The 121,466-nt window shown below is 47.8% G+C and overlaps 1 protein-coding gene across 1 annotated transcript; it reads left to right on the plus strand.

Annotated features, from left to right (window-relative positions):
- Nucleotides 1–4,311: 4,311 nt before the first annotated feature.
- On the plus strand, nt 4,312–118,856 carry ITGA5 (integrin subunit alpha 5). The gene is made up of 30 exons (XM_060252503.1): nt 4,312–4,472; nt 35,257–35,387; nt 50,416–50,516; nt 53,353–53,476; nt 61,229–61,290; nt 65,636–65,681; nt 66,532–66,660; nt 69,629–69,673; nt 70,536–70,579; nt 74,319–74,375; nt 75,651–75,703; nt 76,858–77,066; nt 80,160–80,351; nt 82,507–82,552; nt 82,875–82,982; nt 86,559–86,614; nt 88,089–88,243; nt 92,063–92,200; nt 96,537–96,604; nt 100,159–100,309; nt 101,624–101,716; nt 103,113–103,192; nt 105,515–105,595; nt 106,299–106,404; nt 107,316–107,468; nt 108,096–108,200; nt 109,844–109,957; nt 110,882–110,983; nt 115,866–115,988; nt 117,874–118,856. The coding sequence occupies exons 1-30, from the start codon at nt 4,327–4,329 to the stop codon at nt 117,955–117,957; spliced, it is 3,102 nt and encodes a 1,033-aa protein (XP_060108486.1). The 5' UTR covers nt 4,312–4,326; the 3' UTR covers nt 117,958–118,856.
- The last annotated feature ends 2,610 nt before the right edge of the window (nt 118,857–121,466 follow it).

The following is a 121,466-nucleotide window of genomic DNA, read 5'->3' on the forward strand; positions in this document are numbered from 1 at the left end:
TTTTTGAAACTTGGTGGGTGTTTTGAGGAGAGGCATTGGGTGCTATGCTACTAATTTGGTGCCTCTGCCTCAAAAAACTGCCCCCCAGAGACCTGCAGATCAATTCTCCATTATACCCTATGGGAATTGGTCTCTGTAGGGAATAATGGAGCGCCCAGGAGACATTTCCCTCCCCTCCCCCGCTTTTTGATGACTCTGAAGCAGGGGGGCCCCTCCAAACTAGGGGATCTCCTGCCCCCACTTGGGGATTGGCAACCCTAGTGGGGCAGGGCAGAGTTTGGAGAGCTGAGGGACCTTGGCAGGGTATATAATATCATAGAATACATCCTCCAAAGCAACCATTTATGCCTGTGAAATAGATCTGCTATAATTCTGGGAGATCTCCAGGCCTCACCTGCAGGTTGGCAATGCTATTGGGAGTGTCAGACAACAATCTGGTAAACCCAGATTCAAATCCCCACATGCATCGTGTATTGAGATATTTGGTTAATATAGCAGAGTTTTGTCCAGTCATAGAAACGTGATACAGTAAAGAAATCTCAGGAAAAGTATATTGCAAAAATGGGCAAACTTACATCTAGTCAGGTAGATCCAGTTCACATTCAGGTTGCAGTCAAAAGGAAAGAAAAAGGAAAGGTCCGCTGTGCAAGCACCAGTCATTTCCGACTCTGGGGTGACGTTGCTTTCACAACGTTTTCTCGGCAGACTTTTTACAGGGTGGTTTGCCATTGCCTTCCCCAGTCATCTACACTTCCCCCACAGCAAGCTGGGTACTCATTTGACTGACCTCGGAAGGATGGAAGGCTGAGTCAACCTCAAGCCGGCTACCTGAAAACCCAGCTTCCCCCGGAGATTGAATTCAGGTCATGAGCAGAGTTTAGGACTGCAGTACTGCAGCTTTAACTCTCTGCGCCACGGGGCTCTCAAAAGGAGAGAGAGTGAAGCCTAATCCAAAGAGTACTGTCCCTATCACAAAAAGCCAGCTTGTCTAGCATCATGGGTGAGGGAGTATGAGACATGTGTCTCCATGGAAGGCCATGTTTAGTAAGGGAGAGGACAAAGGGAGAGAGGAGGAATCAGAGTGCAGCTCCCAGGTTAAGACAAAGAGAGGCATGCCACTCAGAGAGATAATACCTATATAACGTTAGAGAGATATAGCACCACCCAATGTCTAGGCATGCTGAGTTGCTCACTCCAACACTATGGAAGCTTGCTGGGTGACCTCAGACCAGTCACATACTTTCAGTCTAACCTACCTCACAGGGTTGCGGGGAGAATAAAATGAGTCCCCAGCGATGTTCCCTTTAAGCTGCAGAGTCTTGTGAGCAAAAATTCTACTTTGTGAGCTACTGACATTAAAGTTGCGAGCTACTGCATAAATTATTGCACTTTGGGGTCATCTTTCCTGAGCTATGACAAAAATCTGTGAGCTGGACGCTAAAAATCTGAGCGTTAGCTCACACTAACTCAGCTTAGAGGGAACACTGGTCCCCAGTGCCAGTGCTTTGGGTCCCCGTTGGGAAGAAAAGTGGAATATAAATATCTAAAGAAATATATTGGGAATTTGGTCAGCTTCTTGTGTAGGTAGCTCTTTATTTATTTAATTCTTTTACACCCTGCCTTTCTCCCCAACAGATCCCCAAAGCAGCTTCTCTTCTCTTCCATCTTATCTTCACAACAACCCTGTGAAGTAGATCAGTCTGAGAGGTTGTGACTGACCCAAGGTCACCCAGCAAGCTTCTATGGCATGAGTATGGATTCAAACCTGGGTCTCCCAGATCCTACACAACACTGGCTCTTTTTTCAAAGAAGGGACTTGCCCCCACACTTTTTTACTCACATGGGAAACTTCACAAGCAGCCTCTATCATCACAGCTTCGCAAACAGGATGCACAATAGGTTTGCCTAGCAGGCAGTATATGGGAACACATTTAATGCACAAAGGCAAACAAAAGAGAAGTTTAGCAAGGGAAAGAAATGCTAAGTCACAGGGCAACTCCAATAGGGCTGCCCAACTCAAAAACTTTTATCTCGTGCTGTACTTTAAAGTGGGGACTTTGGCTCCTTCTTCAGAACTACAGAACTTGAGTCGCTCTAAGCAGCCTTCCTGGATAAGCTGATATTTGCAGTCCAAACTCTGCATGGCGCCTTCTGGACAAACCAGTTTCAGCTCCCTCAGTGACCTGAAGCAAGGTACAAGTAGGAAGCCTAGCAGGAGTTTCCACTCATCAGCTTAAAAAATAGAAAAGAAAATGAGCAAGGACTTGATTTGCAGTGAGAGATCTTGGCTGAGGAATACACAAAACAATGGTGTCCAGAGCATGTGCAAAGTGCCTTGAAACTGAATTATTCAAGAAGGCTTATCTACGCAAGCAGCAGGGGAGCACAGTACAAAATTTACTTGGACTGTGGACAAATTATTAGGGACCTTTGAGATGCATACTGCTGCGTATAGTTTGCTGTAAATTGGGTTTACTGTAATTTTGCCATCATTTAATGTGTCATGTTAACGCTTGGGCTTTGCTTCAGTTTCTGGATTTGTTAACATTTCTGGTTGGTTCGACAACCGAAATCCTATTTCATTGTCCCAGCCTGTCAAATGCATGGACTCATTCTGTGTAATCCACCTGGATTTCCAGTGAGACAAGCAGACGAATAATAATACAAATAAATGTGAGTTATGGGGTAAGCCCCGATCAGTTATAAAAGAATAAGAAGGAATGGTGCATTCCAGTTCAAGGCTGTAATCCTGTGTACACCTACTTGTAAGTAAATTCCACTGAACTCAATAGGATTTACTTCTGAGCAGGGCTTTTTTTGAGCAGGAACGCAGGTCCACCAGGCTTGGCAGCAGGGGTGTGGCCTAATATGCAAATGAATTCATGCTTGGCTTTTTCTATGCAAAAGCCCTGTGTGAGACAATGGTGATGTCAGGGAGTGTGGCCTAATATGGAAATGAGATCCTGCTGGGCTTTGTCTGAGTAAGCACAAACACTGGGCTGGGCTGCTTCCAGTAACTACAAAGGCAGGCTCCAGAAGGGTAACCAGGGAGCGTGGATGGTCAATGGTTATAATTCCCCCTGGATAAGAATGGATACTTTAGAGCAGAGCTGGCCAAACTGTGGCTTGGGAGCTACACGTGGCTCTTTCACATATATAGCGTGGCTCTTGAAGCCCCCACTACCCTGTCAGCCAGCTTGGAGAAAGCATTTGTCTCTTTAAATCACTTATCCAAGCCAAGTCAGCTGGCAGTTTGGAAAACACATTTAAAGTTGATTTCTTTCCACCTTTCTCTCCCCATCTATTTTCCGGCTTGCCTGCCTTCATTCCGTGCCTTGTGGCTCTCAAATGTCTGATGTTCATGTCTTGCCACTCTCAAACATCTGGCGTTTATTCTGTGGCTCTTCCATTAAGCAAGTTTGGCCACCCTTGCTTTAGAGTGTGGACGGTGTGGCATTGCAGACCACCGGGATACTTGTCGTCCCCCAAGCTCCATCCTCAAATCTCCCGGAGTTTCCCGACTGGAGCTGGCAACCCTACTTCCCCTGCAGGCATTCAGGGGGAATCCTGGCGACTCCATCGGAGAGCAGCACGATTAAAACGCAGCTCTCGCGGAATGCATACAGAGCAACGCCCTGACTCCGTTTATTAATTTTTTTTTTGTTTCACTCGGTTGACCATAACTTCGTTTTCATGGCAACGCGGGGCAGCCAATCGCCGGCCGCTCCTCCGTCCCCCCAATTCGGGCGCTCACCGCGTCGCCGCCGGCTCGATCGCCGTCCAAAGCGAGGAAACCCCCAACGTGACATCATCCAATCCCTGCAAACCGCCGAAGGGCCCGAGAAAGTTCACCAACTCCCGAGACGGCGCGCCGCGCCTGCAAAAGTGGGAACTTTTGGAGTGGCCAAAAAAAAATCCGAAAAATCATCCTGCGCATTCAAACGTCTCCAAACTTCTCGTGAACGAGCCCCGCCACCCCCCGCGTCCCCCCCGGCTGGCTCCCTTCCAAAATCCCCAGCGCTGGCCGTTTAATGAAATCCATCCTGCCCGCCCGTCTCTCTCTCTCTCCCCCCCCCCCCCAGTCCCGTCGAGGGGGAGGGCAAGAGACTCCTCCTTTTGTGAGTCATTCCCGGGCAAGAGGGGAAGGGAGGCGGGGTGCCGCCGGAGCACTCACGTTCCGGGCGACTTGGGAGAAAGACGGCTGGAGCGGGCGAGCAAAGGGAGCCCTCTCTCCAACTCGGCTGCGATCGCTGCTGCTGCTGCTGCTGGTTCCGGGGCCGTCGATCCCGGGAAACCCCAGTCGTCCACCCCCCCCCCCCCCCCGCCATGCTTCGTCGGGCCCTTCTCTCGCTTTGCAGCCTGCTTTGCACTTGGGGCTTCAACCTGGACGCCGAGGCGCCGACCTTTTTGCACGGCCCTCCCGGCAGCTTGTTTGGCTTTTCGGTGGATTTCTACCTCCCGGAGGCTCAGAGGTGAGCGGCTGCACGCCGGGAGAGCCGGGGGCTTTGGAGAGGAGAGGGGGGGGCGATCTCCGCACCGGCCCCTTCCTGCTAATGCACGGACGCCGATTTATTTGGGGGGGAGAGGGTAGGCATTGTGGCTGGATGCATCTGGATCGAGCGCCCTGCGGGCAACTTTGCAAACCTCGGCGTGCGTTGAATTGGGCTGGGGGGGAAGGAACTGCGCCCACCCCCGGCATCCGAAGCACGCCCCCTCCTCAGCGGGCGGCTGGCCCGCCGCCCGCTCCCTCTTTCCAAACTCCGCTAAGTGGTTGCAGACCCACCGGCCCCTGCCTGTTGCGCTTCCCCCGACCCCGCTCCCAGTTACTCGGGGTCTCCACCCCGTGCGCTCGCCCTCGGCTCCTCTGTTCAGCTGCAGGGACGCGCGACGGCCCAACCCCGCGGCAGCAGGCAAGACTTGGGGGGGGGGATTTTCCGTGCGCCCCCTCCTCCCCCCAGCCCACCCCCGGGCCTCTCGACTCGCTCTCGCCCCCAACAGGCTCGGAACGAAGCATTTCCTGTAATCGGAGCTGAGCTCCGCCGCTCTTGTTCCAGAGATTTTTTGGGGGCGGGGGAGAACTTGAAGACCGGGATCGAGCCGGGGAGTGGGGGGCGTGGGTGAGCTGGCAGGGGTGGGCGAGATACGGGCCAGACCCTTTTGTTGGGGGCAAGTCGGGGAAGGTGGAAGGCTTGGGACGGAGGAGGTGGCTTAGAGTGGGGGGGGGGGGGGTCTGATCCAACGTTAAGGCCCCCTCCCCGAATTGAGGAGGTGGGCTTGGCAAAGGGGTTTGAGCATAGCCGTTAACCAGCCCTCCACCTCTTTCAAGAATTTACTTGTATTGGGGAGGGGCGAAGCTGACAGTGAAATGGATATCCCATTGGGTGCCCCAAGGGTGGGATCTGAACACATCTCCCTTCGTCACCCCCAATGAGTTTGCAACGGGTGAAGGGGCTACAAGTTCAGCAGAGGGTCCAACTACCATCCCCCCCCCCCAATGAGATTTTTCTTCCAGACCACAAGAACATCAGGAAAGTCCCGCTAGAGCAGACCAATGGTCCATCTAGTCCAGCATCCTGTCTCACACAGTAGCCAACCAGTTCCTCTGGAGGGCCACCAACAGGGCATAGAGGCTGAGACCTTCCCCTCATGAGAAGAGCCCTGCTGGGGCAGACCAGTCAGTGGTCCATCTAGTCTAGCATCCTCTCTCACCCAGTGGCCAACCAGTTCCTCTGGAGGGCCACCAAAAGTGGCATAGAGGCCAAGGCCTCCCCTCTGTTGTTGTATTGTTTTCAGAGGTTGACTGCCTCTGTATGTGGAGGCTCTGGCTAGCTGAGTGGTTTCTGGCAGAAGAGGACCATCACCATCCTTTTTTGCCCTCTGAGATGCTCAAGATAAGAGGGATGGGTGTTCAGCATCTTTCCCTTATCCTGGTAGGAGAGGGTGCCACATGAGATGGTAGAACAAAGTTTGAGTCCAATAACACCTTAAGGACCGACAGTTTTCTAGAGCTAGACAGCTTTCATGACTTTGACAAAATGAACTTTGACTCACAAATACTCTGGAAATATTTGTTAGTCTTCAAAGGGCTACTGCACTCAAATTTCGTTCTGCCCTTGAAGACTCACATGGCTGTCCCCTTAAACGGCTCGAGATAGTGGTTGTCTCCCCCTTTTTCTACACCCAAACATAGAAAAGGCATTGATTGAGCATGGGTTAACAGCTTGTGCACACATCAGTGTGCATACACAGAGCTTTGCACAAGTCAAGGGAAACTGGTCAGGGAAAGCATCGCTGGAAACACTCTGTGTGCAGTGTGTGTGTATTGACCCCCCCCCTCCATTTCTGAACTGAGACATGTGGGTCAAAGAGGCTGGGTATTCAAAGAGAGTCACCAATACTTCCTGACCCCACTCTGTCACTCCGGCAGAGCCACAGTTAGTGGTGCTACTGCTAGTGTGCATCTCCAGAAGAGCTTATACTGTGTGACTTCCAAGCAAGACCGGATCTACATGTTTTTGAGGGGAGGGCAAAATTAAAAAATAGTGCCCCCTTATGGGCCATCCCATCTTATGGTCCCATAGAATACAATGGACTCTATACTCAATTTGGCACCACCACCACCCCGCCCCCCCCTCGGCACCTAGGGCAAGCACCCTCCTCTGCCCCTGCTAGATCCGGCCCTGATTTCAAGCCTCCCTTTAATTTGCTGGCCTTTCTTTCCAAATAAGCATGCACAAGTTCTTGTTAGAAATCTCTTAGGATCTGCGTGCACAACTTTGCATTCTATTATGAGTGGGGAGTATCTCCTGTGCCCGAGTTCACCACTGCTCTGAGAGTTACCACCCGCTCACAAACATGGGCTGGAGGAATGTTGTTAGGAAAAGCCCCACCCTTTTTGTGCTTCTTTTAAATGTCTCCCGATGGTGTGAACAAAAGAAGGGCTGGAGCAAGTTAAGCAGCCGCTGATGTGCACCAGGCTTCGTTATGTTTCCTCGTAATTAGTCATTGGCAGACAGCATGTTTTGGGGAGGAGTCTTTTGCGGGTGGGGTGGGAATTGGTGGAGAATCCAGGTTCAAATCCCCATCTAGGAAACTTCCTAGAGAGCTTCAAGGCACGTGTGTCTCTCAGTCCAACCAACTTCACATTGTGATTTTGAAGTTAGAAACTCACTGGAGGAAGGTGGGATACTGATGGAGGACGTATGCTGAGCGTACGAGGAGAGACTGTGGCTCAGTGGTAGAGCATCTGCTTGGTTTGCTGAAGGTCCCAGGTTCAATCCCAGGCAGGCAGGACCAGGCAGTAGGTAATGTGAAAGACCTATGCCTGAGACCCTGGAGAGCCGCTGCTAGTCAGAGTAGACAGTGCTGACCTGGATGGACCAAGTGTCTGATTCAGCATAAGGCAGTTTCCTGTGTCTCTTTTGCCTTGGACACATTGTGTCATCTGTGCTGGAAATACTAAGGGTGGAGCCTCCCTCCTGGGCACAGCTGTCCCTGGTTCTTCCTGGCCAGTCACTGTCCATGTCCTGCTGGGCATTGTCATGATAATTCTAGGGTGATGGTGATGGGTACCTTGTATGTTGTATCCAGGGCTTTTTTTGTAGCAGGAACTCCTTTGCATATTAGGCCACACACCCCTGATGTAGCCAATCCTCCAAGAGCTTACAGGGCCTACTGTAAGCTCCAAGAGGATTGGCTACATCAGGGGGTGCAGCCTAATATGCAAAGGAGTTCCCGCTACAAAAAAAGCCCTGGTTGTATCGCTGTTAGGTTTCTTGAAGCTTACTTTGTTCTCAAGCCTTGTCATCTCTGGCAAGACTAATCTTTTTTGTGGGAGGAAGTATTTTTGGATGAGAATTAAACTCTATTCCTAACTCTACTGAGGCTCAGATCTGAACAGCCCAGTCATATCAAATCTCAGGATTAGGGTTCACCCTGGTTAGCATTTGGATGGGAGATGGCCAAGGAAGTCCAGGGTCGTTACAGGTCAGGCAACCCACCTCTAAACGTCTCTTGCCTTCCAAATCCTACAGCACTGCCACAAGTTGGCTGCAACTTGATGGCACTTCCCACCACCAATCCCAGTGAGTCTCCACTGTTTCCCGCCCCCTCATTAAAGCCACATTCATGCTGTCCGAAGCCCAAGCAAACCTGCTGCCAGAGATACACATGCAGTGCAGGAAGAGCTTTCTTTCTTTCTTTCTTTCTTTCTTTCTTTCTTTCTTTCTTTCTTTCTTTCTTTCTTTCTTTCTTTCTTTCTTTCTTTCTTTCTTTCTTTCTTTCTTTCTTTCTTTCTTTCTTTCTTCTTTCTCTCTCTCTCTCTCTCTCTCTCTCTCTTTCTTTCTTTCTTTCTTTCTTTCTTTCTTTCTTTCTTTCTCTCTTTCTCTCTCTCTTTCTCTCTCTCTCTCTCTTTCCCTCTTTCTCTCTCTCTCTTTCCCTCTTTCTCTCTTTCTCTCTCTCTCTCTTTCTCTTTCTCTCTCTCTCTCTGATAGCATTTAAATGGGTGGATCCTTCTTTGGTGCCACTCCCATGCATTTCAGCGATGCTCATGGGAGAATTTCCCCTCGGATTGTGATCCCACTCTGAGATATGAGAAGCCAAGTCAGAGCCAGCACCTGGATGCAGTTCCCTTACAAGATGAACAGCTCCCAAAGAACTTATGTTGCTGGCAGGTTGCCCTGACTCTTCGCCAGCTCCTACAGCGAACTGCTAGGACCCCTTCCCAAAACCGAGAGAGAGAGAGCCCAAGAGGCCTGGCCTTTCATGCCGCAGATAGGATTGGCTGGAGCACGTGGCAAAATTTATCTCAATGGCTTTCTAGAAAGGTTGGCTGAAAATAGAACGGTGTGATACTCGAGGCCTTCGCCCCACCTCCTAGCATTGTTTCAGGGATCGCCACAGAACAATTGTGTGATGGAATTGCAGACAAAGATTTCTTAGCATTCTTCAAAGTGTACAAGGGATGGTTCAATTATTGCATAGTTCCTGTTGGGAGGAAAACACTCGCATGTAGAATTCACACATCCCTGGCCCAGAGGTCGTTCTCTGTGATGTCTGCGCATGTATATCTTTGGTCATGTGCTTAAATGGGGAAACCACAGCAAAAGACATCTATATGTGACCCTTATATCCTACACGTGGGTCACATGCTGTTTCCCTCACACAAATGCATCCTCTGTAGGAACCTGGCCATGTTTGTGGCAGCTCTGAAAGTGGGAAATTGTGGCAGTTCAGTAGCTCTTTGTGCTTTGTACCTTCTATTGGGTGCTTGTCCTATACAGTAAAGGATAGTAAAGGATAATCTTCCCTTCCTATCTAGAAAATACTACCAAGTAACTTCAGTGGTACCAGGTGACTTCACTGAAGCACCATGCTTTAGTGGCAGAGTATCTGTGTTGAATCCAGAAGGTCTCAAGTTCAATTCCCAGCATCTCCAATTAAAAGGATTAGGTAGTTCGGGATGTGAAAAATCTTAACCTTTAGACCCTGGAAAGCCGCTAGACAGTTCTGGTCTTGATAGGCCAAGGGACAGATGGTAGAAAGCAAACTTGCCGGTAGGACACCCGTGATGCATGCAGGAAGTCCCACTTTCAGTCCTCAGCATCTCCAGTTAAAAGAATCAGGTAGTAGGTAATGTGAAATATCTAATTTACAGAGCCACTGCCAGTCAGAATAGACAATACCAACCATAATGGACCAATCATGTGTTCTGTCAAGGAATAGAGAGTGATTGGGAATGGGATGTAGGTTTTGTTTGTCTCTTTCTGAACTGTTGCTGTATCTGGTGTTTGGTGTCAGTGTTGATAAAATAGCAAAATGTTTGTGAAACTGCTGGGGATGCGCTATAGAAGAGTGAGTGATTGCCTGCTTCATTTCCCTAAAATCTGGCTTTGCCTACCCTTTCAGTTTCAGAGACCCCGTTTGGTGTAGTGGTTAAGTGTGTGGACTCTGGGAGAACCAGGTTTGATTCCCCACTCCTCCACTTGCAGCTGCTGGAGCAGCCTTGGGTTAGCTATAGCTATCACAGGAGTTGTCCTTGAAAGGGCAGCTGCTGTGAGAGCGCTCTCAGCCCCACCCACCTCACAGGGTGTCTGTTGTGGGGGGAGAAGATATAGGAGATTATAAGCCGCTCTGAGTCTCTGATTCAGAGAGAAGGGCGGGGTATAAATCTGCAGTCTTCTTCTTTCACTTCCCCTCCTTCTTCCTCTTTCTATTCTTGGCAACTGTTCCCTCAGGATTTTTCTGCTTTCTCTTTCCTGCAGCCATGACCTAGAGGTGGAGCTGTGGCTTTTACCTTCTTTCCCTGGCTCTCTGGTGGCTATAAGTGGCCTCGATGTGGGCAAATCAGTGTCCAGGGAGGCCTTGGAGAGTGAGAGCCGCAATGGTGTAATAGTTAGAATTTGACTAGAGCACGCCACAGTTTTTGAAACTTAATTCTTAGGTGCATGGGGACCCTGTCTGGATTGGGACCGTGATATGTGGGAAGACGCTTTTGCTCTCGCACTGTTTTCCCAATCTGAAATGGCCCCAAAGGGGAAACTTATGTGTGGCCTATCATTACACACAGATTTCCACAATGAGGTAAACTGTGGCTCCCAGATGCCATTTCAGATCAGGAAACTAGAATGGCAGGGAAAGGCTTAAGCTGAATTGAGTAGGGTTGCCAACCTCCAAGTGGTGTCTGGAGATCTGGGATTACAACTTATTTCCAGGTGACAGATCAGTTCGCCTGAAAAAAAGACACTTTAGAAGGTGGATTCTGTGACATTATACTCCATTGAAGACCCCCTTTGCCAAACCCTGCCCTCAGGCTCCACCCTCCAAAATCTCCAGGTATTTCCCTAGCTAAAGATGGCAGCTAAAAACTTAGCCTCAGTGCCACTGATTATTATGTTTCAGCGCGGAACTCCCAGTGTACATCTGGTTTCACAGGACACTGGAACAGACCCATAAGCAATATACTAAAGATATAGAATGAGGAAAGGGATAGGGTAGGACAAATCTGTCTATTCAGTTCGCTTAATCTCTAAGAATTTTGATGTCAGCGCCCAAGAACTGAACATTCTTGGCAGAAGATTTTGGTCTAAGAGTTAGAAAATCCATGCCATCTTGTGTGGTTGCGCCAGGGCTGTACGTCTGGGTCACATTTTTTGCACAGATTTATTTAGGGAATGGTGATCAAACATTGGAGAATGGCTGTGCCCCAGTCTCCATCAAGAGCGGCTCAAGTTCTCAACGTGTATTCCTCTTAAAGTTCTGTTCCAGTGTCGGGGTCTGAGGGAAAGGATCTGGCCATAGGGAAATTCTCCCTCTATTATAGTTAGATGTTAAAGCTATACTTAACGTTAAGGCAGTAGCTGTACAGAAATGGATCGATCCCTGTCCATTATGATGCTCACAGTTAAGAGCAGAGCCCAAACTGTGGTCTGTTTTTCATTTTATTTTCAATTTTCCCCACACACCCAATTGCCTTACTTTTCAGACTGTTGGGTTTCTGTGGCAAAATATTTATTTGTGTGCGCATGCTGCGTGTGATCATGCTCTTTCAGTGACATGTTGATGTCATGTGTTAATTAGGGAATGTCATTCCAAGTGGCTGTTGTGTGGTATCTCATTGGCTTGCCCTGAACCACATGGTTTGGTTTCCTGAAATACAGAGAGGTCATGAGTTATGAGGTAACCTCAGTCCCTTTGCTGTGTGGTGTCCATCCAGTGCTGCTATTACTAATCCATAGAACCTGCCTTGCAAAAAAGGGATAACACATTTTTTACAATTCACTAAATAGGAATGTTCGGAGGGGGGAAATTTTCACATTAGAAAGCTCATATTTAACTGTGTTTCTTTTTAAAAACTTTGGTGCAGCTAGGATTGGCAGGCTCCAATTGGTGGTTGGAGATTCCCTGGAATTACAATTGGTCTTCAGGTAGGGTTGCCAGCCTCCAGGTGGGGCCTGGAGATCTCCCTCTTTTACAACTGATCTCCGGCAGAGATCAGCTCCCCTAGAGAGAATGGCTGCTTTGAAGGGTGGACTCTATGACATTGTACCCTGCAGATGCTATGGCATCATCCCCTCCCAACCCTGCCCTCTCCAGGCTCCACTTCTCCAAATCTCCAGGAATTTCTTGACCCAGAGCCGGCGACAATAGGGGCAAACCTACTGACAGTCATTCTGTAGGGTGTGTGAGAATTTAATACAGTATTTAAATGCAAAACTGGGTTGTTTTCCCACCTATGCCGTGAGAACAACTACAGGGGATCATCTTAAATCTGCATTGTTCAGTTGCACAGGTGAGTCCAGCTCTTTGTGACCCCATGGACCAAGCCACACCAGGCCCTCTTGTCTTCCACCATCCTCTGATTTGCATACAAGTGTCAATTATGTCCAATAATCATGTCCAATTATTTTTTTCTCTGTGTGCACAAGTGCAACATTTTTAAGGGGGTCATCTTACATTTGGGGTTGCCTTTGTTTTAAGCAGACCTGTGATGCAGAGTAGTAAAGCTGCAGTACTGCAGTCCAAGCTCTCTGCTCACGACTTGCGTTCAATCCCTGCAGAAGCTGGGTTCAGGTAACCAGCTCAAGGTCGACTCAGCCTTCCGTCCTTCTGAGGTGGGTAAAATGAGTACCCAGCTTGCTGGGGGGAAAGTGTAGATGACTGGGAAGGCAATGGCAAGCCATCCCATAAAAAGTCTGCCGTGAAAACATCGTAATGCGACATCACCCCAGAGTCGGAAGCGACTGGTGCTTGCACAGGGGACTATCTTTACCACCCCTACCCCCGTTTTGAGTAAATAAGTAATAGAAACTAAGCCGAAGTGACTTTGGTTTAAAATTCTGGTGGCAAGTTTATTTATTTAGAACATGATTTGTATGCTGCCTCTCCAGAAACCTACTTATAAGATGGCTTAAAACCACCAACCACTTGTTAAAAAAAACACTTAAGTGTGATCAGGCTATGAACAGTTCTCACCAGAAGGGGTAAGTGAACGTAGATGAATGAATCTGCCCTGTACCGAGTTAGACAAATGATCCAGATGGATCTGGGATTTTTTGGTTTAGAAAAGACAGTGACTTGGGGGGCCTTGATAGATGTTTATAAAGTTATGCACAGGGTGGAAAAAGTTGTCAAAGAGAACAGTTGTCCCTCTCTCAGACACTAGAACTCGAGGGCATCCAATGAACCTGATGGGTGGTAGATTCAGGACAGACAAAAGGAAATACTTCTTTACACAGAGTGATTAAAACGTGGAATTCTCTGCCAGAGGCTGTAGTGATGGCCTCAGGCACAGACAGCTTTAAAAGGGGGTTAGAGAGTTTCATGGAGGATAGGTAGGGCTTTTTTTGTAGCAGAAACTCCTTTGCATATTAGGCCACGCACCCCTGATATAGCCAATCCTCCAAGAGTTTACAGTAGGCCCTGTACTAAGAGCCCTGTGAGCTCTTGGCGGATTGACTACATAAAAGGGGTGTGGCCTAATATGCAAAGGAGTTCCTGCTACAAAAAAGCCCTGAGGAGATAGGTCTGTTAGAGGCTACTGGCCATGGTGACAAAAGAGAACCTCCACGTTCAGAGGCACTAATCCTCTGAATCCCAGAGCCTAGAGGCAACATCAGGGCAAGGCCTCGGCTTCTGTAACCTGTTGTTCGCCCTCCAGAGGAATTGGTTGGACACTGTGGTGGGATGCTGGACTAGATGGACTACTGGGCTGATCCAGCAGGGCTGTTCTTGTGTGTTCTTATGTTCTTAAAAATGACTGAATATTGCTTACTTTGATAAGCTGCAGCTTTCTGGGGTTGCAAAGAGAGATCTTCTCTGACCTGTTACCTGAGATTCTTTTAACTGCAGATGCAAACAATGAAACGTGAGCAAAGCAAAGTACATCTGTTGAGCCACAGCCCTTCCCCTCCACCAGTCCAACCTTTTAAAGCTCTTTCCAGTTTGACCTTTTTTGTGTTGCCGAGACAGAATTCGTTGCCGAGATTCCAGGATGGAAAGTGACAGCGTTGACTTTTTATTGCAGGAAGGGCTGGTTGGAGCAAGGGGGGTGGGTTTTGTGCAGTGTGCATTTCCTGGCTGGGCCTGGGTGCTTCCATTTGGAGTCTGCCTATTTATCAGGGACCAAGTCCCTATTTTATGGTTCCTGTCCCTAGCAAAACGTTGCCGTGTTTTTGCCTTTTAGGGAGATATTGGGGATGCCTTTAAAAATGTATGTTTCGTGTGCATACACGTGTACCCAATTTTGTGAGACCGCTGAGTCTGCAGAAGTTAAACCTCTGGGAGGGGAACATATGTGCGCCTTGACGCTAGCCAGCGTATACTGTAAATTTACATGCATGGATGCAAGGTTTCCAAGTTTATTGTTTCCCGTCCATCCCTTTCCCTGCCTATCCAGATATTCAGGGTTGCTGAATCTGGCAGCTATTCGACAATAAGTACAACCAGATCTGCAGGGAGACTGAGTGTTCTGTTAACATTTCTGACATTGAAGCTACAAGGGAAGTGTTGCGTCCAATTTGCTAACAGCTTCTGAAAATTCTTTAGAGCGGGAACACGGTCTTGTGGAATCGATTGATTGTGGCATGTAACAGAGAAAGAAGGTAACCCTGAAATTCGCATTTCGGAGGAATGCTCCGGCACTGATTTCTGATATAATAAGAGTGCTACGAGGCCGTACGCATCTCCCGGATAGTGGAGGGCATGCTGGCAAGTCTGGTATCAATTTGATGTGGCTACGTTTACTTGAACAAGGAGCCCTCAATCATTTTCGAAGCTGTCAGCATAGTACTGTATGAAAGGTTTTTTTGTGGGGAGGGGTTGCTGGCAAATTGTGGTTGACTTATGGAGACCCTGTAGGGTTTTCAAGGCAAGAGACGGTCAGAAGTAGTTTGCTCAGGGCTTTTTTTTTGTAGCAGGAACTCCTTTGCATATTAGGCCACACTCCCCTGATGTAACCAGTCTTCCAAGAGCTTACAAGGCTCTTAGTACAGGGCCTACTGTAAGCTCCAGGAGAACTGGCTACATCAGGGGTGTGTGGCTTAATATGCAAAGGAGTTCCTGCTACCAAAAAAAAGCCCTGGGTTTGCCATTGCCTGCCTCTGCAGAGTGACCCGGAATTTCTTGGTGTTGTCCCATGATCCAAGTACTAGCCAGGGCCAACCCTACTTAGCTTCTGAGATCTGATGAGGTCAGGGAATAGGTGTGGATAGTCGCTCTGGATACCAGCTTCTAGCGGTCGACAACTGAGGAAGGCTTGCTGTTGGTGAATTTTTCTGTCATAACAAGTGTTGACAACTGAGAAGGGGGAACATTGCTTTCTGATGGTGGTTTTCTGGGTGAAAATGGGATGTCGAACTCAACATGTGCTGATTCTGCCATTGTGTTCTTCAGCAGGAGATTCTGAATGTAACACTAGCATTAAATTAAGCCACTGGTTCTCATGTGTTTTGGAGTGGGCCCACTCCTAAACTTTGGGGAAACCCCTCACTGCAATGCTGCAGCCTACCAGCATCACAGATTGGTGGGGAGGAGGTGTGTAAGGTATGGATGAGAAGAAGGAAGAATCTTTGCTGTGTCATCTTTCCCCAAGAGCCCCATGGCGCAGAGTGGTAAAGCTGCAGTACTGCAGTCCTAAGCTGTGCTCACGACCTGAGTTCAATCCCAGTGGAAGCCGGCTCCAGGTTGACTCAGCCTTCCATCCTTCCGAGGTCGGTAAAATGAATACCCAGCTTGCTGGGGGGGGAAGTGTAGATGACTGAGGAAGGCAATGGCACACCACCCCATAAAAAGTCTGCCGTGAAAACATTGTGAAACAACGTCACCCCAGAGTCGGAAACGACTGGTGCTTGCACAGGGGACTACATTTTTAGGGGTTTTTTACATCTTTCTCATTAATGGGAGGAAAGGGGAGCCACATAAAGTTCCCTTATTCAGGGCTTTTTTTTAATAGCAGGAACTCCTTTCCATATTAGGCCACACACCCCTGATGCAGCCAATCCTCCTGGATCTTACAGTAGGCCCTGTAAGGTCCTCCAGGAAGACTGGCTACATCAGGAGTGTGTGACCTAATATGGAAAGGAGTTCCTGCTACAAAAAAAGCCCTATTGAATCAGATCCTTTGTCTAGTAAGGTCAGTTATTTCCTATTCTGACCGGCAGCATTTCTCCCAGGTCTTAGGTAAAGTAGGATCTTTCACATTCTCTAGTATCTGTCTTGACCTTTAACTGGAGATGCTGGGGATTGAACCGAGGACTTTCAGCATACAGTGCAAGAGCTCTGCCACTGAGCCACACCCCTTCATGGAGCCACGGTCTCCTCTCCTAACTCAGGAGTTCAAATCTTGCCACCCATCTTCGAGAATGTCCTGATCCACTTGTGGTTCATGACCCCCATTTTGAGAATCACTGGATTAAGCTGCAGCGGGATTGATTGGAGATATGGACGGTGGAGAAATTGGGGGGATTTAGGAACAGTATTGTTCCCATTCTTAGCTGTCTGTGATTTCACAACAGAAAAGGCTCCCGAGTCCCGACGTCTCTGATTCGCCCTTTGCCCTGTCTGGTACAAGAGAAGTGTTTGCGTTCCCAAGCCCAGTTGTATTCCTGTAATTGCTAGTTCTGAGATGCTGGTGGTGATTATGTTTCAGGGTGGGTGGGGAGAAGAAGTGGGTTGTTCTGTGCATGTGATCCAAAATTATATGACCCATGAGCTCTCTCCCATCCATTAGGCTGTGACTAATTAGCCCATTATACAGAGGAGAAGATGAAGGAAGAAGAAAGAAGAAAGAAACTGTGTTTAGAGGCAGTCATTTGCATTTCAGGAATGAGCCATACACAGGTCAAACAGCTCAGCCAAAACTGGCCCATCACACCAAACAAAGGGCAACCTGCCTGGAGGTAGTTCAGGCGTTCAGCTTAGAGTAACCAAGTGTCATTTTTATCCCACCCTTCCTTTGAGAAACTCAGGGCTGCAAACGTGGTTCTTCTCCTGCCCTTTTGATCTTCACAACAACCCTCTAAAGTAGTTCAGGCAGAGAGAGAATAGCTGGCGCAAGGCTACCCATTGGAATGGAAGTTTGAACCCAATGATCCTCCACTGTGGCATATCTGGGCTCCATGGCACTCAGTAGCTTGTTTCCTGGCACCTTCCTCAGAATTTAGTGTAGTGGTTAAGTGTGCAGACTCTAATCTGGGAAAATTGGCTTTGATTTTCCACTCTTCATATGCAGCCAACTGGGTGACCTTGGCCAGTCACAGTTCTTTAAGAAAGCAGGAGTCAAGTTGCGCCTTTAAGATCAACCAAGTTTTATTTAGAACGTAAATCAGACGAGGGGGTTAGATATTGTGAATATCTGTCTCATCTGGTGAAGTGTGCTTAGAGAGCACACAAAAGTTTACATTCTAAATAAAACTTGGTTGATCTTAAAGGTGCAACTTGACTCCTGCTTTGTTCAACTGCTTCAGACCAACACGGCTGCCCACCTAGTTCTTTAAGAGTTCTCTCAGAGCTCTCTCAGCCCCACCTACCTCACAGGGTGTCTGTTGTGGGGAGGGCAAGGGAAAGGAGATGGTAAACTGCTCTGAGACTCTGAGTGAAGGGCGGGGTATTAATCCAGCCTCTTCTTCTTCTTCTCAAGTCAAAGAGCCAATCCTGGCTTTCATTCACTTCACTGGAGCAGAAAGTGCTTCAGAAGAGCCTCAAACATAACATTTTTCCTGCCTACAGTAACCATCTGGAAATAACTGCTTCCATCATAGGAGGCTGCTTAGCTTGGACAGGCCCAATGTTTTGTGACTGCTCCCTCACCCAAGGCAGCCATTTTGTGGTGGTGCTCTCTACCTATTCTCAGAATTCTAGAAGTGCTCACAGGCCCTTAGTAGCAGCAGAGTTATTTGTGCTTATAGTGTCCCAGTAGGATCTGGGAGGTCTGGTCAGCCTTGGATCAGTTACAGTCGGCCTAGCTTACCTCATAGTTTTAGGAGAGTAGCCATGTTGGTTGGCAATAGAAGAGCTAGTCAGTCAGTCATATTTATTACAGTCATTAGACCATCCATATACAGAAGAAGAAGAGCTAGATTTGGTTGCAGTAGCAAGTTAGAGACCAACAAAATTGTCAGGAGTATAACTTTACGAGAGTCAAATGCTGTGTCTGAAGAAGGATATTTCAAATCTCAGCTTATATCTTGGAAATCTTGGTTTCTGAGGTGTTACTGAACTCAAATTTACCTCACGTAAAAATAAAATGCAGGAGGGGGAGAACCATGGATCCTACGCTGAATTCCTTGGATCAGTGGTAGGAGAAACATGGACTAAATCAGTGAAAAACATGTACTAACATGGGAACATAAGAGAAGCCATGTTGAATCAGGCCAATGGCCCATCCAGTCCGCACTCTGTCACACAGTGGTCAAAAAACCAGATGCCATCAGGAGGTCCACTAGTGGGGCTGGGATGCTAGGAGCCCTCTCAATGTTGACACCCCCCAGTACCCAATGAGAAGTGAAGCTGAGGGACAGAGAAGTCAGGTAGGACCAGGGGTGCAGGAAAGTTGATTCCTGATGTAGTGGTTTTGGGGTAGGGATTTGAAGGAAGATGAGAGAGTGGCAGCTACTTTGGAATTGAGTCAGATAATGTGGCACCAGCCCCACCACAGAGAGTCTGGCTAATGAGATATGGCAAACTCTTTCGCTTTTGATTCTGAGGGAGAAGACTGAAACACAGGGACAGCTTTGATGGCATTCAGCGACGGCGTCTGCTCCTGGTTTAGGCTTCAGCCAACTTTCCTCTTTGCTCATCTGCCAGGGGTGTGCCCCTCCTTCTCTCCTCAGCTGGTCCACCCCCAGACGGCATTGGGCCAGAGACGGCTTTGCGCTCTCTGTGGTTTTGCTGAGGGTAGGTTGGCAGTCAGGTCTGGGGAGGATGGGATTGTTAGTTGATCAGCACGAGTGTGTTGCAAATCCCACACATATCATGCTGACTGGGTTTTATTTTTCAAATTATATTCTGCTATGGACGGCTTGTCGAAATGTTGAAAGAGGTACAGTGCCTTGTGATTTGTTATCTAAGAAAAGGTAGTTCTGCAAAGGATTTCCCTTTTTAAACTGCCACCCTAAACGCTGAAAAGGGCATGAGGGAAAATTAAAAAGTGGTGTTGTCAGACACAGTGAAGTAATGTACTGAGTAAGTTCTGTCCAAGGGACCCAGAGTCCTTATGCTGCTAATGCTGCCACTTTTGAGTTCTTAAATCCACACCTCTCTGCTCTGACTGAAAAACTGCTGAGTGTAGACAGAAGTGGCAGCTCAATTCGACCATTGCACAAAAACACAGTTTCATTAAGATAAGTGCTGTTAAGGTGGTTGTCCAAATTGGGCCACTCCTCATTAGGGTCTGTCAAGCTAGATTAAGTTGGTTTACTAACCACATCATTTTGTGCGAGGCACGAATGCATGCTTCTTGGTTTGCTCCCTGAAAACAGACAGGAGGAAATGAAACCAGGATTTGAGTGACTGCCTGTGAACTGAATCTTGGTTTCACAAACTAATTGTGGTTAAAAATAAACCAGGGTTTTGTGTAATGTCTGAACTATGGCCTGTCTCTGCAGCTGTGACAGAGAGCCCACCTACTCAGGAGGTCAAAAAGAGGACCTCTCCATGACCTCTGTCCAAATGTTGACCTCTCCCAGTAAAGCTCCTGACCTTTGCCTTTTTTCTTGCTCTGATTGCAAGCCCTCCATCACAGTTCTATAGAAATAAATTGGCTTTCTCTGTATCCACCACCTCTTTTGGAGGCTGTTGTTGCCCCAAGGGTTACTGAGGCCTGGTTCACCTGGACCATGAGAAAGAGGTGGCACAGATCCAAGGTGACAGAATGGACTTCACCACCTTTGTTTGCGCAGAGTTTGTTTGAACACATGAAGCTGCCTTATACTGAATCAGGCTCTTGATCCATCAAAGTCAGAACTGTGTACTCAGATTGGCAGTGGCTCTCCAGAGTATCAGGTAGAGAGGTCAGTCCCATCACCTATTACCTCATCAACTGGAAACGCTGGAGATTGAATCTGGGACCTTCTGCATGCCAAGCAGATGTTCTACCACTGAGCCACTACCCTGTACACACATTGTAGTGAATACACATACAATCTTTGTACAGTGCACATTTGATTTTTCCTTGTTGTCATTACATTAATGTTCAATGAGTGTACAACTGGAGGTGGGATATAAACCCCACATTTATCCAGGAACATGTATGCAAAGAGTGATTAACACATAGAATTCACCGCCACAGGAGGTGGTGGGAGCTACAAGCATAGACGGCTTCAAGAGGGGTTGGATAAACCTATGGAGCAGAGGTCCATCAGTGGCTATTAGCCACAGGGTATAGATGGAACTCTCTGGGGCAAGTGATGCACTGTATTCTTGGTGCTTGGAGGGGCAACAGTGGGAGGGCTTCTAGTGTCGTAGTCCCGCTAGTGGACCTCCTGATGGCGCCTGGGTTTTTTTGGCCACTGTGTGATGGAGTGCTGAATTGGTTGGGCCATGCGCCTGATCCAACATGACTTCTCATATGTTCTTATGACTGGTCTCTGGTTTAATTTCTGACGTATATATTTCTGCCATGCCTGGATTGGCTACAAGGCCACCCAAACTTACTATTTATTCCAGGAAACTCAGGGATGTCACTGAAACCAGCATCCCTTTGTCAAGTTAGTATTTATCCTACCATCCTCTATCGAGATGATGCTCTGCAGAGTTTTGCAAGCTAAAGGACTAGTCTCTGCTCCCCAAAGAGTTTACTCTCTGCCTTTTAACAGGTGAAAAGTTAACAAACTGAGGGAGAGAGACCAGATTAGCATCCAGGAAATGCATTTCCCAAGGGCAGGGCCCTTCAGATAGGAGCAGGTGGGATTCCCTGGGGCCTTTGTCATCAGAAACAAGTTTACCTCCTATCTTGTTGACATCCCACAGCAAACTTCTTCTGGGAACACTGCTTTGTCTGCAAACAAGACCTGTGCCACAGCTCTAACAATTCTTTTGCTCGGCCTTTGTTGGCAAGGGATCCCTCCATAAGATATAGTGTATCTCTGGGCATAGTGTATGTAGAAATTAACTGCGCAAACCCTTATGTATATGAATGATTCCAGAGAGATAGCTGTGGCAGTCTGTGGCAGAAAAAATAAATAGGTATTTTGTGGCCTCTTAAAGACTTCACAGAGAAGTGGAATGGTATGGCATAGCCCAGTTTCATTAGATCTCAGAAGCTAAGCAGGGTCGGTAATTGGAAGGGGAACCGCCAAGGGACACTCTGCAGATCTTTACTTCTTCTGAAAGTACCTTGCTGGGGTTGCTGTAAGTTGGGTGTGTCCAGGGCTTGCCAGTCCCCAGGTGGGAGCTGGAGATCTCCCACAATTACACTTAATCTCCCAATGACAGGAACTCGATTCCCTGGAGAAAATGGCTTCGTTGGAGGGTGGACTCTATGGCATCATACCATGCTGAGGTCCAGGGCTTTTTTTGTAACAGGAACTCCTTCACATATTAGGCCATACTCTCATGTAGCCAATGCTCCAAGAGCTTACAGGGCTGTTATTACATGGCCTACTGTAAGCTCTTGGCGGACTGGCTACATCAGGGGTATGTGGCCTAATACACAAAGGAGTTCCTGATTTTAAAAAGCCCTGCTGAGGTACCGTCCTTCTCCAAGCCTTGCCTTCTCCAAGCCCCCTCCCCAAAAAATCTCCAAGTATTTCCCAAGTGGGAGTTGGTGACCCTAGCTGGATGCCACATAGGCACATACAAAGAACTTAATATTGTTTTATTCCAGTTAAGCTTTCATTAACTTGGAGCCACTTCTTCAGACATGATGGGTGGATCCACACTATTTAGTCATTTTATGTAAAAAGGTAAAGGTAGTCCCCCTGTGCAAGCACTGGTCATTTCCGACTCTGGGGTGACGTCGCATCACGACGTTTTCATGACAGACTTTTTATGGGGTGGTTTGCCATTGCCTTCCCCAGTCATCTTCGCTTTACCTCCAGCAAGCTGGGTACTCATTTTACCCACCTCGGAAGGACGGAAGGCTGAATCAACCTTGAGCCGGCTACTTGAACCCACCTTCCGTTGGGATCGAACTCAGGTCGTGAGCAGAGCTTGGACTTCAGTACTGCAGCTTACCACTCTGTGCCATGGGGCTGCTTGTCATTTTATATAGGAGGTATGAAAAGAGCAGTACCCCAACACAGCCAAGGGGCCACGAATAATAGGAATTACAGGGTGAGATGTAATTATGTAACACTCAAATCTAATCAAGTCAAATAATAGAGACCATTCACTTGCTGTGCTGTTAGTTAACACCTGTAATCAGTGGGGAATTCAGGTTTTGCTAAGATGGTTAACACCCATAACGAGTGAGAAATTCCAAGTCTTTGTTCAAGCCAAGATGCACACACAATTTAGAAGCTGAACACCCGCAGCACCTGCTGCAGTGACGGGAATTTTGCCCTTATCGCAGTCATTTTAATGAAGAACAGGAATTTTGAGAAGTGCGATTTCCCATGAAGCCACTAGAATACTGTACATTCTCTTTCTCCAGGTGGGGGGTAAGGCGTGTAATGTCCGACTCAGGTTACATGCCACTCAGATCTTCATCAAAGGCTTGGGAGAGGAGTAGTGGACTCTCCAGCCGGTTGTAGATTAACCATCCCTACTTACTGTTAGCTGTTGATTCACCTGCATGAGATAGAGATTGTGACTTGAACGCTGGAGCGGCTCAATTTCCTCAGATCTGTTTGGACTACTGGCATGGGATCACAGGGTCCCAAGCAGGAATACACAAGGGAACAACCTTTGGCAGCCTGGTTAGCAAAGGAGGGCAGTTCTGCTGATAAGTAATTTTTCCCCATTACCTCTCCCCACCACCTCTGCCCAGTAAGCCATTGCATGCATTTTCTGTCCTCATCTTCCATTCATATTCACAAATACAATGAACTCTGGCTCAACATTGGTGTTTTCATTAGCGAGCTTACTTTAAAATTTTTCCCCCTTCTGAAGTCAAAGGGACTAGAAACTTAATGATTGCTGAAGATCCTGGTGTAATTTAAAGGGGGGATACATACTTTGGCCCTGTTTGATGCGTTGGTATGTACCAGCCATTCCCTTCTTGTGGCCAGAAAAGCCTTGTTAGTGGTGTGCATTAACTGAGTGCGCCCCTTAAAGCATCCCCCAGAATTCTCAGCAATTCTTAATAGTTCCTTGGCAGGTGAGCAGAGGTTCCTTGGCAAACCAGCTGATGTTAGAAGGTTTCCTTGCTGGTAATCATTCAAAACTATTGGCCTCTATCCTCAATCTGTTGGGCTTGCTTGGGCACAGCTAGAACTGATCTTTATTTATTTTATTAAGTTTTTCTCACTTCAGGTTGGGGTCGTATAATATAGCCCACTTGTTCTCTTTTTCACTGATTTCTCCTCATTACTTTTTCATTCCCGCTGTTCCTTTAAGGAGCATGGTTCTCTATTGCCCTTTTTATTTCCACAGTGATCCTGTGGAGTACATTAGGCTCGGAGAGAGAGAGAGCACAACTGACCCAAGGTCACCTAGTAAATTTTATGGCAAATCTGGACTTGAACCTAGGTCTACCTCTAGTGCTAATCCAACACTCTAATCACCACACAGCACTGGTTGTCCTCACAAGACCCCTGTGAGAAGAGAGAACACGACTGGCGCAAGGTCACCCGGTGAGTGGTATGTGATTGATTTGAACTCGAGCCGCCTCAACCCAAATCTAACACTAATCACTATCATTTTCACGTCTGGTCAGGCTCCTTAGGCAGCGGCTTGCCCACCTCCACCCAGAGACTGCCAAGGGTGTGCCTGTCTTCTGCAACCCTCAGCACAATAACTAGCTGCCTCCCAGCCACATTTCTTGGCCCACCTGTTTCCTTTCCAGGCTGAGTCTCTCTCTTATCATCTGTCCTGTCAACATTTCCTGTTTATTCCTGCGTGAAGCTGTTTGGTTTGAGCTGAATTTGTAAGTGAATAGAGAGAGCAGATACAGAAAACTGAGCAGCAGGGGGACAAGCCGAGGGGCTGGCTTTGAAGGGCAAGATTCAGGTCTGCTGAGATAACTGGGGAAGAAGCTAAGATGCCAGGGAGGCTGTGTTGCTTCCGGAGAGATGGTGGAGCAGTGGGAGATGGCAGGGCAAATGAAGGCAGTCATTGTATGTTGGACTTGCTTGAGGGGGCTTGAGTATAAAGCTCTCGTAGCGAATTCAGGTGGGCAGCCATGTCATAAAAACATAAGAGAAGCCATGTTGGATCAGACCAATGGCCCATCCAGTCCAACACTGTGTCACACAGTGGCCAAAACAACTCAGGTGCCATCAGGAACTCCATCAGTGGAGCCAGGGTGCTAGAAGCCCTCCCACTGTTGCCCCTCCCAAGCACCAAGAATACAGAGTCTCACTGCCCCAGACAGAGAGTTCCAACAATACCCTGCGGCTAGTAGCCGCTGATGGACCTCTGCATCATATGTTTATCCGATCCCCTCTTGAAGCTGTAGCTGCGGCCACCTCCTGTGGCAATGAATTCCACGTGTTAATCACCCTTTGGGTGAAGAAGTACCGGTACTTCCTTTTATCTGTTCTAACCTGACTGCTCAGCAATTTGAGTGCCCATGAGTTCTTGTACTGTGAGAAAGGGAGAAAAGTAGTTCTTTCTCCACCTTCTCTATTCCCTGTATAATCTTGTAAATCTCTGTCATGTCGCCCCTCAGTCGATGTTTCTCCAAGCTAAAGAGCCCCAAGTGTTTTCACCTTTCTTCATAGGGTAAGTGTCAGTCTGAAAGCTTGAGTCCAGCTGTTGGCACCTTTAAGACCGACAAAGTTTTGTTCTGGGCAGTGCTCCCTGTAAGCTGTGGAGTCTTGTGAGCAAAAATTCTATTTTGTGAGCTACTGGCATTGTGAGCTATTGCATTAATTAGTTTGCTCTGAGGCCATTTTTTTTCCTGAGCTAAGACAAAAACGTGTGAGCTCGAGACTGAAAACCTCTGAGCTAGCTCACACTAACCCAGCTTAGAGAAAACGCTGGTTCTGGGTAGAAGCTTTCATCTACATGCACACTTCTCCAATTCTCAGTTATTACTGAATTATAACAAGATACACAACATATGCCGAATTATGCTGATGAGGTACTAGATCCCTAAACCCCACCCCAGCAGAAACTGAGACAGAATACAACCTTATAATCCACCTAAGATCAGAATCACACAGGCATGGTTCATAAAGTAGGTTCTGTAGAAAGGAAATATAATCTATGCAAATAGGCATAGTATGCCAATAAAGGCATACTATGTTTGGAAGGCAATAAGAGTGATCACAATCTGACAAAACATATTACACAGAATGGACGAAAAAGCACAGGGTGAAAAAACTTTCCTAGTTTTTTTTTTTTTTTAGGAGGGGGCATCAGACCATATCAGAGGTGAGGGAGTGTCTCTGTTTTTAGGAAAATACCAGACTGTGGTTAAATTTGTTTTTTTGGCAGAATGTTGAGGTCAGACAGATGTGCAACAAAAAAGGGAACCAAAGCTCTACAAAGGTTTCCTGAGACTAAGGTGAGAATGCCTGAGAACTATGAAAGGGAATTTCGCCAAGTATAATGGTTAGAGTATCCAACGATGGCTTGGCAGACCTGAGTTCAAAGTAGGGTTTCCAGCCTCCATGTAGCGCCTGCAGATTTCCCAGAATTACATCTGATCTTCAGGCAACAGAGACCATTTCCCCTAGAGAAGAATAGCTGCTTCGGAGGGTGGACTCTGGCATTATACCCTGCTGAGTTCCCTCCCTCCTCAAAATCCTGCCCTTCTGAGGCCCCACCCCCCAAATCTCCAGGAGTTTCCCAAACCAGAGCTGGCCGCCCTAATTATATTCCACTGGGACCCCTCCACTACCCTCCCATGCACCCGTCTGCAGGCACCACTCCCAAATCTCCAGGAATTTTCCTGCCCAGAGTTGGCAACCCTAGTTCAAAGCCCTTTTCTGCTAAGAAGCCCACTGTGTGACTTTGGGCCTGCCACTATCTCTCAGCTGAATTTAGCTTGTAGGGTAAAATGGCGTAGGGGAGAACTGCAAGCTCCACAGTGGAATGCTGGGATAAAAATGGCTGACCTCTCCCAGCATCCTTTAAACTACCCAAGTATTTCAAGTCCCTACACAGACCATCTCACCTAATTTATTTTACCAGGCCTCTCATGGCTCAGTTTCCTGTCTACCCTCTTCCTTTCTGTTTCTATAAAACTGAGATTAAGGGGTTTATTTTTCCCACCGTATCTGAAGAAGTGACCTGTCTAACAAAAGCTCATACAGGAATAAACGTTAGTTTTTAAGGTGTCATTGGACTTCGGTTTGGTTTTGGGATCAAATTGTGATAGGCGGATAAGCTGGGGTAAGTTGTTTTGAGGGAGCAGGCTTATGGTTGCCAGCTCAGGGTTTGGAAATACCTGGAGATGTGAGGAGTGAAGCCTGAAGGGGATGGAGTTTGGGGAGGGAAGGGACTTCAGAATCTGCCTTTCAAAGTGGTCATTTTCTCCAGGTGAATAGATCTCCACAGCAATCCACCTGGTGTGGGAGCTTCCAGTTCACAATTTATACCATTTTCTCTTGCTGTAGGATTTCTGGCAGTGCAGTCTTATGCAAACTTCCTCCTGTCTAAGTTTATTGAAATCAGTGGGCTTAAACTGGAGCAACTCTGCATAGGATTGCATAATAGAAATGCAAAGGGTGGATCCATAGCTGTGGATAAGGGCTGATGGGAATAAGGAATGCGATGTCTCTTGGCACCATTGTTCTGGGGTCCAGTGGCTAGAGTGCCAGGCAAGGATCAGAGAGACCCAGATTTGAATCTCCACTCTACTGTGGAAGCTTGCTGGGTGATCTTGGGCTAGTTGTACATTCTCAGGCTAAGCTACCTCACAAAGTTGTTGTGAGGACAATATGAAGGAGGGGACAATGATGGCATATGTTGTTTTGGGGGTCCGCATTGGGAATAAATAAGAGCCCGTGGCACAGAGTGGTAAAGCTGCAGTACTGCAGTCCTAAACTCTGCTCATGATCTGAGTTCGATCCCGGCGGAAGCTGTGTTCAGGTAGCCGGCTCCAGGTTGACTCAGCCTTCCATCCTTCCGAGGTCGGTAAAATGAGTACCCAGCTTGCTGGGGGGAAAGTGTAGATGACTGGAGAATTCAATGGCAAACCACCCCATAAAAAGTCTGCCGTGAAAATGATGTGAAAGCAATGTCACCCCAGAGTCAGAAACGACTGGTGCTTGCACAGGGGACTACCTTTACCTTTATTGGAAATAAATATCTAAATACTCTTTTTTGGAGCCCTCACCTGTTTTCAGGGCTGAGCAGTTTTACAGAAGACCACAGAAGCAACCTTTGTTCCTAACACAAAAAACATCTGGTGTATGTGTGTGTTGTACCTGCCTGTCCGACAAAGCCTGATATATGTGTGTGAGAATGGACTGTGTTGTGGTATGTGGCTGGCTGTCTTGGTGCCAAGAGGGATTAGTTGAAACAAGGACCAGAGATTAGATAAAAGACCTCGGGAGATTAGCGGCAGAGACAGCATTTACGGAAGCATCCCCAGTGTGGGTGGGGGAGGAGGGAAGAATTAAGAATCTCCTTACCCTTGGGCTCCCCATTCCTTATGGAGATGGGACTTTGGGCTTTGGTGGCGTTAGGCAAAGCCACTTGATTCAAAATGTTGTAAATGTTGGACACTACTCTGGGGGTGGACAAACTTGCTTAACGTAAGGGCCTCATAGAATAAACATCAGATGTTTGGGAGCCACAAGACGTGAACATCACATCGCTTGAGAGCTGCAAGACAGGAAGGCCGGAAGACAAATAGGTAGCGAGGAGGGAAAGAGTGGTGGAAAGAAAGCAACTTTAAGGGGTTGGTTTAGATAAGTGGATTTAAAGAGAGAAAGCCGTCTCCAAGCCAGCTGACAGGGCAGTGGGGGCTTTGAGAGCCACACAATATGTGTGAAAGAGCCACTTGTGACTCGCAAGCTGCAGTTTGGCCAACCCTGCTCTACTCCAAAGGAGCTATAGGAACTGAGCATAAGGATTGTTGGAACCATATCTGTAGGATCGTGTCCCGTTATAACTAGAACCGTCACGTTCTGGATCCATCAGTTGGAACCCCCCCCCCCAGGTTAGCAAAGGGAGAAAGAACCTTAACTTTCAGCTTAGCCCAGTGTTTCCTATTTGCTGGGTTGTGACCCGGTACCAGGCCACAGAAGCCTCACTACCGGGTCACAAGAAAAGCCAAAGCTAGCCCCGCCCCCAGCAAAGCTAGCGACTCCCCGTCTCTGTGTTGTGCAGAGAGGAGTTGGGCTGCCTCTCCTTCCTTCTCCCCCACTCCCAGTATTTGAAAGAAAAGCTAGCATCCACTGGCACTTTAGACCCATGAAGTGTTCTTCAAGGTATGAGCTTTCATGTGCCTTGCAGCATGTTCTTTTGGGGAGATTTCCCCAGGAGGCCTGGGTGGCAAAGAAGGGTGTGTGTGTGTTTTTTCAGCCGTGAGGGGCGGGGAGTGGGCATTCCAGTAGCTATTTTTTTTTGCCAGACAACCCCTGAGCAGAATTTTTGCTGGCTGGGGTCATCTGATGGTGAGGAAGGCTTTTTTCCCTTTGCCCCCCCTTTCTTTCTTTCTTTCTTTCTTTCTTTCTTTCTTTCTTTCTTTCTTTCTTTCTTTCTTTCTTTCTTTCTTTCTTTCTTTCTTTCTTTCTTTCTTTCTTTCTTTCTTTCTTTCTTTCTTTCTTTCTTTCTTTCTTTCTTTCTTTCTTTCTTTCTTTCTTTCTTTCTTTCTTTCCCTGCAAGTGATGCTCTGTCTGTATTCTTGGTGCTGGGAGGGGGGAAGCAACAGTGGAAGGGCTTCTAGTGCCCTGGCCCCACTGGCGGACATTCTGGTACTTTTTGGGCATTGTATGAGGGAATTTTGGACTGAATAGTCCACTGACCTGATCCAACATGGCTCCTCTTATGTTTTTGTTCTTTCTTTCCATGTCCTTCTTTTCCTTCCCTTCCATTTCATTCTTTCCATGTCTTTCTTTTCTTTTCTTTTCCTTTCCTTTCCTTCCATTTCTTCCTTCCTTTCCCTTTCTCTTTCTTTCTTTCCTTCCATTTTTACTGGATGAAACTTTTCTGTTCATCATACTGTTGCTGCAGACATAGGAGCTCTGCCAATGAAAAGTTGGCACCCCCAGTTGTAGCCAGGTGGCCTTCTATGAGATTTCTGTGTGAGTGAGTGAGTGAGTGAGTGACAGTAAGGTGTGGGGCAGAAAAAGATTATTGCGGTATATCTCAACAGCACTGGAAGAGATGGTACTATGAACTTGGCACCATTTTACTGGTCCTGCTTTTAACAGCTGTCTGACACCAAAATTAAACTCCTCCTGTAGATATTTATAAGGATGAAAGTAGTTCACTGGCTAAGTATCTGCACAACAGGTTGCTTTTAAAGACATGGGAAACACAGCCAGTAAAAAACTGCAAGCCCCTCATAAATATCCTTTTTGGGATAACTGTAAAAAAGCTTGTATGAACTTCATATAACTTGAAATAAATTCATTAATTGCAATACAGTTCTCTGCTACCTTCCACAGCAATCTCCCCATGTTTCAACCAAAGAAAAGTATGAAAAATAGCTGTCAAAAGATTTTCTTGAAACCAAGCAAACTTGGTTGCAGCTTGAGGCAGGGCTCCAGTAGTAGCAGCTGAAGGAAGGGCCTACTAAATGTGTCAGCATATTTTGAGGTAGAGCAGCTGCCAGGGCCCAGTGTGGGTGGTACACAATGCGGGCATTCCTGATGGCAATGGCAACAGCACTCCCAGTTGTATACACTGGCCAGTGCTGTTGAGGAAGAGATGTGTAGGTGGTGCAGGCAATTGAACATGGGCATTAGAAGTGCTTGCAAGCTGGAGAAGAATACACAAACAGATAGGTGCATGCAGGTGTGGGGGTGAAAAGAGAGGACTGCCCACTTCCAACCCCTATTTTGGCTCAGCATGAGTTTCCAAGAGATTTTTCTGAAAATGAATTTACTTCCGAAGAACAGGCAGGTTTGGGGGAGTGCCCTGGAAGTGACATCACAGGAAAAGGCGGAGTTTTGGTTCAGTGTGCCCTGGAAGTGACATCACTTGGTCCTTGACACCACAGGAAATGACATAATTCCTGGCTCCATCTCCAAATTTTAGTGGGCCACAGAGGAGAAGTGTAAAAATAATTGGACCACGGGAAAGAAAAGTTTGGGAAACCCTGGCTTAGCCTATTTATGCACCATCTTTCAAACAAAAAAAAGTGGGTTTGAACATGATTTTTTTTTTTTTTTTGCTCTCAAGACACAGCTGACTCGTGGCAATCCCATCGGGTTTTCAAGGCAAGAGATGTTCAGAGGTGGTTTGCCATTGCCTAGCTCTGGAAATATCTTGTTGCAGTGAGTTCCAGGAGATCATCAGGTGTTTTGTGAGAAAGTTTCCTTTTACCAGTGGCTCCTTGTTTCACTGTGAAGATTGTGTGTGTCTTAAGTGTCATCTGGTTGCTTCTGAATTATGGCAGCCCTATGAATAATGACCTCCAGAACATCTGATGGTTAACAGCCTTGCTCAGGTCTTGCCAACTGAAGGCCTTGACAGAGTCCATCCATGTCATGTTGGGTCTTCCCAGAGCTTTTTTTGAGCAGAAACACAGTTCCAGCTGGCTTGGCATCAGGGGGTGTGGCCTAATATGCAAATCAGTTCCTGGTGGCCTTTTTCTGCAAAAAAGCCCTGGGTTTTCCTCTTTTCTTGCTGTTTTCAACTTTCCCTAGCATTATTGTATTTTCCAGGGACTCTTGTCTTCTCATAATGCGACCAAAGTGTGATAGCTTCAGTTTAGTTATTTTAGCTTCTAGCCAGAGTTTGGGCATGATTTGATCTTGAACCCTAGTTGGTTGTCTTTTTGGCAGTCCACAGTAGCTGCAAAACTCTCCTCCAACACCACATTTTTAAAAAAAATCAGCTTTCTTCCTTTCCACTTCCTTCATTGTTCAACTTTCACACCCGTATATAGTAATGGGGAATGACCTTTTAAATGAGCTCGGTATTCTCATAGGAAGGGAGCTTTGGTCAGTGTTTAGATGTGGAACATCCTCCCGGAACACAGATTTTGGTGCATTTCAGCAGGTAGAACCTGCCTCTTGTTGGTTTGGCCAGGGATGAAATTCTAGCAGGAGCTCCTTTGCATATTAGGCCACACACCCCTGATGTAGTCAATCCTCTTAAGAGCTTGCAAAAAAGAGCCTTGTAAGCTCTTGGAAGATTGGTTACATCAGAAGTGTGTGGCCTAATATGCAAAGGAGCTCCTGCTAGAATTTCACTCCTGGGTTTGGTACAACTTAGCAAAGAGGAGCAGGGGTCACACAGCTACACAATGAAGCCAAAACTCTTCCTTTCTGCCTCACTAGCTTTGAACGTAGCAGATTTGATTGGCCTGTAGGTGCAAATTGGCACTCTGGGTAGATGGCCGTTTGACAGCAATGCTGATCCTGTGAACTTAGGGGGAGGTATTTGTGAAGTTCCTACATTGTGCAGGAGGTTGGACTAGATGATCCTGTGGGTACCTTCCAACTCTGTGCTTCTGTGAATTCTTGGCAACTCCTTTCCAAGTTAATCATTACCCTTTGTGGTTCTCTGAGACCAGGGAAGATCGCCCCACTTTTGCTGAGCGCTGTGGGTTTGCCTACGGAACTCTGAAGTCAGGCTGGAAATCCTGGCCCAACTTCTGCTTCCAGGCTGGGATCCCAGTGCTTTTGGTCTCGGCTATGAATCAGCCGGCAACTCCCTGCAGAGACTGAAACGGGAGATGGTGGTGGTTCCCACAGATCATTGAGCGTCAGATGTGTCTGTCTGGCAGGCCTGTGGGGGCGGGGGGTGGGTGGGGAGAGGCCGGTGTGGAGGTTCTCTTTGCTGTCTCCCCCTCATCTTGGTACTCTGGGGCTCTCCCTGCCATGGCTGGGTATTTTAAGCTTTTTCCCAGGCCTGTGGGCCCCAAAAGGGGGGGTGGGTATCAGCTCTGCCTTTTTGCAGCTGCTGAACTATACACCTGGCTGCTTGCACAAGGGCCCATTGTCCAGCATGGGAGAGCTCTGTGGAGGGGATGGTGGGGGGAACAGGGACAGGAGAATAGAAAGGCTGTCCGAAGTTGGGGAGCAGAGCAGGAGGAGGAGATCGGAGGGAACACGCTTCCAGTTTTCAAATGCTGCAAACACTTTTCCATTGGCTTTAGCTGCAGGTATTGCAAATCGAGTAGGCCTGCCAGCAGATGTTTGGGAAAGGAGGCCTCAGCGATGCGCCAGTGGGAAGATTGTTGGGGTTCTCCAAGAAATGCTCTCACCTTCCAGGAAGGGGGGCAGGTCTGAATTGCAACCCAGCATTGTTTTAATCAGTGGAGACCCTGGAACTGATTAGGGCCAGGGAGCGATCCAGAAGGCTGAATCCAAAGTGTTCTCAGCACTCTCGTACAATTACCGTTCCTTGGCAAAAGCCCCAGTTCTTAAACTGATTTCAGTCCTATTTAAGTCTCCCCCTCCCCGTTTTGTATTGCAGACAAATTGTGAATGAGAAGTAGCTCATCCCTTCTCTCTTTGCTTCTATTGGACGGTTGTCATCTTATTCGGTTGTCATCTTATTTGGCTCCCGTTGAGTATTTGGCTACCCTGCAGAACTTCGGTTTTGGACTCCTTAGTGTTTCTGTTGTGATAAAGAGACAGTGGCTGCTGAAAGCGACTGGGAGTTAAGCTCCTGTTAGGAGCTAATGGAGTGGTGTGGGGTAGTGGTTAGAGTTTTGCACTAGGATCTGGGAGATCGGCAGCATCTTAAACTTAGAGCCCAGGATATTAATCCATGGTGTTTATTAAATTAATCATGCAGCAGTGGGATCATTTTGGCAGGTGGGTTACTTGATCACCAGCTTGTGTTGAAGGATGGGGAATGGATCCTGTGCTCCTCCATTCCAGTTCCTTGTCCTGATCCCAGCTTCCAGTGCTAGATCACAGAGAAACAGGAGCAGAGACCAGTTCTAGTGCAACCCTCTGTTCAAAGGCTCAGCCGTCTGCTCCTTTCCCATCCTTCCCTTGTGCAGAGCAGATCAGTATTCAGCAGTTTAGGGGAATTGACCCAATACTTCTTAATTGGAATAATTTACTTTGGTTTTGCTAGTCATGGGGAGGCAAGCCTCATTTGGGGCAGGAGCTCACAGGAGCGGAGCTCTGGAACCTCTAAATTTTATTGTGCTCTTTCTTACCCCCCCCCCCCCAAAAAATTGCTTCTGGGCTCCATTGTTCAACCCCCTGTGAGAATTTTGCTGAACTCAAAGATTTGACAAACTTTCTAATATTTTTCCCCACCAAAAAAAATGAGAAAATAACCAAAACATATAAAGCAGACGGATGGAAATCTTCATCATGCCACTGTGGCTACGTAGGAGAAAGTAATGGAAAAAGTATGATGGGAGGAAGGTTTTATTATGATTATTACAATTCAGGAACCTTTTAAGGTAGATGCTGAGTTGATATAATTTAGTCCACCTTCCAGTGATGTCAGGGGTGTGTGGCATATGCAAACGAGTTTTGCTAATGAGCTCCGGCACCTCTTTCTTTTTCAAAATGAGCTATGGGGGGGGGTGGGGAATAAAGAGTTAAGCAGGCCAGCGAGATACATACCAATAGAAATCTCATCCAGCTGCCCTTCTGATATTTCAGTAAGCATTGCACAGATATTTGAAACATACCTTTGGAGCCTTTATATGGGATGTTCAGAGGTGGTTTTCCTCTGCATAGCGACCCTCATATTCCTTGGTGGTCTCTCATCCAAAGAAAAAGAAAGCCTTAAACTAGTCATGAAGGTCAGTCTGGTTTCTGCGCTCCTGAAAAATTGCAGCACGTAAAAATAGTCATAATCACTCCAGTCCCCTTTGTGTCTCTTTCATCTACCAAACCTCACACATGAGAAGCTACTCTCTAAGCACAGTAGGGTATTCTGGCTCTGTTACTATTATACTGTATAAATCCCTTATTCCCTTAAAATTAGTGGGCTAGTTTCCTTCTGTCCCATACTGTTACCCTTTATGCTTCAATCCAGACTCCAGTCTATCCATGCTGCAGAATAAAGTGGGAGCAAGTTAATACATATCTGAGTTGGTAGTGTGAATTGTACTACTTTGGATCCCACTGAGGTCCATGCCCCCCCCCCCCCGGCTCCATCCACAAATCTTCAGGAGTCTTCCCAGCCTAGAGCTGGAAGATCCCCCTGCAAGTGACCATAGGGTACCTGATAACACTGGCTGGAAATCACATTTTTCCCTGTGTGGAACATCTCTGCAACCAGCATATCAGGCAGAGGGCTATGCTAAAAACCTTGCCTTTCCATGCTCCTTTTCTATTTGCAAGTGGGGTTTATACACAGCATTTAGAATGCAATCGGAAGTGGTACAGGCTTCGCAAAAAGGTCTTCCTCAATCTCATTTGGCTGCATGGGTAGATCCGAGTGTTGCGTCCTTTGCATGTTTGGAAGGCTTTATTATTATTTGGTTATTTATTGTCCGCCTTTCTTTCTGAGACTCATGGGGACAATATAGATTAAGTCAAGTAGAATCGACAGGATGAGACATCCGATAAGGAACACGACAAGGTTTGGGCTACAGAATTCAGAAAACAGAAATCTCAAACAAAGCTGGAACAAAGCATGAGCTTTTAAACACGATAGATTAAGTGGTATAGGAAGTATCTAATCCAGAACATGCTTACAGTGAGGGGTAGCAATACAGTAGTATAGGGCACAGTCTCTATCAGTGCTCCCTCTACGCTGTGGAATCGTGTGAGCAAATATTCTATTTTGTGAGCTACTGGCATTCAAGTTGTGAGTTGTGGCTACTGCAAAAATTAGTTTGCTCTGGGGCCATCCTGAGCCAAGACAAAAATGAGTGAGCTAGAGGCTAAAAACTGTGAGCTAGCTCACACTAACTCAGCTTAGAGGGTACCCTGGTCCCTATCTCTTTGCCAGTGTAACTGTCTGATCAATACAGCCCTGTTTACTTGAGAGGTCCAAAGGTCAGTCAGTCAAAAAATTATTGTGTATAGCCATTGGCCATTACAAAGAGAGGGTGCAGTTCTGTGGCTTATACCTTCTTGTGCAAGTTCTCATCTCTCTCCTTCCCTGCAGTGTCAGCGTCCTGGTTGGGGCACCCAAAGCCAAAATGAACCAGCCGGAAGTCACAGAAGGAGGTTCTGTCTACTACTGCCCCTGGCATCTGGGCAGTGTCAGCTGTGTGCCCATTGAATTCGACAACAAAGGTAAGGAGATGAGGGCACAGAGTGGATGCTGGCTTGGCTCATCCTGTGCTCAGATCTGTACTTTGCTTCCCAGTTTTATGCCTAGGCCACACTCTCTCCGCCTCTCTTTCTTCCTCTTCATGTGGGTCTTTTTTTTTTTTTCAAATATTGTAAATATCCTAAACGAGAAGCTTATTTGTGTAGAAGAAGATTAATAGGGAACCTCTACCTTATAAGGGAACCAAAAGACAGAGGGAGCAAGAGATTGGAGCCGCATGTAGTTCCCAAATTATGGGGAGGAGTGTCATAATGAAATACAGAAACCCCAGCCTCTGATTGCTACCCTTGAATGAAGACAGACAGGCCATAATCTTTCTCCTTCTGCTACCTGGATGACTTGCTAAAAGAAGTATCTAAAGGGGGCCATTGCAAAAGGGAAGTGGGCTGGGAACACCTCCCCCCCCCATAATTTAAGCATTGGACAAATGGGGAACAGTTCATCCTATCCCTAGCCAGTGCCATAATCAAGACGAAGACCTCTTCGTGAGTAATAACTTATTATCTGCAGATGAGTAAGAGCAGGAGAGTAAAAACCTTGTTTAAAGCCCAGCAGAGAAGGAAGAAAGCAGACACAGCTTGGAAACTGTGAAGGGCAGTGTGGTGAAGAGGGGCTGAGTCACATTACAGATGTCAAATGAACGCACCCCAGCTTTTGATAGAGAAACTCTGAAAACAGTATAACCATATACCAAGGGTGCGGGTATGCATAGACAAGGCACCCTTCATCAGCAAAAAGCATCTGTGATAGCAGGGGGCATTATCCCACTGCTAACACCAAAATGTGAAGGAAGGGGGAAGGAGCCACTGTTCTCTCCCAAATCATGGTAAATACGACTTACTTGGTTTGTTGCAGTGGATCCACCAGTAGCTTCCACTGATGGAACTGATTTCTGTACACAGGACATGACTTCCTTGCTTCCCCACTCCTGCAGTTGCCCAGAATTTCCCCTGAAAGTTGGGGGAGTCATCGACACCCCTCAGGAATGCCATGAAGAGGAAGTCAGAGGTCTGCAGCAGGAAAGGAGAATCAACAGAAATCACACACCCCATTTTCTGTGTGCATGTTAAACACCATCAAGTCCCTTCTGTCTTATTGCAGCCCTATGAATTAATGACCTCCAAAATGTCCTGTTGTTAACAGCCAGGGGTGGAATTCTAGCAGGAGCTCCTTTGCATATTAGGCCACACATCTTTGATGTAGCCAGTCCTCCAAGAGCTTACAAAAAAGAACTTCAGGGGTGTGTGGTCTAATATGCAAAGGAGCTCCTGCTAGAATTCCATCCCTGTTAACAGCCTTGTTCAGGTCTTGCAAATCGAGGTCCATGGCTTCCTTGATTCAGTCCATCCCATGTTAGGTCTTCCCCATTTCCTGCAACGTTCACCTTTTCCTAGCATGATTCTCTTTTCCAGGGACTCTTGTCTTCTCATAATGTGACCAAAGTACAAGAGCCTCAGTTTAGTGCTTTGAGCTTCTAGAGAGAGTTACATCCACCTGAATCATCTGCTGGATACAAGCCATTTTATATATGTTAAATTTCTACCACCCATCCTTCACATTTTGGTTAAAAAATGCTGGATACAAGCCATTTTATATATGTTAAATTTCTACCACCCATCCTTCACATTTTGGTTAAAAAATGTACCATCTTTCACATAACCTGCAGATTAAAGGCAGAGGGGAAAGGACGTTGGCTATCTCAAGCCATAATGAGAATTCCCGACTGCAAGAGGATAAGGTACTGGGTTCAAATGACTCCCTTTCCTCAGGCTGAGGACCAAATAATCCCATGGCTTACTCCACTCCGTTCCTTGCTCCTCAGCAAAACCTGGGATCCTTACACATAAGACCTCCTCTGTCTGTGCTGGATTAAACCCTGTGGAGGCCCCTAGGCAGTCAGAATTTTGGGGGCCCCCTTGCAAATTATTTCAGTGTTGGAGCACCCACCCTGTTGCCCATGGCCCCCACTGGAACCTGCAGGCCCCTTTGACAAAGCTGTGGGGGAGAGGCAGAAAGAGACAAACTTGGCGACAACAACGCTAGCAGCAGCCTCACCAGGCAAATCGGGCAAAGAGCGGCTCAGTTGCTGGCTGCATTGTGCAGGCTCTGAAGGCTGCAAGCAGGGGGGAAACCAGGGGAAAAAGCTGGCCCAGGGCCCCTAAAGGCATGAGGGCCCATAGGCCAGAGCCTACTAGGCCTAATTGTTAATCCGGCCCTGTCCTCTGTACGGGGTATTTTGTCATCTTTTAAGAAAACTCTTGAGGCCAGTTTTCATTTCAGTGGTCTGATTTTGCTGAATTAAGAGCAAGGAATAAATCCCATGGCAGTTCCTAAGCAAAAAAAAAAATCTCCCAAGTATCACAAAGCTAAGAAAAGACCAAGGGGATGCATAGCCCTGAACTTTGAGTAGCAAAAAAGAGGCACAATTGTTGGGTAGGGCTGAGAGGCTGGTAGGAGACAGGGATAGTTCTCCTGCATTTGTAGTAGATGCCTGTTTTGCCTGGTGTCTGCTGCTTGGGTGTTAAGCAGGTTCCATTTGATACCGGAAGTTCAAATCAGTCTGCATTGTCCCTGAGGTTTCTTGACAGGCATTTCCTGGCTGCTTTGAAAGTCGGGGGTGGGGGGCATAGAGTCCCTCTCTTTTATTACTGAAACTTCCTTGCTGAACTGAACTGGTTGCAACTCTGGTTTCTAATGCAAAATAACAGAGACTTTATACCATAGAGACTGCAAGCGATGGACTGTCACTGTCACTAGGTGATATTGGGCCAGTTACGTTCAACTTAGCTTACCTCAAAGGGTTGTTGGGAAGATCAAATGGAGGGGAATCATGTTGATTTTTCAAAAATCCTTCCCTTGTTTCCAGGAAATCAGGGTGGTATACATGATTCTCTTCTCCTTAAGTGAATTCCCACACTAGTCGTGTGGGGTTGGTTAAGCTGTAAGAGACTTGTCTTGCCCAAAGTCGCTCATTGAACTTCATGGTGTAGAGGCAGGATTGCCAACTTTCTCCCAAAATTCAGCTGATCTCCAGACTATAGAGGTCATATCCTCTGGAGATAATGGTTGCTCTGGAGGGTGGGCTCTTTGGCATTATAACCTCCCCTGGTTCCACCCCAAATCTCCAGGAATTTCTCAACTGACAATTGGCAACCTTATTTTGGGGGGTGGAATTTATCCAGCACTCTAAGAACTACACAATCTCGACTTCCTGTGTTTACTGTCCTTCCCTCAAAAAATATGACACGCATCTTGGTATGCTTCTTTGTGGTTGGGCTGCATGTGTTCCTTGTTTCTTGTGTTTCCAATACATGAGAGGTCACTTCTGGAGCACAAGAGGAATGAGAGATGCCGTCCCAAGCTGCTCAGAAGACAGTTCTTTCAATTGATTATTTAAAAGTAATAAGTTGGGCAGGCCTTGAGGTGATTTTGGTGGGGAAGATAAGGACCAAAGTCTTCCCCTCACGAAGGAAGGGTTGAGGAAGGCCTAGGCCTTTGTTTGGCTGGACTAGCATGGGATTTCCCTGCCTGGGCGCATGGCCCTCTGTAGGCTTGGCCAGTACCCAGTGGAGCTGGGCCAGGGGGAGTTTCCTTCAGCTCAGCTGAGAATGGCGATTACATTCCAGGCAGGGAGTAAAAAGGGACACCGCTGCAGTTTTTGCATAATCTGGACCGGAGGGACTGAGGCATCCAGTGGCCTGGAAAACCTGGCCTGTGTGAATTGAGAGTGGTGCATTGGTTGAAGTGACTGCAGTTTAAAGTTGGGCAAGCAAGCTTTTGATTGGCACAGAGTTCTTATTTACTGTTAGGTTTTTTTAAAAAAAGAACCCTCCATAAACACACACACAAAAGTAAGCCGCTCAGAGAAATGTTAAACAGATTACTTTATTTCTGGAGCTTTCTGGATTAGCCTCACCCTAGAAGTACAAAATGGTGTAGGAAGGTTTTAGCCAGAATATCTAAAGAAACTGGATTATGCAGTATCATTTAATGTCCTGTATCATTTGGTAACTCATGTAACCTGTGGGCTCTGTGTATATGATAAACAAAACAGGATAAATATATTAGAGGGGGGAGTTATGTGAAAAGTACATCAGGTGAAGTAGTAATTCAGCCTAGGTTTCTCCCCCAGCGCCCCGCCCCTAAATGTGCCTTACCCCATACTTAGTCAATTTGGTTTTGTGGCCCAACAGAAAAAAGGAATTGTGCTGGAGACTGAATTGTCAGCCTTAATTTGAAATGAGATTCCTGTGTGGCGCAAAATGCATTAAGCACTCAAGAACAATGGGCACCAACTGCCCTGGAGAAAGATGTCCTGTCCCTGTAATAGAGATTTAGCAGGAAGTTATTTTTCAGGGAATGTTATTTGGCTTACTGCTATAAAACTCTTCCATTGCCCATTCCCACACATTAACCCTGTGTTAAACAGAACACTTGCCTTCAGGCCAGTTGGCAACTACCAACAGTCTAAATATGGTCAGTGGACAAGCAGTCTAGTATAAATGTCCCTATTGTTGGGGTTCTTGGTTGTGGGTATTTTGTGTTTCCATGGAACAGAGCTGTGGTTTTGAAACTTCCTTCCCTCAGGGAACCGTTTCCCCATTGCCTTCTCCACCAAGGAGCCCCTTGTGTGTTTGCAGAGGAGTTGTGAGAAATTCTAGGAGGCACAGTTCACAAGAGGCACTGTCCTGGCATTCTGGCCCTCTTTATTGCTTCACATGAATTGTGAGGGCTGTGAAGGTCAAACGAGTCTAGCTTTCTTTCAAATAAAATTTTTGAGCTCTTTTTGATCTTCACTGATTGAGGAACCAAGGGAACGTCAGGGATCTTCTTCGTGGTCTCTGTGCATTCACACATATGGGTAATCCGCAGGATTGGCCCCGACCTCGGAGAGTTCAAAGCAATCTTGATCGTAGATCTGGCGCGCCTCCCACTTGTCCTGGGAGGAGACAGCTACTGCGCATGCCTGGACAAGGGGGAGGTGCTTAGCCACTCAGTTTCTTCCTTACCGCCGACCGGATCGCACCTTCCTCGTTGATCTCCAACTTCTTCATTGCAATCTCCAACAACTACCTTCTCTTCGCTTCAATTCTTCATCTTCTACTTCTCCTGGTATCGTATAAAAAAAAAAAAAAAGCCTCCTCTTACTATCTTTCTGGACTTTCCCCCTCCCTCCCCCCCCCCTCCCGGGCAGATGGAAGGAAGGGACAAGATAATCTTTAAACGCTGTACCAGCTGCTCATCCAAAATCCCCTCGTCCGACGGCCACTCTCTTTGCTTGTTCTGCCTTGGAGAGGCACACCGTCCAGACTCCTGCGTGCACTGCAGCCAATTTGGTAAACAGGCCCGCAAGAACCGCGCCGCGAGACTCAAGAGCCACCTCATGGAAACCTCACTCCGACCGGCCATGCCGCGTGGCGGACAACAACAACCCGCGCCATCTTCCCCACACCTCGTGGGAGAGGCGCAGTCGGCAGCTTCCGTGGCACAGACTCCCTGTAAGCCTAAGACCGGCAAGCACTCTAAGAAGTCGGACGACCCCAAAAAGCGCCGCCGCTCCGATTCCGCCCACTCGGACCCGACGGGTAGCACTAGCTCAAAAAAGCATAAGACCCGCCCTCTCGACTCGGCCTCGAACCCGACCACCAAACCGAAGGCCCCGAACCCGACCGCCACTGCCTCCGGATCGATGCCGAAGACTCCGACGTCGAAGTCGACGGCAACACCGTCAATCACTCCGTTGGAAATCATCCGCATCTCATCAAAGTCGCCGTCCATTCCGAATTCCCCACCAGACCAGCTGCTGGATACGCACTCTACCGCATCCGTTAGGACCCACACTCTCGACCCCACTAAATTCATAGATCTCTCACAGCCGATAGACGCCCACGCGCTCACCAGAGAACCCTCGACCCCGAGAGATCCCCTGACTAGACCTCGATCTCACAGTCGCAGACGCACCAGGTCCCGCAGTCGCCGACACACCAGGTCCCGCAGTCGCCGCCGTACCAGGTCCCGCAGTCGCCGCCGCACCAGGTCCCGCAGTCGCCGCCGCACCAGGTCCCGCAGCCGCCGACGCTCTCGCAGCCACCGCAGGGGGAGACACTACTATTACTCTCCATCGAGATCTAGGTCTCCATCCCCACGGCACCGAAGACGGCACCGACGATCACCATCCCACGATCGCCATTACCACAGCTACCAAGAGTCTCCGCGCTACCGAGATCGCACACACAGACTCCAAACTGCATCGATCGAATCGCTTCACCACCATGACGACCCTACGGACCTCGGCGCCGAACCGAAGCTCCCGTCACCACTAGAATCCCTACACACGGCTCCCAAGACAACACCTCAGCCCGACCTACCTCAAGGAACCGACGACGGATCCGAGGAGGAACTCTCCGACTCCGACCACTCTTCGGGTTCGGACCTACAATCCCCAGACTCCGACATAGCCAAGCCAGCAGACTTATCACCGTCTGAAGGCCCAAGATCCTACCTCGACCTTGTAGCAAACATGGCAAGCTCGCTAAATCTAAAGCTCAATACAGACGCTCCCAGAGTCTCGGACGTCGTTTTTGATCTAGTCCACGCGGATCTTCCATCCAGCTCTTCTCTCCCAATGCTCCCCGTTCTACTAGAAACACTCAAAGAAGCATGGGACAAACCGGCATCGGTACCGCCAACATCCAAGAGGGTTGAAGCGCTGTACAAGATACACGCACCTGATTCCAAGTTCCTGTTCACCCACCCGGCTCCGAACTCGATCATTGTACATTCGTCCTCGAAGTCCAAGCAGACTAGACACCCGGTACCACCAGAACGGGAGGGCAAAAAACTCGACACGATCGGAAGAAAGATTTACGCCCTCACTACAGCCACAACCAAAATCCTCAACTACATGGCATGCTTCTCCGCATACACCCACAACCTGACCACCTCCCTCGCCGCATTGGTACCATCCCTGCCCGAGGCATCCCAAAAGTCAGCCACCACCACCCTGCAGGAGATGGCCAGAGTAACCAAACAGCAAATCAACACTGCCCGTCACGCTGCACAGTGTTCCTCCAGAACCTTGGCCTCAGCCATAGCACTCCGCAGACACGCGTGGCTCAGGTCCTCCTCCCTCCAACCAGACATCAAATACAAAGTTGAAGATTTGCCCTTTGATGGCCTTGGCCTGTTTAGCTCCTCTACAGATGACATCCTCACATCTGTAGACGATGGCAGGAAGAGGGCAAGACGACTGGGAGTCTCCCAACCTCTGACCCAAACCAATCGACAAAGGAACTGGAGGTCCAACCAATACAAAGGGAACAGATCCCCACGGCAACAGGAACCATGGAAGCGCAAACCACCGCAGTCCAAACCTTCCTTTCAACACAGACGCCAAACAACCAAGAAACCTTCAACCACACCCAAACCGTCTCTCTGACCTCCCTGCCCCGAGCCGTCCAGTCTCCCTCCATCAGCCAAACCCATCAACACGACTACAACCATTCTACACTGCCTGGAGGACCATAACATCGGACGCCTGGGTCCTCGCCATCATTCAAAGAGGCTACCTAATAGAGTTTACGTCCACTCCAAAGCACCACCGGTTCCTCACCACACCCCCGTCCGCACCCCTGCAGACGGAAATCGCGTCTCTGCTGGACAAAGGCGCGATAGAACCAGTCCCACCCCAATACCATCGCACCGGCTTCTACTCCCGGTACTTCCTGGTGCCAAAAAAGGACGGAGGACTCCGACCCATTCTCGACCTCCGCAAACTCAACCTACACATAACCTACAAGAAATTCCGTATGGTCACGCTTCAGGCAATCCTCCCGCTCATCCCAGAACGAGCATGGATGGCGTCCATAGACCTCCAGGACGCCTACTTCCACATTACAATCAACCATCATCACAGAAGATTCCTCAGGTTCGCCATAGGGAAGCAGCACTTCCAGTTCTGCTCCCTTCCCTTCGGTCTCTCCACAGCACCAAGGGTCTTCACCAAGTGCATGGCAGTAGTAGCAGCCACATTACGCCAGCAGCAGATATCAATCTTCCCGTACATAGACGACTGGCTGATCGTCGCCCATTCCAGGGAGCAACTACAACTGGACGTCTCGACCACCCTCCCCACCCTGGCCACCTTAGGCCTCCTAGTCAACCTCTCAAAATCCAAACTAGTCCCTACCCAGAGGATCCAATTCATAGGAGCGGACATCTCCACGCTCTCGCAAACGGCTTTCCTACCTCAGGACAGGGCACTCGCCATAATGTCACTGGCCAACACTATCATCGCCCAGCGCTCCCAAACAGCGCTCACCTTCCAGAGAATGCTAGGCCTCATGGCAGCAACCACAGCAGTTCTGCGGTTTGCGAAGCTGCACATGCGTCCCCTCCAAATGTGGTTCGTAAGAACTTTCCGCCCTCACACACAACATCAATCCACACTGCTCACCCTTCCACTACACATTGTACCATCCCTCAAATGGTGGACCAAGGAACGTCACCTCTACAAGGGCATGCCATTCAAGCAGACACCGCCCTCGGTGATTGTAACCACAGATGCCTCCAACTGGGGATGGGGAGCCCACTTGGAAGACCTCACGGTGCAGGGCCAGTGGACAGACTACGAACGCTCTCTCCACATAAACTGCCTGGAGCTCATCGCAGTGCACAAGGCTTTGCGGTCCTTCCTCCCATCGCTAAGGAACCAGCACGTCCAGATCACCTCCGACAACATCGCCACAGTCTTTTACATCAACAGGCAGGGCGGCACCGCCTCCGTCAGACTCTGCAAGAGAGCCCTAGCCCTGTGGCATTGGAGCATAAGCCAGGGCATCTTCCTCACGGCCGTACACCTACCAGGGGCCGAGAACACCCAGGCAGACGCCCTGAGCCGCCACTCCACCAACAACCACGAGTGGTCTATCAACAGCCGATACATCAGACAGATATTCAGCATCTTCGGACAACCGAAGATAGATGTATTTGCTTCACCGTCAAATGCCCAATGCACCCGCTTCTACATGAGAGGTCCTCCATCCCACCTCTCCAGGGGGGATGCCTTCATACAAACTTGGAAAGGAACACTCCACTACCTCTTTCCGCCCATTCCACTTATCACCAGAGTTCTACAGAAGATTCAGGTAGACCACACAAACTGCATCCTCATAACTCCATGGTGGCCGCGCCAACCCTGGTTTACGACCTTGCTGCTCCTGTCCAACAATACCTTCATCCAGCTCCCTCAAACACGGGATCTCCTCTCTCAACAGGGCGGCAGGGTCCTTCACCACAACCCGGCATCGCTCAAATTAACAGCCTGGAGAATCAGTTTCTAGACTTCCCTCCGGAGGTCCGTCAGGTCCTAGTGAACTCCAGAAAACCATCTACTAGGAAATCCTATCTATTTAAGTGGAAACGCTTCTCACACTATGCCTCACAGCACAACTTCGACCCCAACCTCGCCACTATACCTCAGGTACTAACTTACACCTTAACGCTCTCCAGAGCGGGTCTGTCGTATTCTTCCCTGAAGGTACACCTGGCAGCCATCTCTGCCTTCCACCCCCGCATCGATGGCACAACGGTATTCTCTCACCACGCGACCAGAGCTTTCCTCAAGGGCATCATTCGCCTACACCCACCAATCAAACAAGTTCTACCCACCTGGAGCCTGTCCCTAGTCCTGAGCCAACTCATGAAACCACCCTTCGAGCCCATGGCCTCCATCCCACTACACCTGCTGTCATGGAAGACGGCACTACTTACGGCCCTCACCACAGGCAAGAGGGCCAGTGACATCTGCGCATTCAGAGCAGACCCACCGTATACGATATTTCATAACAGTACGGTGGTCCTCCGACCTGACCCGACCTTCCTACCCAAGGTCGTCTCTACCTTTCACCTAGGAAGACAGTCCACTATACCAGCCTTCTTCCAGCACCCCGCGGACGCGGGACAAAGGGCACTCCACAACCTGGATGCACGGAGAGCCCTAGCCTTCTACATAGACAGAACCCGCCAAATCCGTAAAGACCCTAGACTCTTTGTCACCTACGCTACCCATAATAAGGGCAGCAGAATATCTACTCAGAGACTCTCCAAATGGATTGTTGCTGCCATCGAACTCTGTTACCAGCTGGCAAAACAACCAATCCCTCAACATATACGAGCCCACTCAACCAGAGCCGTGGCTACCTCGTCTGCCTTCATGAAAGGCATCCCTATAGAGGACATATGCGCTGCAGCCGTCTGGTCCTCCACATCTACCTTCGCCTCGCACTACGCTCTCGACGTCCGTGCCCGGCGAGATGCCTCCTTCGGACAAGCAGTGCTACGATCGATCTTCGACTAACCACTGTGAGTACCACTATCATTACGTTACGCTCTAACCCTTCATGTTCTTACAGGTCCAGCACCCACCTCCGAAGAAATGGCTCGCTAATCACCCATATGTGTGAATGCACAGAGACCACGAAGAAGATGGACAGGTTTCTTACCTGTAACTGGTGATCTTCGAGTGGTCATCTGTGCAATCACACAGACCCACCCAGCCTTCCCCGCTGCTGGAAGCTAGTAAGCACAGTTATTTCCACCTATCCGGCGGCGGGAAGAAACTGAGTGGCTAAGCACCTCCCCCTTGTCCAGGCATGCGCAGTAGCTGTCTCCTCCCAGGACAAGTGGGAGGCGCGCCAGATCTACGATCAAGATTGCTTTGAACTCTCCGAGGTCGGGGCCAATCCTGCGGATTACCCATATGTGTGATTGCACAGATGACCACTCGAAGATCACCAGTTACAGGTAAGAAACCTGTCCTTCTTTAGAACTCACTCAGAAAACCACAACACTGTTAAGAAACCATTGGAATGAAAAGGTTAACATGCTGAGGCCTGCAGCGAATCCCACACAGGGTTGCCAACCCTGGGTTGGAAAATTACTGGAGATTTGGGGGAGGTGCCTAGAGCAGACAAGGTTTAAGGAAGGGAAGGACCTTAGCAGGGTATTATGCGTCCACCTTCCATAGCAACCATTTTCTCCAGGGGAACTGAGTTTTGGCATCTGGAGATTAGCTGTAATTCTGGCAGATCTCCAGGCCCCACCTGGAAGTTAGCAACACTAATCCCTCACCCCAAAAATCTTCCATTCCATGTTTCTATAGACCAGGGGTAGCCAACTGTGGCTCAGGAGCCACATGTGGCTCTTTCACACATATTGTGTGGCTCTTGAAGCCCCCACTGTCCTGTTGGGCTGGCAGCTTGGAGAATACATTTAAAGCTAAAGTTGATTTCTTTCCACCTCTCCCTACCCCCTCCCCATCTATCTGCCTGCCTGCCTTCTTTCCTTCCTGGCTTGTGACTCTCAAACATCTGACTTTTATTCTATGTGGCTTTTATGTTAAGCAAGTTTGGCCAACCTTGCTATAGACTGTCAAGACAGGCTTATCTTGCCCCTTTCCCTTTGACTTCCTTTAATTGACTCCCTACCACTCACAGTATCCTGCTCCTGGAACATATTTATTACAACGAGGCCAGTTTTTTCCTTTTGGTTAATTTACAAATGTTTTTCTTCACGCCCTAGAAGTCCCTTTGTTTGTGGGTGGCCCAGTTTTAGTACTTTCATGATTCCCCCACCCCTTGGCCATCCACTTTGGTTCAAGTAATAGTTTGGAGTGATGGTGGCAATTTCAATTGACAAGGGTTTTTCCTTGCCCTGAGTCACTTCGTTTTTCCCACCTCCTACATGAGAAACTTTGGAAATCTTGGGAGGGGAAAAAATGAAAGCAGGGCTGTGTTATGAAATACTTTCTCTCTGAATAAACAGGGGATAGCATTTCTTGGGTTTGGGTTTCCAGCAGTGTTGTGGGATTTTTGAAATTGTGATGGGAAAAGAGTATTGATTTTTTTTTTGTTGTTATTCAGGCTCTGAGGTAAATTAAGGAAGAGAAAAATCTGTGGGGCTAAGCAATATTTTGGCAACTCCTGTAGTTTAAAAAGAGAGAGAGAGAAAGCCTTTGGTGAGCCACAGTTAGTTTATGGGCCTTTCATGGTTTACCCTGGTATAAGGCAGCCATCTTGGGTTCAGTGCTTGCTGATGGGTTACTGAAGTTCTCACAAGATCCTAGAGTGACTGTCTGTCTCCTTTTGGACTGTTGCCTTGGTATTTGGAAGCAGGAAATCCAGTGGCCTTGTTTGGATCAGGGCCAGTGTACTGGGAGTGTTTCTTCTGGTCTGGATTGAGCCCAAAGGCAACAGTTACTAGGAAAGCTACACACTCATAGACCAAAGTCTTGCCTAGACTTCTGATAACCGAATCACACCTCCCCCCCCTCAATAAATATTGTAGGCATATTTGTATGGAGAACAACTTTCAGAGTGTGAAGATTTTACCCAGTGGCACAAGTGCCTAGCAGCGCAAGCCTCTGATTTGGACCTGCTTCTGGATTTGGAAGGAGACAATGCCAGTGCAGAGAATCATGCAGAGATGTAATGGGCAGCCTCCTTCAGCAGGTTATAATGTTGCTGCATCTCTGCTTTGGGAGTAAGGAGTTGGTTCAGTATTGTATCAGACACAGAGCTGCAATAGATTTAGAAGATGAAGATACTGGATTTATATCCTGCCCTCCACTCCGAATCTCAGAGTCTGAGAGTGGCTCACAATCTCCTTTATCTTCCTCCCGCACAACAGACACCCTGTGAGGTGGGTGGGGAGGAGAGGACTCTTACAGCAGCTGTCCTTTCAAGGACAACTTCTGCCAGAGCTATGGCTGACCCAAGGCCATTCCAGCAGGTGCAAGTGGAGGAATGGGAAATCAAGCCCAGTTCTCCCAGATAAGGGTCCGCACACTTATCCACTACACCAAACTGGCTCTCAGCAAGCTAAGGCATTTATACTCGCCCCCTCCCTGTCAGAAGCAAAGTTAGGGCTATAAATCACGCAGAGATGCAATAGACCAGAGATACAGCATTTCCAGAAATTTGGAACCACGGAAGAAGGGAGTTTGGGGGTTTATTTTCCTGGGTAAGCCCCAGATGTTTTTGGAAAAAAATGGGAACTACAAGTCATGACATAAACATAAGAAAAATGTATTATTTATAACTTAGCACATAAAGTCATGTTTATTGGCATAGTTACAAAATTTACAAGTATAAATGCCTTAGTTTTCTATAAGCAAAATTGCAAATATACTAAAGAGAGAAGGAGTTGCAGACTTCTATATCCTGTGGTATCTTAGCAGTCGTTCCAAAAAGAAAAAGAAATTGGTTTTTTTTCAAGCGCTCTTCCAAATTTTCTAGTTTTTAGATGGAAAAAAGCCTGGGAGAGTCAGATTTTTTTTTCATGCTTATCCATATTGAGCTATAGTAAACCCATGTCTTAAAAGTATTTCACTTATTTCAAAAGAGGGGGAGGGGAAATCATAGCTTTCCCCCAGTGCTCCCTAAAATTGCTATTGGAAAAACTGGGGGTGGAGAGTCTCGATGCTCTGCAATTTAGATAAGTAAAACCTTGTCTTTAAAAAGTGTTTTACTTATTTCAAAGAAAAGGAATGGGTTTTTTTCTGCTCAGAAGTTACCCAGTGTTAAAAGGGTTTTTTTTATTCTCTTTTTTTAATTAAACTTTTAAAAATGATATACAACAAGTGCAGCCAAATATTCACAAAATCTTAACCCTCTGAATCCCGCCCCCCCCCCCCGGACAAAAACCTATAATAACACATCTATACCATTATCCTAGGGTCAGATTCAGACAGGCAAAGTTCAAGAGGCAGATACAAGACAATATGATCAAAATAAAAATCTGCAAAATAAACTTCCTACATAGAGAATACATACTGACGAGTTCAAAAGAGCTCAGTTTGTTTCATAGGAGGTTTTTTTCCCCCTTAGTGGTCCTCAAAATTTCCCATCAGAAAAACTGAAAACAACACTGAGGAAAAACAAGGAGGGAATTCCCTTTGCTTGCTTGTTTGTTTTCAGGGCCTTTGCCTCTCTGCAACAGACAGCCTCCTTGTAGTTATATCCAGATGGGTAACCATATTGTTCTGAAGCAAGAGAACAAAGATGGAGTCTAGTGGCATCTTTAAGACGATGCTAGTGAACTCTGACTTCCTTGTAGCACTCCAGCAGTCACTTCTAAGTTGTGATGAGCCTATGAATTAATGACTTCCAGAGAGGGATCATTTTGTAGAAAAATAGGTGGTGGAGCTCATTAGCATAACTTATTAGCATATGCTGCCCCCCCCCAGCCAAAAGCAACCGGATGCAAGAAAGGAGAGCCCCGGGTGAGCGAGGTCTGCTTGGGTTGGCTAGAGATCCCGCTAGCCCAAGCAGGCCTCACTCACCCGGGGCTCTCCTTGGCCAGCCACTCACAGTTAAAAGGTCAGCAAGCCACCCACCACCTAAAATCATATAAGACGTGGAGAAAGGGTAGTACGGGCTTCTCCAGGGGTCAGGGAGGGCTGCTGAAGGTCTGGCAAAGCTCCTTATGGCTGGCTGGCTGGCCGCTCTCCTAATACAGGGACTGTTATGCAGCTGCATCTACTATTCAATGGACAAGGTAGGTGGGGAGGAGGGGGGGGGGGTGCTGTCGGAAAGGTTCAGGAGCTCCTGCTGAATTCAAGGCCTGCTTCCAGAATATCTGATGATTAACAGCCTTGCTCAGGTCTTGCAAACTGAGGTTTGTGGCTTCCTTGATAGTCACTCCATCTCAGGCTGGGTCTTCGTCTTTTCCTGCTACCCTCATCCCCCCCGCCCCAGTGTTATAGTCTTTCAGGGACTCTGGAAGCAATATTAATTGAACTGCCATCAACTGCAAAGAGCATTACCTGTCGGTTACTCTGGAGAGCCAGTGGAGGAAATATACGTGTCTTTTTTGAGTGTAGCATGTTTCTAGTTTTAATCTGGGAGTGGGTGGGGCATGCCTCAGGCTTTGAAAAGAATAGAAGACTTTAGGAAACACTGACCAAACCAACATGCCTTTTCTGCCACACAGGATCCCGGACCGAAGAGGTCAACGGAACATTGCAACAAATGGAGTTCAAATCTCTGCAGTGGTTTGGTGCCACGGTGCGGTCCCACGGCAGCTCGATCTTGGTAAGAGTCGGGTTGCAACGCACATTCTGAGCAAAAAGCAACGGAGGGTTGTTGGGGCTGCTTTAGAGATTTCCAAAGCATACCGATCTCTTTTGTCCAGGTAGTCCGGTGGGGACCCTTAAAAGGGTCTGCATGGATCAAAAGCGCAAACCCTCCGTCGAGCTCTGCAGCCATTGTGCTTGGTCTCTTGCCTTAAAGGGGGAACAGATGGCAGGCCTTTTGCTTAAAAACATCTCAGGTGGGGTGGAATTCTAGCAGGAGCTCCTTTGCGTATTAGGTCACACACCCCTGATGTAAGCTCTTAGAGGATTGGCTACATCAGGGGTGTGTGGCCTAATATGCAAAGGAGCTCCTGCTAAAATTCCACCCCTGCGGGAGGTAACTCTGGCAGCAGTCAGTCATCTGTAAGCCAATGTCCCACACAGGGAGTGCCATTGCTATGCTCCTGCAACCAGGGAGAGTCATAAGGCATGGTCTACTTATGGCTGAAGCCTTCAGAGTCATATGGCCAGCACTCCGTGATTTTTTTTCCACATCCGAACGAGACCCAGTAAAAGAAACCAGGAGCACTCCAGTCAGATCTGAACTTCCCTTCCTCCCAGACTGATCTCTCAGTCCCAAACTGAGTGTACGAAACAGTACAGGCCGCTTGTCCCCTTTGCTCTTTGAGTGTTTGTTTTTTCCCTTCTCATATCTAACCTCAAGCCTGCCTTCCTGCCTTTGAAAGCAACGGCCTCTTGTCCAATTGTTTGTGGCAGCACAGAACAATTGTTCTGTAGCTTCTTAAAGGGCTGTCTGAGTATTTTTAGATGGGTTATCACTATATTATTGTTTTTCCCCCTCTTCTAGCCCTAGGTTCTCTTAGCCATTTGTGGCTCAAAGCCTTTGTCCCAGATCTTCTCCAGAGACTCTGCGGTGCAGTGATAACTCCTCACGTCTATGAAACCCACATACACATAAAACAGTTTTAAGCTCCCCTGGTTGTGACAACAGCTTCACTTGGCTGGGCCCATTCTGTTCCTGCAGAGGCATGCAGCCCAGCAGAATGTGGAGATGGATTATAGAACGCTTTAGCTGTGCAAAGTGCCGCATGCTAACAAAACCCAGGGGAAATCAAAATATAGTGGCCTATATAAGTTACATACACAGTGCTTATTTAGATACCTCATTGCAGGTCTTTTTTTGTAGCAGGAACTCCTTTGCATATTCAGTGCCGGCCCTAGGGTGCATGGTGCCCCAGGCAGGCTCCCTACTCCCCGCCGCCCCCCCCCCACTGTCCCTCTGCAGCACTGCACTCCATCACACGCCTCCCCCCCAATCGATCAGAGGAGCATGCCGCAATGAGGCTGGGTCCTACTGGCTGTGAAGCGGCCAGCATCTGAGCATTCTTTGAAGAAGAGCACTGGAGAAGGCTTCCCCCCCTCCTTTCCGGAACCGGAAGTGAGGGAGGAGCGAAGCCTCCTCCAGCTCTCTCTTCAAAGAATGCTCAGATACCAGTCGTCTCGAAACTGGCATGCTCCTCTGATTGCGCTGGGGGGCGGGGCACGGCGGAAGGGAAGGGAGGGGGCCGGTGGCAGTGGCGGCAGGGGCGAGGGAGGCAAATTTAGGCATTTGTCTTGGACACTGGGAGGGGGGGAGTCCCAATTCACCCCTCCCTCCTGGCACCCTAGACAACCTCCTAGTTTGCCCAGTGGGCAAGCCAGCCCTGTGCATGGTAGGCCACACAGCCCTAATGTAGCCAGTGTTCCAAGAGCTTACAGTAGGCCCTGTACGCTCTTGTAAGCTCTTGGAGGACTGTGTATATCAGGGCTAATATGAAAAGGAATTCCTGTTACAGAAAAAGCCTTGCTCTTGCTGAACCACAAACAGCTGTTAATTTCCCCCAGTTTCTAAATTCCAACAGTAAGTAGAGCAGAAGAATGATAACGGGATTTTTCTTTGGGTAAAAAAATCAAGGGAACACCCTCAAACTTACACTGTTGTTTTTCTGATCATGGCCCAGAGTAATGAACAGACATCCTCCTTGCAGACGTGACATGGCTTAGTTCATATTAACTCTTTTGCACCAGTTTTTCCTCTTTGACCAGTCAGTTGAGATTCAAGAAAGGGACAGTGCTTTCTGGAAAATGACAGTAGTGCTGGGATTCTTCTGTGCTTGTCAACTAGAATAGAGGTTGCCTGGTGTATCATCCTCCCTTGGAATAATGTACGGTGAGGGGAGATGATTGTTGCAAAGGATATAACCCTATTCGAGGGCCATAGAGTTGTTGCTATATCTATTATGGCGGCTTAATTTTTCAACACAGTTTTCAGCCACTCTCGAAACCCACCTAGTGTGTTCTGGTGCACTGTTTGAGCACTACTCTTGTAGGGTTATGTTCTTAGCTGGCTGCTTATAGGAAAGGGAGCTGAGAGATGTGACTGGACATGGAATAATTCTAACAGATATACAGTAGCGGCTGTTTTTACGGAAAATGGAGTTGCAGTGTGCTTCATCGAGTGTCTTCTGTACACACACTGGAATTGGGACTGTGCCTGTAAATGCCAGCCAGTAGGTAAAGTCAACCTTGTTTTTATCTTCAGTCTTCTGTGCAGGGACTAAACATGTGCAGGCTGGCAGTTCTGCACATGCTCAGTCCCTGCACAGGAGATGGAAGATAAAAACAAGTTTGCCTTTACCTACTGGCCGGCATTTACAGGCACAGTCCTAGCATGAGAATGCACAGAAGCTAGACTGTTTGCTATGCTTTTAGACTCTGGAAATGGATGGGAAGTGACTTTTGCTACATTACTCAAAGTAAGTCTTTGTTTACTGGGGCTAATTTTCTTTCCCTAGGCTTGTGCCCCCCTGTATAGCTGGCGGACAAGCAAAGAAGAGCCGGAGCGTGAAGTTGTGGGCACCTGTTACCTCTCGGTCAACAACTTCACCAAGTTTGTGGAATATGCACCTTGCCGCTCAGGTAATGGAGGGATGGAATGCAGAGAGCACAAGTATGGAAGCTGGCAGATGACTTTGACCTCGAGAGTTGTGCTCAGAACTTGTGCGACGTATTTATGCTGTTGCTTTTGACCGCTGCAGAAACAGTTTGGAAACAAAGTTGGTGTGGCTGTGTGACATTGGCACTGTGAGCTGGCACGAAGTGCAGCATCCCATGACTGAATGGCGTGTTGGATGTTTGGCGATGTACCGTGAGAACAGGGGTCGTCAGGGAGATATGGTGGCTATCAGGCCAGAGCAGAAGCTGATGGACCACCAGCTGTAGACCCCTTGTCTTCCCATCTCTGCTTTCCCTGATAGCTGGCTGTGTATTTGGGGAGACCAGCAATGGGTACAACATGTGCTGTACCCTCCTCAAGACATGGATTAAACAAACCTTTCAGGGCACATGTTCAAGATCACGCTTTACATTTCCGTCTAGCTGTGCTTTGGGGTAAAATGAGGATTGTAATCATCATTGTTGATAGTGACTACGAGCAGGGGACCCACAAAGGTTTATAGACAAACAGAAATCCTCTCCTGCCTGGCAGCCTCAGCCCCTCCACCTTTTGCTTCTGCTCTGTTTTACACCCCCCCCAACTCCCAATTCATTTCCCCCCTCCCATTTAAACACCAGTTTTGTGGGAGAACCAAAGTGGCTTATGTCATTCTTCTCCATCTTTTCCTCATGCAGCTATTCTGTGAGGTATGTTAGGACGAGAGTGTGCTACTGGGCCAAGAGTGGAGATTGGAACCTGACTCTCCCACATCCTAGACTATCGCTCTGATCGCTGCACCATACTGGCTCACCTGTCCTCCTGCACCTGCTCTCCCCACTCCCACCTGCTACTTGCCAGATCTTTCTGCTCACCTGTTTGCTCCTGTCCCTCCGCCATTGGCTCTTCGTTTCTTCACTCTCATCCCATCCTCTCTTTCCAACCTCACACTGCCAGCTCTGTTACTTCCTCCCCACCCCATCGTGCTTTTTGGTGACTGGTGAAGTAACTCTTTGTTGTTTTGGCATCCAAGATCTCATAAGTTGCTCCTGCCAGATCTCGGGTGTGAAGGAACTCATTTTTGGGAGGGGCCTCCCTTCCTACTTAATTAAAAAAAAAAAAAATCTGCATCGCTGGAGCTTTCCCTAAGGGCTTCCCTTCCCAGTTATTATTTTTTTTTATTTTCTGCACACCTGGAGCTTTCCCCAGGTTTACAGAACCATGTCTCATACTCTTACATGGCCCAGTTGTGCTAATCTTTTGATCTGCAGCAGTGAAGCAGAGGGACTTGCCTACATGACAGTGATATATATTTCCTTATTTCTTTATTTGGGTATCTCTGCATTTTGTGTGTGTGCCCGTGCCTAGAAGTCATGGCAACCTCTGACGACTCCTACCAGGGCATGGAGGGCGTTCAGAGAAGTGGCTTGATAGCTTGCCTCTGCCTCCCAACTTCGTGGAAGTCTCCCATCCAAATGTTTGCCGAGGTCAGCCCTGCTTGGCTTCTGAGATCTGATGAGATTAGGCTTGCCTGGGCTATCCAGGTCACAGCATGACACTGACATAAGAACAGAACCTAAGAGAAGCCATGTTGGATCAGGCTCAATGGCCCACCCAATCCAACACTCTGTCACACCGTGGCCAAGAAAATCCCAGGTGCCATCAGGAGGTCCATCAGTGGGGCCAGGCCACTAGAAGCCCTCACACTGTTGGATCAGGCCAATAGCCCATCCAATCCAACACTCTGTGTCACACAGTGGCCAATATGTATGTGTGTATATACACACACACACAGAATACAGAGCGTCACTTGCCCCAGACAAAGTGTTGCATCTTCACTTTCTGGCTAATAGCAACTGATGGACCTCTGCTCTGTATATTTATCCATTCCCCTCTTGAAGCCATTGATGCATATATTGATGGAGCTACAGCTCCAATGAAACGCCAATGGAGAGCTGTAAAAACATAGTGGCACGACATCCATGGAGAGGGATTCCATTCATGCAAGATCCATTGCACAAGCTACTGCCGGGCACTGTGGGAGTGGGAAAATCCCATCCTTGCCTCCCTCACCCTGCTTGCCCTCCAGACCAGCCACTCGCCAACCTACCCTCCACCTGCCCGGCTCATGCAATGTGGGACAGTGGCTTCTGCTCCTCTCCCCACCTGCTTAAACAGAAGAAGCAGCGTTGGCAGTTCTGGTGGGCAATGAACTTTCCAACTAGCTCTACTCGGCTGGCCCCTCTTCCCCTCCCTGCAGGTATAGCAGACTGGATGCAGCTGCACAAATAAGCAGCAAGAACAAAAAAAGCATTGTTGGCACTATACATTATGCTGGTGGAAGAAGGTGGAGAATATACAGTGGTAGTCCTTGGACAAGAATCTTTTTTTTTTTTTTGCTGTCAAGCCATAGCTGACTTGTGGCAACCAGGTGGACTTTTCAAGGCCCAAGACTTTTCAGAGGTGGTTTGGCATCACCTGCCTCCGTGTCCGGACCGTGGTATTCCTTGGTGGTTTTTCATCCAAATACAGACCAAGACTGACAGTGCTTAGCTTCCGAGTTCCAAAGAGATAGGGCTAGCCTGGGCTATCCAGGTCAGGGCACGCAAGCGCCTTGTGCTGTGTAAAACAAGACAATACCTTCCATGAACAGCAGCCATTACGTTAGCAGGGTCCACTCTGTCTCAGCCACCCAGCGTCCTCTGACGCTGCAGTCAAACTGAAGCGGGATTCCTCTGATCGCTCTTCGTGTCCAGAGAGATAAGCATGGCTAGAATTTAGCCAAGGTGTCTCCATCAGATGCAGAGCCTTCAGTCAGCCATTTGTATTAATAAATATCTGTTTATAATTTAAAAATATATATATATATCAGGAGATGGCAGCTATTGAAGACGGTGCAAATTTATTTATCTGTGGAAAAATAATTTCCCTTCCCCAGGTCAAATGTCAAGGAGCTCCTAACCCCAGGGCTTGCCCTAGACTGTCTGCCACAATAGGCAAGGCTAACTTCTGCCACCCCCTCCTGCGCTAATAACATCATTGGGTCACATGGGGGTGCCCAGTTCGACCAGTTTGGTGTAGTGGTTAAGTGTGCAGACTCTTATCTGGGAGAACCAGGTTTGATTCTCCAGTCCTCCACTTGCAGCTGCTGGAATGGCCTTGGGTCAGCCATAGCTCTTGTAGGAGTTGTCCCTGAAAGGACAGCTGCTGTGAGATCTCTCTCAGCCCTACCCACCTCACAGGGTGTTTGTTGTGGGGGAAGAAGATAAAGGAGATTGTAAGCCACTCTGAGACTCTGATTCAGAGAGAAGGGTGGGATATAAATCTGCAGTCATCGTCTTCTTCTTTGCCTAGTGGCAGGGCTAACCCTGCCTACTGCCTGTAAACATCTTCTGTAGGGAGGAGATTCTGGTCAACAGGGTTAACTCCTGCTTCTTGGCCATTGTTTTGACATTTGCCTCCTGCTTACTATGCTTTATCCCAAAATCCAAACTTGGCTTTGAGGCCTGTAAAACAAGGAGCCAGGACACTATAGCTGCTAAGTGTCCAGCTGTTGTAGCACACTCCCCCCCCCCCCCCCAAGTTCATATTGAAAGCATACTTAGGTCTTACACCTGAAAGAGTCTGCAAGAATTGCAGTGATTCACACAGAAGTGCATCCCAAGGGCATGTAATTCTGCTTCGTTTTTGCAGCAAACTGAAAGGTGATACAACAGTGTTCCACACCTGACAGAAAAGTAATTATAGGGATATCAGCCCAGTGGCTTTTGCAGAGATGCAGCAGGAAGACTCTTTCTTAGGCAGATGAGCATCTTTAGTTTTTTCCCCCTAATTAACTTTTTTATGGCATTCTAGCAGTTCTCTTGCACCACCACACTGTTTGAATCATTTGTATGACTCAGTATTTTCCATTCACTCATTTATACCAGCAGAATTGACTATCCGGGAAGCTGATTTGTGTTGCAAGGTCCTAGGGAGGAAGTAACTTCAACCACAGCTAAGAGCCCCGAAATAGATAGTGCCAGAGCTTTTTTTGTAGCAGAGACTCCTTTGCATATTAGGCCACACACCCCTGATGTAGCCAATCCTCCAAGAGTTTACAGGGCTGTTAGTTCAGGGCTTACTGTAAACTCCAGGAGGACTGGCTAAATCAGGAGTATGTGGCCTAATATGCAAAGGAGTTCCTGCTACAAAAAAAGCACTGGATAGCACTGCTCTGTTTTCCGCTGCCTTTCTTTCTACCTTTCAGATCCAGCATTATGATTTCTTCTAAGGTCCGCTCATGCCAGCCCACTGACTTCTCACCCTGCATTCCTGCTGTGCGATGAGCTCCAATCCCATCAAGCACAGATCTTCTTGGTCCGCATAGCCCCTTGAGAGGAGTAGGAGCCAGTGCAGCCAGCATCCAGCCCTCACTGAACATGTGTCCCAAAGGAAATATAATAGCTTTTCGCACACCCACTTCTCTGAATGTCCACAGGATGAAACCTTCCCCTTCCCAGTAACCTTAAGAGAGAACCATCAGTGGCTACTAGCCTCAGCTTATAGTTGGAACTATCTGTCTGGGGCAGTGATGCTCTGTATTCTTGTGCTTGCAGTGATGCTCTGTATTCTTGTGCTTCTAGCCCCACTGGTGGACCTCCTGATGGCACTTGGGTGTTTTGGCCACTGTGTGACACAGAGTGTTGGACTGGATGGGCCATTGGCCTGATCCAACATGGCTTCTCTTATGTTCTTAACCAGCTTTTAAAGAGAAAGGCTGTGAGAGAAGGCTGGAGTCCAGGTTTCACCAGAGCTGGCCCTGCCACTAGGCAAACAAGGCAATCGCCTAGGGCGCCGGCCTTTTGGGGGTGCCAAATTGGGTGCCCCCTTGTGACTTGATGACATTATCAGTTGGGGAGGGGGTGCCAGAAGTTAGCCTTGCCTTGTAGATGGACTGGAGGTCTTGTCAGCAGGTCTCCTCTTATATTCTTATGATGCCCTATAACCCCAGGGCAGCATAGAGTCCTCCTTGGTGTGTTAGTACTTGATCACTGTTTTTAAGTGAGAGGTAAAGAGCCCTATGGTGCAGAGTGGTAAGCTGCAATACTGCAGTACTCTGCTCATGACCTGAGTTTGATCCTTGCAGAAGCTGGGTTCAGGTAGCCGGCTCAGGGTTGACTTAGCCTTCCATCTTTCTGAGGTTGGTAAAATGAGTCCCCAGCTTGCTGGGGGGAAAGTGTAGATGACTGGGGAAGCAATGGCAAACCACTCCATAAAAAGTCTTCCGTGAAAACGTCATAATGTGATGTCACCCCATGGGTGAAAACGTCGTGATGTAATGTCACCCCATGGGTCGGTAACAACTTCATAGGCTTGCTGTGAAGACAGAGGACTACCTTTACCTTTACCTTTATTTATTTATTTATTTATTTATTTATTTATTTATTTATTTATTTATTTATTTATCTATCTATTTATTTATATTTTATTTTATTTAGTTGGCTTATATTCTACCCTTTCCCGTAAATGGGCTCAGGGCGGATCACAACATACAATAATAACAATAAAAACCCTACAGATCAGAGTTAAAACACTACATTAAAATTAAACGAGTAAAACAGTAAATAAAGTGCACCACCAGCAGGAAGGGCACATCATACAAGGTAAACAGTTATAGGCCCGTATTAAATGATGGTAGTGGAAGTAAGATATCACTGCAGTAGGGCACAATGTCACCACAAAGGAGGCCAACTGGAGCTCTTGCATACTGTTGGATATTGTAACTTTGCATGCAAGAGGATCTGGGAGAGGGAGGGTTAAGAGAATTCTATCAATGGGGTACACTTTGCAGTTGGTCCCACCCTCTCATCCATTAGATGTTGAGCCTCTTCGGCCCTTGCTTGCCTTCTGTGTTTCATCTTTTATGAGAGCTCTCTTCTTCTTCTCTCTCTTAACTGGGCTTGGAGCTGTAGCAAGTTAACTTTTTTGAAGTTAATTGTTCACAAGACGTTAAATATCCCTCCATGATTGTGTCATGTAAAATGCGCTTGCATTTTTGTAAGTAAAATTTCTTTCTCTTGTTACCTTTGGAGTCAGATCATCTTTGCAATTTGTTTGAACAGCATTTTCCTCTTAACTGGGGAATGTGGAGGATCGGGGGTACTATGCAAAAAGCTTCAGTGCGTCCAAGGCAAAATGATAATAGAGTTTCCTGTTGGTGTGTTAGTTGGTGTGTTCTTTAAAAGAGACTTTAAAGGAGAGGTACAGGGGCCCTTGCATATATGGTCTATCTTCTGCATTTTGGAAGACTTGGATATATGGAGAGCAGTGTTCCCTTTAAGCTGAGTTAGTGTGAGCTAGCTCACAGGTTGTTTTGCTTCTGGTTCTCACATTTTTGTCTTAGATCAGGAAAAATGGCCCCCAAGCAAACTAATTGATGCAGTAGCTCACACCTTTAATGCCGGTAGCTCATGAAGTAGAATTTTTGCTCACAAGACTCCACAGTGTAGAGGGAGTATTGGTGGAGAGATAAGGGAAATGGCACATTGTCTGTGCCCTGCAGCATCCTTGAGTGGTGCTTTTCATAGTTTTGGAAGAGGGTATATTTCCACTGCTCTGCTGTTTGTATTTAGTTAGGACTTGTATGTTGCCTTTAGGAGGCAGCTGGTGGAAAGATGTAAATAAGGAAATTGTGCTCTGGAGATAGCCTAGTCTGTAGGGAAGCCTGCAGGCAGCAATGTGTACTTATCTCTGTGCAGTGCCTACTTCATTTTTAAGCACTTTGCTAATTATACTAGTAATGCTATTAAGCCTTGATGAGGCCTGGCAAGTTGTAGCCAAACTCTCTTCTGTTCTTTATGGCAGCCTGGAGGACTAATTGGTTGAGTGAAACAGCCAGTCCGCAGCACACCTAAGAAATAAATCTTGTTTAGAGCAAGCTAAAAAAAACCCAGGTTTGGTGTTGGTAGAAAGTGCCATCTAATTGGAGCCAATGTTCCCTCTAAGCTGCAGAGTCTTGTGAGCAAAAATTCTACTTTGTGAGCTACCGGCATTAAAGTTGTGAGCTACTGCATAAATTAGTGCGCTCTGGGGTCATCCTTCCTGAGCTAAGACAAAAATGTGTGAGCTGGAGACTAAAAATCTGTGAGCTAGCTCACACTAACTCAGCTTAGAGGGAACATTGATTGGAGCCATAGCATTTTTGAAGAAGAAGATATTGGATTTATATCCCGCCCTCCACTCCGAAGAGTCTCAGAGCGGCTCACAATCTCCTTTACCTTCCTCCCCCACAACAGACACCCTGTGAGGTGGGTGGGGCTGGAGAGGGCTCTCACAGCAGCTGCCCTTTCAAGGACAACTCTGCCAGAGCTATGGCTGACCCAAGGCCATGCTAGCAGGTGCAAGTGGAGGAGTGGGGAATCAAACCCGGTTCTCCCAGCTAAGAGTCCGCACACTTAACCACTACAGCAAACTGGCAAGAGACAGAGGTGGGTTAGCCATTGCCTGCCTCTGCATAGCAAACCTGAATTTCCTCAGTGTTCTCTCATCCAAGTACTCACCAGGGCTGACCCTGCTTAGCTTCTGAGAGCTGCTGAGACCAGGCTAGCCTGGGCCATCCATGTCAGGTGTTACCAGTGCATTATTTTGTGGTTGTGCAGTGCACACTTTAAAACAAAAAGTATCTTGGTGTTTTAAGAAATATTCTGTACTGCTACTTACCAGCCTTCTGATACCCCGCTTCCCTTTCTCTTTGCTAGACCTCAACTCAGCTCGCGGACAAGGTTACTGCCAGGGTGGATTCAGCGCTGAATTCACAAAGGTAAGTTACCAGTCCTTGGTGAGAGCATGGCTAATAACAGTGCTAAGTTCCTTTATTTGGAAGCAAGGGTGGGAATTCTCCCCCCCACCCACACACACTGGTGGGAACTGCTCATAAAAGAATAAAATGGGCACTGTGACTACCACCATGCAGCAGCTGCCTGCAGTTCCAGGCTGTAAGTTAAATTTAGAATAGGCCCATGCAGAGTCTGTGGTAATATCTGCAATAGCTTGCTAGATATCCTTGAAGATCAATCATTTATCCTTGAAGCTCAATCAGATCCTTGAAGATCAATCATTCATATAAGTGGGAGGGGGGAAACAGTCATTGAGGCCCCTAACAGTAGAGATTAGGTAAGAAGAGCTCTGCTGGATCAGACCAATGCTCCATTTGTGCAGCATCCTGTCTCACACAGTGGCCAACCATTTCCTCTGGAGGGCATAGAAGTTGAGGCATACATAATAATGTAAGAAGAGCTCTGCTGGATCAGACCAATAGTCCTTTAGTTCAGCATCCCATCTCACACAGTGGCCAACCAGTTCCTCCGTATGGTTGTCAACAGGGCATAGAAGCTGAAGCCTTCCCCTTGTAAGGACAGCCCTGCTGGAGCAGACCTGTGGTCCATCTAGTTCAGCATCCTGCCTTACACAGAGGTCAACCAGTTCCTCTGGGGGACCAGTAACAGGGCACAAAGGCCAAGGCCTTCCCCATTGGATTGTAATAAGAGTCCTGCTAGATGAGACCAGTGAGGATCCATCTAGTCCAGCATCCTGTCTCACACAGTGGTCAACAAGTTCCTCTGGGTGGCCAACAACAGGGCACAAGAGGCGAAGGCCTTCCCCAAATGTTGCCTCCTGGTTCTGAGATTCATAGGTTGATTGCCTCTGAATGTGGAGGTTCCCCTCAGTCGCCATGGCTCGTAGCCATTGATAGACTTCTCCTCCATGATTCCATCTAACCCCCTTTTAAAGCTGTTTATTCTTGTGGCCGTCCCTACATCCTCTGGCAGCAATTTCCATATTTTAATTCCTGTCCATGTAAAGCAGTATTTCCCTTTGTCTATCCTGAGCCTACTGTTCATCAGCTTCATTGGATGCCCTTGAGATCTAACTATTTTAAGAAAGGGAGAAAAAAGCCAAAGAATATTAAAGAAAAATTACAGCCATGTAGAGCAGGGGTGGCCAAAGGTAGCTCTCCAGATGTTTTTTGCCTACAACTCCCATCAGCCCCAGCCAGCATGGCTGATGGCTGAGGCTAATGGGAATTGTAGGCAAAAAACATCTGAAGAGCTACCGTTGGCCACCCCTGATGCAGAGGGATTGTCTGTTTAATTATTTTCCCATTAAAAAAAACACTTGAGGAGGGAATCCCAACTTGTGTTTGCATATTGGTGACATATGGGTTGTCAATCCCCAGTTGGGAGCAGGGGATCCCCTGGTTTGGAGACCCTTCCCCCACTTCAGGTCATAAGAAAGCAGAGGAGGTGGGAAGGAAATGTCTGCTGGGCACTCCATTATACCCTATGGAGACCGGCTCCCATAGTGTATAATTGATCATTGATCTGTGGGTATCTGGAGCTCTGTGGGGGCCTGTTTTTTGAGACAGAGGCACCAGATTTTTAGCACAGCATCCGGTGCCTCTCCTCAAAACACTCCCCAAGTTTCAAAAAGACTGGATCAGGGGGTACAGTTCTGTGAGCCCCACAAGAAGGTACCCTTAGCCTTCATTATTTCCAAAATGGAGGGAAGGCATTTAAAAGGTGTGCGGTGTGATTGCCAGAGCTCCCTTTGGAGTTCAGCTCTGCTTGTCACACCCTTGCTCCCGGCTCCACCTCCAAAGCCCCCAGTTATTTCCTAAGTCAGACCTGGCAACCCTCGTGATAATGCTTGCCACCCACCATGAGGGGAAGGGCCAGGATTTATTGAGAAAGAACATGCATGGATTCCCAAATTCAATCCTTGGCATTTCCAATTATTTATTATTATATTTATTTTAACCATTTATTAGCTGCCTGTCTACCATACAAAACTTAAAGCAGCTTACTGTGCAACCAGGACATAAAACAAAAACAAAACACGTTAAAAGTCATGAATTAAAATTGCAATTTAAAACAGCAAATAGAAAAAAACTAAAGGAATCTTGGCTGGGGACCCTAGAGTACTGCTTCCAGTCATGATAAATGGACTAAGCAGGCCTCAGATTCAGCAGGAGCTCACAGGAGCACAGCTCCTGAACCTTTCTGAGGGTTCCCCCTCTTCCTTCCCACCTACCTTGTCCATTGAATAGTAGGTGCAGCTGCATAACAATTCCTGGGTTAGGAGAGAGGGCAGCCAGCCAGCCACCAGGGGCTTTTACCAGACCCCCAGCAGCCATCATTAACCCCTGGAGAAGCCCCCACCATCCTTTCTCCACTTCTTGGATGATTTGGGGTGGCGGGTGGCTTGCTGGCCTTTTGACTGGGGGGTGGGCAGGAGAACTGGTCTTTTGACTTTGGGGAGGCTGAATCTCTAGCCATCCCAAACAGGCCTCCCTTGCCCGGGGCTCTCTTTTGTTGCACCAGGTTGCTTTTGGCTGGTGGGAGGGGGCATATACTTATGAGTTATGCTAACGAGCTCCACCACCTATTTTTTACAACACGATCCCTGGGACTAAGGTTCTGATTCTGTGTAATGGTTTTATAGAGGGGATGCATTTGTGGAATCAAACTTTCTCGGTTACCCATCGTTGGAAAGGGAGTGAAGAACCAGGAGTTTGTGGGGCTCTGCTTTGGGATCCCTATCAAACATGAGCATGTCTGCACCGCAGCTAGGAGCAATCCAGTCTGTTAAGCTCTCTTTGGCTGCGATCACACATATTGGTTGCAATCACACACACATGATTGGGGGTCTGCTTATCTACAGGAGTGTCTTTCTCCGCATGTCCCCCAGAGAGCACTGCGTTCAGGGACACAACATCTGTTGTCTATCCCCGGACCAAGCGAGGCCAGGCTGTGTTCTACACGGGCCGGGGCCTTCTCAGTGGCAGCACCAGAAATGTGGAATGATCTCCCGGAGGCCATAAGGGGCCTGCAGGATCTTTCCCAATTCTGCAGTGTCTGCAAAATGGAATTATTTCAATAGGCCTTGACACCTAACTGGGAATTGCTACCCTTCACTGCCACCCCACGCTGCTGAGGAATTATGACCACTATGGCATCACTGTTGGAAAAGGAAGATCCTGCCATATTGTATTGGACAGCACCATGAAATGTTTTAATATGTTTTTAAATTGTATTTCATTGCCTTAATTGTAATCACAGATGTTTGAACTGAACTGATTGTTAGCTGCCCTGAGTCCACTTGCGGAGAGGGCGGGATGCAAATTGAAAGTAATAAATAATAATAAATAAATTACATAAATGCACTTTCCAACTGTGTTTTGCCAGTGCAATCAGTAGAATCCAGTTGGAAAGCAGATTGAAAGTGCATTATTCAATGTGTGGGGTTGCCGCCTTCGTATGGTTGAACTCTCTCTGGAATCTCTGCTCCCCGTTCATGGTCCTCGAACAGTTAGCATTGCCGCCAAAGATGCCACAAGGCACATAGATGGGAATTGTGCTGCTCAGCTGCATGCTCTCTGAGGAGGATCAAATGCAGTCTGGGCCTTCAGGCTACAGCTGGGATGACTTTGGTGGCCTTTGTGACCTATAGCCTGCTAGGCAAACAGAGAGGATGCAGAGGTCACTGTGACCTCATGTGGCAGGGGTGACTTTCTAGATGAAATGATGGGGGTGCCAGTGGGTGGACAGCAAATCAAGAGTGGCATCGTGGGAAGTATGCTGGACTAGCACTTGGAGGACTTGGATTAAAATTCTTGCTCACCCACAAAGCTCTCTCTCTCTCTGTGACACAACCATCATTTACTTTGAAGACACAAAGCTGCCTTACACTGAATCGGATCATCAGTTCCTTGAGGCCAGTATTGTCTACCGAGACTGGCAGCGGCTTTCCAGGGTCTCAGGCAAAAGTCTACCTTATCCTTTTAACTGGTGATGCTGTGAATTGAACCTGGAGTCTTCTGCATGCAAAGCCGCAGCCCCTTTTTCATGGTTATAGTGATACTAAGTGGGAGGGGGAAACCAACGTATGATGCCAGGGAGTGATTACAAGTAGGTCTGGTGAAATTTGGGATCTGATTTTCTGAGTCAGATCTGATTTAGGGATAGATTCTGCGGGATGTGACGCTTGCCCTGTTTTTTTGGCACCTGATTTTTTTTGGCCACTGTGTGACATTGTTGGACTGGATAGAGTGTTGGCCTGATCCAACATGGCTTCTCTTATGTTCATATGTTCCTTTCCCTTTGCAGACTGGACGCATCCTCCTTGGTGGCCCTGGAAGCTATTTCTGGCAAGGTGAGTCCCCTTCTGCATCTTATCTCTTGCACTAGTCCCAAACCTTCTCTTGAGCAGAGAATATCAGATGAGCAGGGCTACAGTACGGTAGAAGAGACTGCACACAGGGAAAACTAGATCTCCCATTTCCTTGTTAACCCGGAAGGGGTACTGGTTGGGTATCTTAGCCTTGACTTCCTTGACATGGTCCACCTTGCACTTCTTGAATGCTATGGTGTCTTTCCTCTGCTATGGTGTTTGTTTCCTTTGCCACTAGTGCTTGCATGTGTGCACGATCAGTGTTTGATTATCTTGGGCCAGTCGCTGCCTTTTAGCCTACCCAACCTCATAGGCTTGCTGTGAAGAGATAGGTTCAGTTCCTGGCATAAGAACATAAGAGAAGCCATGTTGGATCAGGCCAGTGGTCCATCCAGCCCAACATTTAGGGAAGGATGGTGGCTTAGTGGTAGAGCATCTGCTTGGTAAGCAGAAGGTCCCAGGTTCAATCCCCAGCACCTCCAACTAAAAAAAGGGTCCAGGCAAATAGGCGTGAAAAACCTTAGCTTGGACCCTGGAGAACCAACTGCCAGTCTGAGTAGAGAATACTGACTTTGATGGACCGAGGTTCTGATTCAACATAAGGCAGCTTCATATGATAAAATGGAGGCAAGGAGAATGATCTTGATATCTGGGGGTGGGGGGGGTCATCATATGAATGGATGCAGTGCCCTGGAAAGCTTAAGGAGACAATATCTCTTAAAATTAGCACATTTTTTCTTTGTTTGTTTTTGTTATCCTAACCTGGTGATGTAAAGGCCAACCTTGTAGGGTTTTAAAGGCACCATGACCTCTTTTCCTCCCCCCCCCCCAGGCCAAGTAATATCAGCAACACAGGATGCCATTGAGAAATCCTATGACCCCGGATATTTAGTCTTGGAGGTTCAAGGTCAGCTCGCCACTCGTTCGGATCCTCACTTCAGCGCTGACGACAGTTACCTCGGTGAGTGTTTGGAAGGAGGGATACTGCTGTCTCCAAGTGGGTACCTTCATCCTGGTGGCCCTGTATTCTTCCATTCCCTGTGGGTAGGCATCCTGGATCCAAGATCTGGCCTTGTGTCACACCATTCATTTTTCTGGGATACCAGCTCCTGATCTTACCTCCATCCTCAGATCCATCTTCACCAAGGGTTAGGCGACTGGAAATCCAAGAGGGGAGGGGCAGTGGCTCAGTGGCAGATTATCTGCTTGGCACGCAGAAGGTTCCAGGTTCAGTCCCTGGCATAAGAACGTAAGAGAAGCCATGTTGGATCAGGCCAGTGGCTCATCCAGTTCAACACTCTGTGTCACGTAGTGGCCAAAAAACCCGGGCGCCATCAGGAGGTCCATCAGTGGGGCCAGAACACTAGAAACCCTCCCACTGTTGCCCACCCCCCCAGCACCAAGAATACAGAGCATCACTGCCCCAGACAGAGAGTTCCAACAATACGCAGTGGCAAATTGCCACTGATGGACCTCTGCTCCATCTCCATTTTAAAAGATCAAGTAATAGGTGATGTGAAGGACCTCTAGCTGAGACAGCTTGAGAGCCGCTGTCAACCTGAGTAGATAATAGTAACCCTGGTAGACTGTTGATCTGATTCAGTATTAGGCAACTGCATGTATTGATGCGTTCAAGAGCCATTTTATCCTACTTTGTCCATCGTAAGGGCTAGAAGCTTGCTTTTTTAATTTAAAAAAGGAAGCTGAATTCTTCTCCCAGGAAACACATTTTGCAGTGTTTCTGTGCTTCTTTGTATTCTTGTGTGCCTATAAAACAAGGTGCCTTTCATAGAGGGACTTCCCTCATGGTCCCTTTTCCTGTTTTCTTGCTGTTTCCTTTGCTCTTTCCCTCTGCACAAATTGAGCCTGGCAATGTGACCTTTTTAGAGACCCAAGAAAGAGGGGCTGTGATCATTGACAGAGCATCTGGTTGGCATGCAAAAGGTCCAGGTTCAAACCTTGGGGATGTGAAATACATCTAGCTAGGGTTGGGGGGTTTTGAAGAAAAAAGCCCAGCAGGAACTCATTAGGCCACACCCCCTGATACCAAGCCAGCCAGAACTGTGTTCCTGCGCATTCCTGCTCAAAAAAAGCCCTGCGTCTAGCAGAGACACCCGGAAAGCCACTGCTGATCCGAGTAGACAGTACTCTTCCTGATGGACTTTTGGTCTGATGTAGTATGAGACAGCTGATGTGTTCAGCAGGTGCAGATGGACCCAAAGATAGCCCTATCCCAACACACTTATTTATGCAGTTCGACTTTTTGTCAAGCTAAGATGCAGGCAAAGGTCCTTGATCCCCTCTAGTTTAAATGCCACTTTGACTTTGAAAGGGTCTCCCTTGATCCAGCTGTTTGCCCCTGGATGTGAGTTAAGACATAGAGAAAAGGGTTATGGGCAGGGTTTTTTCCTAGAAAAAGCCCTGCAGGAGCTCATGTGCATATTATGCCACACCCTCTGATGTCACCATTGTTTTGCACAGGACTTTTTGTAGAAAAAGCACAGCAGAAACTCGTTTGCATATTAGGCCACACCCCCTGACACCAAGCCAGCCAGAACTGCGTTCCTGTGCGTTCCTCACAGCTTTTTTGTAGGGAAAAAGCCCAGCAGGAACTCATTTGCATGTTAGGGCACACCCCCTGATGTCACCATTGTTTCACATAGGGCTCTGTTGTAGAAAAAGCCCAGCAGGGGCTCTTTTGCATATTAGGCCACACCTCCTGATGCTGAGCCAGCTGGAACTGCATTCCTGCTCAAAAAAAAGCCCTGGTTATGGGTCACCAAACTGAGTAAAGGGGAAGCTCTGCCGCTTTGGGAGAAAGAGGGTTAAAGAGTCCTTGGCATGGGTCTTGGTTTATAAGGGAATGAGCCCATGAGTAGAGCCTTACAGTCCTGGCTTGCTCAAAAACATGGGCCCTCGCGAAAATTATGAAATTGAAACCAACTGCAAAAAGTCTGCAGCCTCTTACAAGATCTGGTGCTGTTGATATCTTCTCAGGTACACCCTGCAGGAAGCTCTTGTGAAAAGAGTAGCAGAGCTGATATCTCTCATGGGTGGAGTTCACAGGTGGGAAACCCCCAGCCACTCACGATAGTCAATGACGAGAATTGCTAAAACATGAGATTCCTTTTTCTTGGGCCTATCTCAGAGTACCCATCCTGGACATAGGAGCTGCTTCAGTAGCTCACCAAAGTGTCCTTATGTTACTGTTTACAGCGTGCACCCCTGTTCATGGCCGGCTCTGTCTCCCACCTATCAGCCCCCCTTCCTATTTCACTGCAGAGTCTTGCCCTGTAGATTGATCAGGCAGCGATTGATTGATTTCCGATCTTGGTATTTTTGTTTTGCTTGTGAGTCACGGTACAACAAATAATTTTCTGGTGCACCAGTTTCAGCGGTCGCCCTCCACCCCTGGAGCCTAAAATTATTTTTGGATTGTAGTTGTATTGTTTTTCCCTGAGGTTGTAGTCTGCTTCTCATAGCATAGCGACAATTGCATGTAAAAGCAGAGAAAATCTTAAGGATGTTGCTTCTCAAAGATGTTCCTGTTAGCCGTTTGGCATCATGGTCGCAGTGACAGCCTGAGATACCACAGTGCATGCTGGGAAATGAGCATAACTCTCCCTAGGGCTTCTAGTAGGTGTATTTGCCAGTGACCCGATGTGGCATCATGGTTAGAGTGCCATGTTTCAAGTGGAAAGATCTAGGTTTTAGATGACGTTGCAAACCTTGCTCATGTTCAGTCATGTCCTGTCAGCTTAACCCACCTCACAAGGTTGAGAGGGAAAGATGGGTGTAAAACCCCACATCCATGGGTACTGTCTTTGTAAGGAAGTATGGAATATAAATGTTTGTGGGAGGGGGGCGGGGAGGGGTAACTGCTGAAGATCTTCATCAGAACCGTGTTGTATCTTCTGTTTTGTTCTTAGGCTATTCTGTGGCTGTGGGTGAATTCAGCAGTGACTCCACTGAAGGTACCTTTGATCTGAGTGAGGTCATGTGTGTTCAATGGGGCTAATGCATGCACAGCTTTCAGAGTTTGGTATCCCCTTCATCAGAAGCTCCTATTGCATTCTTTAAAAAATAATCATTGCATTCTTTAAAAGGCATGGCACATGTCAAATAACCAAATTTTGCATGAGTTTTTACAATTGTGGTTTTAGATAAATGGTAAACCATATACCAGGGGTCCCCAGTGTACCTATGGATACATTTCCTGGTTCTCACCAAGTGTTTTGAGAAAGATAGTAAGACCATTAAGGCTTCTGATTGGTCATTGGAGATTTCACTGACTACACAAATTTTTTTAAAATATTGCTTTGGCACTGGCTTCCACCACAGCACAAGATTGAAAGTAAGCTGTGGCAACCATTTTATCGCTGGCTCCCTGCAGCTCTTGCAGCAGCTATTTTGTGGCATCCATTTCCACCCACCACTCTGTGTCAGAACTCCAGGGATGCCCGCAAGCTAAAAACGATTGGGAACCCCTTCCATAGATCCTCTTTGACTTGAGGATGGGGAGGGAAAATTCTGGGAAACATAAAATGTGAGGTTAGAAGAACACTTGTGAGAGCATTGGACAGAGATGGGAATGCATAATATAAGATAATGTCAAGCAAACTTTACAGAATTCCCAGACACTTATCCGTAAAAATTTCTCATTTGCTGTCATGTTTTGTGGACGTATTTTTCTTCTCCTGCCACAGGACTAGAGACTTGCTTTGGCTTTCCAAGATTCTATGTTATGCGTTATCTCCCAAAATTTGTGGTGCTTTTCTGGCTCTATCAATCCCTTCTGCTAATGTTGATGGCCTTGTTTTCTTTTCTGTCTTGCAGATTTTGTGGCTGGTGTTCCAAAAGGAAACCTCACGTATGGCTATGTAAGAACTATCCCCTATCTCTTTCCCCCTTGTCTCCATAGTTTTGTATGCTCTATACAGCTACCTCTTTCATTTTCGTTCCTGTCTTTGACAGAGCTTTGATCTCTGTCTCTCTCTCTCTCCTGCCCATCACAGTGTCCTGCAGTGCTGGGCCTTGAACACAGTACAGGGGCTGAAGACTGTGTTGGTTGCTCATGTGTAGTTGTGAATGTGTCAGGATACCAGCGTCTGGTCCATAGTGTTAGTGGCCAGAGGCAGAACCATAGTGTTAGTTCCCAGTGGGCTAGATAAATAGCCAAGGGCCAGAATCAAGTGGTGAAGTTACAGGCGTTCAAAGTCCGATATCTAGAAAGGTAGGTAGGTAGACTAGGCAGAGGCAGGCTGAAGCTCAGTATGGGGTAGGTCTGCTCACAGCTGACCTAGCCCACTGAAGTGTGCAAACCAGGACTTTTACAGAACATGAGTGATCCATATTAGTCCCCTCTGTCATGTACTTGAGGGCTTATGAGTAGCAACCCTACTCATAAGAATAGGACTGGCCCTGCCATTAGGTAAACTAGGCAATTGCCTAGGGGGCCAGCCTTCTGGAGCCACCAAATTGGGTGCCCCTCATGTGACTTGGTGACATTATCAGTGGGGGGGGGGGGGTGCCAGAAGTTAGCCTTGCCTAGGGTGCCAGACAGTCTAGGTCAGGGGTGGCCAAACTTGCTTAACTTAAGAGCCACATAGAATAAACGTCAGATGTCTGAGAGCCGCAAAACATGAATGTCAGATGTCTGAGAGCCGCAAGACATGACCATCAAGTGTTTGAGAGCCACAAGACAGAGAGGGAGGAAAGTAAATAGGAGGGAGGAAGAGGTGGAAAGAAAGCAACTTTAACTATAAATGCATTCCCCAAGCTGCCTGCTAGCTTGGCTTGGAGAAGTTATTTAAAGAGACAAGTGCCTTCCCTAAGCTGGCCAACAGGACAGTGGGGGCTTCAAGAGCCACACAAGATGTGTGGAAGAGCCACATGTGGCTCCCGAGCCACAGTTTGGCCACCCCTGGTCTAGGGCCAGCCCTGTGTAAGAACAGTTGAATATACTTCATTCGAATGCCGTCTCATTAGAATCAGAAGGGGAACATGGTGAGATCTTTTCAATGTCTGTCCTCGGTGTGAAAACCCATCCTCCTCAGATTTTAAAGTCCTTGCTTCCTCGACACAACATGTCTCCATGCTAATTTAGGAGATTAAAATCTTGGAAGCTAATTATGCCTCACTATCTTCATAATTTAGTTCATGCATTATCCCATCCAGGGCTTGAATTCAGCAGGAGCTCAGCTCCTGAACCTCCAGCCAGGGTCTGCATGCAGTGGGGAGTTCTCTCTCCACTTTACACAGACCCCGGGGCATATGCCAATGAGATATGCTACTGAGCTCCGGCACCTTTTTTCCTACAAAATGATCCCTGATCCCATCTATTCTAAAAATTGGTATCTTACTCTTCTGTATAGGTAGTAAGAAAAAAAAAGGACTAGAAAGCTACCTACCCTTACAGTTTTTTATTTTCTGCCCTTCTGCCATGGAGCTCAGGGTAATGTATACGATTCTTCCCCCCCCCCATTTCATCTGCACAACATCCCTGTAGGGTAGGTCAAATGTGAGAGAGTGACTGGCCGAAGTTCTCCTGGTAAAAACTATGGCTATGTGGGGATTTGAAGCCTGAGCTATTCAAACCATTACACCCTAATTTTCTCTCAAGCACACATTTGACTTTTATTTTTACCAGATCTCTGCAGAGTCATTACGACTTATGAGAAATTTCTTAGAAGGGAAGTGTAGAATTGGTCTGATCTTCCAGGGGAATTTATTAAAATTGGCTTAATACATTGAAAACATATATCATTATTGTTCGGACAATGTAATAATATGTGATTAACTGTCTCAGCCTTTCCCATTTGACAAGGGCAAACCCACTGGGGATAAGGAACGTGAAGATATCTGTCTTCCAAAAAGATTTAAATCTAACAACAAAGTAGATGACTGAAAAGTCTCCCTGAATGTTGTGGGTACCACATTGTAAATCTGTGCATTGCTGGAAATGAGCCCATTTGGATTTTTCCCCTCCTCTGCACATAGCAGATAGGGCCCTGCCGACAAAAAAAACCCCACACCACCATTGACCTGTGTGGTAAAAGTGCATAATAATCGGTTTTGAAGCACCTGTCCTTTCTGTCTTGAATCCCTTGCACTGCACTCCTGTGGCTGTTCCTGTCACAGGTCTAAAAGGTGGCCTGTCATTCAGTTGCTCAAACTACATGAACAGCACAGTTCCTCATACCTACACACCGCAGTGTTGTATCTTTCCCATCCACCCCTAATTTTTTGTTGCCGAGCCACACACTTATTGTCAACCACACAGTTGCTGTAATAACTGGTACAGAAAGGAAACAGGCCCCAAACTGAACAAATCTGATTTCCTTGTGGCCGTTTGACTGTGGCCAATGAGGAGGTTACTTAGGGATGTACTTTTGTTTGTCTTAGACATATGACACAAAGAGTGAGTGAGAGACAGCATTTCCCCCAGTGACCTCCCCTTGACCTGTTTGTAGTCCTCAGTATGACTTGAAAGGAACCACAACCACCTCCCCCTCACAGAAGTACAAGTGTGTGAACACCCTTTTCTGACTAATTTTTTTTTCACAATATGGTAACCGCAACCTCACTTTCCGCAACCTCACTTTGCTCAAGTAGTCTTTTGTGTGACGGCTCTTGCTTTGGTACTGTAGTGTTACGCTCCAGTCAAGGAAAAAGACAGGATATGTAGAAAATGTTTTTTATTTCTTAAGAACACATCAAATGAACTAAAACACTTTCACAACCAAAATCATTTCAGCGCTGCCGCTGAAGTCTGTGAACTGCCATCTTTAACTGCCATCTCCTTTACCCAGAATGCCACATGGTTCAGTATTAAGTGAACAGTGACGTATAAACAATCAAACGTAAAAATAACATTAACTATTACCCCCTGTCACAATCTCACAGGGTTGAAAATATGGGAGGAATCCTGGGTTAAATTAGGTAGCTTTCACTCCAGGGACTCCCCTCACCCCCGAAAGATAGTCATGTGGAATGGGGCATGAAAACACTCTTAACGATTGAGGTATAAAACAATTTTTTCATAGTTGTAGCATAGCTGTGGTGCTCAGTCCTCCTTTCTAGAAAAGAGTCAAGGTGCTATTACAACAGAGATCTCAGGGCATGGAAGCAAGAATGCCAAGGTTGTTTCCATTCCCATTAGTAATATTTTTTTTTGGGGGGGGGGGTGAAGGTAATAGCTGTGATTCTGTGACAGGAACACTGCTTATCTTTCTTTTTTCTTTTTATTATTCTTTCTTTTTTAGATTTTAATGGGGATACAGAAAAAAGCAGGGAAATAGGGAAAAGGGAAATGCATTATTAAGTAAGTTAATTACATAATATATGGGCAGTTATATAAATATTAAGGGTATTTCTTAATGTATAAATATGTAGGAAAAATACATGGCAGTTACTTTAACAAATAAATGACATTATTAATGTGTGGCTCTCTATCTCTATATCTCTATACACACACACACAACAGCACAATATATATGGCATAAGATTACATGATTATTTAAAGTCAAGATAGCCACTTTCTTGAACATCTATCTATAACCTATAATATTCTCATGCTTTCTAGTTTATTCCTTTCTTTTTTTCTTTCAATTTTTCCAGGTCACAATTCTAAATGGAAGTGACATTCGGTCACTGTACAACTTTTCGGGAGAGCAGGTGAATAGCTGAATAATCTGCCCTGAAGCTGGGAAAGGAGATTCTATGTAAAAAACTAGACTATTGATCCGGAGTCATTGCTCTTGCTTTTCTGTGCTGCTATAGTTGTTGCCAGCTCTGCCATAACTGACTTAGGGCTAAAAGCTCCTGATGGGCTCAAAGCCAATTCTGAGGAAGTGAGGTCATCTGATAGTTGCTAAGGACCACATGCTTTCTTAGCGCTTGCTTCCTTCCCTTCACCTCAAGACTGGCTTTGCTCCAAATCGGATCTAAAGAAAAGACTTTGTCTATTTCAGTACTCTTGTAGGATTATACTAAATTGTGGTCCTGTGAAGAAAACTTGGTTTCCTTACGATCTCAGCTTTCTTTTAAAACAGGGAAAGAGAGAGAGGGTGAGTTTCTAGCCCTTATATCTGCTGAGATCTCAGAAGTCAGAGAGGTGGCGGAATAAGACTTCAAGTGTAGTGCCACCCCTTGACTAGCAATACCGGAATAAATCATGCAAAGTAAAAGGAATTCTGCAAATTTATATCAGTTGTATAACTTCTGCAGCTTGCAGGATGAGGCTTTTCTTGGTGCAGAATTTTAGCGTATATGGTATGCTCAGCCCAGCATTCAGGCTTTAGATATTTCTTTTGACAAATTACCTCACACTTCTCCTTGGTTTGCAGAACCCTAAACTGAAGGGGCTGCTGGCCCCTTTGCGTGACTGTTTTCATCCCCACAGGGAAACAGCTCTTTGTTATTAGAAATAATGGATTGTTCAAACAGCTTTTTGTTTTTATACTGATGATATATAACTTTAATTGGAATTTACCTCAAACAGAACTCTGGGGAGGTAGAATAGAAATACACTAAAATATTTATAATAAATAAATACTTAAAATATTTTTATATTTGTATCTTAATCAGGACTTTCTTTGTAGCAGGAATTCCTTTGCATATTAGGCCACACACCCCTGGATGCAGTCAATCCTTCAGAAGCTTAACATAGGCCCTGTACTAAGAGCCCTGTAAACTCTTGGAGGATTGGCTACATCAGGGGTGTGTGGCCTAATATGCAAAGGAGTTCCTGCTACAAAAAAAAGCCCTGATTAATACACTTTGCTGTAAGGAGCATTGTAGATAGCATGACAGAGTGACTTTAAGGGGAATGAGTGAATAATTGTGGGGAACTGAAGCGTACTTACCTGGGCAGTGTCTTCCCTGTTCTTAGGAAGTCTTGTCCATACTGACATTCTTGACCTCATCCCTGCCTGTCCCTTCCTCCAACAGATGGCTTCCTACTTTGGGCACGCTGTGGCTGCCACTGATATTAACAGTGACGGGTGAGTGCGGAGATGGGGCAACCTGGGCAATGGTTAGTGGGAAGCAGGGGATCCTCCTCCTTGGTGAAGGGGAAATTCACTTGATTTGGAAAAGGGAGTCTTTGTCAAGTCTTGAACAGGAGTGGAGTGGGGAGGGGAGCAGAGAGGCCCAGTGAGGTTGAACTGCAGAAAGAGGGGAAATGCAGACCCCGTGGAAATAGTACCAGCAAGGCTGGGGTGAAAGACTTTCCCTATAAAAAAAGTTAAAGCACTTGGGGCTCTTTAGCTTGGAGAAACATCAAATGAAGGGTGACAATCTAGGTTGACAAGATTATGCTTGGGATTGAGAAGGTAGAGAAAGAAGTACTTTTCTTCCTTTCTCACAATATAAGAACTTGTGGGCACTCAATGAAATTGCTGAACAGGTTAGAACAGATAAAAGAAGATGATATTGCATTTATATCCTGCCCTATACTCTGAATCTCAGCGTCTCAGAGCGGTCACAATTACCTTCTCCCCCCCTACAACAGACACTCTGTGAGGTAGGTGGGGCTGAGAGAACTATTACATCAGCTGCCCTTTCAAGGATGATTCCTACGAGAGCTGTGGCTAAGCCAAGGCCAAGGCCATTCCAGCAGCTACAACTGGAGGGGTGGGGAATCAAACCCGGTTCTCCCAGAACCATAAGTACTTCTTCACCCAAAGGGTGATTAACACATGGAACGCCAGAGGAGGTGGTTGCAGCTATAAGCATAGACAGCTTCAAGAGGGGATTGGATTAACATATGGAGCAGAGGTCCATCAGTGGCTATTAGTCACAGGATATAGATGGAACTCTCTGTCTGGGGCAGTGATGCTCTGTATTTTTGGTGCTTGCGGGGGGCAACAGTGGGATGGCTTCTAGTGTCCTGGCCCCACTGGTGGACCTCCTGTTAGCACCTGGGCTTTTTGGCCACTGTGTGGTGGAGTGTTGGACTGGATGGACCAATGTGGCCTGATTATGCTCTTCTCTGAGCCCCTATGAGGGAATGGACGGAATATAAATAAATAAATAACAATAATAATCAGCTATATTTCAGCTTTCTCCTCTTTGTAAGGATTTTCATGTTCCAGCAATGACATATGTAGCTTTTGACTCTAAAACTGGATATTTAGTGTGTTGCTTCTCTTTGCAGCCTCGATGACTTGCTGATCGGCGCCCCCCTGTTTATGGAGAAAACGGAAGACGGGCGTGTGCAGGAGGTGGGGAAGGTCTACATCTACCTGCAGCGGCCGAACGGCATGGAGCCCACCGCGTCAGCTGTTCTTACCGGTCCTCAAGAGTTTGGTCGGTTCGGCAGTGCCATTGCACCGTTGGGAGACCTCGATCAAGATGGTTACAATGGTATGGAGCATTGGGGAGATAGGGAGGAAAGGATATTCATGCGTGTGCAAGTATAGATACATGCACAGGAGAGGGAAGGATCAGATTGCTGGAAGTTTTCTTGTAAAATACATTTGTCCGTTAGGATAGGTCTGTTTTTTGTTTGCTTGCTTGCTGTTAAGTATTTGCCTTTCTGTAGTGTTTATTTTTGACAGCAGGCTCCACTGGATAGCTCATTAGTTCAGGCCTTCTTGTGTTTACAGTTGATGTCAAATCTATATTCTGCTAAAATCAGCATTTTCGGAATGCCAGGGCCCATGTTTTGGGGGAAGTTAAAACTGGAGGCATGTTTCTCTCAGGACTGCCCTGCTCATGAAGAGAGTAGTTTTACTCAGAAGAGCCCATTCCCTCATTTGTACGTGAAAGTATTCTAGGCATGCCTTGTGACGGCAAACTATCAGGGCAGAACAGCAACTCATGCAGAGACAAGTAACATTCATAGTACCTCTAGACAGGGCTGGCCCTAGACTGTCTGGCACCTTAGGCAAGGTGAACTTCTGGTGCTCCCTCTGCACTGGTAATGTCACCAAGTCACATGGGGTGCCCAGCTTGGCATCCCCAGAAAGCCAGCACCCTAGGCAATCGCCTACTTTACCTAGTGGCAGGGCTTGCCCTGCTCTAGAGGAGGAGGTTGTATGCTGTCTCTTTGTAGAGTTGACTGTCCTGGGTTTACCTCCTTCCAAAACATCTCCACTGAGAGCAAACACTTCCTCTTCAGCTCTCCATTGAAAGTGACCAGATAATCCCATCAAACTAGCAGGTCTTCCCAAATCAGGATGTGCAAGAGTAGAGACCCACTTTGGTGTAGTGGTTAAGTGTATGGACTCTTATCTGGGAGAACCGGGTTTGATTCCCCACTCCTCCACTTGCAGCTGCTGAACTGGCCTTGGGTCAGCCATAGCTCTGGCAGAGGTTGTCGAAAGTCACTCCATCTTGTTCCTCTTGTCATGTGTATTCAGTTGTACAATGCTATGCTGCCCTTTCTATGCCTTTGATATAACTGTAACTTGTTGCTTATCTGCCCTTGAAAGGGCAGCTGCTGTGAGATCCCTCTCAGCCCCACCCACCTCACAGGGTGTCTGTTGTGGGGGGAGAAGATAAAGGAGATTGTAAGCTGCTTTGAGTCTCTGATTCAGAGAGAACGGCGGGGTATAAATCTGCAATTCTTCTTCTTCTAGAACATCTGTATGTTCAGGGGCCTTTAGCTAACTACTAACGGTCTTAATGAATTAGAGGCCCTCATTTTGAAAGATTGATCCTCTCTGATCTGTGTTGGACCCAGAGTCAAGGAGAAGACAGTTGAAGTTCAACTTTATTTCAGCTTCATGGGCATGCATACGCGTTGTCGGAACTGACCTCTCTGTCAATTCCCCCAACTTATAAACCTTTGCCCTGATCATTATTATTCAAGCCAAAGCGCGCCAAGCAAAAGCGGGGGTTTTGCGCGGGGTTTTTGCTAAGCTCTCATAACCGCAGGTGCTCACCTTCAGTTCATGGTTCACATCTCCTCCAGCTCTTTGCCCTTGGTTACCTAGCAACTAGCCAATTCCCAGACATGCCATCCTCCCTCCAGATAAGCAACAAGTTACAGTTATATCAAAGGCATAGCAAGCGCAGCATAGCATTGAAGCACAGCATAGCATTGTACAATTGAATACACATGACAAGAGGAACAAGATGGAGTGACTCTTGACAATCTGCCTCGTTCCTGCTTCAGGCTTTCTTTGAGCCGTCTCCTTGGACCGCTTCTGACAACTGCTGTGCCGTGGGGGGTGGGGGGGGGCAGGTGGGCAAGGATTAGAGACCAAAAGCAGGTTGGGGTAAATTTAACATCAGACACTGTGAGAATTGCTGGGCCTGAATAAGCAAGAAGAGGGGGCCTGATTTGGATTGCTGGCTTGAGCATCCACACCCTGGACATAGCACACATACTCAAGATAACATGGATTAGTTAGCCACGTTACATTCAAACCAGTGTGGTGAAAGTCATAAAAAGGTGACTTTCCCTCCAACCCCCCAGTACTTATTTATGGGCCAAGTATGAGTTCTAATCCATATGTGTACACAATCAGGACTGATAGTTTTTGACAAGCGTGAGAAGAGACTCATCCTAGGTATGCAGGGAACCTAGGGAAGCCCAGCTTGTTATCTTGCTGCCATCTGCTGGCTGGATATTCCAACTGCAGCTCCCACAGGGTCATCTCTGTCTAGACCGGGGTAGCCACACTTGCTTAGCATAAGAGCTGCATAGAATAAACGTAGGATGTTTGAGAGCTGCAAGACAGGAAGGAAAGCAAATGGGAAAGTGAGGGAGAGGTGGAAAGAAAGCGGCTTTAACATGGAATGCATTCTCCAAGCCACCAGCTGGTTTGTGATTTAAGTGATTTAAAGAGAGAAATGTCTTCTCCAAGCTGGCTGATGGGACGATGGAGGCTTTGAGAGCCACACAAATATATGTGAAAGAAAATGGCATTGAAGGAAAATTAGCTTAAGCCTGCTCTCCCCTCGTACCGGGCTTCTGATCTGAGTCAGGCTCACATACACCTGAGAATTAACTAAGAATGGCGCTCCTAGGCCACATCTGTTAACGGGGGGGAGTAGACCTTGTAACGTGAATCCACCCCCGGGGAGCAAGTTCGAGTCAAGACCTCTCTCCCTGTGTGGGATTGTGGCTGATTAGGGTAGACAGTACAAGGTGAGAGGAAGTAGTGTCTGGCTCATTTGAGGCAACTTCCTTTTCACTCTGACCATTGTGGTCAGTTGGCTGGTATCCCAACACTGCCGCTTTCTGCTTTCACGCCAGCCATAGCTGTGTACTGAAATAACTTGACTGATTTCATACTTCCGGGTGCCACGTGTCGTCAAGTTGCTTCTGATCCTGTGAATGAATAGCCTCCAAAACGTCATATTCTTAACAGCCTTGCTCGGGTCGTGCAAACGGAAGGCTGTGGCTTCCTTTATTGAGTCCATCCATCATGTGGGTTGTCTTCTTTTCCCATTGCCTTCAGCTTTTCCTAGCAAACCTCAGGCTTACCTTGGTGTTTCTTCCTGCAGATGTGGGGATCGGCGCACCATTTGGCGGCAAGGACCAGCAAGGTGTAGTCTACGTGTACAACGGCCGACCTGAAGGGTTGCACCCCAAACCTTCTCAGGTGTTGCAGGGACACTGGATGGACAGTCACGCCCCTGACTTCTTTGGGTTCTCCATGCGAGGGGCCAAGGACCTAGATGGAAACGGCTACCCAGGTGAGGGCACCGTGTTTGAAATGACAAGCCAAGGCTGCCTTGGAACATCTAAAACAGAAAAGGGCCATAGTTGAAAGCACAGAATGGCTGTAGAGCACATGGTTTGCATGGACAAGTTTGTGGAGTTTGTGTCAGTTGCTGAAACAGTTGCTGCCCTGCCCTTCTTTTTACCTGGTTTCAAAGGGGGCTTGTGACCAGTGGTCCTTCTAAGCTGGGTTAATGCGCGCTAGCTCACCGTTTTTTAGCCTCTGGCTCACACATTTTGCCTTAGCTCAGGAAGGATGGCTCCATAGCAAACTGATTTATGCAGTAGCCAAATCGCTCGTTCACAACTTGAACGCCGGGAGCTCATGAAGTAGAATTTTTGCTCACAAGAGCTTAAAGGGAGCATTGCTTGTGACTCAAACATTACATTCTGTAAACAATCATATTAAACATTTGTGTTTAAGTTAGTTGGTTAGTTACTTCATTTACGTCTCACCCCTCTCCAGTGGGGGGACCCAAAGTAGCTTACCTTGTTTTCCTCACCTCCATTCTTTCCTTACAGCAGCGAGAGGTAGGTTAGACCGAGGGTGTGTGAATAGCCCAAAGTCACCCATCGAGCTTCAGCAGCAGATCAGAGATTCAAACCTGGGTCTCTGGGATTTTCTTCCGGCACTCTAGCTGCTACACCATGCTTCTGTAACCATTTAAAAACTTGCCTAACTAAAACTTGTTGCCCAAAAGTCACTTATATTGGCAGAGTTTGAATATGTCTGGAGAGGGTATTCTATAAATTCCGCAACTACAATGGTCACATAGGGACATAAGAAGAGCCTTGCTGGATCACACCAGTGGCCCATCTAGTCTCACATGACTGTTTCAACCGGTTCCTTTGGATGACCGATAACAGGGAACAGAGGCAGAGGCCTTCCCCTGTTGCTGCCTCCTTGCACTGGGATTCAGAGGATTAGTGCCTCAGAATGAAAAATATCCCTCTCTCCAGGCACAGCCCACTTAACATGAAGGTGGGAGACCCCAGAGTAGAACTTCAGTCAGATCTAATATGAAAGATGGCAGTAATTATTCATTAAAGCAGGGGTGTCAAACATGCGGCCTGGAGGCCGAATCAGGCCCCTGAGCAACTGGCTGTCCTCTGCTTCCTACTCCCTCTCTCTTGCTTCCTTCTGCATAACAGCTTGCTTTGCAAGGCTTGCCCAATCGCACAGCAGAGCTACAGAGCCAAGTCTCTGTTTTCTGTATTGACTGAGGCTCCTCCCTTGGGGAGGAAGTGAGGAGGCAGAGCTTGCTTTACCAGGCTTTCTCAAGCACACAACAAAGCTACTGAGCCAAGCCTCTCCTCCTGCTATTGGCTGAGGCTTCTCCCCCCTCCTGGTCCCCTAGGGAAGGAAGGAAAGAGCCAGAGCTTCCTTTGCCCAGTTCCCTGGATTGCATGGGAGAGATGCAAAGAAAGCACCTTTAAGACCAACAAGTGCTGATGTTTTAAGCATGTTTTATTTTAAGTTTTTTTAAAAAATCTTTAATTGTGTCTGTGTCTCTGCTACATAATCTTAAATAAGTACACAAACGGCCTGGCCTGACATGACCCGGCCAAACAAGGTCTCATTAATGTCAAATCTGGCCCTCATACCAAATGGGTTTGACACCCCTGCATTAGAGTTTTTTCTTGGCCTTTGTCTAAGAACCTTGGAATAGCATGCAGATTCCACACACATTTTATCCTTGCAATGAACCTGTGAGCCAAGGCAGCTGGCCCAAAGTCATGCATTTTGCAACTGGGCAGGAAGAAGGTTTGAATCCATGTCTCTTGGGTTTAGATGTGGAATCGGCCTGATAGGTCTCATTCATAACAACATCGTCCAAGCTAAATGTGCACGAGTTCCATGGGGATCTGCGTGTGCTTCTTACCACCACTTGTTAACACCACTTCACACGTTGTTATGCCAGAGCAACAAAGAAGAGGACTTCTGAGGACATGCTGAGTGATTTTTCCCATAGCGTATTCGTTTGGGATGCAAGTATAAGACTCTTAGGCTAATGGAAACTATATCTAGGCAGGCTCGAGTTCAGTTTCTTCATAGGAACTTATATTCTGGAAAATAGCTGGTCAAGGTCTCCTGAGCTTAGCTGTCCTTTCTCTCCCTCTGTCCTGCAGATCTTATTGTGGGGGCCTTTGGAGTAGACAGAGCTATGGTTTACAGGTAAGCACCATATATAACCTTGCCCTGAATGGCCCAAGCGAGCCTGATCTTGGAAGCTAAGCAGGGTCAGTCCTGGTTAGTATTTGGATGGGAAGTCCAGGATTGCTATGCAGAGATAGGCAGTGGTGAACCACCTTTGTTCCTCTCTTGCCTTGAAAACCCTATGAGGTCACCATAATTCAGCTGCCACTTGACAGTACTTTGCAGCACCGTGATGTATAAAAGATGTAGACCCAGAGCCTCCTTTTCTAGCATGACATTGATACTTGCTGCTAAAAATTTCTCTCAGTGCCAGACCGTCTTCCTTGCATTCTGTCCTCAGGGGACGCCCCGTAGTCCACGCCACGACCACTCTCAGCATCTTCCCCACCATGTTTAACCCAGAAGAACGAGCTTGTATCCTGGAGGACACGGGAATCTCTGTTGCCTGGTGAGTGGTTGCAGGGAAATGCTGTATTGGAGGATGTCCGCTGTATTAACCTGGAGGAAGTCGATGGGATCCTCTCCGCTGCTCGCCCAACAACATGCGATTTGGATCCTTGCCCCTCTTGGCTGATTAAATCTTGCCAGAGGGAGCTTAGATGTCCTTTACGGGACATCATAAATAGATCCCTCACAGAGGGGCATTTCCCAACGCCCTTGAAAGAGGCGTTGGTTCGCCCTCTCTTAAAAAAATGTACAGCAGACCCGGCCGAATTGGCAAATTACCGTCCGGTGTCTAATTTACCATTTTTAGGTAAAATCATTGAGAGGGCAGTGGCGTGGCAGCTACAGAGGTTCCTAGATGACGCTTCCGTTCTTGACCCGTGCCAGTCTGGGTTCCGACCGGGCCATGGGACGGAGACGGTGCTGGTCGCCTTGGTAGATGACCTTCGGCAGCAACTGGATCGGGGCGGCGCTGCGGTACTGATGTTACTAGACCTGTCGGCGGCATTTGACACAGTCGACCATCAGTTGCTAAAGCGCCGCCTCGCCGACATAGGGGTTGGGGGGTTGGCCTTGCAATGGCTCTCCTCCTTCCTCTCTGGTCGGGGACAAAGGGTGGCTATTGGGGGTGAGCATTCCCAGAGGCACACACTTGATTGTGGGGTGCCTCAGGGAGCAGTTCTCTCCCCAATGCTGTTTAACATTTATATGCGCCCCCTTGCCCAGATTGTCCGGAGGTTTGGGCTGGGTTGCCATCAATATGCAGATGACACCCAGCTCTATCTGCTAATGGACGGCTGGCCCGGCTCCGCCCCAGGGAACCTAGATCGGGCTCTGCAGGCTGTAGCGACGTGGCTCAGATTGAGTGGGCTGAAGTTGAACCCAGCGAAGACAGAGGTCCTTTGTGTGGGTCGCGGCGCCCTAGGAGGGGAAATAGCTCTCCCAACTTTCGACGGCGCACCATTGAAACCAGTGCGCCAGGTAAAGAGTTTGGGCGTTTTACTGGAGCCTTCATTATCAATGGAGGCCCAGATAGCAGCCACTGCCAAGTCAGCATTCTTCCACCTGAAGCGGGCAAGGCAGTTGGCCCCCTTCCTGGAACGTCGCGACCTCGCAACAGTGATCCATGCAACAGTCACCTCAAGATTGGACTACTGTAATGCCCTCTACTTGGGGCTACCTCTGTGCCGGACCCGGAAGCTGCAGCTGGTGCAGAACGCGTCGGCCAGGCTACTATTGGGGCTCCCAAAATGGGAGCACATACGGCCGGGGCTGCGCGGACTGCACTGGCTGCCAATCACCTACCGAGTCCAGTACAAGGTGTTGTTATTACCTTTAAAGCCCTATATGGCCGAGGACCAGCCTACCTAAGGGACCGTCTCTCCCCATATGAACCCCAGAGGGTACTGAGGTCAGTGGGTAAAAATAAAATGACCATCCCTGGGCCGAGAGACGTCAAACTCCAAAACACCAGAGCACGGGCCTTTTCAGCCGCGGCTCCTGCACTGTGGAACCAGCTTCCGGAGGAAGTGCGGGCCCTGCGGAACCTCGACCAGTTCCACAGGGCCTGCAAGACCGCCCTTTTCAGACAAGCCTATACTGATATCGACTGCTAAGTTGCTAGGAATAAAAGAACCGCCATCTATAATACTACTATGGAACTATCTAAACTGGCAGAACCAGCGCCAGAACAGTTTTATTGCTGCCAGATACATTTAATGTAACTTAAATCATGTGTTTTAACTCAATTAACTGGTTTTTATATGTTTAAATTTTTTAATTGTTAAATTTAAAGTTTTACCTATTTATGTTAATGTATGGAATGCTGTTAGCCGCCCTGAGCCGCCTAGGCGGGGAGGGCGGGATACAAATAAAATCTATTATTATTATTATTAAGTTCCCAGGTAGCTTGGGAACTGTAGTGTTCTGACCTTTCAGAAAAAGGGAACCTGCAATTCCCCATTAGCAGAGGAAGGTGTCCTTACAATAGGTTACATGCCTCAACCCATTTGTTCCATGGGCAGGGTTTACCCAACTTATTTTGTGGCGTTTCCCAGCTGTGCTGGGGACAGATTCTCAATCCACACCCTGCCTATGTCCACATGTCTTGTAACAGGAGTGGCCAAACTTGGTTGATGTAAGAGTCGCATAGAATAAACGTCAGATGTTTGAGAGCCACAAGACATGACTGTTAGAGATGAAGGAAGGAAGGAAAATAGATGGGGAGGGGGGGACGGATAGGTGGAAAGAAAGCAACATTAACTTTAAATGCATTCTCCAAGTCAGCTGATGGGACAGTGGGGGCTTTGAGAGCAACACAATACGTGTGAAAGAGCCACATATGGCTCCCAAACCGGAGTCCGCCCCCCATTTTATAATGGACTAGAAAATAGAGACTACCAACAGCTTACAGCTGTCCAGGAATTAAGCCATCACACAGAGACAATTTTCAAATGGCCTCTATGCTGAAGCAAATAACATACAGATGAGACCTGAAACTCCCAGATCTTAGGGGGGCTAAATGGAAGATGGAATGACCCCTCCAGTTATTGAAGGGATGTTGTGTGTGTGTGGGAGGGTGTATTTATAGGCAGTATGTTTTTTGTTTTCCCAGCCACTTGGGGGAGGGTTGGTGGTCCTGGCCACCAGCCCAATCTGACTTTGAATTGGGGGATTGATGTATGTTAGGGACACAGCTGGGACCCATGCAGCTGGAAGGAAGAACTGAATTGGCTAGGAGTGATTCCCCGTTGCACATTGCTGCTTCATTTCCTCTGCTGCAGAATCAGAGACCTTCCCCAGCTCCCACAATCTGCCTGCAATACTCTAGTTAATTCTGCTGAGTCTTTCTCAGTCAATCAGTGAATCTTTATTTGGTGCGATCATCTGCCAAGATTGACACCTGGAGAGTGTCATCAGCACACATCTACGTACAATGTATTTTCAGAGCCATGTAACAGCCTGATTTCAGTTGTATGAAAATAATAAAAGAACTTAACCAACTGCTTCCTTGTTGAGCATACCAGTGTGCAAAAACTGACCATCTTAAAGGTGGTTTCGTTAGAACTATCTGAGAACAGGAGGGAAATCTCAAATTCATCAGGTTAGCCTGTAAAAACAGATAAGATTGGAGTTATATAGAGAGACTGAATGTCCCTCTACAGTAGTTAATGGAATATCATGTGGTCTGCTGTTTTTGTGTGTAAATTTTCTGCAGCAGCTTTCTTGTAGTGCCTGCCATTTTGGCCTGGGGCTGTCTCATAAGCTCCCCTTAACCCTCATGATCAGGCTAGAAGAGTCTAGTGTGGCTTTCCCAAGTAGGGAAGGGCTGCTCTCTTCCCACCCTTCCTAAGGCTGCTGGGTGAAGTAGGTGGGTTATCTGACTATACAAAGGTGGTTTCCAACCTGGCTATTACTTCCTCCTGCAAAGTGCTGTGTTTTCTCTTCATCGTTTCCAAAAAGTTTTGCCATAAAACTCAGGGCATTCTTATCCAAGTCTAACCATGAGGTAGCACTGTCTTCCACAGGTTACTTACTATGTTCAATTGCTTCTCTCTCCCTTTCTGCGGTCTCTTAACAGCATCAACCTGAGCTTCTGTCTGAATGCATCGGGGAAGCATGTGCCAGACTCCATCGGTAAGTAGTGTGAGGGACAGGACTCAGAAGAGAGGCATGGAATGGATTTGGAGAAAAGGTCTGTGGGAGCAGCTATAGTCAGTCTGTGGGAGCAGCTATAATTGGACAGCAGTCTGAAGAGCACGTAGGTTGGATATGCTAGGAACACCCAGGTACAAGTAATGGGGAAACTGTCTTTTACCCTAGTGATGAAGCAAAACCCTTTCTATGATTTTGTTGCTTTGAGTCTGTAGTTCTTTTTTTTTGGGGGGGGGGGTGTTCTCCCCCTTCCTTCCCTCACAAATCAGTGACAAGGTAGAGGACTAAGTTAGAGTCTGGGGGCACCTTTAAGACCAGCAAAGTTTTATTCAGGGTATGAGCTGTTGCTCACGCTTCCTCGGATCGGAGGAAGTGTACTTGCACACGCAAATTGATACCTTGAATAAAACTTTGTTGGCCTTAAAGGTGCCCCCGGATTCTAACTTTGTTCTGTTGCTTCAGAGCAACGCTGCTGCCTACCTGGATCTATCTTGAAGGTAGAGAACTGGTAGGTGACTCCCTCATCTCTCTTCCTGTTAGTCTGTCGCAGCTCTCTTTAGGACTCTCCTGTTCCCTGAATCTGTGGAGATGAAAAGCAGGAACAACCAAATTGTGAGGGCTGAACCTACATGTGGGGCTTACATACCAAAGGTGCCTAAGAAACTCTGAAAGTTCTTAAACATCCATTGTATTTTTTTTATGTCTTACTGGGCTCTCTGGGGAATTCCAAAACAGCTTCTGGGAAAGCTGGTTTCATTTCCTTCATCTGAATAAAAGTTATATTAAGATCGATGGGTTTCTAATGTTTAAAAGCCATTGATGATGTAGGCCAATTCTGACTGGGGGAGAGATTTTAAATTGGGTTATTGACAAGTCAGTGCTGTATAGAAATATTATTTTCACACTTTTTTTTCCAAGATGAAAATGCTTAATGTGGGCCAGTGCTTGTTTTTATGGCTTTTAAATCTGATTATTTGCAATGGCAAATCAAAGCCGTATAGTAATATAAAATTATTTTCTTGTGCTTTCTTTTCAAGATGAAGATGTTAGGTTTTGTTGCAGCAAGATTTTATACAGAGGGAGATTGAGAGAAAGAGAGAGAGAGAGATTTTTTTATAAATAGTTGGCAGTAACTCAATCTAAATGAAACCCAGGGAGAATTACCTGATGGATTTGTTCATTTCTGGCTTCCTGCTTAATTTATGTCCTCCATGGTCTCACTCGCTGGACAGGAATAAGTCTTTGTCATGGGCAGAAGAAGGGAATCACATCTGGTTCTTTCTTCTTGAGTCTCCACAGAGGAACCAATGAGCACTGGAGACTTTAGATAACATCCTGCATAGCGGTCGCTTCAAATTGCTTTTGGGACTACTTTTTGGGGCTATGACCCACATTCTGGGTGGCAGACGTTGAAATCTCACTTGGCACTCCCTTCCTCTTTGTCTCACCTGGGCAGGGTTCACTGTGGAGCTCCACCTCGACCACCACAAGCAGAAGGGGGCAGTGAAGCGGGCACTCTTCCTGCGCTCCCGCCAGGCCCATCTGATTCAGACTGTCCAAATTCGCAACGGTGCCAATGCAGAGTGCCGCGAGATGAAGATCTACCTCCGGGTGAGTTGCGATTCATACCAAAGATCCCCCCACCCGGTGTGCATGCCTTTGGGAGCACACGAGTCTGTATTGGCTTCTTTGCCCACTCTATTATCTACCAGGAACAAATGCCACCACTTGTATCTCCCAGTTCATCAGGGTAATAATTGGCTCTGTATTTGTTGGCACATGCAGCTGTCTGAAAACATCATCAGATCATCCGTCCCTTGAGCCTAGCCCAGGCTGTTTTGGTGTTGTTGTTCAGTCGCACAGTCGAGTCCAACTTTACCTTAGGGTAAAGGTACCTTTAGTAATGTATGGCTGTGAGAACTGGACCATAAAGAAGGCCGAGTGCAGAAGAATAGATGCTTTCGAGCTGTGGTGTGGAGAAGAATCTTGCAAGTCCCTTGGACTGCAAGAAGATCCAATCAGTCAGTCCTAAGAGAAATCAACCCAGACTGTTCCCTGGAAGGTCAGATGCTGAAGCTGAAGCTCAAATACTTTGGCCACCCAATGAGAAGGGAGCACTCCCTGGAGAAGACCCTGATGCTGGGAAAGACAGAAGGCAAAAGAAGGGGGCGGCAAAAGATGAGGTGGCTGGACAGCATTACTGATGTAACAACCACGAATTTGAGCAGACTTCGGAGGATGGTGGAAGACAGGAGGGCCTGGCGTGACTTGGTCCATGGGGTCACAAAGAGTCCGACTCGACTGTGCGACTGAACAACAACAAAAAGGTACCTTAGAGTATCTTGCCTACCTTAGGGACCGTCTCTCCCCATGCGTTCCCCAGAGGGTACTTAGATCTGGAGCGCAAAAGTTACTATCCATCCCCGGGCTGAGGGAGACAAGACTGAAGTCAGCCAGGGAAAGAGCCTTCTCAATTGCTGCCCCCCATTGGTGGAATCAACTGCCTGAGGAGGTCAGAGCCTTGCAGGACCTTGCCCAGTGCCGCAAGACCTGCAAGGCGATACTATTCCAACTAGCTTTTAACTGAACCTGCCAAGAAATGAGATCTAATAGGATGTCTAAGAACATTAAATGCCATCTATAACTAAATGGAAAATTAGCACCAAATTGTTTAGATTGTTTTAACTTAATTCTTTATCTAAATTGTTTTATTTTGATTTACTGTGTACTGTGAGCTGCTCTGAGCCTGCTTTGGCAGGGTGGGTAGGATGTAAATGGAATAAACTAAACTAAACTCTTTGTGGCCCCATGGACCGAGTCATGCCAGGCCCTCTTGTCTTCCACCATCCTCCGAAGTCCATTCAAATTCATGTTTTGGTGTTACTGGGCCCCAAAAGTCTTGAGCTGCTTTCAGCCCAGGAATGAGCCTTGCTCTTGTGAAACATTTGTTGACCCTCTGAGCTGTCATGAGCTCCACCCCAGTATCCTGGGCTTGCTTGAACCAGGCGGCTTGAGTTGGGACCCTGGGCCAGGATCCCCAACTTTCGTGAGCCTGCAGGTGCGTTTGGAATTGCTGGTATGAAAGAGCTGCCGCAGGAGGCAACACCAGCTATCATATGGCTGCTGCAAACTTCCTTCAGTCACACAGTGAAGATCCTTGTGCAGTGGTAGCAGCTGCTGCCAAAGCAATTTTTGTTTAAATTAATCAAATCTCAAGTGACCGATCAAAAGACTTGCTGGGCAAAAGGCCTACTTGGTGACATCCACTTTCTAAAAACACGTGGCCGCTGTCAGGAAAGCTGTCATTGGGTGCCATGGCTCTCACAGGCACTACGTTGGGGACCCCTGCCCTAGCTGGCTGATTCCTCTGTACTGTTGGCTCTCGAAGTAGGTTTTGAATCCATAACAGAATACCCAGCAGACCCAACAACAGCATTAATGCAACAAAAATTAACCTTAAGGTAGCACGTTGGACCACCTTAAAATTGTTTTTTTAAAAGCCCTGACCTGGATATCCCAGTTAAGCCCAATCTCGTCAGATCCTGGAAACTAAGCAAGGCCGACTCTGGCAAGTACCTGGGTGGGACACCTCTTTGGAATACCAGAACTGGGAGGCAGGGGCAGTCTTTATTCAGCCACCTCCCTGAATATCCTCCAGGCTTCCAGTAGAGGCCAGTCATCAGAGGTTGCCATGACTTCCAGGAGCATGCGCGCACACACATGCACATAAAAGCTACCAACCAACACCCCTCCTTTAAAAGAATGAATGTTACCAGAGGTGTGTAAGGATGCAGAAGTTGCATGGGGTTTGCTAGTACATATACAGTGCCATCCTAAGCAGAGTTGCATTCTTCTAAGTCAGTTGAAGTCTTTGTAGGCCTTGAAGAATATAGCTCCACATGGCAGTGCACTTATAAATGGCTCTAAGATTATCAAGGGCAAACACCTTGCTAGGGTATCTTCTGTTGTTATGAGATGTTACTGTAAGGTTTAAATTTTGGTCAGGTTGTGGCCAGAAGAACATGCATTCTCCATACATACACCAGTAGACAGACGTTCTCTAGCTACTGTAGTTATCTGTCAATTAGAGTATTTTTGGATATGTTTATGGTTAGGTATTGGATGGCTTATATAGAAATACTCACATGGTTGCTAGCAATGTAGATCAAGAACACAAATCCAGTCTGTTCCAGCTGCGTTGGTCTGTTGCAGCAGGAAAAAAAACTGCTAACAACCACTTGTACCTGTTTTTCTGTCAACAAGTATTGATCCATAAGCATCCCTTGACTTCTTACCTGATAAACCTAATAACAGTTAAGGTCAATCCCAAAAAACCTCCAGCTTTCCAAAACTTCAGACCTCTGTCTCCTGTTTCACTGAGTTACCAGCCAGCTTATAGCTTAGGGCAAGTGCTCTTCAATAGAACTTCCTGAACACCCCACAGAATTCCAGTTGGGGTCTGAACGACCAGCTGGATTCACAAGGAATTCAGCCTTGTTCCTGACATGGAGCTGTGGCAAATCTACCAGACTGGAGCCCCACCTGAGAGTCAATCCATTAGTAAGCACCCAAAGGAATGACATTTCAGTTAAGTTTGGAAATAGGTAGAAAAACACAAAGTATGGAGAGTCATATTATTGGCAGCTTGAGAGTTCAGCCTACATATGATTGGTATACTCACTGGCACATAAACATGGTTGGCATCAGAGCTTTTTTTGTAGCAGGAATTCCTTTGCATATTAGGCTACACCCCCTGATGGTAGCCAGTCCTCCCGGAGCTTACAGTAGGCCCTGTAAGAAGAGCCCTGTAAGCTTCTGGAGGATTGGCTACATAAGGGGTGTGTGGCCTAATATGCAAAGGAGTTCCTGCTACAAAAAAAGCCCTAGTTGGCATGGTATATGTCAGGGGTGGCCAATGGTAGCTCTCCAGGTGTTTTTTTGCCTACAGCTCCCATCAGCCCCAGCCAGCATGGCCAATGGCTGGGGCTGATGGGAGTTGTAGGCAAAAACATCTGGAGAGTTACCGTTGGCCATCCCTGGTATATGTTATAGCAATGCTGCAAGGGACAGATAGAAAGATCCAAGATCGGTAGCCACATTAGTCTGTAGGAGTAGAAAAGAGCAACAGTCCATTAGTGCCTTAAAGACTAACATAATTTGTGGCAGGAGATGAACTTTCACAAGTGACTGCTCAGAAAAACAGAAGTGAGCACTGACTTATGAAAGCTCATACCCCGCCACAAATTTTGTTAAGTCTTTAAGTTGCTACTGGACTCTTGCCCTTTTCTACAGCAGATGGATAACACAGCTCAGTTCCAGAATCCCCAGAGTCTTGCTGAAGTGCATTAGGAGACCCATGCACTGAGCACTGGAGGTTCCTACATTCTTTTTAAACGTGCATATTTTGTACTCTCTTCTCCATCCTGACAGAACGAGTCCGAGTTCCGTGACAAGCTCTCCCCCATCTACCTGTCGCTCAACTTCTCGCTGGATCCAAAGGCCCCACTAGATGCCCATGGACTGCAACCCATCCTCAACTACCTCACTCACAACCACATTGAACAGAAGGTACCGATGGGAAAAGAGAGGGGAAGTGTCCAGTGGGGCTGGGCCTGGCTGCTAGCAGTTAACTCTTAGCATTTAGCGTAAAGCAAGCTGACTGGTGAAGGGTCTGGAGAGTATTTCTGTCCTGCCTTTCAGGAAACATTGCACTGGGCAGCTTGGTGGTGGAATGTGTTGTCAAGTCACCGCTGACTTACAGCAATCCCATAGGACGATCCCCATAGGAAAGAGCTGAGCAGAGGTGGCTTCTGCAATAGCAACCCTGGACTTAGTTGGTCAGAGGTATCAAACTCATTTGTTATGAGGGCCGGATCTGACATAAATGACACCTTGTCGGGCTGGGCCGTGTGCGTCATAACATGTCATGCCAGGTAGTGGAGATATAAACTTTATAAAGGGCAGAGACAAACACCATTAAAGATTTTTTTTTAAAAAAAAAAGCTTAAAACATGCTTATAGTATTAGCGCTCTTGCAATATTGTGGTCAATATGTAAGCAAGCTCTCCCTCCCTCTCCAAGAGAGGAGCCTCAGCTACTGGAGAAAATAGAGGCTTTGCTATGTAGCTGCTGTGCAAAGCAAGCTGTGACCCAGAAAGAAGCAAGAGAGAGGGAGAAGGAAGCAGACTTGTTTGCGGGCTTAATAGGACCCCTTCAGTTTGACACCCCTGAACTTGGTGGTCCCCCATCCAAGTACTAGCTGGGGCCAGCCCTGCTTAGCTTCAAGATCTGATGAGATCAGGCTGTCCTGGGGCTATCCATGTCAGGTCCTGGGCAGCTTACCTGGGAAGAAAATAACATGTAGGGGCAACAGAAGATCAAAACTCAGGGATGGTGTCTTACTGCCTCCTTTCTTACAGTATATGCCTCTGTTCTGTGAGGGAGCATCTAGCCAGCCCAGTCCTGGAGATACCAGTGCGATCTAGGTTCTGTTTAGTATATTTTATCCCTCCTTTCCTTTTACAGACAGTGCTGGTATAGTGGCTAGAGTGTTCGACTAGGGTCTGGAAGAGTATTTCCACTCTGCCATGGAAACTCACTAAGTGACCTTGAGCCAGTCACACACTGTCTCACACACAACTCTGTCTGTCTCTTCCCCCTACCCCAGCCCGCAACGTACCAGACAGGATTGTTGTGAGGATAAAATGTGTGTTGTACGGCATGTTGGGGAGACAAGTGAATAAATAAATAAATTCTTCCAAGCATCTTAGAGGGGTATAGTTGACTCTTCCCCCTCTCTTCATCACCCTGTGGGTTAGGGCAGGCTGAGAAAGAACGGGTTGAATCCATTGGCTAATTTTCCACTGTCAGAAGGGATACCCATCTCACCTCCTCTCTTTCATTGTGGCTCAAAAAGGGCCCCCCCCCCACTAAAAAAAAGTACTGCTTCTGAGGCAAGGGGATCCCCAGAATGGCCTTGGGGGCTGCAGTGGAATTGGCAAACTTATTGTGGTGAACCTGTCTCACATCTGACCTCCTTTGGTTACTCGGTCTTTCACCAATCGCGGATTAGCGGGCGGGGGGGAGGGGTAGCGCTATTCATACGGGAGGGTTACTCCTTCCGGGCTCTCCCGGCCCCAACGATCGACGGTATTGAGTGTGCCGGCCTTGCTTGGGATGTCGGAGAGAGGTTGGCGATCTGGCTGGTGTACCGTCCGCCTAACGTACCGGCCAGTGCCTTACCATCCCTGATGGAGGCGGTGTCGGGCTGGGCGTTGGAGTACCCAGGACTTGTGGTCCTGGGCGACTTCAATGTCCATGCCGATGACGCAGCTTCCACTCGGGCGATGGACCTAGTGTCTTCCATGGCGACACTGGGACTCTCTCAATTTGTTATGACCCCCACGCATCAGGCGGGACACACATTAGATCTGATCTTTGCGACCGGGATTCAAGTGAACGAAATCGCAACTGAGGCGATACCATGGTCGGATCACTTAGCCCTCAAGGCTCGTATGGAAGCGCTGCCACAACCCTGTAAGGGCAGAGAGCCTATTTTGGCTCGCCCGCGGAGCCTGATGGACCCGGAACGGTTCCAAATGGCTCTTCGGGATCCTTGGCCCCCTGGCGATTCCCTTGACACCCTGGTTGATGCCTGGCAAGATCGGCTATCCAGGGTAATCAACGAGATCGCACCTCGACGTCCTCTGTGCCCTCGTTCGAGGCTGGCTCCTTGGTATACCTTGGAGCTACGCCGACTGAAACAAGGACTCCAACGACTAGAGAGGCAGTGGCGGCGCACTCGTGACGAAGTGACGAGAACATCCTACAGAACGTTTATGAGGTCTTATGAGATGGCAGTCAAGGCCACGAAGAAAAACTACTTCGCGGCCAAGATTGCGTCTGCAAAGTCGCGCCCAGCACAATTGTTTAAAATAATTGGGCATTTAACCACACTGCCGCAGGGCAGACCAAACGTTAGAGAATTGGAAATAGGCTGTGAGGCTTTTGCGAAATTTTTTGCAGACAAAATCACGTCGCTCCGCCAGGACCTGCCCATCACGTTAGATACAGTACATGAACTCGAGGCTCCGTGCCTGTCTTCCGGTTTAATCCTGGATCATTTCGACCCACTCAGCCTGGAGGAAGTTGACGGAATTCTCTCTTCTGCACGCCCTACAACTTGTGATTTGGACCCATGCCCCTCCTGGCTAATTAAATCTTGCCCGAGGGAGCTTAGATGTCCTTTACGGGACATCATAAATAGATCCCTCTTGGAGGGGCGTTTTCCAACGCCTCTAAAAGAAGCCTTGGTCCCTCCCCTCCTAAAAAAAGTACAGCAGACCCGGCCGAATTGGCAAATTACCGACCGGTCTCTAATTTACCGTTCTTAGGTAAACTTATAGAGAGGGCAGTGGCATCGCAGCTACAGGGCTTTCTGGATGACGCTTCCATCTTAGATCCTTGCCAGTCTGGCTTTCGCCCGGGCCACGGGACGGAGACAGTGCTGGTCGCCCTGGTGGATGATCTCCAACGGCATCTGGACCGAGGTGGTGTGGCGGTGCTGATGTTGTTAGACCTGTCGGCTGCATTTGACATGGTCGACCATCGGTTACTGACCCGCCGCCTCGCCGATGTGGGGGTTAGGGGGTCAGCCCTACAATGGCTCTCCTCCTTCCTTGAAGATCGGGGACAAAGGGTGGCAATCGGAGGTGAGCTGTCCCAGAGACACACACTAGATTGTGGTGTGCCTCAGGGAGCAGTTCTCTCACCGATGTTATTTAACATCTATATGCGCCCCCTTGCCCAGATTGCCAGGAGTTACGGGCTTGGGTGCCACCAATATGCGGATGACACCCAGCTCTGTCTACTAATGGACGGCCGGCCTGACTGCGTCCCAGAGAATTTAGACCGGGCTCTGCAGGCTATGGCAACTTGGTTAAGGCAGAGTGGACTGAAATTGAATCCAGCGAAGACAGAAGTCCTTTGCCTAGATCGGGGCGCCCAGGGAAGAGAAATACCTCTCCCGGTCTTCAACGGAGCGCCGCTGAAAGCGGCGTGCCGGGTCAGGAGCCTGGGAGTTTTACTGGAGCCTTCACTATCAATGGAGGCCCAGATTGCAGCCACTGCCAAGTCAGCCTTTTTCCACCTGAGGCGGGCAAAGCAGCTGGCTCCCTTCCTAGAGCGTCAAGATCTGGCAATGGTGATTCATGCAACGGTCACCTCGAGACTTGACTACTGTAATGCCCTCTACATGGGGCTGCCTCTGTACCAAATCCGGAAGCTGCAGCTAGTGCAGAACGCGGCGGCTAGATTGCTGTTGGGGCTCCCAATGTGGGGCCACATACAGCCTGGGCTGCGCGAATTGAACTGGCTGCCAGTTGTATACCGGATTCGTTACAAAGCGCTGGTTATCACCTTTAAAGCCCTATATGGTCAAGGACCTGCCTACCTTAGGGACCGTCTCTCCCCGTATGAACCCCAGAGAGCACTGAGGTCAGCTGGGAAAAACCTGCTGAACATCCCCGGGCCGAAAGAGGTGAAGTTGCAAAGCACCTGCAACCGAGCTTTCTCTACTATGGCTCCACGCCTGTGGAACCAATTTCCAGAGGAAATGCGGGCCCTGCGGGACCTTGAACAGTTCCGCAGGGCCTGCAAGACTACCCTCTTCCGGTTGGCCTTCACCGAATAAGGGGGAAACTGCTAAAGAACTCACCATCATAAACATAAATGTAATCATAGCACCAGTATATATGTTATTAATTTTTATTAATTTTAGAATTTTAACTAGAATTTTAATTACACTGTTAATGTAGTAGTTTTAATGATTGTATAATTGATGTATGAAATGTCCGGCGGGGAGGGCGGGATACAAATAAAAGTTGTTGTTGTTGTTTCCCGCCAGGCCCAGATCCAGCTTGATTGCGGTGAAGACAACGTCTGTGTCCCTGACCTGAAGCTTGAAGTCCTTGGGTAAGAAGGCCCCGGCCCTTGCTGCTCTACCCCCGTAAGGTCATAGCCAGGTGCCCCACATGCACACAGACATCTTTGGTAGTAGAAAAATTGGGTCACCATGATCTCGCTTGGTGCCAGGACCTGGTGCCCTGCCCCCTATCACCAAGACCTCTCCTGAAATGGAAGCATGAGAGGCTGCTGGTGCCCCTTCCCTTCCCCACTCAGTGATGGAACCTTCTCTGCTGCTGAGTCTCCCTTCACTTGGCTCCCTCAGACTGGATGATGACATCACAGATTCATGTTTCTGTCATAAGTCGTGGGTGTGGCCAGTGAGGATTCTGTTGCCATAGAACCACTGGTGACAGTTGGGGCAGGGGAAACGGTTTGTTCAGTTGCTGGAGGCTTTCTTGGGTGAGCCAGATCTGGCTGCAGTTTCCTGTTTTGTTCATGGAGCGGGAAGAAGATGATAGAAACTTAACAGCAGTTGGCTGGATGCATTGGGGGTTATAATTATTGATGTGTCTCCTCCTTGTGACTTTACCATCTTGAGTGTGTGGTTAAGTGCCTGACTTCTCTGATTCCTTGGGGACAGTGTTCCTTCTAAGCTGAGTTAGTTTGAGCTGGCTCATGATTTTTTAGCCTCTGACGCACACATTTTTGTCTTAGGAAGAAATGGCCCCGGAGCAAGCTAATTTATGCAGTAGCTCACAACATTAAGGCCAGTAGCTCACAAAATAGAATTTTTGTTAACAAGGCTCCACAGCTTAGAGGTAGCACTGCTTGGGGATGGATAGATATTAATTTGTCTTGATTGCTTCTATCCCATAATATATTCTGGCCTTTCTGCCCTCTTCTGTACGAAGTGTAAGCTGTGGAGTTGCCAACTCTTTGTTGGGAAATTCTTGAGAATTTGAGAGTGGGGTTTGGGGAAGACAAAGACCTAAGTAGGGTATAATACCATAGAATCTCATCTCCAAAGCAGCCTTTTCTCCAGGGGAACTGATCTGTTCAGTCTGGAAATGAATTGTAATTCCAGGAAATCTCAAGGTATCACCTGGCGCTTGGCAACCCTAATAAGCTGAGCAGAGGAACTTGGGGCGTTGTCATGCCTGTGATCAGGGCTTTGTTTGTAGCAGGAACTCCTTTGCATATTAGGCCACAGACTCCTGATGTAGCCAGTCCTCCAAGAGCTTATGGAGCTCTTAGTACAGGGCCTACTGTGAGCTGCAGGAGGATTGGCTACATCAAGGGAGGGTGTGGCCTAATATGCAAAGGAGTACCTGCTACAAAAGAAGCCCTGCCTGTGATTATTCAGGCTTGCCACATGGTGCAGCTGAGAGAGAATCTGAGAAAGCGGGGGGGCTTATCTTTCAGGAATTGGGAGAGAGAAAAGCCAAGATGTTGCCCTTCCTATACGTTAAAACCTTGGTGATAGCACAATCCCTGTAGCTTCGAAGGGAGCCTAAAAAGTGCCTAGCCTAAAAAGTAACCCTACCCCTAACCCTCACCCCTGGCAGCCCCTCTTGAGAGGCACTCCTGTGCACAAGGCTGCACTGTCAGCTGGTATTGAAATTTGAAAGAGCAACCCCAGTACAACCCAGCCCAGGCACGAGAATGGCTCAGCAGGCCTTCTTAAGCAAACCCCTCTGGTCTGATTCTTCTTCTGGTCAAAGTTTCTTCCAAGATCCCAGCAATCAGCCTCAGTCCCCACCCCCACCCCTTTCCCACTGCCTCATTTCTGGGGAGAAGTTTCCATTGCATTCAAGGTCCTATTGTGGTAGCAGAGGGGGCTGCAGTTCAGCAGGGTCTGCAGGGCCCAGTGTGGGATTGTTTGAGATATTGAGGAAAAGCTAAGTTTGAGTTCAGTAGCACCTTGGAGACCCATGAGATTTTCAAGCTGTGGTCTTTTGAGGGTCAAGCTCCCTTTGCCGGAAGGCTTTGACCAGGGGTGGCCAAACTTGCTTAACCTAAGAGCCACATAGAATAAACATCAGACGTTTGAGAGCCACAAGACATGAATATCAGATGATTGAGAGCCTCATAGAAGGCAGGAAGGAAGGCAAATAGATGGGGAGAAGATGGAGGTGGAAAGAAAGCAACTTTAACTTTAAATCCATTCCCCAAGCTGCTGGCTGGCTTGACTTGGAGAAGTGATTTAAAGAGATAAATGCCTTCTCCAAGCCAGGTGATGGGATGGTGGGGGCTTTGGGAGCCACACAATATGTGTGAAAGAGCCACATGTGGCTCCTGAGCGGCAGTTTGGGCACTCCTGGCTTTGACTCTTGAAAGCTGATAACCTGGAACATCTGAGGCGGCTGAGAGGTGATATGATCACCATCTTCAAGTACTTGAAGGGCTGTCATGTAGAGGATGGTGCGGAATTATTTTCTGTGGCATCAAAAGGTAGGACCAGAACCAATGGGTTGAAATTAAATCAGAAGAGTTTCTGGCTCAACATTAGGAAGAACTTCATGACTGTTAGAGCAATTCCTCAGTGGAACAGGCTTCCTCGGGAAGTGGTGGGCTCTCCTTCCTTGGAGGTTTTTAAACAGAGGCTAGATGGCCATCTGACAGCGATGAAGATCCTGTGAATTTGCGGTAGGTATTTGTGGGTTTCCTGCATTGTGCAGGGGGTTGGACTAGATGACCCTGGAGGTCCCTTCCAACTCTATGATTCTGATCTTGTTGGTCTCTAAGATGGTCCTGGGTTCGAATGCAGCTCTTCTGCTGCACCACCAACACAGCTGCCCTCTTAAAGCTATTCTTATAAAAAAGCAAAACTTTTTGGAGAGTATGGGCTTGGATTGACGTCAGCAGTATTATTGCCACAAGACAAATGAACATCTTTTTTTAAAAAGGAATTCCTTTGCTTAGTTGTTTTTTTTTAATCTGACATGTCCAGTTTAGTATTCAGGCCCGTTTGATCTATAACAGTACATGTAAGATCTGTGAGCTGGTGAGAGAGACGGGAGCACTGTACATGATACTGAAAAGCTTCTCTGAAACTCTCCAGTACTCTGTGGTCTATGTTAGTTGTGCTGGAGTGTGAAAGAGAATACGTGACACCCAATATATTGCAGACTGATCTAAGCTCTCATGCAGGGGTAGAATTCTAGTACAATCTCCTTTGCATGTTAGGCCACACACCCCTGATGCAGGACTGGATCTACATGTTTTTTGAGGGGGGGGGGGGCAAAATTAAAAAATGGCGCCCCCTTATGGGCCATTCTATCTTATGGTCCCATAGAACACAATGGCTCCGTACCCAATTTGGCACCCCCCCCCCTCTGCCCCCCTCTAGATCCAGTCCTGCCCTGATGTAGCTAATCCTCCAAGAGCTTACAAAAAAGAACCTTGTAAACTCTTGAAGGATTGGCTACATCCAAGGGTGTGTGGCCTAATATGCAAAGAAGCTCCTGCTAGAATTCCACTCCTGCTCTCATGTTTGATATTCATTTTCCTGCGGTCCGGCACTGTCCACCCCACACTTCATGAAGCGGCATGCTTGAATGATAGCTTCAGAATCAACTGTCATGATTGGCGTTCTCACTCTTTTCTCCAACCCTTTGCAGGGATCATCACACTGTGTACCTGGGAGACAAGAATGCACTGAATGTTTCATTCCATGCGCAGAATCATGGCGAAGGCGGTGCCTATGAAGCTGAACTACATGTGACTATGCCACCGGAGGCTGAATATACAGGAGTCCTCCGGGCCCAGGGGGTAGGTACCTCATAAGTGATATTTCTGCACTCTTAGACAAATGCATCCCTCTGATGGGAGAAACAGATGTATTATAGAGATTTCTCTTTCCAAATCCGAAGCCTTATCGCTGTGATCTACTGAGAAGAAAATTGGTTCCCTTTTCACAATCCTGGGAAATCTGACACGTAAAGGCGGATTCCTGACTATAATTTAAAAGGGGGGAAAAACAGGAATCCCCTTCCATTTTTCATGACTAGTGAAAGGTATTTGAAATCATACAGGCAGTGTTCATAAAAGACAATAGCCCTCATGAAGCTTTTGTCAAGTGATACATATCCACCGATCAGTATACAGAAAACACACACATACAAGCCAGATATATTTCTGTCGAACAAAATGTGTAGTTCTTTCTAATTTGTGCGAGTTAGAATGTTCTGTGTTGCAAACTTCTCCCGGTAATATAGTTGTCATGGTTTCCTTCATAGGGAGTTAGGTTGCACTGTCAACTAATCAATGAATGAATATTTCCTGATTAATGAAAGAGCAGTCTTTTTTAAAAAATTACTTTTAGTACCGAAATCATAACAGCAAACATCCACAGTTTTCATTCCTCGCTTTCACGTGAGAGGGAAAAGCTGTTTTAAGATAGTGTCTGCTATGATGTGTGAGCTTCTGCTGCCCGTTAAAACACAATCAATTTAAAAGGCATTTAATTCAGTTGACTCGGAGTGATCCTAATGGTGCAGGTTCTGAGATCTCTGTTAGGGAATGTTGGTGTCTCCTTGACAGAACTGAAATTCCCAGAAATCCTTAAAAAGTCATGTCCTGTTAATTCAGTTTTAGTCAGGTGGCTACTGTGGGTCTGGCCTCAGTAGCAGAGCACCTGCTTTGCATGTAGAAGGTCTCAGATTCAATCTGGCACCTCCAGCTAAAAGCACCAGAGACCCTGAGACCCTGGAGAGCTGCTGCCAGTCTTGAGTAGACACTACTGATCTTGGTCAGCTCAAGTTCTGACTCAGTGGAAGACAGCTTCATGCGTTCATTTTCAAGGAGGAAGGTCATGACTTAGTGGCAGAGCTCCTGATTTGCACACATAAGGTTCTAGGTTCAGTCCCTAGGCAGAGCCTGACATTTCTAGTTTGATGGTTTAACTTGGTACAGGATAGCTTCATGTGTCGCACTGTGCCCTGTAACTTGGAAGAGGAGTCACCTTTGGAAAGACGATCCCACCCCCCGCCCCTACCCTTTGCAGAACAATCAGCAGCTGTATATGCCCCTTCTACTAACTAAATTATCTGGTTCTTTCTTGATTCTTTGGTTCTTTCCTGCCAGAACCTGAACAGCCTGAGCTGCAAGTACGACACAGTGAATGAGACCAACATAGTCATCTGTGACCTTGGCAATCCAATGAAGGCAGGCGCCAGCGTGAGTATCCCAGACTCCATACCAGGATGAACATTCTTACCAGAACGGTAGTGAGGAGGTGCAGTGGGGAGCGGGGGGCTTGTGGAAGTGCCTCTCTTACTCTAGAGTGGCGGGAGAACCCTTGCAGCAGTGAAGGAATCCTTGGCTGTGGAAATGGCGTGGAATACACAATTGCCCCTTGGGAAGAAAAGTTTAGATTTATCCAAGGTCACCTTAAGAAAGCTGTGGCAGGAAGAACTTTGGATCAACATATGGAGCAGAGGTCCATCAGCGGCTATTAGCCACAGGATATTGATGGAACTCTCTGTCTGGGGCAAGTGATTCTCTGTATTCTGGGTACTTGGGGGTGGACACAGTGGGAGGGCTTCTAGTGTCCTGGCCCCACTGGTGGACCTCCTGATGGCACCTGTTGTTTTTTTTTGCCACTGAGTGACATAGTATGGGCCAATGGCCTGATCCAACATGGCTTCTCTTATGTTCTTAACTCACTGACAACAGTTAAGGATTAGTCAGCCACATTCTTTTGAGGTGACCCAAGCTAGGCTCAGCCAGCTGGATGGACTCTCCAAAACTGTTGGAACCTAAGGAATCCCTTTCCCTGCATCTTGCGAAGTTGGAAAGGTGTTCTGGAAAGTATCCTCAATGAAACATTCTGTTAACAACTGTGGGATACCTTTGGCTTGATTGTATTATGCTTTCAAAGGCTTTTGGGATGTCCATGTCAGGAAGGCTTAAATGATTAAATTAAATTAGAATGATTTAAAGGTTGGAACGCTTTCCCTATGAAGAAAGGTTAAAACGCTCGGGGCTCTTTAGCTTGGAGAAACATCGACTGCAGGATGACATGATAGAGGTTTACAAGATTATGCATGAGATGGAGAAAGTAGAGAAAGAAGTACTTTTCTCCCTTTCTCACAATACAAGAACTCGTGGGCATTCAATGAAATTGCTGAGCAGTTGGGTTAGAACAGATAAAAGGAAGTGCTTCACCCAAAAGGTGATAAACGTGTAATTCACTGCCACAGGAGGTGGTGGCAGCTACAAGCATAGCCAGCTTCAGGAGGGGAATGGATAAGCATATTGAGCAGAGGTCCATCAGTGGCTGTTAGCCACAGCTTATTGTTGTAACTCTCTGTCTGGGGCAGTGATGCTCTGTATTCTTGTGCTTGGGGGGGCACAGTGGGAGGGCTTCTAGCCCCACTGGTGGACCTCTTGATGGCACTTGGGGTTTTTGGCCACTGTGTAACATTGGCCTGATCCAACATGGCTTCTTTTATGTTTTTAAGGCTTGTTGTCCAGGCAAGGGGGCTTCCTCCTTCTCAACACACCACCGCAAGTTGGTAGGAGCTGCAGGTCCCAGATCCTCACTCTCCTCTTATTTTGTTTCTCTCCCCAGCTCTGGGGTGGCCTGCGCTTCACCGTGCCTCGCCTTGTTGATACAAAGGAGTCCATTCAGTTTGACTTCCAGATCCAGAGGTAAGAGAGGCAGGAAAGAATCCCCATGTACCCCTCTCGGCTCTCCCTCTTCTCTGTTCTCCATGGTGAGTCCCTGCCCAAAACGTCAACTCAAAGACAGTTCTAACTGGTCAGGTGTCATAAATGGTCAGGAATTACATAAATTATTTTTTGCACCCCTTCTGGACACACAGTGTACCTTCCACTCTCTATGACAGGGGTTTCAAACATGTGGCCCAGGGACCAAATGAGGCCCCCAGAGGGTTCCTATCAAGCCCCCAAGCAACTGACTGTCATCTGCTTTCTTCTCCCTCTCTCTTGCTTCCTTCTGCGTCACAGTTTGTTTTGGCAAGCTTGCTCCATCACACAGGAGCTACAGAACAGACCTCTATTTTCTCCATCGGCTGAGTCTCCTCCCTTTGGGGGAAGGGGTGGGGAGGGATAGCTTGCTTCAGAGGAAGCTCTGACTCTTCCCTTCCATCCCCAAGGGGCCAGGAGGGGGAGGAGCCTCAGCCAATAGAAGGAAGAGAGGCTTGGCTCAGTAGCTGTGCTGTGCAATTGAGAGCCTGGATTGCATGGGAGAGATACAAAGAAACTGCCTTTAAGACCAACATGTGCTAATGTTTTAAGTTTTTAAAAAAACTTTGTGTTTGTCTGTGTCCTTTATAAAGTTTATATCTTTGCTACCTGGCATTACATTTTATGACACACATGGCCCGGCCTGGCAAGATCTCATTTATGTCAGATCCATCCCTCATAACAAATTAGTTTGACACCCCTGCTCTATGGCCTCTCTCTGTCTCTCAAGTTCAAGGTTACAAGTAGGCCAGGCTGTCGCCCATCTGATGATCTTCAAGTGGTCATCTGTGCAGTCACACTTGCCCACCCAACCTTCCCCAATGCTGGCATCTCTCATTGATGGGGACTTACCAGCAGTGGTTCAAAGGAACTGAGCAGGTGGGCTCAGTTGGTCCAAGCATGTGCAGTTGATGCCTGCTCCCTGGAGCATGGGAGAAAAGCATGCCAAAACGCTCTTGTAGTTCTCCGAGGTCAGGTTCCAGCACAGGTGCCAAACCGGTGTGCGGGACTGCACAGATAACCATTCGAAGATCATCAGTTACAGGCAAACAACCTGGGTTTTTCCTTCATTTTGCTTTTCTTTTCTTCTTTCCATGAGATACACAGGCCACAGATTTAAGCAAACGAGGAGTTGACTTTTGTTTATGATTTGAATGTAACACTGAAGAAAGCAAGGTCGATGTTATAGGATGTTTTGTTTCCAATAGAACTTTTGAACTGCTTCCCCATTCCAGCAATTGGGATCCTTCAGCCAGCTCTAAGCAGCTCTTCCCCACAGTTCCACTCAGCCAGACACACCGGCTGCTCCCTCCACAGCTTCCCTGCTCTCTTTTAACTGCCCTTTCCCAACTGTTGCTCCCCAGCATTCCATTCGCTCTCATTGGTCGCTCTTAGGGAGAGGCAGAACCTAGCCTTTCAGTCACACAGACCATTCACAAAAAACATAAGGGCAGTACACTTTTTTCCCCTCAGTAACTCTTCCTCAGATCTTTAGTTAGGAACAGTGTTCACTCTAAGCTGGAAAATTGCCAGTTTTAATGCATGATGCATACAGTATCCCCCTCCTTCCCCAAGTTGCAATTCAGTTCTACAGCATCCCACACCACCACCACCACCCTCCCTTGGTTAACTTTGCAGAGGGACACAGCCAGGGCTTTTTATGTAGAAAAAGTTCAGCGGGAACTTATTTGCATATTAGGCCACACCCCTGACACTACCATTTTTTCCACACAGGGTTTTTTGTGTAGAAAAAGCCAAGCTGGGATGTATTTGCATATTAGGGCACACCCCTGACATCAACATTGTATCACATGGGGCTTTTTGTAGAAAAAGCCAAGCTGGAACTCGTTTGCATATTAGGCCATACCTCCTGATGCCAATCAGCTGGAACTGCGTTCCTGTGTGTTCCTGCTCAAAAAAAGTCCTGGACACAGCTATGCTGTCTTTCAGAGAAGGGTTGTAATTTCTGATCTTCATATTAAGAGACTTCTGGTAAGCTTCCAAGGAAGCCCAGGACTTTCCCCATCCCAGTCTGAAAAATACTCCTTTAAGTGTTGGGTTATTTTGTTGGGCGCCCATATTTATTAGGAAGCCACCATGGCATGCAGCTTCCTGTGCATACCTGATGTTTGAGGAAGGAAACGACCAAGAGGCATGCATCCAGACTAGAGAAGCCTCCTAACAACCCTGTGCATCATTGCGCTAGCCTTTCATATGCTGTATGACCCCAATGGTCTTACATAACCATGCCTTGTTTCTCCACAGCAAGAATGCCAACAATTCCCACAGCGAAGTGAAGTCACTTACCCTACGTGTGGAGGCTCTCGTTCGTCTTTCGACTCACGAGTGAGTGGGATGCCCAGAGGAAAAGGGCTGTATTTCAGGTTTTAAGTGAAAGAGATTCTGGAGAACAATCTCGCCTACAGGTTGTGTTCTTCAGCTTAGAAGCTCTGCCTTCTAATTCCCCAATGAATGGAGACAAATTATGATTATATATTTATACACCACTTTGGAACCTTGATCTTCCAGATCCTAATCTGACACTCTATCTCAGGGATCTCTAACATGGTGCCCTTGGGTGTCATGACCCCTGCCAGCACCTTTGCTGGCACCCAGCAAGTAGGCAGGGTCAGGAGAGACTTTTGCCCTACAAGAGTTCTGATTGGCTATGGGTATAATAAGAATGATAAGAATAATGGTACTTTAGTTAAAACCAAAACTGGAATATGTATTTAAAAAATATAAAACAATAGTTAAAACGTAGGGCAAGAAGAAGGAATTCAATGAGGGAGCACCTCACAGTCTTTACCCACTGGTGGAAGAAAATGACAGAAAGGAATAGATGCCTTTCCGTGGGGTGAGTTTTGGTGCCATGATCAATAACGCCCACTCCTGGGTTGCCATCAACCTGTTCTCAGAAGGTGGGGGAACCCTGAAGCAGTGCCTTGGAAGATGGCCTTACAGTGGTTGGGTAGGTTCATTTGGGAGTAAGTGGTCCTCCAGGTAAATTTCTGCTTTTATCTGAACACCCTGTCTGTTCCTCCAACAGAGTATCCAAGCCAGACACCCTGGGTCTTCCAGGCTCTGGCTGGGTCCCTGGCCGGGCAGTGCTTCGAGAGCAAGATGTCGGTCCTGGCATGTGTCATGTCTATGAGGTGAGTATCATTAGCTTGGTGCTGGTGCAGTGCCTGAGAGTTCATATACAGGTGAGAGAAGTCTCACTTTTAGAAGCCAGCCTCAGGCCCATCCTTCCCTTCCTCATCTCTCTCTCCCCCTGCCACACACATACAAATGCCATTTTGCATCGATGAAGTAGACTGTCCTTCATGTCGGTAATCTTCTGATCTCCTTTCTAGCCTCCCCAAAAAAACATCAGTACACTTTTTCCCCCTCAGCAACTTTTCCTCAGATCTTTAGTTAGGAGAAAAGGAGACTCTGCTGCATTTCCTTGTGACCCTAGCAAAGCCAATAATCAACAGGTGAGAAACCACCTGAGGGGCTAAAATTGAGGCCCCCAGCCCAAGTGCATGTTCCTAAACCTGTTAGCCAAGATTATTTGAATTATGGAGGAAAGGAAGCATCCATAGCATTATGTAAACTGGAGGGTCAACAAGTAGCCATAGTATTATGTGAGCTAGGAGGGACATGAAGAATCCATAAAATAATGTAAACTAGGGAGGACAGGAAGCATCCATAGCATTATGTGAACTAGGCGGACAGGAAGCATCCATAGCATTATGTGAACTAGGCGGACAGGAAGCATCCATAACATGTGAACCAGGGGGATGAGAAGCATCCAAGCATTATGTGAACTAGGGAGGACAGGAAGCATCCATAATGTTATGTGAACCAGGCAGACAGGAAGCATCCATAACGTTATGTGAACCAGGGGAAAAGGAAGCATCCTTAGAGGAAACGCAACCATTCTTACATTGAGCCCAGTTTTCTAATACCCACCTTGCTTACCCATCATTCTCACATCATTTTCTTTATTCCTGGATATCCCTTCTGTCCACTTGGTTTGTCATTGCTCTCTTGTTGATCCTTTTTACTTTCTGCCCTGCAGTTTGGGAACGAGGGTCCAAGCGCCATCAGCAAAGGGATCTTGGATGTCAGCTGCCCGATCCGAACGAACGGACGAGATGTGCAGTATGTCACCCGCTATCTGGCACTGGCCAATTGCTCCTCTAACCACCCCGTCAACCCATCTCGCCTCCAGGTAATGAGGAATGAGGTATTAGGGGGCAGTAATCGGAGAGGGCTGGGCAGTGATGTGGCTTTTGGGGCTAGAATTCAAACAGAGGGTGGTTTAATGCAGAATAGGAAGCAATGGAGGAAGAGGAGCAAGAACGCCTTTAAAAGAAAGACTTAACTGCAGTTAGTTTCAGAGGGGGTTGTCATGCTGGTCTGTAGTGGAAAAGCAGCCGTGACTCTGTTAAGTGCATAATCCCCAAACTCTTGTTGGTCTCTGAGGTGCTACCAGATTTGAATCTGTTTAACTGCATTCAGTAAACCGACTACAGCTCCAGGTTCGACAGTCCTTTGCTAGCTGTCAAGTGGCTTCCTGGAGTACGCGCAGCAGAGTAAAACCAAAATCAAGTGGCACCTTCCAGACTGACCAAGTTTATTCCAGCATCAGGATCGGCTTTCATGAATCAGACCTCCCTTTGTCAGATGTAAAATACCAAATGAAAACTTCGTATGTCAGTCTTTTCTGCAAGTTGACTGATGTAGATTAGTAGAGCCGGGCAGGGTACTGAAAGTGTTATGGAGGGCTTGTAAGCATCGCCTGCTTTGATGCGGAGCAAACTTCTGTCCCTCTCCCCCCCCTGCTTTGGATATGTAGTTGGATCCACTCCCGACATCTTTTCCTGGCCACGATCAGCAGCATTACGTCCAGAGGCATGATGTGGGCTGGAGCAGCAGCTCTGCAAGGAACGGTTTCACTCTGGTAAGCTCAATTCCTCATCCATTCTCTCGTGCACTGTCCCTTCCTAGTGCTTTGCCCAGGCCAGGGGTGGCAAAACGTGCTTAACGTATGAGCCACACAGAATAAATGTCAGATGTCTGAGAGCCACAAGAATGTCAGATGTGGGAGGGAGGGAGGAAGGAAGGAAGGAAAATAGATGGGGAGATGGAGAGAGAAGTGGAAAGAAAACAACTTTAACTTTAAATGCATTCTCTAAGCTGCCAGCTGGCTTGGCTTGGAGAAGTAATTTAAAGAGACAAATGCCTTCCCCAAGGTGGATAATGGGTTAGGGTTAGGGTTAGGGTGGTGGGAGCTTTAAGAGCCACAAGTGACTCCCAAGCTACAGTTTGGCCACCCCTGGCTCAGGCCTTTGTGCAGGTTTCAAATTTCCCCTTTCTTCAAGTTCAGTCATCCGGTTGGTCCGATAATGCAACAGTGACATTAATCTTTCTTGCCAGTCATTTGGGTCCCACCCTCAAGGTCTGGATTGGTCAAGATGCCTGTGTGCCTTTCCAAACCCCGCCTCCCCCCAAAAGTCTCTTTTCACAACACTGGAAATCTAAGGGCCTCATTGCCTTGCAAAGACCCTCGGGTCACAAAGGGGTCTGTCAGGAGGACTTTCAGTCACTTACCCTGCAGGTTCCTCACTGAGAATTGAATTCCCAGGTGTGTGGCAGCTTAAGTAGGATAGGGACCATGGGCTGAGGGGAAAGGACGCTTAAACTGTGTCCCCACACCATTTACCTGGACACGATCTGAGAACTTTGTAACACATCATCAGACCCTAAGACAACCCTGTCTGCAGCAACCTGAGGTAATGTTGACTCTGGCCAATTAGTTAGTTTTCATTACCAAAAGGGAAAATTTCAGAAATATTCTGAAGACTCTGGTACCCACTGTCAGAAGAAGAATCAGCATATACAAGACTAGAATATTCAACAGTGTCTGTCGACCATCAGCAGGAGGGAGGGACGGTGGCTCAGTGGTAGAGCATCTGCTTGGTAAGCAGAAGGTCCCAGGTTCAGTCCCCGGCATCTCCAACTAAAAAGGGTCCAGGCAAGTAGGTGTGAAAAACCTCAGCTTGAGACCTTGGAGAGCCGCTGCCAGTCTGAGTAGACAAGACTGACTTTGATGGACCAGGATCTGATTCGGTATAAGGCAGCTTCATATGTTCATATATGTTCAGATATTATCTCATTCCTTTCCCCATTAGATCATTAAGTTACAGGAACAGCCGGCGAGTCAGTTAATTTCTTCTCATTGATTTGTTCCATACAAAGTCAAAAATAAAATGAAGGCTCAGCTTGCAAAATACAGTCGAGTCTACCAGCTGATCAGCTGCACATTGTTCATTGTTTATAGGACTCTTTCAAAATCACAGGGATGCACCCTCTTCGATTGTGTCCTCAGATCAAATTTTACTTTTCTGCTCCAGCCCCAATATAATGGCGATGGTATCCAATGTGAGCTGGAGATGACACTAGATCCCAGTCACTGGGACCTACTGGATCAGATCACTGACTGGCCTCAGTTCCTACCTTGTGTCTTTGTGGGCAGCCAATGGTTAGGGTGAAGAGGGTTTGTCTCTCTCCCGGCGTCCTCAGCATCCTTTTCTTGCCTTGCAGAAATGCAATGGGGACGACTGTTTCCAGCTGCGCTGCCACATGGGGGCGCTGCAAAGGCAGGAGAGGGCCGCCTTGCACCTCTGCTTCCGCATCTGGGCCAAGAACTTCCATCAGGTAAGAACCATGCACCCAATCTGGTGGTTTCCAGTCCCTGCTTTTTCAGCTTTGGAGTTGAATTTCAGTCTTGGGCGCCAACAGCTATGTTTTTGCAAGAGATTACTGGGTACCTGCTGGCAATGCTCCCTCTAAGTTGTGGAGTCTTGTGAGCAAAACATAAGAACCTAAGAGAAGCCATGTTGGATCAGGCCAATGGCCCATCCAGTCCATCACACAGTGGCCAAAACACAGCAGGAGCCTTTCTACTTTGTTAGCTGCTGACATTAAAGTTGTGAGCTACTGCATAAATTAGCTTGCTCTGGGGCCATCCTTCCTGAGCTAAGACAAAAAGGTGTGAGCCAGTGGCTACAAAACTGAGCCAACTCATGCTAACTCATCTTAGAGGGCACACCGCCTGCTGGCAGGCTCCGTGTCACTTTGAGACTCCTTGCAGCTGCTGCGCCTGTCCAGAACCATCCCCCTCTGCCCGGAGCTGACTTCTCACTTCCCTTATCTTGAGCTGCAGATTGAGATGGCATTAATGAAAGAATCCCCTGGCGGCTTTTTCCAGAGGGGAGGGTCACCTTGCAAAAGAGATCCACACACCCATCAAGTGTTCCTCCAGTTGGGTGTAGTGGTTAAATGCGCGGACTCTTATCTGGGAGAACCGGGTTTGATTACCCACTCCTCTACTTGCAGCTGCTGGAATGGCCTTGAGTCAGCCATAGCTCTCCCAGAGCTGTCCTTGAAAGGACAGCTTCTGTCAGAGCTCTCTCAGCCCCACCTACCTCACAGGGTTTCTGTTGTGGGGGAGGAAGGTAGAGATTGTGAGCCGCTCTGAGTTTCAGAGTGAAGGGCGGGATATAAATCCAATACCATCATCATCATCTTCTTCTTCTCCCTGTTCTCATTCTCTTCCCACTTTCATTTGCACTCCTGCAGCGAGAGAGCTATCCTCAGGCCGTACAGTGTGAGGCCGCCTATCACGTGCAACGGGTGCCCTATGAGATCCAGCCTCAAGAGCTCCCCTCCGCCCTCGTCAAGGTCTGTATTATCTCCAATCCCCTTTATTGGCATAGAAATAAAAAGTACAGCGTGGCAAATTTACATGGAGTTTCAGCTATAAAAATCAGTCAACCATCAAGAAGCGGAGCTAGTCTTTTGCTCCCTGATTGTTATGGCAGCCAAAAGGTACTTTGCGACTAGGCTTGTGATATGGGAACATTGGTTGGATAGTAGAAAAAAAAACCTAACCGCTTCAGGTAATCCATAAAAATCACAGTGAAGTAGGACATGGGCGACCGTTTCAAGGCGCCTTCCATTACATGGGCAGACTCTATCCTGATAAGGGATGTTGGCAAACCTCCCAGACAGGACTGTCGGAGCGGGAGTAGCAGAGTGAGGGAGATGACTTGCCCGACACAGGGCTTCAGGAAAGAAAATCAGGCAGACGCGTGCAACTAGTGCCAAAAGGTGTATTAACATATATACACGACAAGTGCTCTCTTGTGCAGTCTATACAATATCACCTCCACGGACAAAGTGCTTCGCCTAACCACCATCTCACAGGGAGAGACCTGTGTGATGCACACACAGATCATATATAGTCCAAGCAGCCAATCCTGGCCGTGCTGACTCAGCAGATTGCATCACTTGGCTTCTGCCGGCTCAAGCCGGTCTGCTGATCAGGTCACTGTGACCTAGCCTGGCAGCTAGATCACCAGCTGTCATACTGTAGCTGTCAGACTGGGTTTATGTAGATTCTTGCTCCAACACACCTCCTAATCTATTTAAACCCAGTGCACCAAAACACTTTACACAGTTTACATACATGTCCACCAGCAACATTACAGTTCATATTTACGTAGCTCGGAACCCTTTCCGGAATTCGTTCAGGAACTCATCATGATTGTAAAACACATCATCGTGTTCCTGTTCAGCCAGCTCTTTCAGACGCTTGGCTTCAGCCTCCTTCTCCCTTGCCTCGCACTCTGCCACCCAGGCTTTCCATTTCTTAGCCTTTTCTTTTAACATTTCCTCAAATCCGGGTGGGTCTGGATTGACAGTCAGAGTGACATAGGGACACTTGTACCTAGCGGGACGTTGGCCTTTGGTGGACCTGGCAGACACCCGTGGCCCTGTGCTTGGACCAGCTTTGTCTTCTTCGGGTTGCTCTGTTCCCACCTCCTGGGCTGGTTGCTCTGCCCCTGTAATTGGGTGTTGAACCTCCTGACTCTCACACTTTACCTCCAGTTCCTGCATTTGAGGCTCTGCCTCCTGACTCTGCTCGTCAGGCTCTGTGCCAGCATTCGGCTCACCTTCTCCAGCCCCACTGGGTGCCACCTCCTGGGCTGGAGTTCTGGGCTGCGCTCCAACATCGTTATCGCTACTTGGCAGCAGGACAAATTGTTTCTGCAAGGAGTGCAACCTTGGCCAGCTGCTTTCTTCATTGAACTGGGCACTCTTACTAAGTGTTATCTTGCTTTTGCTATTGCAGAAACGATAACACCTGGCCCTTGGCTTGTAGCCCAGAAAAATTAGGCTCTCTGCCCGGACATCCCCCTCCCCGCTACTCGTGGAGTGGATGCCAACCCGAGCCCGTGACCCAAAGACTTTTAAAGAACTCAAATCTGGGGTCTTGTTCAACAGTAACCTGTAAGGCACATTTTTCACAGTATTACACCAAACCCTATTTTGCAAAAAAACAGCTGCATGTATGGTTTCTGCCCAATAGGTCATTGGCAGTTGTGCATCCTCTAACATGCAATACATCACATTCTGCAATACAGCCCCATGCCCATTTTCTCGGGGCGTTGCCGGGTTCGTCAGACGGTGGGCAATGCCCTTGTTCTCCAGCCAACGTTTCATCTGGTTAGATAAGAATTCCCCCCCTCTGTCGGTTTGTACAGCTAGGAGATTAACCCCTAATTGTCTCTCCACTGCTTTGACCCACTTGGTGAATGTCTTATACACCTCAGACTTATGCACCATGGTGAAAACCCACACGTACCTCGTGTGGTCGTCGGTGGCCACCAAGCAGTATCTCCTCCCCGACAGACTCTTTGGCAATGGGCCAATAACGTCTAAATGGACTAGTTCCAGGGCTCGTGTGCTTTCCCTTGAGCTTTCTTTAGCAACAGCACACGCCTTGCTTTTGGTCTTCTTGCAGACCTGGCAATCCAAGTAACATTTGCAAGGATTTACTTTCAAACTAGGCACAAGCTCCAGGGTTTTCTTTAACGCCCTAAATCCGCAGTGCCCAAGTCTCCTATGGAGCAAATGTATACAATTATTGTGCACAGGCTCATTCGACACCTGAGCCACCTGGGCACAATCACTCTGGACCACATACAGTTTACCTTCCCTCTTTCCTGTCACAAGCAACTTTCCCCCACCTCCCAGGATTTTGCAGCAGGTTTTCTCAAATCTCACCTGGTATCCCTGGTCAAACAGTGTGCTAACACTCAACAGGTTAGACTGCAGTGAGGGTACATACAACACATTTTGCAACATACATTTCAGTGCAGGAAATTCCACATTGCCTGAGCAAACAGAATTGGCAGTGGTCCCATCAGCCAATCTCACATACTTATGCTCAGGACTGTCAATGTTTTTCAACAACTCCTTCTCGCAGCAGAGATGGCTCGTTGCCCCGGAGTCTAAAATCCAAGCAGACCCTGTGCTCTCTACTGCAGACGTGACCAGCCGGGTTGCTTCCTCACACGGGCTGGCGGTCCTCCGCTCTCGCCGCACACGCCCCCGCCTCTTCTCCCTCTCAGGGCAAGCTCGGAGCAGGTGCTGCGACGACCCGCATCCATAGCAGCGACGGACTGCAAACGCAGTCGGCTCCACTTCCTCCACCTTCGGACGCCTGCCAGCAGCGAAAGCTGGCTCATTCTTGGCTGTCTTCCCGGACACACCGATAACAGCACGCTGCCTGGCCGACACCCCCGGACAGCTCACGGCCGCAATTCTCTCTTGGAAGTCAAGCAGGTGGGCACAGACGTATTCCATGGTCAGGGTCGCTACGTCCACCGTCTCCAGAGAAGTTATCAGGGGAGTGTACTCAGGTGGCAACGACGACAGCAAAATGTACACTCTGTCGTCTGGAGCTACAGTCTTGCCTCTTGCCTCCAGCTCAACGAAACAGTCCGTTAGCCGTTTGATGTGATCTTTCACACACCCTCCAGCCGGCATAACGGTGCGGAACATCCTCCTTGTCAAGGCCATGAGGGAACCAGCAGTGGTGCTAACATGCACCGCACTCAACGCGTCCCAGGCAGCCTTGGGAGTGTCCTTCCCTCGCACATAAACCAGCTGGTCATCTCCTATAGACAGCACTATGTTGGCCAGTGCCTTATCCGATAACACAGTCTCGGCAGGAGATAAGTCAGCAGGGGGGTTACTCACGAACAGCCATTGCCCTTCACGCTTGAGGTAGTGTTGCATTCTCAGGCTCCACACCGCGTAGTTGGCTGAGGTGAGCTTCTCAACGGCTACTCCAAGCTGTTGCTGAGCCATCGTGCCGACTCCTCCTCACAGCTGGCTGCCGACGTCCCTCTGGCTCTCAAACAGAGAACGGTGGTGCTTCTGTGTCCTTCACCGGCGTTCCTCGCCTCCGGCTCTTTCCAAACTCACAGTCAGCTCAACTCTCAACTCTCTCCTCCGCGCAGCGGAACCGCCCTGGGCCCATAACCCTGTCGGAGCGGGAGTAGCAGAGTGAGGGAGATGACTTGCCCGACACAGGGCTTCAGGAAAGAAAATCAGGCAGACGCGTGCAACTAGTGCCAAAAGGTGTATTAACATATATACACGACAAGTGCTCTCTTGTGCAGTCTATACAATATCACCTCCACGGACAAAGTGCTTCGCCTAACCACCATCTCACAGGGAGAGACCTGTGTGATGCACACACAGATCATATATAGTCCAAGCAGCCAATCCTGGCCGTGCTGACTCAGCAGATTGCATCACTTGGCTTCTGCCGGCTCAAGCCGGTCTGCTGATCAGGTCACTGTGACCTAGCCTGGCAGCTAGATCACCAGCTGTCATACTGTAGCTGTCAGACTGGGTTTATGTAGATTCTTGCTCCAACAAGGACCACTGAGGGTAGAACATTGAGTCTTGCTAACATAAAGGAGCGGCATAACTGGGGTGAAATAATCTGGGAAAAGTAGTCAGCAGGCAGCCCATGATCTAGGAAGATACCAAATTCTAAAGGGGAACAAGTTTTATGTCCAGAAGAACAAAGGGACTGTTTCTCAATATCTAAGATCCTCTGTTTCAGGACTCTGAATGCCTACGTTTCACTTAGCATACAGAGGTTGTCCCAGGGTACACTTGTCTGTATTATCGGTTGGTCTTTATGTTTTTTTTTTAAAAAAATTAATAAAAGATGAGAGATGTGCCAGTCCATAAGAATGACTATGCTGCCCTGACCTGGATAGCCCAGGCAAGCCGGATCTCATCAGATCTTGGAATCTAAGCAGAACCTGGCAAGTACTTGGATGGGAGACCTCCTTGGAATACCAGGAGTGGGAGGCAGAGGCAGGTTGTATCAAGCCACTTCTGAACATCCTCCATCCCCCAGGAGGGGTCGCCAGAAATTGCCATGACTTCCAGGCATGCGTGCGCACATACAAACAGAAGAATACAACCCCCCTCCCTTAAGAATTACTTAACTGGTTCAGACCAGTGTCTGTCTTATTCATAGAAACACAGTGGAAGCTCCCCAGGGGTCATCTAGTCCAACCCCCTGCACAATGCAGGAAATTTGCAGCTATCTCCCCACCACCACACTCCCAGAGACCTCTAACCTTCCCAGTGACTGGGCTTCAGTCCTATTGCAGTCTGCGATGATGCCCGACTTTTGACACCACAGGTGATGGTATCAGAGCATTAATCTGTTCTTCCTTTCTGCAAATAGGTGTCAACCTCACTGTACTGGGCCAAAGCAGAGACAAGCCAGGGAGTCCCTCTCTGGATCATCATCTTGGCCATTCTGATTGGACTACTACTACTGGCTTTGCTCATCTATGTCCTATACAAGGTATGATGGCCGGAGGGAGGGGAGCGTTAGATCTCTGCAGGGCCAGATGCATGTCAGAGTTGCCTGCACGGCACATGGCTGTAAGATTGTTGCAGAAGGCGCTCCATAAGAACATAAGAGAAGCCATGTTAGATCAGGCCAATGGCCCATCCAGTCCAACACTCTGTGTCACACAGTGGCAAAAAAATTTTTTTATACACACACACACTGTGGCTAATAGCCACTGATGGACCTCTGCTCCATATTTTTATCTAAACCCCTCTTGAAGGTGGCTATGCTTGTGGCCGCCACCACCTCCTGTGGCAGTGAATTCCACATGTTAATCACCCTTTGGGTGAAGAAGTACTTCCTTTTATCCGTTTTAACCTGTCTGCTCAGCAATTTCATCGAATGCCCACGAGTTCTTGTATTGTGAGAAAGGGAGAAAAGTACTTCTTTCTCTACTTTCTCCAACCCATGCATTATCTTGTAAACCTCTATCATGTCACCCCGCAGTCGACGTTTCTCCAGATTGTTGTGCTGGACTTTGCTTGAGACTCTTCGTGTTCTTTCTCTCTCTGCTTAAACCCGGGGTCTCCAACATAGTGCCGGTGGGTGTCATCGTGTCTGTTGACACCCCTCCTGGTGCTTGCCAAATGTTTGTAGAAACAGGCCTGTGGCTGCAGGGGGGGCCTGTAAGGGCCCTCCCCATGACTTCCTGTCAGGTGTCCCAACTCAGGTGCCCCCAACCTTCCCCCCCCTCTCCCCTGCCACCACCACAGGGGTGAAAGCTGTGACGCGGTGGGGCCACCCCCTCCCTCCCCACAGGATTTAAATTACACAGGAGGGGGTACCAGAAGCAGCCGCTGCTCCTCCAGGTTTTTAAGAAGAGCAGCCAGTTTGGTGTAGTGGTTAAGTGTGCGGACTCTTATCTGGAAGGATCGGGTTTGATTCCCCACTCCTCTACATGCACCTGCTAGAATGGCCTTGGGTCAGCCATAGCTCTGGCAGAGGTTGTCCTTGAAAGGGCAGCTGCTGTGAGAGCCCTTTCAGCCCCACCCACTTCACAGGGTGTCTGTTGTGAAGACATAGAAGATTGTAAGCCGCTTTGAGTCTCTGATTCAGAGAGAGGGGCAGGGTATAAATCTGCAGTAAAAAAAAGACACTGGATTTATATCCCGCCCGTTACTCTGAATCTCAGAGTCTCAGAGCGGCTCAGAATCTCCTTTATCTTCCTCCCCCACCCCCAACAACAAACACCCTGTGAGGTGGGTGGGGCTGAGAGAGCTCTCCCAGAATCTGCCCTTTCAAGGACAACCTCTGCCAGAGCTGTGGCTGACCCAAGGCCATTCCAGCAGCTGCAAGTGGAGGAAAGGGGAATCAAACCCGGTTCTCCCAGATAAGAGTGTGCACACTTAACCGCTACACCAAACTGGTGTGGGAGGGGCAGCAGCTGCTCCTGGATACCCCTCCCATGCAATTGAAATCACTGGGGAGGGAGGGGGTAGATATGCCCTCTAACTGCAGTCCCTGCCCAAGCACCAATAATATGCCCCCAACAGAGTGTACCACCAACTGTAACTTGTGGCTCATAGTCCTGATGGACCTCCGTTCCATATGCTTATCCGGGTTTGATTTCCCATCCTCCACTTGCAGCTGCAGCCTTGGGTTAGCCATAGCTCTCGTAGGAGTTGTCCTTGAAAGGGCAGCTGCTGTGAGAGCTCTCTCAGCCCCACCCACCTCGCAGGGTGTCTGTTGTGGGAGAAGGAAATAAAGGAGATTGTCAGCCGCTCTGAGACTGATTCAGAGAGAAGGGCGGGGTATAAATCTGCAGTTGTCGTCTTCCCCTCTTGAAGCTGTCTGTGCTGTGCTATCCCTAAAACCTGATCTCTGTTTTCTTCCCCAGCTGGGTTTTTTCAAGCGCTCTCTTCCTTACGGCACAGCGATGGAGAAGGCTCAGCTGAAGCCACAGGCAGCTTCGGAGGCCTAGCAGGCCCGGCGTCACCCTCCGCATGTGTGTGCTGTGCATGTGTGTCGCCGCTGCTACCCTGCAACGAGGCACCAGGACGGCCCGTGGCGAGCGCCGGGGGAGGGAAGTGGGGCTCACACCAGCCGGGCAAAAGACGATGCGGTGCCACTGCAAACAGAGCCCAGCACGATGAGCCCCTCCGCCCCTCAGTGGAAAGGGGCCACCGGACCAGCCTTCAGAGTCTCGATGCCCCCCCTCCGCTTCCCTGGGGCTCGGATCTTACAAACACACTGTGCCCTGGTGGGGCGTTGCAGCGGGCATCCCTTCCCAGCCAAAGGGAATACTTGAAGCCGCCGGAGCGGCCGGTGCTGGCCTGATCTCAGGCCCCCTACATTGACGCTGTCTGTTCCGTCCGCCTGTGGGGGGGTCACGAGGGTGCTCGTTTGGACAGCGCCCGAGCTGCCGGACCCCTTCCGAAATGCCACGGCTCAGCCAAAGGAAGAAGGAAATAAAAGCACAATCACCTCCCAAATCCAGCTTTCTCCTCCGCGGACCGGGATGGAGGCTCTTGGGCTCCCCTTCCTGTCTTCCCTCCAGCCTGGTTCCTGCGGGGGAGGGGGGGTGACGTGGGACAGAGACTGAAGCTGGGGAGGCCAGACGCTCCCCCCAAAACGCCAAAGATTTGCCACGTTGAAGGAAGCCAAGCCATCGCCCGGTGTCGGCCCGGACTTGCCGACAGTCTTCGCACTGATCTCCGGAAACCGCTAGAGAATTTATTTTTCAGATGCCACTTTAATTATTAAAAAAAAAAAAAAAAAAAGAGAAAGAAATGAGGAAGCTGCTGCCGCCTCCTAGTGGCGGAGACGAGGGTTGCTGTTTTTAATTTAAGATGTCCATGTGCAATAAAAGCTTCCACATTTCCCATGCTGTCTTTTATTCCGAGAAGAGCAGCAGCTACGCCTGATTGGTTTGCTGCAAGGATTAGCCAAGGTGTGGGGGTCGTGGGGCTGTCAGAATTAAAGAGGGCATTTTGGGGAGCCCAAGTTTTCAACTCTGCCTTGGAATTCAGATACTTTTGATTGGCTAACATTTGAACATAAGAAATGCCTGCTGGATCAGACCAGTAGTCCCTCTCGTCCAGCTTCCTATTTCACACAGTGGCCAACCAGTTCCTCTGGAGGGCCAGCAACCGGGCAGAGAGACCGAGGCCTTCCCCTGATATTGCCTCCTGACTCTGGGATTCAGGTGATTACTGCCTATCAGTGTGGAGGTTCCCCTCAGTTCCTGTGGCTACTGTTGATAATTCTCCATGGATCTGTCTAATCCTCTTTCAAAGCTGTTTATTCCTGTGACCCCACACCTGCAATTTCCACCCTGTGGGTTGATAAATCATACATGTGGCACTCTGGAAAACACTGGATGGCCTCTCACTCCCCCCCTGGCTTTTTACCTTCATAACTGGTTAAAGGTATCTGGCTTAAAGCTATCTGGAGTGATGCAGGGTCCCCAGACCAAGAGCCCTTTGACTCTCCGCCAAACAGACCTCGCTCCATGAGCAACGGAAGAACAATTCCCTTGTCTTTTCTCACCACCTTGGTTTAGCCTAGCAATACAGTGATACAGGTTCTAGATGCACTTAACAGCAGACGTTCGGATTCTTTTGCGACTGAAAGAAACACTCTCCCAAGTTAGGCTTCATGTGAATCTTGAGTGTGTGTACAAGCAAAGGGGAGAGTTGAATAGCCATGGGGGCAAAAATGGACTGAAAATTGCCACTTTTCCTGGCAATTGGAGATGGGGGTGGGGAGCAGGGAAGGGTGTGAAACATGCACTGGTATTGAGCTCATGTTCACATGTCAAATGGAGAATTAGTCCTGAGTTGTCTTGCGATCTCAAGGGAGGTGCTGTATCACAGCATATGCTTCGTCTTTCTCAGCCGTGCCTCCATGAAAATGGATGGAGGAATCAATATCTTAGGCTGCTTCCCCATAAAGCTTTAGCATTGTGTTCCCCTGCCCCAAACTGCAGTGGGTTTTTAAAGTAGGGTTGCCAGCCTCCAGGTGAGTCCTGGAAAACTCCCTCTTTTACAACCGATCTCCAGCTGTCAGAGATCAGCTCCCCTGGAGAAAACGGCTGCTTTGAAGGGTGGACTCTGTGGCATTGTACCCTGCTGAGGCTCCTCCCCTCCCCAAACCCTGACCTCTCCCAGCTCCACCCCCAAAGTCTCCAGGTATTTTCCAACACAGACCTAGCAACCCTGTTTTTAAGCCAGGGATCCCCAGCCTTTTTGGGCCTGTAGGCGCCTTTGGAATTCTCACACAGGGTGTGGGGCACAGTCACAAAATGGCTGCTATGAAAGAGCTGCTGCAGGAAGCAAGAGCCAGCCACAAAATGGCTGCCACAGCTTACCTTCAGCCATTCAGTGAAGATCCTTGTGCTGCAGTGGCAGCTGCTGCCAAAGCGATGTTTTTAAACTTCTGCACCACCAGTCGAATCTCCCTGTTGACCCCCACCCACTTTCTGAAAATACTTGGTGGGCATCAGAAGAGGTGTCCGCAGATGTCAAGTCTCCAATGGCCAATCAGAAGTCTTTCTGGGGGAAAGTCCCAGCAGGCCCTCACTTTCTGAAACCCTTCACGAACACCAGGAAATACATTGGTGGGGCCATGGTGCCCACCACCACCACACTGGGGACCAGTGTTAATGAGTTAATGTGAGCTAACACACACATTTTTAGCCTCCAGCTCACACATTTTTGTCTTTGCTCAGGAAGGATGACCCCAGAGCACACTAATTTACGCAGGAGCTCACAACTTTAATGCCAGTAGCTCACAAAGTAGAATTTTTGCTCACAAGACTCTGCAGCTTCGAGGGAACCTTGTTGGGGACCTCTGTTTTAAGCTTTCACGGGACATAACTATGCAGTCATCTGCTTCTCGCCTTTCTCCTCCCCACCACAAACTCTTCCTCCCCCTTTATTACAATCTTCCCTGGAAGATCATATTCAAGCAGCTTTGTTCAGTGTCTGGATAGGAAGGTGCAGATTTTCAGATCTCTCACTCACATCTGGAGCCATTTTCTCTCTATCTCTTGCCATCTGATACCCACCTCCTGTAACTGTCACAGTATACCTACTACTGATTCCCACCCCCCTAGAGCTCACAAAAGGCACTTCGGCTTTGGGGGAGGGGGGGTTGCTATCAGGCACAAGGGTAGACCGCTGCCTCAGCCTTTTCCTTGAACAAACAGAAACTGTGGCCCTGATGCACTTTTTGTTTCTGTGCTGTGTGCATGCTTGAAATTCATTTTTAAAAAAAAATATGCAAAGAGAAGGTAGAGAAAGAAGTACTGTCCCACAATACATTAGATGAAACCGATGAGTAATAGGATTAGAGCAGGTAAAAGGAAGTCCTTCACCCAAAGTGTAATTAAGATGTGGAATCCACTGCTGCAGGAAGTGGTGGCAGCTACAAGCACAGCCAGCTTCAGGAGGGGGTTGGATAAACATAGGGAGCAGAGGTCCATCCGTG

Source organism: Heteronotia binoei, chromosome 13, assembly GCF_032191835.1.
Source record: "Heteronotia binoei isolate CCM8104 ecotype False Entrance Well chromosome 13, APGP_CSIRO_Hbin_v1, whole genome shotgun sequence".
In the NCBI taxonomy this organism is placed as follows: Eukaryota; Metazoa; Chordata; class Lepidosauria; order Squamata; family Gekkonidae; genus Heteronotia; species Heteronotia binoei.

What these genes read in the sequence shown, in the direction of transcription:
- ITGA5 (XM_060252503.1), top strand. Translation starts at nt 4,327, where the DNA reads ATGCTTCGTCGGGCCCTTCTCTCGCTTTGCAGCCTGCTTTGCACTTGG. An exon ending in CATTGAATTCGACAACAAAG is followed by an intron (nt 35,388 to 50,415) that starts GTAAGGAGATGA and finishes TCTGCCACACAG; the next exon opens with GATCCCGGACCGAAGAGGTC. An exon ending in TCAGCGCTGAATTCACAAAG is followed by an intron (nt 61,291 to 65,635) that starts GTAAGTTACCAG and finishes TTCCCTTTGCAG; the next exon opens with ACTGGACGCATCCTCCTTGG.